Source organism: Ochotona curzoniae, unplaced genomic scaffold, assembly GCF_017591425.1.
Source record: "Ochotona curzoniae isolate NIBS_2020 unplaced genomic scaffold, NIBS_Ocur_1.0 contig_66, whole genome shotgun sequence".
NCBI classification, from domain to species: Eukaryota; Metazoa; Chordata; class Mammalia; order Lagomorpha; family Ochotonidae; genus Ochotona; species Ochotona curzoniae.
The window spans coordinates 715,017-855,384 of NW_024466512.1; the positions used below are offsets into that span (position 1 = coordinate 715,017).

General features: G+C 60.2%; 1 protein-coding gene across 1 annotated transcript; it reads left to right on the top strand.

Moving 5' to 3' along the window:
- Nucleotides 1–34,186: 34,186 nt before the first annotated feature.
- TCERG1L (transcription elongation regulator 1 like) lies at nt 34,187–108,502 on the top strand. The gene is made up of 12 exons (XM_040991722.1): nt 34,187–34,519; nt 36,406–36,552; nt 38,040–38,202; nt 59,790–59,963; nt 79,659–79,756; nt 81,296–81,384; nt 86,232–86,386; nt 90,170–90,239; nt 97,560–97,695; nt 101,514–101,603; nt 105,503–105,621; nt 108,346–108,502. The coding sequence occupies exons 1-12, from the start codon at nt 34,187–34,189 to the stop codon at nt 108,500–108,502; spliced, it is 1,731 nt and encodes a 576-aa protein (XP_040847656.1).
- Nucleotides 108,503–140,368: the final 31,866 nt, after the last annotated feature.

The following is a 140,368-nucleotide window of genomic DNA, read 5'->3' on the forward strand; positions in this document are numbered from 1 at the left end:
GTTTAAGACACAAGTTAGTGTAATTAAACTCCAAATTGCTCAAGTCGTGTAATTAATCACGTTCCACTTCAAGCACGATTTCTAATTGATCCCAGTTGGCTGACTGCACCTGGAAGTGGTGGAGGGAGGAGGGAAGTCGGCGGGAGGAGGGAGCAGGTCTTGGCCCCCGTGTGCATGCATGGGCGGCTGCGTGTGAAGTGTGCACGTGTGTTGGGGTCTGCCTACGCTTGAATCTGTGTAAGCACATGTGTGTCTGTAGGTGTGTGTGTGAACACCTACACGAGCATGTGCATGGCATGTGTCTGTGTGTGGGCATGTGTGTGTGTCAGTGTGCCCGTGAGCACAAACATATTTCTAAAGTTACAGGACAGTGGGATTGCCAGATGGGTTTATTTTTGTAAAAGCAATTCATTAAAAATCTACATAAGTTTTTCACGTAATACATTTCCATAAATGTTTAGGATCCCTCGTCTCTGCGTGTGTATGCGTGCCTGTGTGTGGAACACGTGTGAGCAGGTGTACGTGTGTACCTGGGTTTATGCGTGTGCATGTGTGTACCTGTGTGTGCAAGTGCCTGGACGTGTCTGTATTTAGACATCTGGGTTTTCTCAAGGACAGTAAAAGGGAACAGAAATGGCCCATGGTCCTTCTGGAGTTGGGCCAGGACCTGCAGTGTGGCCGTAAGGGAAGCTGCTGTCCCACTCCCCAGAACACTCTGCCCCGCTGGGGCAGCAGGGCCCGCTGTCCCTCTCAGGACACCCTGCCCTCTGGGGAGCAAGTGCAGTCACTTGCAGGGCTCCTGTTGGGTGGGTGTTGTTGCTGAGCACGGCTTCCTCCACCAGCAGCTTCAGCTGTTTGCAGCCGCACGGTCAGGATTGAGGGCGTCAGCGATGCCAGTGAGGTTCCCCAGCCGCTGGCGGTGGGGACTCCGCTCAGCTCTTGGTGGGACTTGGGAGGCAGATGCGTGAGGAGGCGGAATTCACAGAGTACGGATGCTGCAGCTGGGTGGGGTTGATGCGGTGCAGCTGGGTGGGGCTGCTGGGTGGGGCTGATGCGTTGCGGCTGGGTGGGGCTGCTGGGTGGGGCTGCTGGGTGGGGCTGATGCGGTGCAGCTGGGTGGGGCTGGGTGGGGCTGATGCGGTGCAGCTGGGTGGGGTTGATGTGGTGCGGCTGGGTGGGGCTGCTGCGGTGCGGCTGCGAGTCACAGCAGCCGGAGACGGCCACCTTCCTCACTGCTGCCATGATCATCAAACTGATGAAGTGACAGCTGCAGAAGCCTTGGTGCTCACACGTGGTTCAGTTTTCCATCTCTGCTCCTTCTTTCCCTCGGTGTTTATTTGTGTCTATTTCCCTTTGAACACAATGTGCTTTTTACTTAGGGTGACTATTTTCAGCAGGATGCAAAGGCCCAGGCTAGACAGAGCAAGCGCATGGGCATGGCAGGTCCTGGGGCTCCACGCCATCAGTGAACTGGGCACCTAGACCCCAGCCAGGTCAGGACAGGGCAGCGGAGGCTACCCACGATTCTGCAGGGAAACCAGCTGCACCCTGCTTGGTGGCCCGTGCTCAAGGCCAGGGTGTACATTACGGGAGGTTGACAGAAAGCACCTGCAGGAGGTAGAGAGATGGTAAATGCTTGTGGATCAAACGGCCACCGCACACACCATGGCACGCACGTGGGCACACACACACCTATGCTCACACACACCCCTGTGCTCACACAGACACACACACCTCTGTGCTCACACACACACACCTCTGCACTCACACACACACACACCTCTGTGCTCACACACACACCCCTGTGCTCACACACACCCCTGTGCTCACTCACACACACACACACCCCAGTGCTCACACACACAGGCACACACACCTCTGTGCTCACACACACACACCTATGCTCACACACACACACCCTGCTCGGCATGCTCTCTCTCCATTGTCCCCTACTGGGAGCTGGGCATGGTGGTGGGAAGGCTGAGTGCTTCAGCAAGCAGCCATGGCTGGAGTGGGGGTGGTGAAGGGGTGGGTTTGGGGTCAGGTGGGCCTGGTGCGTGGCTTTAACTCTTGCCAGGTGCCGGACGTGTGTCCCTCCGTTTGAATAAGGGGTGACTGGCACATCTGTTCATGGCCTGCCTCGGCCTGGCACTCCAACTCCCTGGGCATGGGAGCGAGCAGCCTGCGTGAGAGGAGCACGGTCCCAGCATGCAGGGGAGCCTTGGCACCCCAGGAAGGCTCTCCACCCTCTCACCCAGCTAGGGCGGCAGGCCACCACCGTCCCCTGTTTGTTCCGGGAATTCGGGCTGGCGTTCCACTGCGCTCTCCCAGGAAGCCGGTGGGAAGGAGAGCTCTGGGCCTCGGTCTGTTTCACTGAGTGGCTTAGGCTCGGGAATCCTAATAGGTTTTCCTCATTAAACACTCCGGACTGCACTCAAGGCCTTTCGTCTCAACGAAAACCTGGTTCATCAACGCCACGGGCCCGGAGCTGGCAGCTCCGCCTGTGTGAGCCTAAGCGCTTGCCTTGGCGCATAAATCCTTAAAACATTTGCACAATCGGCAAAATGCGCATTTCTATGTAGACCCATTTAGCTTGTTTTATGAGGATTGCAGAAGTATTGAGACTCCTGCCACTGTACCATCAGGGGGCCTTGTTCTAGCACCATTTCTTGTCACCGGGGAATGCACAGAGCGAGAACCCACAGCTGCCCACAGCCAGTCCCCAGAGCCTGAGACGGAGGCTTGTGGCACAGGGGACCCGAGGCACCAGAGGGAACACAGAATCTAAATGACCTGGTGCTTCCCCACTAATCTGAGTGCATTGTACCTAGCCGAGTGTTCCATTGCTGGGAGAAATAGCTGGCAGGCATCCTGGTTAACGCCAAATCTGTCATAACAATGCCAGTGTGCCAGCATAGTTGCCTATTCTATTTTTTAAAAGATTTATTTATTTTTATTGGAAAGTCAGATATACAGAGAGGAGGTAAGACAGAGAGGAAAGATCCCCAAGTGGCCATTTTGGCTGGAGCTCAGTTGATCTGAAGCCAGGAACCCAGAGTCTCTTCTGGGTCTCCCAATGTGGGGGCAGGGTCCCTAGACTTTGGGGTGTCCTCTTCTGCTTTCCCAGGCCACAAGCAGGGAGCTGGATGGGAAGCGGAGCTGCTGGGATTAGAACCAGTGCCCATGTGGGATCCTGACACATGCAAGACAAGGACTTTAGCTGCTAGGCTACTGTGCTGGACCTGCCTATTCTATTTTTTAAGATATGTGCCTGACTGGGTTAGGCTGCGGTACCCACCACCAAGAGTTGAGACTGTGGTTAGGCCATGCTGGGTTGAAGCACCCACCAGTATGGACAAGAGCTAGGAATGAGTTTGGTAAGGGAACTTTGGGAACTCTGCTGCTAGGCTACAACTCCACTGGTGAGTGCTAGAGTTGGGCTGTGGGCAGATAGGACTGGGCAAAGTTGCAGCATCAGTTGGCAAATGTGTGGGCTGGATCTGAGGGTAGACCAACCTGAGCTAGGTTCTAACACCTGCTAGCACTTGCAAGGCAGATCTGCGGCTGGGCCAGGCTGAGCTAGGCTGTGGCACCCACTGGTGAGAACCAGAATGGGTATGGGTCAGTTGGGCTAGGCCTTAGTTCCTGCCAGGAGTGCCATGACTAGGAGCTGGCTTTGTCGGGCTGGATCACAGCGCCTGTTAGCATTCAGATTTGGGACTGGGAGCTGGCCTGGTAGGGGAGCCTGGGGAACTCCCTTGCTAGGCTGCAGTTCCCAATGGGCTCGGCTGCTGCATCTAGAGGCATATGTGTGGACCAGTCTAGGAGTGAGTCATGAAGGTCAGTCCACAGCTCACACTGGCACAAGGAAGAGCCAGGATAGAGTTCAGAGCAGGCCAGGCCAGGCTGGGTTGGACAGCAACACCTGCTGATTCATATGAGGGCTGGGGCTAAGAGTGGGCCAAGCTGGGCTTGGCTGCTGAACCTGCCAGGGACAACTGGGATTTGGGGCAGGTTGGACTGAGCCAGGTTGTAGCACCTGTTGGTGAATGCTGAGACTAGGAGCGAGCCATCTCAGACTGGGCCACAGCACCCACTGGCACACACAAGATCTGGGGCTGGTAGTGGACCTAGTATGGGACCCTTTGCTGCTTTCACTGGTGAGTGTGAGAGCTGGGACTGGGGACAGGATGGCCCGGACAGGGTTGTAGCACCCATCAGCTTGTGTTTGAACTGGGTTTGGGGAGGACCAGGTTGGGCTAAGCTGCCACACTCACTGGCATGAGAGAGCCAGAATGGGTATGGGTCAGCAGGCCTAGGCTGCAGCACAAGCTGTCAAGTGGCCAGACTGGGTGCAAGTTATATCAGGCTGGACTGCAGTATCCCCTGGCAGGTGTAAGGTCCGGAGCTGGGAGAAGTCCTGGAAGGGGAGCATTAGCCAGTTCACCTACTGGTGAGCTCGAGAACTAGGGCTTGGGGTGGGCCAGGCTGAGCTATGATACAGCATACAGGGCGAGCAGGGGCCCCAGAAAGAGGTGGAGCTTCTTGCTGGGCAGGGTTGGCTCCACTTGGTGACTGTGGTCTTGGGGCTGGGAAGGACCCAGACCTTGCAGAAGCAGGTCCTGTCCAGGCCAGCTGTCCCCTCTGGAAGCCCTGGGTTTAGCGTGGGTGTTGGGACTTTTCCTGCCTGCTCATTGCTATGGAAAGTGTCAATCGCTGACGTGATTTGGACAGCAGAGTGGGGCGGGAGGATGGGAAGGTGACTCAGGGCTGATGGGCCTGGTGGAGGTGCGGGAGGCAGAGCTGCACAGACTCAGGCAGAGAACAGGTTCTGCATGGGAAGTGCTGTTTGGCTGGCATCACTCTGAAAGCACAGATTTCCCGGGGGGTGGGGCAGGCGTGTGGGAAGTCCCACACCAGAGACATGTGGACTGCTGAAATGCCACGGCCTCATTCGGGGCCTCCGCACTGGGGCGGGCCCACTGGGCTGCAGCAGGTTGGGGTTCAGTGGGATGCTCGGCAGGGCTGGGGACATCCGCCCTGGCTGGACAAGGCCGCCTCGGCAGGCTGACCCGACTGCAGGCTGGTTTTGAAGTTCACATTTTGCGTGACCTGTAAACTGTCCAATAAACGTCATTGGCCTTGGGTAGGAGAAAGGCTCCCCACCTCTAGACTGCACATTTTCTTTAAAAAAACCTATTTATTTATTTAGTTTTAATCATTTATTTATTTTTATTGGAAAGGCAGATTTAGCGAAAGAGAGAGAGAAACATCTTCTGTCCACTGGTTCACTCCCCAAGTGGCTGTAACAGCCAGAGTCAGGTGTCTTTTCTGGGTCTCCCACGTGGGTGCAGGGTCCCAAGGCTCTGGAACATCTTCCCCTGCCTTCCCAGGCCACAGGCAGGAGCTGGATGGGAAGTGGAGTGTCCGGGACATGAACTGGTGCCCTTATAGCATGCTGATGCTCATAGGCGGAGGGTTGCACTAGCCCCGTGGACTTTAGCTAAAGCGTTGTCTTTGCTTCAGAGACAAGTTCGTGGGAATGCGTCCTGTTCTGGCTGAGCGTCTCCCTTCTATGCCAGGGGCTCCATGGTGGGGGCATGGCCGGGTTGACCTGTCCTTCTGCCCTGGGGCAGGATGTTCCCCCTGCCACGGCCAGCGCCCCACTGCCGCACTCCGAGCCACGTGGGTGAACGGGCTTACCCTCCTCCCCTTCGTAAGAACTACCTTGTGTTTAAAATCAGCTCATCGGTGGGAATTCTGAAGTCAACTATGGTTTTAAAAGTAATTTCATTTTATCATTCGTACATGGTGATCTTGGTGGAGGGTTTAATCAAAATGTCGAGGAATTCAATTATTTAAAAAAGCCGTACGCTTTAAGGCTGTTCAGGGAGTATAAAGTCTCTCACTTAAAGTGCCCGACAAACAACGCGGAGCCAGGGCGGCCTGGCACCTGCAGCGTTCATATTCAGCCACTGTTGGGGGTGTGCTGCCCTTTATTGTGGTGGGCCTGGTTCTGTCCATCCATGACGCTTTTGCAAAGCATTTACTGGAGAAAATGAAAAAACAGCTTTTAGCCACAAGTCTGTGCAAGCTGCCCTGTCCCACATTCACACGGGCCTGAAGGGAAACGGCCTTGATGGAGCAGGTTGTCTGTGGAGCCTGTGGCACCTGAGCCCCGCACACGGCAGGCGTCCAGCACAGGGAGCCAGCGGCCACCTGCAGAGCCGTCCTAACGTGCAGGTGGAGCAAAGCTGAACAATGGGCCGAGCGCTTTGCACCTCAAAGCTGGGAGAGACTGCCAGGCTTATCCCTGGGTAGCAGACCCGCGGCCCACACCCTGGGCACAGAGCAGCTCTCCAGGCTGGCCCACAGATGGGCGGGAGACCCCGCTCCTGGACAGATGTGGGCACACGCTGCCCGTGCTCCTTGTGGCCCTGAGGGCGTTGTTGCGAAGGGGCGGGCGGCGGCCGAGCGAGTCACCCTGTCCCCCTTCGTGGGGCACCCCAGCTCTCACCAGAATGGGACACGGAGCACGGGATGCCAGCACTGGTCTCAAAACCCAGGCTGTGCCATAGGGTGGCTCAGTTGGCAGAAAAACTATTCAAAATGGACACGAAGAAAGCGGAGCTTGCTCATGCTTTACTCAAAATCCGTCATGTTGAGTTCAGTTTGATGGAAAAAACAAACAAAAAAAAGCCCCGTCAACATGTGAGATCAAACGAACTCCCGCGCTGAGGAATGGCTGTCACCTCACCTACGATTCCAGTGGAAGACGTCCCACAGGTGTCTGCCGTGGCCCTGCGGGGGCCGGAGCAGTCAGGCCCCGTGGGTAAGGCTGGTCTCCACACACCTGTGCCTCCCACAGCCGTGGGGCACGGAGCCCACAGATGCGGTGGGGCGCCCAGCTCTGGCCAGGGGAGGGAGAAAGGCGTCTAGTGAACCAGCTGTGTGCTTGGGAAAGCCGTTATTCCTGTATCCGAGGAGTGACATTTTGAGTCCCTACGTGGAACTTTGCTTCCTAAAGCAAGTGGAAGCTGAATTTATACATCAGGGAGGCAGCCAAAGCATGCCAGCAGCTTGAGGACGACGCTGCTGAGGGGCCCAGCTCAGCGCTGCAAAGAAAATATTTCTCTTTTCACCTCCACAGAGCAGAGGGAGCCATGCAGGATCCCTGGGGATGGGGTGTGACGGTCACAGGGCATGCCAGCAGTCGGCTGAGGGTCACCCTGGTGGCTGTGGACGCTGGGCAGGCAGCAGTACTATTCCCTGATTGGCACTCGGCTTGGCCTGAGGGACGGCGCGAGTGAGTGCCACAGGAGAGTCCGGCAAACCAGGCCTGGCTCACAGTCCAGGGCCAAGAAGAGGGGAGGTGCCCTGCAGTCGATCTGAGAGCTGGGATCAGGTGGGCAGGGGACACAGGCCCTGGCAACTGGCAGGTGCCCTCAAATGCACCGGGGGGTAAGGCCGGCTGCCGGCAAGCGACAGGAGCTCCTGTGTCCACAGATGACGCTACTGTGTAAACCCTGTGTCCCAGGGCTGCGGGAGGACCTGGAGTCTCGGGAGAGGGGCAGGGGACGCAGAAGCAATGACACAGCCACGTGGGGGTTGGGTGGACGCCAGGCCTCTCCTTGAGGTGCTTGGAATGAGACCAACCCCCTCCTTCACACTGGAGGACTGGGAAGCACAGAACACAGGGAGCGTGAACGTTCTGGCATTTTTTCCTGTGTAACTGTGAAGCCCACTCCATTCAGATTCCCTTCCACACATAATTCCGTGTCCACTCCATCCCTCCCAGGACAGGTGGATTTCTGCAAGATCTGCCCCCTCCCCTGGAGCACACGAGGCTGGCCAGTCTGCTCCTGCACCAACACCAAGACATCAGAGCCCTGGGCAAAGGGCAGGGAGCCACCAGCAAGTGCTGGGGACCCCCTTCTCCTGAACACTGCCGCTGCTGACACGCTGGGTGACCCACACTCTGAACCTGTGCACACCCCTTCCAGGAGTGTCCTGGACTGCCACTTCCACTTGCTGCAGTCTCTTCCCTCATGCCAGAGTGCCGGAGGCCTGAGGCCTGACAGGAGCAGGTGGGACGGTCAGTGCTGGCACGAGATGGACAGCACAGCTGCTCAGACAGATGTGCAGCTGGCACTCTCCCAGCAGGCCAAGCTATGCCCTTGGTAGGTGGATCATAACAGGAAGTGGCTTCAAAAGTGCTAGACCCTGTGCATGGGGCCTGAGCAGAAGTCCAGAGCTGGCAGGTGCTGGGGACCCTGTCAGCTGCACAGCCTCGTCCACACTGGCAGGCGCTGGGACCGTGTCATGTTCACAGCCTCATCCACACTGGCAGGCGCTGGGACCGTGTCATGTTCACAGCCTCGTCCACACTGGCAGGCGCTGGGACCGTGTCAGCTGCACAGCCTCGTCCACACTGGCAGGCGCTGGGACCCTGTCATGTTCACAGCCTCGTCCACACTGGCAGGTGCTGGGACTGTGTCGTGTGCACAGCCTCGTCCACACTGGCAGGCGCTGGGACTGTGTCAGCTGCACAGCCTCGTCCACACTGGCAGGCGCTGGGACCCTGTCATGTGTACAGCCTCGTCCACACTGGCAGGCGCTGGGACCGTGTCGTGTTCACAGCCTCGTCCACACTGGCAGGTGTTGGGACCCTGTCAGCTGTACAGCCTTGTCCACACTGGCAGGCGCTGGGACCCTGTCATGTTCACAGCCTCGTCCACACTGGCAGGCACTGGGACCCTGTCATGTGCACAGCCTCGTCCACACTGGCAGGTGCTGGGACTGTGTCGTGTGCACAGCCTCGTCCACACTGGCAGGCGCTGGGACCGTGTCATGTGCACAGTGACAGGTGCACCTGTTTGAACAAGGTCCCCATTCCAGCAGCTGCTCCACTCCTGTCTTGTTTCCTGCCAGGCTGCTCTTGGGTCCACCTCCTCTGCTTCCTGGGCACCTGTCGGCTTCCGCTCTCCTGTTAGAGTGACTGTAGCACTGTGTTTCTGGTGTCACTGCAGCCTCGCGCTGTACCCAGGAACACCGCAGAAGGAATGACCGAGTAAAGCTTTAAAGCAGAAAAGTTGCATCGTGGCCATGGCTGCTCACTAATTTATTGCGCCTGCGAATCAGAAGGATTTTGTGTTGGGTCTGTGATAAGTGGGACACGCATGTCCTGCTGCCGCTAGGATTTAATTTGAATTACATAGACACTTCTGCTGCCGTTGATTTGGGCTCCAACCTTTAATGTCTGCGTTGGTCATGAACAATTCTGCTTGATGTTTTCTCTCCAGGAATGGGAGCGCTCAGCAGCCGGCCAGACTTCCACGAACAAGTCAGTGTCGGTCTCCCGATGCAGGCAGCTCCGGCAGGGCCTCCTTCCAGATGGGGCACGCCGCGTGGGAGGCCTGGTGCCAGACTGGCCCGGAGGGCCGGGGCTGCGGCAGTGAGGCGAGAGCAAAGCCTCGCGCCGTCCTCAGTGCTGTGGACCTTGCTGTGGCTGCTTCAGCCGCCACTCACAGGCATTTGCGCCTCCATTCATCTTCCTACTGCGACTGCGCGCCCACCACGCACCACCTCCGCAGGACGTGGACACGCAAACCGCATGTTTGGTTCTGAAGGAGGTGGGGCTTTCCCTCCTTGCTCCATCTGCTCACGACCCTTGTGGGCCAAGGCACACGCGCACACACACAGACACGTCCATTCACAAGCGTGTGTCTTCCCACCCGGGGCTCAGTGGCCACTGGCTGCTCCGCCGGTCTGGCTGCCGAAGGGGCCCTGTGTGCCCGAGGCCAGTGGCTCACTGCTGCCACCCCCTGAGCTGCCTCGGGTGCTGCCCTCGTGTCCTGGGCAAGGGATGCCTTCTGCCCCTGGGAGTGTCCCACAGGCGGGTCCTTGTTCCCTTCATGACTTTGAAGACTGATCCTGGCAGCGTGTGGGCTGAGGCGCGATCTGCCACCCTGGCGGAGTGCGCTGCTGGGCTGGGCAGAGTGCTCGGCAGATGCCACGGGAGCGCCGAGCTCTGCTGCACCGAGCTCTCGCAGAGGCCGTCTGTCCACCTCCTGCTCTCTTGAGCCCGTTCGGCGGAGGGACAGCTAAGCCTGGGCTCAGCACAGCTCTGACACAAAGCAAGAGGCCTCTTGTTTCCCATGTTTGAGACCTCGCTGTGGCCGCTGACTCCTTCTTGGGAGAGGTGCAGCAGCCACATCCGAAACAGAGCCGTCTGACGAGAAGCCGCACACGGCCCCGGTGTGGGGAGCCGGCTCCTCTGCCATGTGCGGCTTCCCTTGGCCACAGCTGCATTTCTGGACGGAGGGCCAGGGAGCCCGGCCCTGGCTGCTGGCTCAGGCTGCGGCGGACGGGGCTGAGAAACCTGAAAAGGGACATTCGTCATGCTCTTTTAAGCAGGAGTCCTTGACGAGGAGCTGTGCAAAGGAGGGCACTGCATGCTCACCGTGCTCTCCTGTGTCGGTCCTGGCTCCTCCGGGGCGATGCCCTGTGTTAGAACACGGAAGTAGATGACCTGGGCAGTCTGAAGCAGGATGGCAGATTACCTGCCTGAGTGTGGGGGATGGGAATGGTGATGCTGAAGGCCTACGCTCCCCGCCTTCGGGAGAAGTGTGAGGCGCTGCAGACTGCACCGTCCTGGCTGTGCTTCTGCCGCTTAAATGCAACTTCACAGGACTGACCCGCTTACATCCCCAGGTGACCACGAACAAACTCGTCATCTCCTCTTGCCAGAATGTCCCTCGGAATTCATGAACTCGGGTGCCATTTGGACATAGGATGGGCCTGGCTGAGTGGAGGGGGAGGATCAGAGACGTTCATAAAACACCAGGGAGACGCTGTGATTGGTTGACAACTGGCACATGGCTTGGAGTGTGAAGGCGTGCACAGAGCACACAGGCTCCCGACCTGCCCTTCAGTCACCAGGGCTGGAGCTGGGCGGGTCTGCGTGGGTCAGGACGCATGGCATGCATGGCATGAAGGGCTCCGTTCTCCCGCTCCGTCACCAGGGCCAAGCCAGGAGGGTCTGTGTGGGTCAGGACGCACGGCATACATGGCGTGAAGGGCTCCGTCCTGCCCCTCCGTCACCAGGGCCGAGTTTGGTGGGTGTTGGTGGCGTGACTCTGTGCTGCCTCTCAGCCACTGGGGCTGAGACAGGAGGGTCTGCGTGGTTCAGGAGGCATGCCCAGGAGGGCTGCCATCCCTGTGACCTTAGTGAGCCTGTGGGCGACCTGCGCCCATTCTGGGGGTGATTCTTTCTGGAGATGGGGCTGGCTGTGGTCTCTCTAAGGGCACACACGTGCCAGTGGCTGTCATCTGTGGTCATCCTTTGTTCTGGATCCAGCATCAACTAATAGGGAAGCGACTGGATGTCAAAGGCCCACGTGACACACGGCAGCCACTGTGGCCCTTAGGTGCTGCACCAGGCTGGCTGTGGCTCCCTGTGAGTGCACAAAGCCAGGAGCTATGTCTACACCAGCGCGGGGTGCCATCTCCCATTTCAATCCAGCATGCCTGTCTGTGGGAGGAACATAGCCCTGTGTGGGGACTGATCCTCATGGATTTAAGTTGGTCATTTGAGCCCTGCAGGGTGATGGGACCGTTGCCAAGTTACGGATGCAGCTTGCCAAGGCTTCCTAGGCACTGCGTGTGTAGGCGTCTTGCTCCTGATGTCACCATATCTCCACACAGACCTGAGGAGGAGCCGGACACAGGGGCTGTCACGTGGAATAGAGGGGCCACTGAGCGCCAGCACTTGGGCCTGCACATCTGCCCAGACAGCTGTTCCCTGGTCACTTCAGCACATGGACTCAGAATCCTGGGGTCAAGAGGTGGCTTGTCCACAGTCCCAGGGCAAACGTGCAGGGCCAGAGGGAAGCTTGGGTCCCAGTGTGTGGTGGAGGCCTGAGGTTCTCAGCAGGCCTGGCTCCCACAGGGGCGTCTGGCAGAGGGAGCCAAGACCACAGCCTTGCGTCTTGGTGGGGCCTGGCTTCCTGGCTGGCTGTCATTCTCAGTTCTACGCTGAGACACATCCCGGAGCAGGGCAGCTTTGCCTGACACTGAGCTATCGCCTCTCGTGGTCTGAGATAAACCAATTTGGAAGGAGGTCTATTATCCCACTACATGGCAAAGGGGAGAGGAGCAGCTATTGGCTCATGCTGGAGAAAAGCCTCAATAAATGGGAAATTCGCTGCGTTTGGCATGGCTTCAAAGCCTTTTCAGCTTCTATTTTAATAAGGTGACATTGAAAATAACCCCAAAGTTCTTTTCAAACTCAGAAAACGAAAATTCTCTTCAGATATTCTCTGCTCTAAAAATAAAAAATAAGTCCACGTGTGAGGTGGAGGGATTGTGGGCTGTGAGCGCATGCTGCCTGCACTGCCCTGGGACTTGGAGCCCAGGCTGGCATGGACAGCTGAGGGGGCTCTGTCCAGGCTATGGAAGAGCAGAGAGAAGTCCCTTTGATGTGTGTGACATTAATTGCCAAGATGACAGCTGAAAGCTCCGGGTCCAAATGTGGGGAATGGCTAGAACACTGGGCTACCAGGGAAAGGAAACTTGCCTCGAAGTTGGGGATTGGACGGACCTTCCTCCACTGAAGCTCCTGGCAGAGTGGGCCTGCCTGGCGCTGTCCACAGTGCTGAAGCGCAGGGGTGACATGAGTCACATGAACTTTCTGGGCACCAGCGAGTCCAGCTCACAACGACAGGGACCATCTGGTTACTGAACGCTGTGTTAACCCCTGGGCACAGCAGTGTGCAGCGTTTTAACAAAACCATCCTCTATTGGTCCTAGAGCATGGGCACACGTGATGATGGGTGCCATCGGGGACACTCAGCAACCCTGAAGGTGACCCAGCCACAGCAGGCACTGCAGGGCATATATGAGTGCCTGCCAGGGTCAAGGGATGGCACAGGACTGAGTTCTGGGAAGAGAGCACGGCTGGGTGGGTGTAAGCACGGGGCAGGTCCTGCGGGACATGGCCAGCCAACATGGAGACCCTGGCTGTTGGTCTGGTCAGACGGGCACCACAAGGTGTGCTGATGTGTTGTGACCAGCAGACAGACCTGCTTGTGTACGGATGGACTGAGGAGCAGCTAGGAAGGAAGGAGACAGGAGGAGCTCGCTGCAGCAGGCAGGGGAGAGCTGTGGACTTCAGGGGAAGAGCACCTGGCCTGAGAGGTGAAGTGGATGTGGTCTGGAGGAGGCCATGGCCCAGGTTTGGAGGGCCAGGGATGTCTGTGAGTGCTGCAGAGATGAGCAGGGTGACATTAGCTGAGCAGCACCCAGCCTGCCCAGGGCATTCCATGGGACAAGCGGAGAGATGTGGAATGGTTACTGAGCAAGCAACAGCCGCCACTCAGGGGCAGGACACACATTTGCAGTGAGGACTAGGTCTTGGGTTTTCTGGGTACAGAGTAGCAGGGAGATTCGGGTCTTAGCAAGGATTGTGCATGTGTCTGGAAGAGGGGCAAGGAGAGGGGCTTCTGGAAGTGCCTCACAAGTGAGCTCAGAAGGAGGGAGATGAGGCTTGGGGGCCGGGCGAGGCATGGAGAACCAGTGAGGCAGTGGGTGGCCTGTGGGGTCAGCAGCAGGTGGTGTTCAGGGAGTAGGTGTCCGTGATGTGAGGACTGATGGGACACACACCCTTCTAAGGGCACGGTGACGGTTACTGCAGTTACAGGAAGCGGGTGGAGAGATCAGGCACACCGCGAAGCAGCCAAGGCCCCGTACGGGCCAGTGATGGACAGCGGCCAACACTCCCTGTCCTCTCAGGACCCAAGAGGGCTGACGCCAGCGCCCACGTCAGAGGGTATACAACCTTTGTCTCGGCCACCCAGCTTGTCCTTCCCACTTGTGGTCCTCTCCTGTGCGTTCCCCCACTGCGCGGGAAAGGCCCAGGAACGGACTGCTCTCTGCGTAATAAAGGCCTGTTTGTATTTGGCTGATATTTTCTTTCTCGGCTGGTCGGCAGATCTCACACAAGGGAGTGGGTGGGGAGAGCTGGGGAGAAGGTCCTGGCAGAGGCTCAAGTGCAGGTGGACGCAGGTGGACACAGGCAGGCCCAGTGCTGCTGCAGCTACAAGCTTCAAGAAATGGTTGTGAAGGTAGGCATGAGGCTAAGACAGATTCTCACACCTCTGGCCCAGGTATCTCTCCAGGATCCCATGATGAGAATAGGGCCATGGCTCACATCACAGATGAACCCACAGGGCTGGTGAAACACTCCAGAGCCCTGCCGGTGGGAGCCAGTACCCGCACCCCTGGCAGGGCCCAGAGCTGCGTGTGCTGGTGGGGGCCAGCCGTGGACCTGTCACCTGCACACCCGACAGGGCCCAGAGCTGCGTGTGCTGGTGGGGGCCAGCCGTGGACCTGTCACCTGCACACCCGACAGGGCCCAGAGCTGCGTGTGCTGGTGGGGGCCAGCCGTGGACCTGTCACCCACACCCCCGGCAGGGCCCAGAGCTGCGTGTGCTGGTGGGGGCCAGCCGTGGACCTGTCACCTGCACACCCGACAGGGCCCAGAGCTATGAGTGCTGGTGGAGGGTAGGGAAGGGGGAGCCCTAAGCTGCCAGTTTGCAGTTCAGCCACACGGTGGGACTCTATGGCTAAGGACACCTCTGAGTTGCTCTCTGCCGAGTGAGCTGGGCCAGGGACGCTGACTCTGGTTTTCCTATGAAGACACTGAAGCTCAGCCGCCCCGTGGGGTTGGAGCCACACATGCTTCTTCTCCTGGCTTCATCCCATCAGGTTAGCGCAGAAAATCGGAGAGACTCCTGGGCAGGTGCCCTTGGCTGGGCAGCACTGCTGTGCCCTGCGGATGTCGGATCTACCCGTTCCTATCCTTTGTCGGAACACACACACACACACATACACGCACACGCGGTGCTCTGTTGGGGCCTCACCGATTAGGCACCACACAGTCTCTCTCTCTCTCTCACACACACTGGTACAGTGTTCCAGCTGTTTCCTCTCTCTCTCTCTCTCTCACACACACACACACACACACACACACACTGGTACAGTGTTCCAGCTGTTTCCTCTCTCTCTCTCTCTCACACACACACTGGTACAGTGTTCCAGCTGTTTCCTCTCTCTCTCACACACACACACACACTGGTACAGTGTTCCAGCTGTTTCCTCTCTCTCTCTCTCTCACACACACACACTGGTACAGTGTTCCAGCTGTTTCCTCTCTCTCTCACACACACACACACACTGGTACAGTGTTCCAGCTGTTTCCTCTCTCTCTCACACACACACACACACACACACTGGTACAGTGTTCCAGCTGTTTCCTCTCTCTCTCTCACACACACACACTGGTACAGTGTTCCAGCTGTTTCCTCTCTCTCTCTCACACACACACACACACACACACTGGTACAGTGTTCCAGCTGTTTCCTCTCTCTCTCTCACACACACACACACACACACACTGGTACAGTGTTCCAGCTGTTTCCTCACACACACACACACACTGGTACAGTGTTCCAGCTGTTTCCTCTCTCTCTCTCTCTCTCACACACACACACACACACACACACACACACACTGGTACAGTGTTCCAGCTGTTTCCTCTCTCTCTCTCACACACACACACACTGGTACAGTGTTCCAGCTGTTTCCTCACACACACGCACTCATTGGTACAGTGTTCCAGCTGTTTCCTCTCACACACACACACACACACTGGTACAGTGTTCCAGCTGTTTCCTCTCTCTCTCACACACACACACTGGTACAGTGTTCCAGCTGTTTCCTCTCTCTCTCTCACACACACACACACACACACTGGTACAGTGTTCCAGCTGTTTCCTCACACCCCCACACACACACACACACACACACACAAAGCCTGATGTATGCGATCAGTCATATCAAACGTCCTGTCAAGCCAGTGTCTCACCATCCAAAGCTCTGCCCAGGTGGGGGACCACGTGAACCGAGCCAGGCTGGCCCCTGTGACCCAGGTCAGGTCCTCACACGGGATGAGTGTACCTCACATTGCAGATTCTGACAGCAGAGCCTCCGGCCCTCAGACGGCTTGTGCACTGTGGTGTCTGATCCTCTCACAACTTAGTTTATTCCCCAGGAGCAGCCGCTTGGGGATTTTTTTTTTTTTTGAGCTGAAATAAAATCATTCAATTTTACACCAGGCTACCCTGCAATTGAAAATTCAAATTTCACAGCAAAGCAAACATTTATTTAATTTCTGTTATATGGCTCTTCCTATGATTTTTTGGTATACATACTTTTCTTTTCACAAAGAAAACAAAACCATTTTTCCTTTATCAGCAAACAGCTGGGCCCAGCTGGAGTCACTGGTCCCTCCTTGCCAGCACTTTGGGCTGACCACGTGATGGCTGTGACAGCTGGGGCCTTGTGGCTGGTCAGGGGCTCTATCCTAGAATCCTGGAGTCTCGTCTTGTCCAAGGGCCACTGCCCACATGGAAGCTTGTCTCGGCAGGGCTCCCGCTGAGCCGGTGCCTGTTGGCTCCCTGCTCCGTCCTCTGCACACACTGAGCTCTCCTGACAGAGAGGGCACCCCACATCCCCCACTTCCTCTGACCTTGCCATCCTTCTCTTTTCCTCTGGGCACAGGCGGCATCTTCAGAGAGTGGTCCTCGGGCTGTGAGGACAACGAGTAGCTGCCGCTTGCCGGGGGCACTCCCGGCAGCCGAGGGGTGTCAGCAGCAGGTGCAGGTCAGTGACCTCTCTGTGAGGTGCTGCTCTTTCCCCAGAGACTCTCACCTGCAAAGAGAGGGCAAGTTCCTCCTGGGCCAGCGCAGCCCAGCCTGGCGTGGGAGCAGGCCGAGGGCAGTGGCCAGGCGGAGCTGGGGCCTTGGGCGCATCCCTTGGAGGGGACTTTGCCCTCTGATGGTGCTTGATCCTTTGCACAACCCCCGCCCACTGGGAGGGGCTTGGTCCTGGTAGCACCACGTGGGGTGTCAGGCGGCTCAGGGCACCCTCCCCTGTCTTCTGGTCACTCAGGGACGGCAGTGCTACCTCTGCCCTTCCAAGCCTGGGCTGAGACCAGGAATCAGCCGTGGAAGGCGTGTCCACGCAGGCACTGGCCGCAGGGGGCCACGGGCATCCCAAGATGTGATGCTGTGAGAGTTCCCCCAGAGGGAGCCAAGGCCAAAGTTCACGGGGTGGAGGGGCTTAGCCAAGTGGAGAGTTGAGACCAGAGGGTCACTGTTGGGGTCAGCAGGGAGGCTGGGGCAGAGGTGGCACAGGGAGGCCGGTGTAGGATGGAGGAGAGGCCCCACCCACCCCAGGAACTACCTGAAAGGGCACGCAGAAAGGTTGCTGGGGCAGGGCTGCTCAGAACCAAGTTTGGGACAAAGTGGAGTGGAGTGGGGTGCAGGAGTGGGGTGCACCACCTGCCTGGGAAGGGGTGGGGTGGTGTCCCCGGAGCTGCTGGGAAAACCCTGTGTGCTCAAACTTGGGCAGGGGCAGAGAAGACCTCAGGCCTTGGTCCCAGTTGCCTTTCTGAGGCTTGGAGTGTGTGTAGAGACCAGGGAGGGCAGAGTGCTGTTACTGCGAGTGCTGGCACCAGGGCATACACATGGGACAGGCTGCAGGAAACCGACCCCGCTTAGAACAGCCAGACCTAGGAGCACCAGCTTCCGTCCCGGGATGCCCACCCTCTCCTGCCTTCAGCACCATCCACAACTTAGAGAACGGAAATTGCTCCATAGGCTGCTGGCCCCTCCTGCCTCCTGCACCACCTTAGCTCAGGTAACTGCGACTTTGGGCACCGGTCACTCCCTTCCTGCAGCTCTGTCTGGACTGCACGGCTCTCAATCTGGTTGGAGGATGAGAGCTTAAAAACCCCCCGGGGTTGTCAGCTCGGTGCAGGGGCTCCTGGCGCGCAGCGGGAGCTGCTGTCTCCAAGCTCGGGTAATAAAGACTCGTGCTAGCACCCCGCACCCGGGTCCAGCGTGGCCTCTCTCACCCCGCAACAACATCCCGTGGTGTGGCTGGACTGATACCCTCCGCTGTTTTTATGTTTTAAATATCTACCTATCTTCCACCCACCTGCCTGTTTATTTGAAAGGCAGAGTTACAGAGGGGAGGACACACACACACACACACATCTCCCATCTGCCGGCTCACTCCCCAGATGTTGCAGTGGCTGGGGCTGATCTGATCTGAAGCCAGGAGCCAGGCGCGTCCTCTGAGTGCAGGGCCCCGAGAACTTGAGCCCTTCTTCACTGTTTCCCCACACCGCCGGCAGAGAGCTGGATGGAAAGTGGAGCAGCAGGGACAGGAACTGGCGCCCATATGGGATGCCAGCTCCGCACATAGGGGATTAGCTGATACACAGCGCTGGCCCCAACCACCAGCTGCTTGATGGGCAAGCAGCAGCTGCCGGAGTGGACCTGCATCCTCGGGGTACCTGGGAAAGGCCACACGTGGTCTCCGAGGCCGGCTCCACTCACCGATGCAGCCCCAGGAGGCAGTGTGGCCCTGACAGCAGGACTAACATCCCAGACAAACAAAAGAAGACATTTGGCCGTGAGAAGCCGAGAGCAGGATTGTCAGCCTTCGGTTAAACAAGCAGAAGGCGAAGCAGACCTCCCATCAGTGAAGCTGTAGAAAAATTCATCTCTGTAAACATTTTTTAGAAAGATTTCATCCAGTCATTTCAGAATCTCAATTACTCTTGAAAATGAGACAGGCTGGCAATTTAAAACAGCTTCTTTTAACTATCCGGTGCCAAAGGAAAACATAAAAGTGCCTCTGTCTTAATGAGTGAAATTTACACACACCATTGACCTTGCATGACGCCCTCCTTCATTGGCCTGCGTACTCCTTCAGTCAGTTGACATTTCAGAATCACAGATTCTTACATTAATCTTACTTCTCGCGGCTGACAGAGGAAGGGAAAACAGAACAAATGTCCGCTTCTCATGGACCAGGGAGAAGATTCCAAGTCCCCATAGAGGCCGACCTCACTGCCACGGGCACAGCAGGGACACCGTGGGAGCAGGTCACAGGCTCTACAAGGACAAGAGAATGTAGCCCAGGTCCCGTGTCCTCGTGGACGGCACACACTGTTCCCCAGGTCCCGTGTCCTCGTGGATGGCACACACTGTTCCCCAGGTCCCGTGTCCTCGTGGAAGGCACACACACTGTTCCCCAGGTCCCGTGTCCTCGTGGAAGGCACACACTGTTCCCCAGGTCCCGTGTCCTCGTGGACGGCACACACACTGTTCCCCAGGTCCCGTGTCCTCGTGGACGGTGCACACTGTTCCCCAGGTCCCATGTCCTCGTGGAAGGCACACACACTGTTCCCCAGGTCCCGTGTCCTCGTGGACGGCACACACTGTTCCCCGGGTCCCGTGTCCTCGTGGACGGCACACACTGTTCCCCAGGTCCTGGGGTCTCTCCTTCTGGAACGTGTGCCGGGTCCTAGGATGCCTGTGTCTGCCTTGAAGGCCTGCAGTTGGCCAGGCCGGGAAGCCCAGGTGTGGGGCTTTGTGAGCTGCTGGAGAGTCCAGCTGCTTGGGGAGAAAGCTGGGCCTCTGTATGTCCAGCCATCGCTCCACTGGGTGGCTCAGGCAGCAGCTTTCCCTGTGAGGGGTATAGCAGCCCTGGCCCTTAGCTGACCACTGTCTGGACAAGTGGCCAGCGCTAGCCACACACTACCCAGGCAGGGTGGTTCCTTGCTTGCTCCTTCATGGCCAGCTTTTGCCGCAGCCTTGTTGCCCATGGCACCCCACATCTGCTGCCCAGGCAGGCTGACCGGTTGCTCCTGCTGCTCTGAGTAAGGAGGTGGGGGGGCAGGCTGTGCCTGTGTCACTCCCTCCCTCACTCGCTCACTCATTCATCTCCTCATTCACTCCCTTAGTTGCCCACACATTCACTCAGTCACTCCCTCCCTCCCTCCCTCCCTCCCTCACTCACTCACTCACTACTCACTCGCTTGCTCAATCATTCGCTCACTCCCTCACTCACTCCCTCACTCACTCCCTCACTCACTCCCTCACTCCCTCACTCACTCCCTCACTCACTCACTCCCTCACTCCCTCACTCACTCACTCCCTCACTCCCTCACTCCCTCACTCACTCCCTCCCTCCCTCACTCCCTCCCTCACTCACTCCCTCACTCACTCCCTCCCTCACTCACTCACTCCCTCCCTCACTCACTCACTCCCTCCCTCACTCTCACTCACTCCCTCACTCACTCCCTCACTCACTCCCTCCCTCACTCACTCACTCCCTCACTCACTCCCTCACTCACTCACTCCCTCACTCACTCCCTCACTCACTCACTCCCTCACTCACTCCCTCACTCACTCCCTCACTCACTCCCTCCCTCCTCCTCCTCACTCACTCTCACTCCTCTCCTCATCCTCACTCCCTCACTCACTCACTCCCTCACTCACTCACTCCCTCACTCACTCCCTCCCTCACTCACTCCCTCACTCCCTCACTCACTCACTCACTCCCTCCCTCCCTCACTCACTCCCTCCCTCACTCACTCCCTCACTCACTCACTCACTCCCTCACTCCCTCACTCACTCCCTCACTCACTCACTCCCTCACTCCCTCCCTCACTCCCTCCCTCACTCACTCCCTCACTCCCTCCCTCACTCACTCCCTCACTCCCTCACTCACTCCCTCACTCACTCACTCACTCCCTCACTCCCTCACTCCCTCCCTCACTCACTCCCTCACTCCCTCCCTCACTCCCTCCCTCACTCCCTCACTCCCTCCCTCACTCACTCCCTCACTCCCTCACTCACTCCCTCCCTCACTCACTCCCTCACTCACTCACTCCCTCCCTCCCTCCCTCCCTCCCTCCCTCACTCCTTCCCTCCCTCACTCCCTCATTCACTCACTCCCTCCCTCACTCACTCACTCCTTCCCTCCCTCCCTCACTCACTCCCTCCGTCACTCACTCCCTCACTCCCTCCCTCACTCACTCGCTCACTCACTAACTCCCTCACTCCCTCCCTCCCTCACTCACTCCCTCACTCCCTCCCCACTCCCTCCCTCCCCCTCCCTCCCTCACTCACTTGCTCGCTCCCTCCCTCTCTCCCTCCGTCCCTCACTCACTCCCTCCGTCCCTCACTCACTCCCTCACTCCCTCCCTCCCTCTCTCCCTCCGTCCCTCACTCCCTCACATACTAAGGGAGCAGGAGCTGGGGGCCTGGTGCGAGAGTCTCAGAATCTCACGGCGTTGTAGACATGTGCGATGAGGACTCACTCAGCACTATGGGGTCACAGGAAGGGCTGGGGAGAGGGCTTGGCACGCGCTTCACAGGGGAGCTGTTGAGTGAGGCCAGGAAGGACAGAGAAGTGAAGACCTGGAAAGCAGAGGCCAGCAGCCAGCGTGGCAGGCAGGGCCCATGTCAGGGAAGCGTGGTCGCCCCGTGGGGTGGTCAGCCAGGGTGGCCATCTGGTTATCTGCAGTGACAGCTGTCCACGCTGCTTGTCTCTCAGCAGGGGGACTCAGCCTCAGCAGGTCCGAGGGCCTATGTGGGGTCCCAGCCTTGACCCTGTGTGACACAAGGTGAAGGGGACACTTGGTCCTTGGGCTTGTGCGCCCAGCAGGGCCAGAGGCCTTGGGGCTCACTCCATGCGTGCAGAATCCTCATATGGATGAGAAAAGTGACACTTGAATACAAAGACATGTGTCAATGATGCCACACACAGAGGGGCTGCTGGGCTCCTGGCTGCAGGCGTGCCAGCGTGACCTGGGCCGTCTTACCAGCATGGCATTTGGATGCAGGTGGCCGTAAAGCCGGTGTGGGGAGCTTCTGGCGGGGCAGCCCTGCTCATCCTCACTGCTTTGTGCCCGTCCTCTGGCAGCCCAGGTAGTGCAGGTTTCGGCTCACACAGGGATTTTCTACCTGCCAGTTTACTCCCAGATGCCACGCAGGGCGGGAGCTATGCCAGGCTGAACTCAGAAGCCTGCATTCCATCTAGGGCTGCCCATGGTGACAGGAACTGTTCCTGCTGCCTCCCAGCGTGGGCCTTTGCGGGAAGCTGGGTCAGAGCCTGAGCTGGGATTCTGATGCAGGAGCGGGGTTTCCCAAGCAGCAACATGAGCACAGTGTTGGGCACCCACCTCCCCCGTGGTGCGGGAAGACGGAGCCAAGTCCACGCCGTGAGGATGAGGAGCCTCATAAGCTGCCACCTGAATATACCGCTCCCTGGAGAGTGCTCGTGCTGGGAGCTCAGTCCTCAGCAGCAGTGCTTAGGGTGCTGGGAGCTCAGTCCTTAGATAGTAATTATTATTATGGTTATTCATAGTTTTTTAAGATTTATTTATTTTTATTGACGTCAGATACACAGAGGAGAGAGATAGAGAGGAAGATCTTCCATCCGTTGATTTACTCCCCAAGCAGTCACAACTGCCAGTACTGCACCGATCTGAAGCCAGGAGCCCGGAGCCTCCTCCAGGTTTGCCATGTAAGTGCAGGGTTGCAGGGCTTTGGGCCATCCTCAACTGCTTTCCCAGGCCACAAGCAGGGAGCTGGATGGGAAGTGGAGCTGCCGGGATTAGAACCGGTGCCCATGTGGGATCCTTGCACATTCAAGGCAAGGACTTTAGCCGCTAGGTTACAGTGTTGGGCAGTATTATTATTATTATTATTATTTGAAAGGCAGATTTACAGAGAGAGCATGCACAAGAGTGGCATCTTGAATCCGCCGGTTCCTTCCCCAAGTGGTCACAGCGGGTTGAACTCAGTCAGCTGAAGTCTGCCTTGTCAGGGCCTGTGCCCTCCTCCCAGGACCTTCTGGCTCTCCTGAGTGGGTGCAGGGCACCTGGGCCATCCTCTGCTGCCCTCCCAGGAGCACTGACAGGGAGCTGGGTCAGGATGGGGGCACGGGGACTCGATGCAAGCCCACGTGGAAGCTGCAGGTGTGACTTTACCTGCTGCTCCTGGCGCTGGCATGTGGCAGCCCTGTTGAGGGGTGGCCCTCGGCGCTGGCCCCAGAGCAGCCCTGTTGAGGGGTGGCCCTCGGCGCTGGCCCCAGAGCAGCCCTGTTGAGGGGTGGCCCTTGGGGCTCGCTGGAACCGAGGCCTGGCCCTCAGCGTTGAGGGGGGCCTGCCATGTGGGTGAGCGTGCAGTCAGCCAGCTTCGTCTGCTGCAGAGGTTGGAGGCAGGCAGCCCCAGCAGACACAGCGGACACCAGCCCAGCCCTGCTGGCCTCAGGGCCAAGGACCCCGAATCCGTGAGCTCTGTGCCATGCCCCCAGTTTAGGGCTGCGGAGCCCTGAGCGTCCCGGCCTGCAGGACACGCTGCTCAAACCCTGAGGGCGGACTGGGAATGTCGGGCTTGCCGGCCCAAGAAACACACGGGCACAGGTACTTGGCGAACAGTGCCCATGCCCTTTATTTTACTCCTCACATATATACCATCTTCTCCAGGGGAGGAGGGGAAGGGGAGGGGTTTCCTGAAACTAATTATCTACATTAAAGACAGGGAAGGAACTAATTACCTTCATTGAAACAGGGAGGTAACTAATTCTCTTCATTGAGAACAGAGAAGCAATCTTGGTAAAACATCCCAAAGGAACGAGGGGAGGTCACAGCCCACTCAGCAAGTTCTGTTCCGCTTGCCTTGCCCGGGATGGTCCAGCCGTAATATCCTGCTTGCTGTGGTCCTGTTGCCCAAGGCAGGCTTTGCAATGCAGCAGGCTGTCAGGCAGGCCAACAAGTCCAAGGCCGGTAAGTCTGTTGCTCCCAAAACCTGAGTCCGCGAGCTCTGTGCCAGGCCCCCAGTTTAGGGCTGTAGATAATTCCTTGCAGCAACAGGAAGTGGACATAGGGCACTTGTCCCGCAGCCTCGTGGCTTCTCAGGACCTACGAGGGGTCGCGTGTGTCTGCTGCGCTTGCAGCTGCAGTGCCACGGGCTGGGTTTCGGTCAGGGTGCGGGCATCCTCAGTGGCCACTGAGGCCTCCTGGCACACCTGGCTTCTCCCACATCCTTACCCAGCCACCTGCTGTCCTTCCTCCTGTCCTTGGACTCTGACTGGTCAGCTTGAATTACGGCCCCTCTGTGACTGCACCTGTCTTTGTTGCCCGAGATCGGACCTGGGGCCTTCAGGACTTCACGCTTCCAGGGAAGGGGCCCACTCTACAGGAAAGGCCAGGCATGGGCTCCTGGAAGACCACAGGCATGGCAACTGAGGCGCCGCTGTGAAGACACTCCAGAAACTCAGCACTGTGGGCTTCCGTGGCAATGGACTTGGCTGTGCAAAGTAGGGCTATGGAGAGAGCAGAGGGAGGGAGGCTGAGAGGGGAGGGAGGCTGAGAGGGGAGGGAAGGAGGCTGAGAGGGGAGGGAGGCTGAGAGGGGAGGGAGGGAGGCTGAGAGGGGAGGGAGGCTGAGAGGGGAGGGAGGGAGGCTAAGGGGGGCTGAGAGGGGAGGGAGGCTGAGAGGGGAGGGAGGGAGGCTAAGGGGGGCTGAGAGGGGAGGGAGGCTGAGAGGGGAGGGAGGCTGAGAGGGGAGGGAGGGAGGCTGAGAGGGGAGGGAAGGAGGCTGAGAGGGGAGAGAGGCTGAGAGGGGAGGGAGGCTGAGAGGGGAGGGAAGGAGGCTGAGAGGGGAGGGAGGCTGATATGGGTGGGAGGCTGAGAGGGGAGGGAAGGAGGCAGGCTGCAGAGCTGGTGGGTGAAGGCCAGTGGGGTCTCCCACAAACAGCAGCCAGAGACCCCTGGAAATGCCAAAGTGGTTTACCTCGGAAATCAATCGGTTCAATTCATCCTGTTGAGAGAGTAGAGGAGAAGGGGCCCTGGTCTCTGGGAAAGGCATGGGACGGAATCCTGGTGCATGGCGGCTCAACAGGGCAGCACGCTGTGTGGGCGGTGCTCCGACTGGTGCGCCAAGGACACAGGCTCGACCTTCCTGGGCCATGCACGCCTTTGCCAACGCTGTTCTCATTTAGCGAAATTGTTTTGACTCTTCCAGGTATTTTGAATTTTCATATGATGAGACTATCTGATTTCAAGACTTAGGATAAAGCTACCTTAATCAAGAAAATGTGCAATTTGCATAAGGATAGACAGGTCAATCAGAGCAGCCACGTGATGTCGGGCGGCTCGTGTGAGCTGGCTTCGGATGCTCTCCCGCACACCTGCGCCTGGGTGCTTGCCACTCCAGGAATGGGAGAGACCCGGGTCTGGGGTCTCGGGTCCCGGGGCAGTATGCAGGACTAGGGAAGTGGCACCGCCCACACTGCTGTGCTCACAGAGTGTTTGCTTGTGTAGCCACACCACTGCAGGCCGTGTACAAATTACACAGTTTAAGTTTTATGACAATCTTGTGAAGTAAAGTTTAATTAGCCATTTTATAGATAAGATAATTGAGCAGAGAAGTGAGGAAATATCCGCTGCAAATACAGACACGAGGTGGTAATCACAGGATTGGCACGGTGGTACAGCACACTAAGCCTCCACCTGTAGGGGGACGGGGGACCAGCAGCCCACATGGGTGCAAGTTCATATCTGGGCTGCCCTACCTCAGATCCAGGTACCTGCTCGTGGCCTGGGAAGGCAGCAAAGGATTTCTAAAGGCCTTGGGCCCCTGCACCCCTGCAGCCATGCGAGAGACTTGGAAGAAGCTCATGGCTCCTGTCTTCCCATCAGCTCAGTGCTGTGGCATTTGGAGACTGAGCCAGCAATGGAATCTCCCTAACTCTTTCCGATAAATAAATCAACCTTTTTCTTAAAATAAAAAGATACGACAGTCAGAGTGCAGTTCAGAGTAGAATCTGTTGGCACTTAGGGAGGAGGCAGGCACGGCGACATGATCCAAGCCTGAAGGGAAACTCTAAGACATGGCGAACCTAATGAAGATGGACAGCCACTGCGGTGGGGGGCACAGAAGGGACCAGAGGAAGAGGTGGAGTTCTGAAGCTGCAGATTAAAAAGAAAAACCTCCACCCACCACGCCACCACGCCAGCTCCCGAGGGAGGAACCCAGCAACAGAAGACTAAAAATGTAGCAAGAGGGAAGCCGTCCCAAAGACAATGCCCGAGTCCACGGAGCTGCAGGACAACGCCCGAGTCCACAGAGCTGCAGGACAACGCCCGAGTCCACGGACTGCAGGACAATGCCCGAGTCCATGGAGCTGCAGGACAACGCCCGAGTCCACGGACTGCAGGACAACGCCCGAGTCCACGGAGCTGCAGGACAACGCCCGAGTGCACAGACTGCAGGACAACGCCCGAGTCCACGGAGCTGCAGGACAACGCCCGAGTGCACGGAGCTGCAGGACAACGCCCAAGTCCACGGGGCTGCAGGACAACACCCGAGTCCACGGACTGCAGGACAACGCCCGGGTTCACGGACTGCAGGACAATGCCCGAGTGCACGGAGCTGCAGGACAACGCCTGAGTCCACGGACTGCAGGACATCACCCGAGTCCACAGACTGCAGGACAATGCCCGAGTCCACGGATTGCAGGACAACGCCCGAGTGCACAGACTGCAGGACAATGCCTACTGACCTTCTCACAGTTAGGTGAGACCATCTGAGATTCTCTGTAGAACGTTTCCATCCTCTAATAAGACACCCCACCCCCTCAGCTGTGAGCCACTAGTGCCACTTCCCTGCTGACCTGCCTGGACACTGGCAGCATGTGGACGGCTTGGTGGCCTCTGTGGTGTAGCACTTCCAGTGCGTCTGCCACACCCACAATGCTTATGGCTGGCTGGCATTCCTTCGTGTGGGCGAGCCCCGCGTGGTTCTCGCTCATCTGCCAATGCACGTTGGGCTCTCTCTACTTCCCTTGCTAATTTTGATAAAAGTGCAAACAGCCATTTGGTGTAGGAAAAAAGGTGTCGGTAACAAATGGTGCCGGAATGACTGTCCATCTACAGGCAAAACAAATGTGTGAATTCAAAAGCGCCCCGAGATGCACACGTTACACAAACTTCATGAAAAACAACCCTGGCCTTCACGTAACACGTGGAAAGAAAAAAAAATAGGAACACATCTTGGGGGAGATACGTCAGTAAGGGATTCTCAGACCTGGCAAACCTCTGGACAGAAACGTCTGTAGCTGCACCATGGAACCCAGACTGAGTAGGAAGACAGGCAGCCCCACGGAGCGTGTCCACGGCGTGGGAGTCTACTGAGTGACCGGGCAAGCAGCGCGTGGGAGCCCGTGCGTGGTGACGCCTGGAAAGCTGCCCAGGGCTTGCTCTCCACTACCCCGGTGGGGACAACCCAGAGATGACGGAAGTGCATCCGTGGAGAGCAGATTGGTGAGTGCTGGCGCTGGGCCGGGGAGGCTGGGCAGGGGAGGCTGGGCAGGGGAGGCTGGGCAGGGGAGGCTGGGCAGGGGTGCCCAGCAGTTCCCGTGTAGATAGGAATAACCATATCTTGGCTGAGTCTCCGCTGGCTCCCAAGCTGTGGCGTGGCCCTCTGCTTCTGCAGACGTTGGTGCTGGGGCCACAAGTGAAGGCCCAGGGGCCACCTTGTGTGACCTGGCCGCAGGTGCTTGCAAAGCTACAATCATCTTGAATAAAAGTTTGATATTTCAAAGCAAGTCCATGCTTAATGCCTCCAGATATTAGCGGAGTGCAGAGCGCTGCCATTGTCGTCCCCTGTGGGAGATGGGAGGGCACGCACATGCAGTGGGGAGCTGGGACTCAGGCGTGTCCCTGGAAGCCCTGCTCCACTTGGCAATGAGAGCCTGTCTCAGCAGAAGAGCTGCTTTCAGTATGTCCCAAAGCGACCTGACCTCGGGTTTGATGTCTGGGTGGGTAGATTGCTTCTGCCTGTCCCAGGATCAAGCGAGGCACCTGCTCTGTGCAACCGCCGTCTTTGGCTCAGGCGACTCAGGTGAATCTGCTGGTGGACCAGGGCGAAGCGCTCGGTGGTGAAACGGGGCACTGGCAGTTCTGCTTCCCAGTTGGCACATAGTGGGGGTGTTGTTGTGGACTAGGATGTGACTGGAGACATTGTATTTAAAGGGGCATAAAGCAAAACAAGACCTTAAGGGTGAAGCCCTCCCCAGTGTGTGGGGTCTGTGAGGGGTCAGGGGCGTGTGCTGTGAGTCAGGGCTTTGTTCTGCTTTCCTGGAGCCCTCTAGGACAAGTCACCAAAGGCCTCTCTCCTCCTCACAGCTCTTCATTCTTTACAATTGGATATTGTGTTTTAGAACCAGTTCATCAGGTCTTACTGGAAAACTTTCTGATTAACTTAATTGCATGAAAATGCTACTTGGGGGTTGTTTCAGTGGCTAGGGTACCCACACCCACCTCAGGGAGCCCTGTTCAAACCCTGGCCACTCCACTTCCAGTCCACCTTCCTGCAGTGAAGGATGGCTCAGGGGCTTGGGCCCCTGTCACCCGCACGGGACCCCAGGGTGCAGGCCCCATCACCCACATGCGACCCCAGGGTGCAGGCCCTATCACCCACATGGGACAGCAGGGAGGGCCCCGTCACCCGCACAGGACCCCAGGGTGCAGGCCCCATCACCCACACGGGAAATCAGGGTGCAGGCCCCTGTCACCCACATGGGACCCCAGGGTGCAGGCCCCATCACCCACACGGGGAATCAGGGTGCAGGCCCTGTCACCTGCATGGGAAATCAGGGTGCAGGCCCTGTCACCCACATGGGACAGCAGGGAGGGCCCTGTCACCCACACGTCACCCCAGGTGCAGGCCCCTGTCATCCACATGCCACCCCAGGGTGCAGGCCCCATCACCCACACAGGACATCAGGGTGCAGGCCCCTTCACCCGCACAGGACCCCAGGGTGCAGGCCTGCCTCCTGACTCCAGCTGGCCCAGCTGTGGCCTTTGCACCAGAGGGTGGAGGACTCCCCGCCTCTTCAAATAAGGTGGAAATAAAAATTTTGAAAATTATATGTGATTTAAAAATACCTTCTCCCTGAACACAAATAAAATCTGCGTCTTTGCTTTCTACATTTAAAAAAAGCCTCAATAACTGTGTTCAGTTTTAGCTATAAAGACATCTTAGATTTCTTCATGGTTCATTCTTAAGGAATTCACTTCTTGTTGCTATTATAAACATTATATTTTAAAATTATATGCTCTGTTATCGCATGTTCTATGGAAATGGAATTAACTTTTATATATTGATTAAAAAAACTTGCCAAACTCTATTTTTATTCTTTCAGTATTTGCTCTAGAAATTCCAACATGCATATTTAATTTAGCAAAGTTAAAATTTAATAAGTGTCTCGGTGTCTCCCCATGCCCACAGGCTGTTTCAGCCTGGTGCCTGGGCACTCACTTCTGGGCCTCTGGACGCCCCCTGCGTCGCCGCCCCCACCCTGCAGTGCCCTCCCGGCCGCAGTGCCCTCCCGGCCGCAGTGCCCTCCCGGCCGCAGTGCCCTCCCGGCCGCAGTGCCCTCCCGGCCGCAGTGCCCTCCCGGCCGCAGTGCCCTCTCGGCCGCAGTGCCCTCCCGGCCGCAGTGCCCTCCTGGCTGCAGTGCCCTCCAGGCTGCAGTGCCCTCCCGGCTGCGGCTTCTCCTGCCGGCCACTGTGGCTGGCTCTGGGCTCACTGCCCTGCCCTGTCCCTTGGTGCCTCTGTTGGGGACGCTCACTGCTGGCCCCTGGTGCCTGGCGCTCTCTGCCGCAGATGAGGGGCCTCGGGCTCCCCCGGTGGCACCAGGGGCTTTTCTGGCATGTGTCCTCTGCATTGCCGGCCTGCGCCCGGCGGCTGCCGCTCCGCAGCACGAGCCCAGTGTCACCCGACTATGATCATTGATGTGTCTGCCTTAAAGCAACCGCTGACACTAATTTGTATGTTTTACAGCAACTTGATTAGATACACATGGGACACCTAAACTGTCACATGGATCAGGAGCACGTGTGTTTAAAGCTGTCACGTGACAGGCGGACACGTGCTGAGAACGGTCACGTGAGCTGTGGCTTTGCCGAGTGCCGGAAGGCGCGGGAAGCCCTGCTTGCGTGCCCCGGCAGCACTGGGTTCACCCCTGCAGGCTTGGATTGTCTGCCTGGGTGCTGCCCACACTGCCCATGGGTCCTTAGCTGTGTCCTGAGCTGCTTCTTCCCGAGGGGCCTGACCTTTCCCTCCTGGCCCTCACGGACAGCCGTCACCAGTCAGAGGGGACAGAGGGTACAACACTGGGCCCCCAGGGACCATCTGGGGCCCGTTTTCAGGGAAGCCATGAGGGTCTTTCAGCCAGGTGAGGCACCACCCCCTCTTCCGGGGCCCTTTCCATCCTCTGGAATTCTCCCCAGACTCCTGCCGGCTCCTCCTGTTTCTGAGAGTCTGTGGGGAGGTCAGCAGCGCCCAGGATGGCGGGACAAGGCCACTGCCGGCTCCCGGCCTGGGCTGGCTCACTGGCTGCCTGCACCCACGGGCGCTGCCAGAGACGCTGGGTGATGTACCGGTCACGCTGGGTGCCAGGACTGAACGGCACAGTCGCACACACGTTATCACTCAGGTCAGCTGGAAGGCGTGGCAGTAGTGGAGGGCACTTCCGGTTGCCCCCGGGAGAGGACCTGAGTCTGACTTGTCTGCCCTGCCCCTCTCTCTTCCTCACTGCTTCTCTCTCCTTCTCTTACTCTTCTCATTCATGTTTTCTCACTCAAAGCCAAACCAGCTTCCCTGTCAGTACTGGGCACCCTGTCAGTACCAGGGTCCTGGCTCTGAGCAGTGGGCTCAAGGGCTGAAGGAGCAGCAGGGACTCCCCTCCCCCAGCCCAGCCCTGCGAGGCAGCATGGGAAGGGCCCAGCACAGACAGGTCACCCTGGAGACAAGCAGCTAAGGGCCTCAGGCTGCCCTGACCTCCCTCCATCCCTGGCATCCCACCAGGCGCCCCTCTCCGAGGCTGCAGGGAGGGGGCTGGGTCACTCCAGAGGAGCGCTTGACCTGGGAGGCGTCTCTTGCAGTCTCCCAGTGGGCTTGGGCTGGGTCACGGGGGCCATTTAGGGCCATCTCACAGGGCTGTGGCTGGAGGAGCGCAATCTTGCTGTGCTGACCCCTTCCCGCTCCACTTGCTCTAGGCCCCAGGCTCTCCGGTCCCCCAACAGCCCCAGCTCTGGCTCTGTCTCATTGGGTGTGGGACCTGGTCAGAAGTCAGAGGCCTGGCCTGCCTCGGGCAAGTGCACTTCACTGCACACAGGGTGTCAGGAGAGGCTCAGAGCCACTCAGGGGGAGTGGCCAGGGGAGACCAGCCTGTCCCTGGCTCCGCCTGACCCTCAGCTGACTCTGACACAGGTGGCCAAAGCTCCACCAGCGGTGTGCAGGCACTGGGCACCTGCCTCGGTCTCCGTGAAGTTACTGCCATTGCAATGCAGTGGGCTTTCCCAGGGAGAGCGTTCATCCTGGGAGCCGCGGTCAGCCCACAGGAGTGCACCTGCTCCGGGTCAAAGGCCCAGAGCTGCCCAAGAGGACGAGATGTGCATGTGTGTGAAGCCAAGGAGGGACATGTCCTTGGTCACTAGGTGTCCCCGTCTGCTCAAGCATGGCCTGGACTTGGTGTCCTTCCCTTGAACACTCCAGCTCCAAGGGGAGTGTCTGGCACCGTGACTTGCCACTGGGGGCCCCAGTGTCGGAGGGCTTGGGTCCAAGGCCCACCTCCGGTTCTTGTCCAGCTTCCTGCCAAGGTACACCCTGGAAGCAGCTGTGTGGCCTAAGCACTTGGGTGCCCTGCACCCACGAGGGAGGCTTGGGTTGTAATATCAGCTCCTTGGCCCAGCCTCAGCTATTGGGGACAACCCAGTGGGTGGAAGACGTCCTCTTTGTCTTTCAAACAAGTAAAACTGACTAAATAAAATCACCAAGAAGAAAGCCTGGGTTCTGGATTTGGACTGGGCTGCATCCCAGCTCCAGGGTCCTGGGTGAATCGCTCAGTTCTTGACCCAACACCCTTCCTGCAGGCGTGGATACACCTCGAGATGGGCGTGCCTGGCTCTTCCTGCCTGCGTGGACACACCTCGAGATGGGCGGTGCCCGGCCCTTCCTGCCTGCGTGAACACACCTCGAGATGGGCAGAACAAGGCGATGCATCCTTTTGCTCCTCTCTCCCAGGACAAGGTTGGCTTTGGGCTGGGGTCCCGTGCATGAGCCGCGCAGTTGCCCGCCAGCACAGGGAGCCTTCCCGAACCAGGCCTGTCCCTGGGGGCCTGTGGGAGGAGCACACCCCTGCCTTGTCCCTCCTCCGAGCTGGGGCGCTGGTGGGCGGTGCCCTTGTGGGCTCAGTCTGGCCCTGCTGGCTGACAGGCTGCTCAAGGAGCAAGGGATCACGGGGTCCCATGGCCTGGTAGAGGCTGAGCTTCCGGGATGGTGCAAGCCTGAGCCATCTCCTCCAGCCTCCCTTCCTCCTCTTTCCTCTCACCCTTTCTTGGTCCTCCTCCCCCTCTGCCTCCTTATCTTCACCATTCTCCCCTCCTCCCCCCATTCGGGGGTCCTCCATGGCACTGACCTTCAGGATCTGCACCAAGCAGGGTCCAGACCCTGGGACAGGAAGCAGCAAAGCTGAGCATCTCTGAGTGCAGGGCAACATCATGTCCCAGCTCCCTTCAGAACCGAGCAGCTTCCAAAGGCATGTGGGCTCCGTCACCAAGTACCCGGGGGGGAGGGCACCACATCCCGCTGGCTGAGCCGACTTCAGTACACCTGTTCAAGTAAGGTGAGGTTCCCCCGCACCCTACCCTGGGGGCCGGGACAGTGAAACTCCCATCCACCTGAGCTGTGGCCCAGCAGGTGCAGTCTGGCTTTTACTGGAGTGGTGGGCACCGGGCATCGCCCCAGGACGCTGACCCCAGGCCTTGTCAATGGAGCAAGTGCAGTCACCCCCGTGCCGACGGCATGGCTTCAGCAGGCCACCTTAAGGCCCTGGGTCCCTACCTCCAAGTGTCTGTGACAGCAGCAGGATGCCGGCCTCACCCGTGTGCCACGCAGGTGTCTGCGTGCTCTCCCGGGACTGAGAGACCCTCTAATCCACAGCGCTTGTTTGATTTTAGGTGAGGAAAAATCTCTCGCCAGGATTGCTGCCTCAGAGCGAAAGGAACTCGCTAATTGAAAAAGGGTTTGCGCGGAAAGGAGCGTGGAGATGCCAGCTATGTAAATTAGCATATGCCTAGATTCCATAGGAGCCTGCCAGGCCAGGAGCGAATAAAGCCAATCAGCAGAAGGGACAGCAGAAACTGGGCGCGCCTCCATCCAAGTGAGTCTGCGGAGCCGGTGCAGTTCACACCCTCTGCCCCCGGTGCCACGCCGGCCCTAATTCATCCACCCCAAACGGCGCCTTCCAACGTCCAGGCGGGCACTGGAGCCGTGCTTCGTGCAGCCCAGCCCCGGGGTCCTGGGTCTCAGAACCAGCGCCGGGATCCGAACCAGACTGCACCCGGGAGGGAGGAGCGCCGTCTGGCGGTGGCTGCCCTTGGCCGGTGTTGAGCCGCTGCCTGAGCCCCGGGTCCCCTGCCGTCCCTGGCCATTCCAGGTCCCCTGCCGTCCCAGGGGCTCCCAGGCCCCAGCAGGGACTGCGGGAGGGGATGCAGGAGCCGAACCCGCGCCCCGGGGAGTCCCAGAAGATTTTGCCGAGGGCGAAGGAGGCGCCTCGGGCTCAGAGTCCACCTGCTCCGAGAGAGGTGGGCGTGGAGCCTGGGGTGTGGGCTTCACACCTCGCCCCAATGACTCATTCCCAGGCAACGGGGACCCGTTGGGGGCCTAGGGGAACCTTCCGCAGATTTGTCCCGGAGAGCAACCCACTCCCGTCCAGTTGCGTCTGGAGTAGGGGTCCTGTGCCCCAGGCTCGGTTAAGTCAGGTGGACGGCGGCTAGGAAAGGCGGTGCGGTCAGCACCCCCACCCCACCCGCTCCCGGGGCTGGCTCGACTGGGGCGCAGGCAGCTCGGCCTCGGCTCCCCATTGCGCGTCAGCCGGGAACCGGGCCCCGCGCTCACGCCTCGGGCGGCGCCCTGGAGCCGAGGCGCGGGACCTGGGTGCGGGGTGCACCCTGGGTGCGCGGTGCGCCCACCGCCTCGCCCTCCCGCCGCAGCCGCGGGCTCCGGGCGCCGAGTGGGCCGGGGTGGCTGGCCGGCGCGGAGGGAGGGCGGCGGGCAGGAGGAGGGGCTGCCGGTGCGGGGCGGGGCGAGCGGCCGCGGCACCAAGTGAGTTGGCTCCGGAGCCCGCGCCGCCGCCGGCCCGCACCTCGGGCGCCCGCCGCCCGCGCCCCGCGCCGGCCCGCGGGGTGGAGGATGCTGGCGGGCGCCAGGCTCCCGCGGCGGCGGCGGCCGCTGCAGCAGCAACAGCAGCAGCTGCCCCGGCGGCGGCCGTCCCTGCTCTGGCCGATGAACGCGGACCCGCCGCCGCCCTGGCTCTGGATGGTGCCCGGCGCGGCCGGGCTGCTCCGGCTCGGCCCGGGGGTCGTGGCCCCGCCGCTGCTGCTTTCCTCCCCTGCGCCCGCGGCGCCGCTGCTGCCCGTGCTGCCCGGCTGGCAGGCCCCCGGCGAGCCCCTGCTGCCGCTGCTGCCGCTGCCCTCTGCGCCAGACCACGCTGCCGCGCACCAGCAGCCCCTGCTCGGCGCACAGGTAACGGCTCCACGGGCCCGGTGCCCGGCCCCCCCGGCCCCCCGACCCCCCGGCCCCCGACCACCCCAGCCACCCCTGGCCACCCTAGCCCCTTGACCACCCCCGCCTCCCCAGCCACCCCCGGTCACCCCGGGCCCCGCGACTACCCTGGCCTCCCCAGCCACTCCCGGCCCCCGCCCCTCGGCCCTCCGGTCCCTCCGGTCCCCCGGCTACCCTGGACCCCGGTCACCCCCGGCCACCCTGGCCACCCCGGCCCCCCGGCACGCAGCCTGGCCGCCATGCCTCGTCGTCAAAGTTCACGCCTCGCCTCGCAGGCATCCCCCCACCCGCCCCCGTTCCGAGACCAGCACCCCTCGCCACCTCCGAGACCGCCCGGGCGCGCGCAACTTGGGCCGTGCCCGGGGCGCTGTCCGGATGAGCGGGGCTGAAGTGGCCAGGGAAGTTGGCGCTGGGCGTCTCCGCTGCTCCACAGCGAGCCGGGATCGGAGCCGGGTCTGTTCCTGCTCCAGTCTGGGCTCCTCCCGCCCCCGTTTCATGTGCAAACTGGCTCCCGGCGTCGCCTCTGAGCAGCCCCCCGCGCGCCGGCCGGCGGAGTGCCCTGGCCAGGAGGCTCGCCGCGCCCAGTGCCCGGGCCCCTGGCCTGCCTCCCGCCTGTCCGGCTCTCTCCTGCCAGGTCGCACTTTGCAGGAGTTTCGCATGCAAAGCCCGGGAAAGAGAAAGTGACCCAGCCTGCGGTTCGGGGCTTTGGCTAGCCAAGTGTGCGGGGCGAGGATGTGAGCGCAGCGCGGGGCCTGGTCTCGCTATCGTGTTGGACCGCGTTGGGTTCCAAGTCGCCCCTGCATTGACGTGGTCCCGTGCTGGTTCGGGAGCCTCCGGGGGCGACTCGACCCCTGCCTGGGCCCTGGCGATGTGGTCTCCTTGAGAACGGCGGTCGCTGCGCCGTTTCGGGGCAGTTGTCATGTCGCGGCCCGCCGCTAGAGGAACACGGTGTCAAGGAACCACCTTCCCCCTCTTGGTACAAGAAGAAAGCATTTTTTTTTTTTTTCTTGTAAAAATTTAAAAAGGAAAACCCGGAAGAACTTGGTACTAAACTCTGGAATATTTTTGTGATGCTTGCGTCCTGGCGAGGCTGGTCTCACATGACAGGGGCTGGAACCCGCCCGTGGGGGGTTTACTGAGTGGGTGCTGGGGGTCCCTGTGGCTCGCCAGGGCGTGGGCGCTGGCTGGGGACCCCGGAGCAGCGAGCTTGTGCAGCCCCACGCCTCCCTCGGTACCCCGGCAGCCCCGTGCACGTCGCCTGCAGGGTCTCGGCCGTAGATTCTACCTCACCTCCTTTGCTGTTTCCATCTTGGAAATATCAGCCAGTGTTTCTAAGTGCCGGGGTGGTTCACAACCAGCGCTGGGTGGCAGGGAATGGCATCAGCCTGGTGCCAGGCCTGCTGCTGGGATGTCCCCGGGCTGTTATGGAAACCCTGGGCTGTGATGCTGTGCGCCAGGCTCTGATGGGGATCCCAGGCTGTGAGGGGCACCCCGGGCTGTGGCAGGGATCCCCAGGCTGTGAGTGGCACCCCGGGCTGTGACAGGGACCCCCAGGTGGAGGTGAACCCCAGCAGAACCCTTTTCTGCTCAAGGCAGAACCCCACTTCTTGCCGTGTCCATGCACCTAGAAGTTGGTCAGCTTTAGTGCTGGCCTGTGATGTTCCTGCCAGGACCACACTGGTGTCTTTTCCTGAATTCCTAAATATCTGTGCTTGGTCCCACTGGGGAGGAGGGGCTTGTGCGTGTCCGAGCAGCTAGCTGTGCTGGGTCCTCTGGGCCCGCGTGGAGGGGACCGATGGGGGCTGCTGGGGGCTGACGGAGGCTGTCTGCCCCTCTCTGGCTTGCAGTGGCTGTTTGGGGGCCGGGGCCCCGGGCTGGGCCTGCCCGCCTCCCCCATCGTGGAGCTGCTGCCCGCGTTCCCCCAGGCCTGTGCCGCTGCTCTTCCACCTGCCGCTGGGAAGAGCTGGACAGACAAGAGGATGCCTCCCTGTAAGGTAAACAGGCACAGCAAGAGGCTGGACAGGTGGGCTGGAGCTGTGGGATGGCTGGGCTCCCCCAGGACGCCAGGAAACGCTGTGTGTTTGCTAAGCATAGGGAGAAGGTGTGGAGAGTCCAGCCACCAGCAGGTGTGTCTGTGTGTGTATGTGTCTGTGTGTGTGTGGGTCTGTGTGTGTGTGGGTCTGTGTGTGTGGGTCTGTGTGTGTGTGTGTGGGTCTGTGTGTGTGTGTGTGGGGCTGTGTCTGTGTGGGTCTGTGTGTGTGTGGGGTCTCTGTGTGTCTGTGTGTGTGTGGGTCTGTGTGTGTGTGGGGCTGTGTGTGTGTGAGTCTGTGTGTGTGTGGGGGGGTCTGTGTGTGTGTGTGTGTCTGTGTGTGTGTGGGTCTCTGTGTGTGTGTGTGGGTCTGTGTGTGTGTGGGGCTGTGTGTGTGTGTGTCTGTGTGTGTGTGGGGGGGTCTGTGTGTGTGTGTGTGTGTGTGTGTGTGGGTCTGTGTGTGTGTGTGTGGGGCTGTGTGTGTGGGGGTCTGTGTGTGTGGGGTCTCTGTGTGTCTGTGTGTGTGTGGGTCTGTGTGTGTGTGGGGCTGTGTGTGTGTGAGTCTGTGTGTGTGTGTGGGGGTCTGTGTGTGTGTGTGTGTGTCTGTGTGTGTGTGGGTCTCTGTGTGTGTGTGTGGGTCTGTGTGTGTGTGTGTGGGTCTGTGTGTGTGTGGGGCTGTGTGTGTGTGTGTCTGTGTGTGTGTGTGGGGGGGTCTGTGTGTGTGTGTGTGTGTGTCTGTGTGTGTGTGGGGCTGTGTGTGTGTGTGAGTCTGTGTGTGTGTGAGTCTGTGTGTGTGTGTCTGTGTGTGGGGGGGGCTGTGTGTGTGTGTGTGGGTCTGTGTGTATGTGTGTGGGTCTGTGTGTGTGTGTGGGGGGGTCTGTGTGTGTGTGGGGTCTCCGTGTGTCTGTGTGTGTGTGGGTCTGTGTGTGTGTGTGAGTCTGTCTGTGTGAGGGGGGTTCTCTGTGTGTGTGTGGTGGGGTATTTTGGTGTAAAGTACTTGATTCCATAGGACTATGTAAAATGTCCAATTTCTGAACCAGAATGGCCTTTTTCAATTTGTCAATATTTAATAAGCAGCCATTAACCAATACCTTGCCTGAAGTGATGCGTAGCACGGGTTTGAATTTCCAGGTGAGGACTTGTCCTCCCAGTTAGCTCTGCTTTCACGTCCCACCTCTCTGGCGGTTGGTTTGGACTTATGCACTCGTACTGAGGGACTGCAGTTTTCTGATTTGAAACCCAAAGAGAACTCGAGATGGGGCAGCACCCTCAGTGCCTCGCGGGGGTGGTTAGTTAGCTGCGGCTCCCCGCGGCCCTCAAGCCAAGGGAGATGGGTCTGGGGTCCCGTGGCTCTCCTGGCTGCCAGGGCGCCGAGTGTGGACGGAGGAGGTGCTTGTCCTGCACCCCGGGCCTCACCTCCTCACCTCTGCTTACCTCCTCTTCCTCGGACAGATCTTTGTCAACCATTCCGTGGCTCTGGACTCGCCGTGGCTGCACCCTCAGGAGTCACTGTGGCCCCTTGGGCACGAGAAGCCCCATGTGCTGGCGAACCGAGTAGCCGTGTCCGTGTCCAGCCCGCTCCCCACCGTGCTGTTCGCCCCTCAGCCTGTGCCAGGTGGGTGCCGGGAGCCTGGAAGCTGTGCCACTTCTTTTCCCTTAGTCAATTTTAAGCATGCAAACTGGGTCGTTTGAATGAAATGATTCTCTTAGTAAAATATAATTTCTTTGCAGGGCATGGTTTAAAAAAAAGGGGGTCTTGAATAGCTTACTGGTTTCTGGAACATGGGGTCTGTTTTTGGGCGAGGCATGCGTGGGTTGGTCTCTGCGTTTAGACTGGGTGTTTTTCTGCTGTTGGCTGTTGGTTGGGGCCCCGACCAGCCAGTTGGCCCCCTCCGTGTGCTTGTCTGGAGCGGGTGTCCCGTAGAGCACTGGGCAGGCATGCCCGGCGGCCTGTGACCGTGGACGTGGGAAATGAGTGGCTGTGTTTGGATAATGGATTCAGTTTCGTGTCTAACCTGAGAGAACACCTGTCCTGGAGCAGACGCCCATGAGTGGTCTCTGGCCGAATGTCGTGCCTGCGTGACGGGGGACGAGCTTTGTAACTCGGGTGGGCATCACCCGAATGTACGATCCCGTTATCGCAACAGGTGCTGCCGGCCGAGCTGTCTCAGCCCTTCCACCAGGGGCTGGCCGTGGCCGCAGCCTCGGGTCCTCGTGCTGTGACTGCTGCCCACAGGTTTAGTGACACGAGGGCGGCGTGTGTTCCTTCTCCGCTTGCCCATGTCTACCCACGAGTGTCGCCTGGTTCTTAGGAGGAACCACTCAGCAGTCCGTGCTCTCAGCTGCACCTCCCTCCCCTCCTTGCGCTCGTGGTTGCTGACGAACACGTTCCACGAGGCTTCCTGATGATTTAGTGATGACGAGGTGGCTTGTGTGACATGCCTTGACTGGTTCCGCTCGCCGATGACAGCGTGATGTTTCCTAGCGCGTGGCCAGTCGCTGTCACCTACAGATCAGTAACAGCTGCCAGGGAGTGAAACGGGCTCGCTCGTCTCGCAGAGTCCTGGGCAGACTCCCCTGCTCTCAGGGCGTTGCTGGATGGCACACCTGCCTCCCCGTGAGCCTCTCCTTCCCAGCCAGCACCTGCCATGGGCATGCCGGTCATCCGACGAGCTGGACCAGCCCCTGGCCGCTTGCACAGGCTTGCCTGCACGGCCTCCGTCCACTTATCCTGGTGTGGCAGATGTTTAAAGATGTATTTATTCCCCGAAAAGGCAGAGCCAGAGAGAGAGAGAGAGAGGGAGAGGGAGAGAGATCTTCCTTTCTTCTCCCCACTGGTTTACTCCCCAAATGGCTCAGTGATCAGAGCTGGGTTGGTCTGAAGCCAGGAGCCAGGAGCGCCTCTGGGTCTCTGTGGGAGCAGGGGCCCAGGTACGTAGGCCGTCCTCTGCTGTTTCCCAGACCATTGGCAGGGATCTGGACAGGAGGTGGAGTAGCTGGGACTCGAACCAGCGCCCACACAGGATGCCTGACCACATGTGGCAGCTTGGTGAGGTGTGCTGCAGCACTAACTCCAGCAAACATTTAACATGTTGTTCAAGCCGACTTCCGTTAACTTAGCTTTAGGCTTCTTCGCATCTTAAAGGAGAAATGACGTGTTTGGTCCAAACACGATCCGTGTTAGGATAACCTTTTATTCTAACCTAGACTACATTCGTCAAATCCGATTTTTCCATTTTCTTATTTTTTCCCAACTTATGGAATGAAATTGAATATAATGTAGTATTGCCTGTAGCTTTGAGGGGTGTTACCTGCCTGTGCCCACGGCTTTGGGGTTACCTGCCTGTGCCCACGGCTTTGGGGTTACCTGCCTGTGCCCACGGCTTTGGGGTTACCTGCCTGTGCCCACGGCTTTGGGGTTACCTGCCTGTGCCCATGGCTTTGGGGTTGCCTGCCTGTGCCCACGGCTTTGGGGTTACCTGCCTGTGCCCACGGCTTTGGGGTTACCTGCCTGTGCCAACGGCTTTGGGGTTACCTGTCTGTTCCCATGGTTTGCGGGATTACCTGCCTGTCCCCATGGTTTTCGGGATTACCTGCCTGTCCCCACGGCTTTGGGGGTTACCTACCTGTCCCACAGTTTTGGGGGTTGCCTGCCTGTCCCCATGGTTTTGGGGGCTACCTGCCTGTCTGTCCCACGGCTTTGGGGGTTGCCTGCCTGTCCCCATGGCTTTGGGGGTTACCTGCCTGTCCCACAGTTTTGGGGGTTGCCTGCCTGTCCCCATGGTTTTGGGGGCTACCTGCCTGTCTGTCCCACGGCTTTGGGGGTTGCCTGCCTGTCCCCATGGTTTTGGGGGCTACCTGCCTGTCTGTCCCACGGCTTTGGGGGTTGCCTGCCTGTCCCCATGGTTTTGGGGGCTACCTGCCTGTCTGTCCCACGGCTTTGGGGGTTGCCTGCCTGTCCCCATGGTTTTGGGGGCTACCTGCCTGTCCCATGGCTGATCCCGTAGGATGTGTATTTTTGAGATGAGAGTCTCTAAGTTGCTTCCTGAAAAAGGAGCCCCTCTTTTTGTGTTTTATAAATTGAAGAACTCTTAGGAATTACGCATCTTTGGAAAACACAAATCTCCTTACATCCGAAGAGCACATCTGAGGCCTTGGTGTTACTAAACCGGGAAGTTGAGTGGGATGGCAGGTTGAGGTGGGGTCAGCAAGGGAGGGCCTGGGGGAGGGGCAGCTGCGAGCTGATGGAACATTGAGGTGCGATTAACTAGGAAAAACCTGAGCTAGACCTGTGGCAGCACATTTTCATTATGTCATTATTAAAATTCCTATTACATTTTATATCCTATTGTACATTAGTGAGTCTGTACACTGCATTTAATCGTTTCTATTATACAGTTACGCTGATGTGTATATAAGGCTGTGTACTCAGACCGTCCATGTGTGCCGCGTGATGGAGGGGTCGCGCTGACCCTTCTTGCCCCTGTCCTGTGTTCCAGTGTCAGCTCTGTCCCATGGCGGCTCTGTGTGTGATGGAGGGGTCGCGCTGACCCTTCTTGTCCCTGTCCTGTGTTCCAGTGTCGGCTCTGTCCCATGGCGGCTCTGTGTGTGATGGAGGGGTCGCGCTGACCCTTCTTGTCCCTGTCCTGTGTTCCAGTGTCGGCTCTGTCCCATGGCCGCTCTGTGTGTGATGGAGCTGCACCTGCTGGCCCAGGGCTAGGAGCTGAGCTGGCATCCTCGCTGGGGCGGGCAATTGCCGGTGGGTGCTGCTCTGCGGGGTGCTACTGGGTTTAAGACAAGGCCAGTCTGTACCAGCCCTGGAGGGTCTGGCATGGTGAATGGCGCCTGAGCCAACTGGGGGTGGGCTGAGGCAGGTCAAGGGCCGCTGGATAGGATGGGCAGGGCGTGGGGGTATAGCCCCGAAATGCCTGGCCGTGAGGTGTCACCTCTTGCTGGCTGTTGGGAGAGGATGACATAGTGGGGTGCACACAGGGATCTGGGGAGATGGGGGTGGGGATGGCCTAGCGGGGTGCACACAGGAGCACAGGGGGCTGGGAAGATGGAGGAGGGGATGGCATAGTGGGGTGCACACAGGAGCACAGGGGGCTGGGGAGATGAGGGAGGGGATGGCATAGCTGGTACAGACAGGAGCACAGGGGGCTGGGGAGATGGGGGAGGGGATGGCATAGCTGGTACAGACAGGAGCACAGCTCCAGGGGGCTGGGGAGATGGGGGAGGGGATGGCATAGCTGGTACAGACAGGAGCACAGCTCCAGGGGGCTGGGGAGATGGGGGAGGGGATGGCATAGCTGGTACAGACAGGAGCACAGGGGACTGGGGAGATGGGGGAGGTTAGGGTGTGTCCAGGGGCCTCCCCTTCTAGGATGCTGTGTCCTCTTGGGCTGCCTGCTGGCTGCTCTGAGAGTGAGGGTTCCTGACTGGTGTGAATGCCTCTCTTGGGGTCGGGCCCTTTCTGCAGGCTTGGAGTAGGGCTGCAGGAATGAAGGCCATGGCCTTGGAACAGTGACTGCGCCTTCGCAGCTGGCAGGGCTGAGCTGACACCTGCTGCCAACCCTGCCGTCTCACGGGTCCTCAGTGTGGGGCAGGTGGGGGTACCAGGCAGTTCTCGGGCCCTTGGCCCATCATGTGGACCCTACACTGCTTCATGGAACCCTGGGATCTTGCAGGAAACAAGCCAGCCCTCGGAGCTGCCGTAACACATGACGCTTTGCTTTGAGGTCAGAGGGCATGACCCAATACTGGCGAGAAGCAGTGTCCAGCCAGGGGCTGGTCTCTGCCCGCCCTCAGGGGACCGAGAAGGGAGATGGGAGGTGGGTCACACGGCCGGAGCAGCCGACGCTACCTCCTTCCTGAGAGATTGATTCCCCTGAAGACGCAGGACAATAGACCTGGAGACCAGCTCTGGGTCAGCCAAAGCAAGCTGTTGGGAAGACATGGAAAAGTGGCCTGGACGTGGCACATGTGGACGGAGAAGCCCTCAGGGAGACTCGGGAAAGCCACAGTGGAGGTTGTCGGAGGGAGGGATTCCTCCTCCCTCGCAGAGGGAAGAGGCCCTGGATGGGACTGCTCCGGCTTTGTTGGAGTGTGTGTTCCTGCCTTTGCTTCAGAGGTGGGCACGCCGTGATTTCCCTTGCTTTCATCTTATGATTATTTCTAGCGTGTGTTCGTATTGGTCTATTTCCTTTCGTGATTATCAGTAAGATTTAAAAGAAGAAGTCTTGAGCTAAGTGTCCTCAGTTCTCAGGTGGCAAGAGCATCTCACTGTTACTGGACGTGAAGAGCTTGGTGTAAGCTTGCACCCTGTAAGGGACCGTTTCCCTTAGGAAGGAGTCTGAACCACAAGGTTACCTTGCCCCCACGGGCACGTGTGAATACTTGCTACCTGGCTGTGGGAATGAGTGGAAAGTTCACGGACAATGTCTTGGTAAAGACCGTTTTTGTCTGACGGAAACTCCAATCGTGTTGGCCATGTTGACAGAGGAATGTGTTTGAGGCCTCGGTTAGAAGAAGCAGGGTGTTGGCCCCAGAGTCACCCCATCAACAGGGATGCCAGCGGGACCAGGACCAGCACAGTGGGAACCACCCTGGGTCTGGGCGATGCACGCTGCCATTCTGCGCACAGCTCTTGCATGTAGGAGAGAAGCTACTCAAGCTCAGGGTGACAGCCAGCATGGGCACATACCCCGTGGTTCCCCGAGGAGGTGGCACGGATGAGCAGAGAGAGAGGACAGAGAAAAAACACGCCATCAGGAATCGAAAACTTGCTTCGATGGAGTTGTGAGCTGTGATGTGGCCACGCAGGGCCATGCGAGGTGGGACGTCAGGACGAGATCGAGTGAGCAGCTGTGAGGGGTCGTGTGCTGTCCTGCCGAGGTCCCAGAGGGGGAGGAAAGAAGGGCCACTTCACAGCTCCGAGAGGCTCAGCGGCCTCCGCCAACTGAGAAACAACAGAATCAGGAAGCTGCTGAGGCCAGAGACAAGAAACACAGACTGCTTACTCAGACTGAAGGCAAGTGTTTACCAAGCAGGTGAGAGTGAACTTAAAACGGCCCATTTCACTGTGCAGTCCACACGAGCCAGCAGCCGGTGCAGCCGCACGCCAGAGGCTGGGGGAAACCTGCAGGCTGTGTGCCGAAGGAGCAGGCCGACGCTGGCATAGCCCCCTGTGCGCCGAGCAGGCCGACGCTGGCATAGCCCTGTGCGCCGAGCAGGCCGACGCTGGCATAGCCCCCTGTGCGCCAAGCAGGCCGAAGCTGGCATACCCCACTGTCTGGTAGCCTGCAGTTCCAAGAAATTACACCAGGCAGAAGTATTACAATAGCAGAGGCAAGCTTACCTGCACACACACACACACCTCACCAACCCTAACACACACTCACCCCACATTCACACACCATACCTCTCACACTCCCAAAACTCACACTCACTCACCCCATACTCTAACACACAGTCAGCACTGACACCGTGCTCACTCACAACGGTCACCCCACACTCACACACAGTCAGCACTCACACTCACTCACCCCACACTCACACACAGCACTCACACTCACTCACCCCCCACTCACACACAGCACTCACACTCACTCACCCCACACTCACACACAGTCAGCACTGACACCGTGCTCACTCACAACGGTCACCCCACACTCACACACAGTCAGCACTCACACTCACTCACCCCACACTCACACACAGCACTCACACTCACTCACCCCCCACTCACACACAGCACTCACACTCACTCACCCCACACTCACACACAGCACTCACTCACCCCACACTCACACACAGCACTCACACTCACTCACCCCACACTCACACACAGCACTCACTCACCCCACACTCACACACAGCACTCACACTCACTCACCCCACACTCACACACAGTCAGCACTCATACTCACTCACCCCACACTCACACACAGCACTCACTCACCCCACACTCACACACAGCACTCACACTCACTCACCCCACACTCACACACAGCACTCACTCACCCCACACTCACACACAGCACTCACACTCACTCACCCCACACTCACACACAGTCAGCACTCATACTCACTCACCCCACACTCACACACAGCACTCACACTCACTCACCCCACACTCACACACAGCACTCACACTGCCCACACACAACGGTCACCCCACACTCACACACAGCACTCACACTCACTCACCCCACACTCACACACAGTCAGCACTCACACTCACTCACCCCACACTCACACACAGTCAGCACTCACACTCACTCACCCCACACTCACACATAGCACTCACACTCACTCACCCCACACTCACACATAGCACTCACACTCATTCACCCCGTACTCTCACACAGCATTCACACTGCCCACACTCACACACAGTCAGCACTCACACTCACTCACCCCACACTCACACATAGCACTCACACTCACTCACCCCATACTCACACACAGTCAGCATTCATGCCGCCCACACTCACTCAGTCACCCCACACTCTGACACGCACACACTCTCACACACAGTCAGTACTCACACTCACCCCACACTCTCACAGAGTCAGCACTCACACTGCCCACACTCACACAGTCACCCCACACTCTGACACGCACACGCACAATGCTAGCAGGATATGCACTCACATTCGTTTCCCTTATTTTGTAGATACAGAATAAACAGACACACAGATAGACATGGGCACTCATGTGCCCACCTGGAGCTGTGTGAGGGATGCTGCCGTGCTGAGGGGCGAAGACACAGTGCAGTGTGCGTCTTTACTCCTGAAGAAAGATGGACTCCCAGTGAAGCAACTGGATATGCCTTGACGAGAGGTGCTGAGCTTTCTGCCACGCACACGCTCAAACAGCAGAATGACGGACTTGGCACTGCTGTGCTGTGATAACATAGGGGGCCGAGGGGGCGGGAGTGGGGAATCCCTGAGTCGATGGAACTGTGCCGTGAAAAAAACCATAACTGTAAGAAACACAGCTTACAACCTGTGTGCATGTGTGAGCAGCTTTGCGGGACTTGAAGTCTGATCGGGGACTAACAGGCCCCGTGCCCCGTGCATTAGGGTCCAAGTGTGCAGGTGACCCTGTGAGTTACACATTGCATTACGGCTGCGCTTTCTCTGTCTCGGCATGCCGTGTGCATTCCGGGCTCTGAGTGAGCAGAGCAGCACTTCAAGTTGCAGGCAAAGTTCTAAGCATCAGGGACAAAGGTGGGATTCTAGCTAGTGCTCAGCCGACTCAAAGCACGCAGGAGGCAGCGAAAGACAAAGACGAGTGTGTATTATAAAGCCATAAAGTGACGGAGTTGGATAGAAAGGCCTGAGTTTCTCAATTAATAGGCAGATGTTTTCATATTTTCATCTCCAAACATATGGCGTCTTGCTTTTACATGAAGACATGACAGCATGCAATGAAGGCAGGGGAGAACTGCGTGCAAGCACACATCAAACACGCTGAAGCGGCTGTCTTGGTGGCGGGCCGCTGAGAGCTCAGAAGCATGGCCAGGGACAGGAAGGAGCACTGGCCAGCTGAGAGGCCGGAAGTGAGAACAGCAGTGCTGGGCAGGGGCACGCACGTGGCAGGGGTTCACCCAGGGTGGGCAGCAGGGAGCGGTGCTGGGCAGGGGCGTGCCTCTGATGGGTTCACCCAGGGTGGGCAGCAGGGAGCGGTGCTGGGCAGGGGCGTGCCTCTGGCAGGGGTTCACCCAGGGTGGGCAGCAGGGATCGGTGCTGGGCAGGGGCGTGCCTCTGAGGGGTTCACCCAGGGTGGGCAGCAGGGAGCAGTGCTGGGCAGGGGCGTGCCTCTGATGGGTTCACCCGGGGTGGGCAGCAGGGAGCAGTGCTGGGCAGGGGTGTGCCTCTGATGGGTTCACCCGGGGTGGGCAGCAGGGAGCAGTGCTGGGCAGGGGTGTGCCTCTGATGGGTTCACCCGGGGTGGGCAGCAGGGAGCAGTGCTGGGCAGGGGCGTGCCTCTGGCAGGGGTTCACCCAGGGTGGGCAGCAGGGAGCGGTGCTGGGCAGAGGCGTGCCGCTGGCACACATGCTGGCCACATGTCTCTGTACCAGAAGAGAGTGGACGTTACATGTGAAAGGCCCGGATGCATCTGACTTTTAGAGAGATATGGATTGTCTGGAAAAGCGTGGATTTGATTGAATCCTGGTTCAAATAACCTGAGCCAAGGACAAGCGACGGGGGACATGCCTGACCCCTGTCAGCGTCTTCAGTGTCAGAAACCATTGCTGGTCTGTGGGGGTGATGAGCACGTTGTGCTGATGGAGAGGATACAGAGAGAGCTCTCCTGTCGGCCCACTCCCTGAGTGGCCACAATGGCCACTGCTGAGCTGACCTGAAGCCAGGAGCCTCTTCCAGGTGCAGGTCTCAAGGACTTTGGCCACCCCCGCTGCTTTCCCAGGCCACAGGCAGGGAGCAGCTGGTTCGCAAACTGGCACCAACAGAAGACACTGGCCCAACAAGGGGGAGAACCAGCCTTCTATAGCACTGTACCGCACAAAGTGGATTTTCAAAACAGATTTTGAAAGATTTATTTATTTGAAAGTTAGGAGAATCCACTGGTTCGCTTCTCGAGTGGTTGTGATGGTTGGAGCTGGGCTGGTCCAGAAGCCAGGAGCTTGGAGCTTCTTCCAGGTCTCCCACGTGCAGGGACCTGAACGCTCAGGTCGTTGTCCTCTGCTTTCCAAGGCACCAATGAGCGATGAGCTGGATGGCAAGTGGAGTAGCTGGGACTTGAACGGTGTCCATATGGGATGCCAGCACTGCGGGCAGCAGCATTGCTGGCTCAGCTGCAACATGGCCTGGAGTAACAGTGCTTATCGCTGAGTGACCCCTTCCAGAAAACACGGGGGTGACGTGAAATGCTGCCACAGCCTCGAGGGGCACATGAGGTCAGGCGGACGGGAGTGGTCCTGGGTGGCCGCGGAGGTCGGAGGGCACTGCAGGCTGCGTTATGGACCCCTGCCAGATGTCCTCTCAACAGCGTTAAGACCCCGGAGGTGGGATCCTGCGTGGAGGAAGCTGCGAACTTGCAGTCGCGTGTCTCTCGGCTGTAGGCACGGCTCCACCAAAACGCAGATTAGACGTGGGCAGCCCAGGGCCATCCTCCATGAGCCCCACGGCCAGCAGACACACGGGACAGGGGACAGCAGTACTGCGAGGTAGACGGGCAGTGCAGACAAGCCCTGTGGCCCGAGACGGCCGGCATCTGAGCCCGGGCCAGCAGGACGCAGCTTCCCAGCAAGGCAAGGGACGCCAGAGGGGAAGGGAAGTGAGGCCTGTCACATGTGCCGCAGGCTTCGCCTGGTCCACAGTCAGCAGATGCCACCCGCTGCCTGGCACGGGGACACAGGTTGTGTCGGGGGGGATGTTGCTGCCAAGTGTGAGTTGTCGTAACCAGCGTGAGAGGTTGAACGTGTGTGGAGGGCTGTGTGAACTTGCACTTGCGTGTCTGCTTGTGATGTCGGGAAGCAGAGCCACCTTACCTCAAACACGTGCCATTTCCTGTCATTTCCCAAAGCTGGGCTTCCAGGATACTGAGCCTGGGAGCACGAGGGCACTGCCTGCAGTGACGCCACCATGCAGCATGGCACCGCGCCAACTTCTCTCACCTGCGCTGCGGGCACTGCTCCCCAGGAGGGAAGGGACAGCTGTGCCTGAACTACAGCGGGCAGCTGCGTGGACGCCCCGAGGGGCGCTGGCCTCGCCGTGCACACCCGGCCTGACAGCTTCCTCATCAGCATTCACACATGGTCCAGTTCACGTGTGGTCCATCAGCACATGGGTGTCGTTCCACACGTTGCTGAAAAATCTCCCGGACTCCAAGGAGAACCTGCTTGCGATGGAGACCCTGCTCAGGAGGCAGACACTCTGCATCCAGTTGTGCCTATCTTTGTTTTCTCCAAAAGACAAAGTAGTTATGCAGATGGGACAGTGAGACAGGAGGAAGAGCTGGTGTGAACGGGCCGGCAGATCGCAGCACGTGCCCTCCGTGGGAGCAGTTACTGCAACACACAGGCCCAGGAGCCTGTCTGCACGGCTTAGGCAGGGCACAGTGCCCGGGCGCTCGTGAGAAACTGGATTTTGAGTAGGGAGACTTGCCATGATCTTGGATGCGAAAGTGGCACAGTGTAAAGAGATAAGTTCTCGAGCTAATTTATGCAATTCATGTGATGCTGATTGAATCACTTCTTGAACGTGTGAGAGAATCATTTGGAAGTATTGCCAGTGGGATATGCACAGAGATTAAGGTCTTATCACACATATATGCAGGAGAATTTTCTTGAATGTGCTCCGATGGCTTTGTCTACCATAGACAAACTAGTAAGTGGCAGAGACTTGCTCTGTGTCGCAATATATTCCAGTGCCATGGTAGACATGGACCTGACCAGTCAGTGACGCTGCCAGCACGTGACCTGCAATGTGGATCAGGTCATCCCAGTCTCCGGTCTGCTCTGGTTTGCAGTAACCAGCAGAACGCGCGCCTTCTCCCGGCCCCGCGAGCAGGGGGAATGGGTCAGCAGCTTGGCTTTCAGATCTGCTAAGATGCGGAGTGCAATTTCAGTAATGGGTCTGTGCGCACGGCGGGTTGTGGAGAGGCAGCACGTGCACGATCCATTATGGATGATACTGGAGGAACAGCGAGATCACAGACGCCATAACAGGGTCGTTGACTAAGTGAATCGTGACACATCAATAGTGAAAAACGAGTAGTCTTCAACTATTAATAAAAGCACATGGAGAAGATCATTTAATGAGAAAAAATACTCATGTTTCAGTGTTGAGCTTTTAGGTGTAGTTTATGAACTGTGTGGACGGCGGGTACAAACTCAGAGAGCTCACGTGGCACACACGGGCACACACACTGCAGCACACGTGACCACGTTCACAGAGCAGCACACCCACAGGTGCGCCCCAGACATCCACACACACACACACACACACACACACACACACACACACTCTGCCACACACACACTGCCACGCGCACACACTGCCGCCCACACACACAACGCCACGCACACACACTGCCATGCACACACTGCCACGCGCACGCACGTACACACAGCCACACACACCCACGCACACACTGCCACGCACACACTGCCATGCACACTGCCACGCGTGTACACACTGCCACGCGTGTACACACAGCCACACACACCCACACACACACTGCCACGCACACACACACTGCCGCCCCCCCACACACCGCCACACACACACACTGCCACACACACACACCGCCACACACACACACACTGCCACGCACACACACTGCCACGCGCACACACACATACACACACTCTGCCACACACACACTGCCACGCACACACACACACACACTGCCGCCCCCCCACACACCGCCACACACACACACTGCCACACACACACACCGCCACACACACTGCCACGCACACACACACTGCCACGCACACACACACACACTGCCATGCACACACACCCACGCACACACTGCCACGCACACACTGCCATGCACACTGCCACGCGCGTACACACTGCCACGCACACACTGCCACACACACACTGCCACACACACACACACACACTGCCACGCACACACACACACACTGCCACGCACACACACGTGTCCTCTATCTCTCTCTGGTGGTGCTGTCATGGTGCTGTCCTGGGAAGTCCTACCTCAGTCAGTCAGTGAGATGCTGCCAGCTCTACTCACAGAGGCCACGGGTCGTGCTGGTGCTGTGTGCAGTCCAGGAGCCCGGGCACATTCCAGGCGCGTTGGAGACAGCCATGGACGCCGTGTCTGGGCAGCGGTGGCTGCTCCCCAGTGTCTGGAGTCTGCGGGCTGCCTTCCCCCGTTCCGTTCCCTTAGAAACACCTGGGAAACGTGTACAGGCCTGGCCTTGCCCAGCCCCCATGTCGGGAAAGGAGCAGCATGCAAGCGGTGTTTGTTACTTGATTTTGTCCTAAACACCCAGGACATGAATGCCAGCAGGTGGGCGGTGGGAGCTGTGGCAGGCCTTTGCATGTCTGTGTGGTCTTCGTGATGAAGGGTGCTGCCCACTCCTGCCGCCATTCCCCAGCCCACGTGCTCAGCAGCTGCAGAAGGCCAGGAATGAACCTCGCACATCTGCAGCTGGGTCCGCAGAATGTTCAAGGACTATTTTTTTTCAAAGGATTTATTTATTTTTATTGGGAAGGCAGAGTTACAGAGACAAGGAGAAGCAGAGAAAGATATTCCATATGCTGCTTGATTTCCTAAATGGCTGCCATGGCCAGGGCTGAGCTGAGCTGAAGCCAGGAGCCAGGAGCCTTTTCTGAGTCTCCCATGTGGGTGCAGGTCCCAAGTAGTTGGGCCATCCTTTGCTGCCCTGCCAGGCTATACATAGGGAGGTAGTTGGAGGTGCAGCACCAGGACAGTGCCCATAACTGTCCTGTGGGATCTTGGTTGTGGGCGTGTGGCATGCACGTCCTTCTTAGACGGTCAGACACCACAGCATTCGTGGAGTCTTCGTGGAGCAGCTCTGCTCATTGCCTCCCCCATGCTGACGGCCCCTGGTCCTTGGAGGACATTTCCGATGTCTGGCCATCTTCCGTCATGCTGGGGCTCCTGTCAGGCCCTGGGGACCATTGCAGACTTGGACCCCTGACGGAGCCCGGGGCACCATCCATGTTTCTCCCTGAACATTCTTGGGATTCAAGTTGAGGAATAGACTTCCTCCCAGCACATCCGGTGTAGTTCTTGGAAATCCACCTGTGTGTTGCACCACGTGGGCTGCTGTCTTTCCCACTTCCTTTCTTTCTCTTTTTGAAATGTTAATGCGACTCTAGGGAACTTTGTCAGCCTGAGATCTGTATTCCTTTTGAACTGCTAGATCTTAATTGTCTGGGCTTACTCTTGGTAGTTTTTTAGTTGTGTTTTCCAGTTACCAAGTCTTTCTTCATCCATATCTAATCTGCTGTTCTGCTCTCTATGGTGCTCCGTATTAAAAAAATATTAAAAAGAGAGGTCAACAGAGAGCTTTTTTACCTACTAGCTCATTTTCCAGAAGCCTGCGGCAGCAATACCAGGCCAGGCTGCGGCCAGGAGCCTGAGGTCCCACTTGGTCTCTGCTGTGACGACAGGCACCCAGCGACTTGAGCCCTTGCCTCCATGCAGTGTGCAGTCACAGGAATTTTGTTTGGGGACCTGAGTTGGGGCAGAAGCTCGGGCACTCGAAAGTGGACTTCCCAAGCAGTGGCTTAAGCATCGCCCCGACTACCTGTCGCCCACACAGCCTTCATCTCGCCTTCTCTTAGGCCTCCTCCTTTGGCTCCTCTGAATACACAGCAGGCACAGGAGCTGCGTGTCCTGAACTGGAGCCTCTGCTGGTCCTTGTCTGGGCAGACCCAGGACTGCTGTCCGTGCTCTGCCGACTGTCACTCCTGCAGCCTCTTTCTCATGGGCTCCTGACTGGGGAGCAGCCACCGGTGATTGCCGAGCCCAGGCAGGCACAGCCCAGCAAACTGAGCCCCTGCAGGCGGGTCCCATCAGGAGGGGCCTTGGCAGGTGGGGCCTCAGGTGAGCAGAGCCTCCATCGAAGCAACCCCCAGTAGTTAGAGTCTCTGGGCGGAACCCGGCAGGAGGGGCCTTAGCCTCTGCCTCCTCTGAGAGAGGTTTCCTGTCTCTGTCTAAAGGAGCAAGTGGAGTAGGGGAAGAGGTGCCAGTAGCCATGGCCAGCCAGGCCCCCGAAGGCCCATCCTACATGCGGGCACTGCTCCTGCATGTGCACCTGCACCCAGAGCTAACCAATCCTCCTGTCGACCCCTGTGCACCTGCGGCCCCTGTGCACCTGCGGCCCCTGTGCACCTGTCGGCCCCTGTGCACCTGCGGCCCCTGTGCACCTGTCGGCCCCTGTGCACCTGCGGCCCCTGTGCACCTGCGGCCCCTGTGCACCTGTCGGCCCCTGTGCACCTGCGGCCCCTGTGCACCTGTCAGCCCCTGTGCACCTGCGGCCCCTGTGCACCTGTCAGCCCCTGTGCACCTGCGGCCCCTGTGCACCTGCGGCCCCTGTGCACCTGTCGGCCCCTGTGCACCTGCGGCCCCTGTGCACCTGTCAGCCCCTGTGCACCTGCGGCCCCTGTGCACCTGTCGGCCCCTGTGCACCTGTCGGCCCCTGTGCATCTGTGGCCCCTGTGCACCTGTCGGCCCCTGTGCACCTGCGGCCCCTGTGGCCCCTGTGCACCTGTCGGCCCCTGTGCATCTGTGGCCCCTGTGCACCTGTCGGCCCCTGTGCACCTGCGGCCCCTGTGTACCTGTCGGCCCCTGTGCACCTGTCGGTCCCTGTGCACCTGGGGAAGACAGAGACGCTGCCTGTGGCCGTTGTGGATCCCTGTGCTCAGTGTCCCTTGCAGAGGCCTGCTGGCTGTCCCTTTTAGTCACGGCTAGGTTTGCCTTCCTTTGTCGTTACTGAGCAGCCTGTGCGTCCTCTACTCACGTCTCTCCAGAACTGTACAGAGAGATGCTCTTCCCACCGCGAATGCCTGTCTGTCTCAGATAACCAACTCTGGGAACATCTGCTCGATGTGGCAGGACCAAGGGCTGTAGGGCAAGGGGCACGGCTTCCCCCGGAATTATAGAAATTCTCAGGCCTTAATTTGGTCAGAAAATTAAGTTCAAGAGGAAAGCAATGTGAACTGAATCTTCGTTGGGCTGGGCCATCGCCTCCTTGCTCTGAAACCCAGCGGTGAGCTCGCGTGGCGTCTGGGACAGCTGTCATTTGTCTTGTTAGTCACTGGGCCTCTGAGGCTTGGCCCAGGCTTTGGTGTTGCTAGGACCGGGCAAAGTCGGCATGAGGGATTGGGAATGTGGACTGGGTACTTACTCTATGCCACGGGCAGTGCTGTCATGGTGACCGAGCGCGCAGGAGTGTTCTGCTCGCACAGCCTCGCGGGCGGGCTGGTGTTGGTAGCGTTACAGCCTGGTTGGTCATTCCAGCATTGCAGTGGTGCTGTCTAGCCAGCTGCTTTCGGAGTGGCGTTCTGGCCCGGGCTGGGCCTGCTTCTGTTGTTTGTCATGACCAGGAAGCTGTCTGCCTGCTCCCAGTGTGCCTTGCCTGCATGGCCCCGTACCCTGAACCCATGAGGATGCGAGGTGTCCTGAGAACATGGACCCTCAAGCCCTGTGCAGCAGCCATGTCTGGGGGTGCAGGGGTCGTCTTCGCTTCCAGGTGGTTCAGTGGAAGAACCATCAGTGTTTGGGGTCCTGAAGCCTACGCCTCCGTCAGGGAAGAGAGTGGGAACCCACAGAGGGCCTGGAGGCTTGAGCCCTGCATGCTGCTGCTGGGGAAGGACTGCGTTTCCCATAGACCAACGAGGCCCCCTGGTCTCGGGCTCCCCTGCAAGTGCCATTCCCTCTGTGCCAGGGGTTTGCTGCTTCCAGAGAAATGAGCGCCCATTTAAGGCAGCATTATCTTCCACACTGTGGCTGCTTCTAATTGGAAATGAACCTTGAGCATCTTTGATTTAATCGGCCTATTTGCATTCCTTTTCCATGGCACAGGGCGCACCTGCTTTGAGACCCACTAGGGCAGTACAGGCCCACAGGGCAGCCCTGTGTACCTTGCTGAGAGCCCGCCCACAAGACAGGCATGCCAGAGATGCCCCTGGGTCGTCAAGGGAAGGTTAGATCAGCTGGGAACGCAGAGAACAGATTTTATGGTTGGCAGTAAGAGTGGGAGGTGCAGCTGTTGGTGGGAGCTTGAGGGACAAGAGCAAGAGGCCCCGGCTAGTGGGGCAGGAGGGCAGGAGGGCAGGAGGGGCAGGAGGGGCAGGAGGGCAGGAGGGGGAGGAAGGCAGGAGGGCAGGAGGGCAGAAGGGCAGGAGGGGCAGGAGGGCAGGAGGGGCAGGAGGGCAGGAGGGGGAGGAGGGCAGGAGGGCAGGAGGGGCAGGAGGGCAGGAGGGGCAGGAGGGCAGGAGGGGGAGGAGGGCAGGAGGGCAGGAGGGGCAGGAGGGCAGGAGGGGCAGGAGGGCAGGAGGGGGAGGAGGGCAGGAGGGGGAGGAGGGCAGGAGGGGCAGGAGGGCAGGAGGGCAGAAGGGGGAGGAGGGCAGGAGGGCAGGAGGGCAGGAGGGGCAGGAGGGCAGGAGGGGCAGGAGGGCAGGAGGGCAGGAGGGGCAGGAGGGCAGGAGGGCAGGAGGGCAGGAGGGGCAGGAGGGCAGGAGGGCAGGAGGGGCAGGAGGGCAGGAGGGGCAGGCAGGCCAGGCCCGTGGGACAGGAGGAGCAGGTGGGGCGGTGGGGCAGGTAGGGCAGGTGGTGGAAGTAGCTGCTCCAGTAAGTGCTTGAATGTGAATATTTTGTTTTTATTTATGAGACAAAGATAGAAACACACACACATGCATGCAGAGAGACAGGGAGGAGGGGAGAGAGAGGGCTCCCACCCACTGCCCACTCCAATGACAGCAGCCTAGGCTGGGCCAGGAGCTGGGAACTGGCTCCAGGTCCCCGGTGGTGGGTGGCAGGGACCCAAGTGCTGGGGCCACCACCACTGCCCACCGGATGAAGCCAGATCCAGGATATGAACATGTGGGTGTGGGCTGCACCTCTACTAGGCAGAAATACAGACCTTGGTGAGTGAGTTTCTGAAATGACAGTCATGCCTGCGTCGAGGTACGTGAGGTCAGGGGTGAGGGGCAGCCTGGCCTAGCATCCTGCCTCAGCAGAATGACTGAAGCTTGGGCCTGGGGACAGCCCTGTGCTGGACCTGGGCTGGGCTCCTCTGCTGGCGGCTGGGTGAGACCAGCCCTGGGCTGAGGCCAGGAGGACAGGACCAGTGCGTCCTCCCGGGGCTGCCCTGGACCTGGGCTGGGCTCCGAGCTTGATGCCGTGCCCTGCCTGCCCACCAGCTCTCTCCCAGAAAAAAAAACCGTCCTAGCAGCTGAGTGGCAGCCAGGGCCTGGAGGCAGTGCCAGGAGCCATTAGGCCTTGGAGTGGCACAGGCGGGCAGGTCTGCTCTCTGTAACCCCAGGGCTCCAGCAGTTGTAAACCAACGACCACGGGGACTGGGGCCTCCTGTGTACCTGGCTCGGGTGGGCTCGAGCATGCGCTGGAGGGTCTTTGAGTAGCCAGAGTCCTCTGGGGATAATGAGAGGGAGGGCACAGGGCTCCAGCTGGGGACCAGCCAGTTCTCGTGCCGTGCAGAGGGGGACAGCGGGCCTGATGTTGACAGGAGGCTGGCGTCATCGTCCAGGTGCGCCTTGGGGAGTCTTCCAGCACTGGGGGGGTTCCCTGGCCATGGCAGCGGCATGGTCCCCTGGCCGTGGCTGGCCTTTGCATGCTGGCAAAGATGGAAGAGGGAGGGGCCAGCGCCTAACAGCTGGGCGACACTGGGGCTGCCGAGCCCCTGTCCCAGCTGTCTTTGGGGTGTGCACACAGTTAATTACTGTTTTGCTGGAAACATTGCTTTTATTAGTAATCCTTATGGGGTAGCGTTCCTGGCTTATCTCTCAGCCGGCTTAGTGGTGTTTTTTTTCCTTGGCTGGACCTATCTGATCTCACTGTTTATTTACTCGACTCCGGGTTCTCGGCAGCCCTTTGGGGAAGCGAGTTATTATCCTTGTTTATCAGTCGACACAATGTATTGAGTGCCTGCTCATCCTCCCACTCGGCTGGAGAGGCAGCTCTCGCGGGAGCAGCTGGCGGCCTCGGTAGGTCCTGCCTGTCTGCCCGCACTGCTGCCTGCGCCTGGCAGGTGCTGGGAGGAGCAGGAGTGCCAGGCGTCCAGGGCCTCCTCCCAGCCGGGCTCCCTGTGTGTGCTTCCGGGAGAGGACATGGGTGCCCCCTTCCCCAGGGCACCCCGCGGGCTTCTGTGCTGTGTGTGGGGGAGGCTTGGCACCCAGCCTGCTTGGCTTCCCACAGTGGGAACGTGGTGTGGGTGAGCAAAGGCCACACCCCGTTGACACCTGGCCTCGCGTGGTTGCCCCACGCCTGCAGCAGGGGGAGGGGCTGCTGGCGGGCTGCCCCCAGCTCCCCTGGCTGCACTGGGTTGGTGTGGGAGTGAACCCTGCAGGTGTTGTGTTTTTAGGGGCAGCCAGTTGGACTCGGAGCGGGTTTACAGCCGTGTTCCCATTACCTTTACGAGTCGTGTGGTGAAGCTTTTCTTGTTCTGTGAGACACACACAGGAGGGTGGGAGATGCTGAGTCACTCCCCAGGCCAGGGTGGGCAGCCAGAGAAAGCAGCCCCAAAGAGAAGGCCCCATGCTCCTGGGATGTCCAAGGAGGGGGAGGGTGGGAGTGGCGGAGCCCTGGACCCTGAGTCAGGGCTGGGAAAGGGACCCAGCGCCCACCCACCTGTCTCAGAGGCGGAGGCCTGGGAGGGGTGTGGAGCAGGCCTGGGTGGAGGTGCCACGGGCAGGCATGCAGGCGTGTGCTTGACCCCAGCCCCCCGCAGGGTCTGCCCAGCTGGCTGCCCACCCAGCCTGCGTCCGGGGGCTACTCCCACCTTAGGAACCAACTGCCAGAGTGGAACTTGGAGGTTCCAGTCCGAGGGCCAGCGCCCAACAAAACATCCCTCACACCTACTATGGGGTTTGGGCCCTAGTGGGTCCTCGCTTTTTGCTCTGTGGCTCACGCTGCAGCTCCACCCAGCAACAAAGTGGCCCCTGGCCGCCCTCGGGGACCCAGGTGGGTGCGCCGAGACTGAGCCAAGCACCTGGAGGGAGGCCCACCAGGGCTGGTTCCTGGAGGTTCCCTGGCCTGCTGGGGGACCCTGCAGGGAGACTCAGTGGCTCCCTTTGGGTCTGTACACACACTCCTGCCCCCCTAGGGTCTTGCTGTGGCCGCCCTCTCGTGCCGGAGGCTCCCAGCATGCTCCTCCTGGGGTCACCCAGGACGGTCATAGAGCAGATGAGGGTCATGCGTCCTCGCTGTGCAGAGGAGAGGCCGTGTGGGAAGGACACATGGGGGTGTGGACGGCCCCGTCTCTGTGCGCCCCGTGGGTGCCCTCAGGTACTCACTCTGTGTGTGCCAGGCTGTGTGTGTGCTGGGTGGCTCCTGCTGGGGTGGCAAGGGAATGCAGCCTGTTGAAGCGCTGTGGCCCGGGCCGCACTGCCACCCCAGTGCTGGTGCTGGCCTGGCCGGTGGGCCAGGGAGGACGCTTAGGGAGGAAGGGCATGCTTTGAGCCACACAGGACGTGTGCCTGCGGTGCAGTCCCAGCAGGCGGGCCACATCCATGTGGGCCTGACGTGGAGGGCCACAGCCCACGCGAGGAGCCACGGGGACTCTTACGTGTGCGTGGCTTTAGACAGTGTTTATTTTATGACGTTTTATAGTGTGCTTTCATGAAGATAATGTATCTCCTGACTCTTAACACATTTTTCTTAAGATTTATTTGCTTATTGGAAAAGCAGAACAAGCGAGAGAGGAGGGAGCGGGAACTTCCCCCGCTGGCTCTTTCCCCAGGTGGCCAAGGGCCAGCCCGGAGCCAGAATCCCGTCTCCCATGTGCGACAGGAGCAGCAGCATCTGGGCTGTCTTCGCCAGCCTTCCCAGGTGCTTCAGTAGAAGCTAGATGGGAAATGGAGCAGCTGAGCCTTGAACAGTCACTCAGATATGTGGTGTCAGCTTTGCAAACTGAAGCTTAGTCCTCAGGGCCACAATACCAGCCCTGTGGTTTCTGATCTCAAATCTCTGTGTGGCCACATGGAGGGTTCCACTGTTGTCAGAGTGGCCCAAATCCAGAACACAGAATAGCAGGTGCAGTGAGCTGTGAACGGCAGGGCACAGCCGCTGGGAAGGCCTTCACGATTTATGCACACCCCCATTTTATGTCTGCTGGTTTACTCCACAAGTGGCTGCAATGGCCAGGTCTTAGCGGGTGACAGCCAGGAGCCAGGAACTTCATCTGTGTCTCCCAGTGGGTGCAGGTACCCAAGCACAAGGGCTGTCTTCCACTGGTTTTTCAGGAGTTTTAGCAGGGAGCTGGATCAGAGTGAAGCAGCTGGGACTCGAACTGGTGCCTCAGTGGGGTGCTGCTGTCAGAGACTTAACCCACTGTGCCACAATGCTGGCCCCTGGCAGCTTCTTGACAAGGGGAGCTTCCTTTGGCAGTGTGTCCCACCAGTCAGGCTCTGTCCTGCTAAACCAGAGCAGGTGGGCACGTGTGTCTGCACAAGCCTGAAACTTCATTCGCAACTCGCAAACTTGGCAGCTACCAGGATATCCTCGTGGAGAGCAGAGAAGCTGTGGGCAGTGTGTGGGCCAGGCGGTGCCTCTGTGCTGCCCTGAGGCCGGGATGGCATGTGGGGGCACCTACATGTGTGTGTGCTAAGAGGAAGGTGGGCAGAGAGAGCTTCATGACGCTGTGTCCCCGTCACAGGCAGGGCCGTGTGGACCGTAAGACCAGTGGAGATGGGTGGGGAACACGGGGTGGAGGCAGCAAGCCCTGTGGGTGGTGCCACAGCTGTGGACCTGTGCCCTGGACCTTGGCGCCAGCCCACAGGATGTGTGCCACCAAGACTGAGCCTGATGGAGCTGGTGGACCTGGTTACTGTGCTGTCACCACTGGCTTATCCCTGGGGACAGGGCTACAGGAGGAAGTGGGGGAGCTGGGGCTGGGCAGTGCCTGGAACGCCCGAGCTTTCTGCTCGTGAGCTGAAATCAGTCCTATAGGAAATGAACGTCATTAGATGCATGTCTGAGCATCCGGGAGGCGGAGCTGGCCGGCCGGGGCTGGGGACGGGTGCTGGAGCCGGGTGTCAGGAAGGCAACCTCACTGTGTGCAGAGCTGCGTGGAAGGCCTCAGTGGAGGCATGTCACCTGCTTCCACCTTTAGGCTGAGCAGCTTCTTGGAAACACAGGCTCAAATTCAGGGGAGCCCTGAGCAGCCCCCAGCTGAGGGCTGGACACAGCAGCCAGACTGGCCCAGCATGTGGGAGTGGGGGGCCTGCAGGGCCTGCCCCGCCCCACCACTCCTCCCCGGCCCATCCACTGACAGCAAGACCCCAGCCATAGCCTGACCCTCATCCCGCCCCCACCCTGCCACATTACCACTTGTCTCTCCTGAGGGCAGTGGCGCAGGCGTGGGAGTCCAGTCTGGGGCTGGCACCCTTCTTGCTGTCTTCTGGGTTTGCTGTCCTCAGAGTAGTGTGCACCTGCAGCCTGCGTGGTCAGCCATGCCCACCCTGCTGATTCCCGCCCTTCTCTCTGCAGGGTTTTGCCATGGTAGCCTCAAGCCGGCCAGCAGTCCTGCTATTGCCATTGCTGCTGCCGCCATGGTCTCCGTGGACACCGAGGGCCTCCGGGGCCCATCACCAGCTGTGCCGCCGTACCACTTCCTGACGTGGGCGCCCATCACCATGCCCCTGCGGACAGTGTCCTTCTCAGGTAGGCTGCTGGCAGGGGGGCGGGGGAGCTTGCCATGCCACTCGCCACGTCCTCCCAGCCAACTAACACCGGGCCTGGGCACCAGTGGCGGACAGGCGAGCTCAGTTCTGGGCTCGGCGGTGTGCTGGGCTGGGGTCCCTGAGGTTTGCGGGCTCCCAGATGCCCCAAGATGCCCTGAGCCCTCGGTGGTCCCCTGGCTGATGTTGGGGAGCCGTTGGCAGAAATGAGGCTTCCCTTACTTGGCTTGGGGGAGCATGTGTGGGCGCCGTCCTCCCGCGGAGCTCGCATGGGCGGGCATGGGCGCCATCCTGCAGACCATGCTGCACACACATGGGCGCCGTCCTCCTGCGGAGCCTGCATAGCTGCTGGGTACTGTCCTCCCGTGGAGTAGTCTGTGTCCACGGTGGCACATGGCTGGCACTGTCGCAGACACCTCTGCATGCTTACCTTGGGGCCTGGCAGACATGCCCTGTTTGCCTCCTTCTTGGGTTCCGGTAGTTGGTTTTGCTCGCCGCCATCCTGACGTGGTCCCTTTCCACCCAGGAGTGTGGACGGTCAGAGTTCCGTGATTTATTAGTGACCAGCAGGGCACTGTCCGCAAGAGCAAAGTTGGATTTCTGTCGCAGCACACCAGTGAGTGTGTCTGGGATTTGATGGGGAGTGAGACGCAGGATGGTGTGTGCGTGGGCGGTGACCGACAGCTGCCCTGTGATGCTGACATGGCTGTGACCTGGTGTGTCTCAGGAACACGCATCCCGGGCCTGTGTGCACCCGGCCTTGCCCCGTAGGTCTCCCGTGTGGTCTGTCAGGTGGGGAAGGATCTGGCGTTTGTCCCTCTCTGCATCTTGCAAGGTTCTGAATCTCGTTGGCCGTAATGGACATCCAGTCCAGGAGGGGAGAGATGCACCTTGCAGGGCTGCAGGGCGCTGTCAGGGTGGCTGTGGCCAAGATGAAGCGGTGTGCTTACAGGTCGTGACCTTGTCATTGACAATGCGGCTGAGTCCCTGGGCCAGGGCCGGCTCTGAGGGAGCTGTCGGGTCAGTCTTGGGCTCCTCCCAGACTGGCCTTCATGCCGCCTCCTGGGGCCATGCGGGCACCTGTGGCGCGAGCTGCTTACACAGAAGGGAAGGGCGGGGCTTTGCGAAGGAGAGAGGTGCGGCAGGGTTTTCCTCTCTAGGCATGCCTGGGCGAGCTGACGTCAGCCTGTCCTGTGGAGGGGGTTGTGACAGCAGTGTCCGCACAGGGCAGGCTGCAGGCCAGAGCAGGAGAGCGGTCCTTGCTGTGCAGGCTGTTCCACGCGTGTGTGGTCAGCCAGAGCTCATGCCGTCTGCCTGCCTGCAGGTGGATGTCCTGGAAACATAACAGCACTCATGGTTTCAGAGATCTATTTATTTATTTGATGGAATCAGAGGGAGTGGAGGAGGAGAGAGGTTGGGGTTCAGACAGGCGCTGAGGCAGGCTGAAGGCAGGAGCCAGGAGCTTCTTCCAGGTCTCCCAAGTGAGTGTGGGGACCCAGGCCCTTTGAGCATCTCCTGCTGAGTTCCAGGGCATTAGCAGGGAGCTGGGTCTGTGGTGGAGCAGCTGGACTTCAGCCAGTGCCCATGTGTGATGCCAGTGCTGTGGTGTGGACTCAGCCCACTACACCACAGCACTGATTTCAACAGTTTTCTTCTTAAACAGAAGAGCCAGGTGAGAGTGTATTCACACCCGGCGTTTGGGACTGGCCTTGGAGCCCTGGAGTTTGGGTGATGGTTCTAGGCTGGGCGGGTTGTTCACTAAGGTGTTCGGCACTGGCTGGGGACTTCTCGGTTGTCAAGATGTGGCAATTTGGGGTCTTGTGGGCGAAGGTGGGGAGAGCCGTCACAGCTCCCACCAGACTGGCCCCAGGATATGGGTTGGACAGTGAATGGGATGAGCAGGACCATGGGACTCATGGCACCCAAGGCCCAGTGTTGTGAGCTGCGGTCTCCAGACGGATGCAGTGTGACACGCACAGGGCCTGCGGTCAGTCCCAGTGGCCACCAGCGAGGCTCCTCCCACGGCGGTCCCAGGATCACCTTCCAGGTGCCCTCCACAACCGAGCCCAGTGATCACCAGCTAGGCGTCCCCCATGGCTGGTCCATGACCGCCAGTGAGGTGCCCTCCATGGCCCCTTCTTCATCCATGGCACTCATGACACTGCTGGGCCTGGCAGCTCTGATCGCTGGGCACCTGGGTTCCCTGGACACCCTGTTTATGCGCCTGTCCCCTTCCTGGGCTGTCCCTGCCCTTGCACAGACCAGGTGGTCCTTCCTGCTGGCCCAGCCATCTGTGGTCCCTGGGCTGAGTCCGGCCTGCTCATCCCTTCACACGGCTCGTGACCCTGGGTGTTGCATTCTGCTCCGCTGTGACACGGTGGCATGGAGGGCATTGGCACTCAGCAGGTGTGCCTATAGGGACCACCCAGTCCAGACTGCACTGCTTTCCTGAAGCCAGCAGATGAGGGGGCATTTCCTGGGTGGGCTGGGGCAGCTGGAGGCAGCAGTAGAGCCTGGTGGCGATGAGCGCCCCCCACCCCTGTCTTCCTGAGGAGGTTGTGGCCGGGTGGCTTGCCCCACCCAGGCTGTGATTGACCTCAGGTCTCTCTTGAGTCTCTCACCTGTTCCTCACTGTTTGAGGAGCCAAGGAGAGTGCTGGAAGCGGGAGGGGCTCCCTGGGACCATCCAGGAGCAAATCTCTGACCACCACCCTGTGCCAAGGACTCCAGGGCTGCTCCGCTGCCTGACCTGTTGGATGGAACTGAAACAGCGGTTTGTCTATCAAGAATGAGGGTGCTTGTTTTTAAAGCTTGGCCCGCCGCATCTTCAGCATCCAAGTGAGCAAGGGATGCAGGAGTGGGTGGCTGTGGTCTTCAGTAATGCAACCGACTGTCAGATCCAAATATTAAGAAGTGCCAGCTGCCTGGGAGGCCATTGGCCACCTGTTCCTTTGCTTCCAGAACTACTTAATGGCCCACATTTAACATTTTGTCCTGCCGCAGAGCAGCTGGGAAGAGCTTTTTTTTTTTTTTTTTGTTCCTATTAGTGACTCACCAGCCAAGCTCCATGGCAGTCAGCTACGTCTCCAGGCCAGGGCTGGGCCGTGTGCACTCCGCATGGCTGTCGGCTCCCCTATCAGCGGAACCTGCAGGTGCCGGAGTAGGTTCTGCGGTGGCAGCGATCCAGCCATTTGGGGAGGAAGCTTGATGTTAATCCAGGAATTGTTTTCTCCTCCAGGATAATCAGAAGTGTCATAATACATATTAGCAAGGCGGGTGCTGGGCGCAAAGACGGTGATGCTGTGACAATGTAGTTGCTTCTACCCAAGGACAGAGGAGCCATGGCAGGGAGGAGCCGCCAGAACGGCGTGTTCAGGGCAGCTGCCTGGGAACAGGAAGGGACTCGGGATCTGAGCTAAGTCTGGCTGCAGGATGGGGCAGCAGGAGCCAGGTTCCTAAGGAAGTGTGCACTGTGGGAGAGGGCCCTGGACTGAAGTCTGATGGTGTCAAGTTAGCTGACGGTGGATGGTAACTTAGTATCCATGAGAAGAAGGCTGGCAGCAGGTGTCCACGTGGGCTGGGAAGGTGCAGATCTCCCAGTAGGGTCTATAGGGGGCGCTGGCTCCACGTGGCCTTGGTCCCCTCCTGCACCACGGAAGGAGCTCCTAGAAGCTGGGGCTCCCAGCGAGGGGACCCCTTCCCTGCTGCTCTCCACCCTCCCCACTGTGAGCTCCAGGTCACTCTGATTCGGAAAAGAAAAATGGGCTCCATAGCACACGTACACAACTCCCGTCCCAGATACAGAGATGCCGCCCTCTGAGGCTGCAACGGGGCCCCGCCGGCCCCGGGGGCGGCCTGTCTCATGTGTCTGCCGGTCCTGCATGGGTCAGGCCTGTCTCCAGTTCTGCATGTCATCGCTGCTCCTGCGTCCGTCCGTGTCTGCTGAAAGTCGTCGCTGTGCTGCTCCCAGCCTCAGCACAGTGGCGTGGGTCTCTGTGTAGCTGTTGTTCCGGGAGCCTGTGCCATGAGTGCCGGCTGGGCGTGGGCGTCGGACCATCCAGCGTCATCCCTCCTTCCCCCAACCCTCCGGTCCTCTCCCCGTTTTCCTTCCTTGGCGTGCTTGCGCAGGATGCTAACTGCCGCTGCCGGGGGCCGCCCGCAGGTGGGTGCTTGCCCTGCCCAGCCACCTCTCCGGCCTCTCCTTGTGCAGTGGAAGGCATGGTCTCCAACCCCTTAGTTCTGTAAATAAAAACATAAAGAGGGCTTCTGCGGTGGTAGACATGGCAGAAACAATGTGTGGCGGAGGGCTCGGCAGGGACCATGTGTGGCGGAGGGCATGGAGAGTGACGTGGCTGAGGACGTGGCAGTCCCGTGAGGATGTGTGGCTTAGAACATGCAGAGGTGTCTGATGGGCCTACAGCCCCCTGTGGCGGGCGAGTGTCCCCGCTCCAATGTGCCCCATGGGTCATCAGGAGGACGCCGCTCAGGAGGACCGTGTCACCTGTAGCCTGGGCGTGAGAGAGCCGGTGTTGCTCCCAGGGCCAGATGCCTGGGACCCGAGGCAGGTGGCCTGAGCAAACACTCCCAGGAGTGCCTGTGTGCAAAACCACATGGTGTGTCTCTCCCTGCGCAGTTTGGCTCTGCAGGTCAGCTGGGAGCGTGGCCGGGGTGTGGCAATGCTGTGCCTCCCTTGCAAGCGCTGGTGTTGGCTGTTGGTCCCCAAGGTCATCAGGGCTGCTGAGCAGCAGGGCCGGGACCCCCAGGGCTGCGGAGCTGCGGGGGGGACCCCATAGAGCAGGTGCTGCCGTTACTCACATGGCTCCCACAGCCTCCCTCGGTGGGCTTCAGTTGCACTCTGCCCGTGCCGCCAGCGTGTCCAGGCAGTCTCGTCCCCTGCCCCTCACACCCTTGGGAGCTTGCGGAGTTCCCTGGCTTTTCCCAGCCCAGGTCAGGCATGGGAGGGAGTGGCTGAGGCCAGGCCGGTAGGTAGACAAGGCTTCCAGGTGGCGCCTTGGGCAGGTGCGCATAGCATGGCCCTGTCTCTGGGGTGGAGCTGGGCTGTGATCCGCTGCCACCACCACGGCCCGCAGCAGGGCTCCCATCCCTTCCTCCTGCCCATTGGCACTTGCCTGGGTCAGCGTGCATCTGCCTGTGCCTGGGACTGCCCAGGGCACCCTGCCCCCACCCCTGTGCTCATGGATGTGCTCGGCTGGGGTGGCACCGAGTGCTCACCGACGTGGCACAGGTGGCTTTCGCCGGGAGGCACTCTGTGTGCTGACCTTGGGGGTCAGGATGGTGGAAGCCTTCCCAGTCAGCAGCCACCAGGAGGCCACCGCAACTTGGCCAAACCAGGAGCCACCACAGCCCGGCCATGCCAGGAGCCACTGCAGCCCAGACATGCCAGTAGGCTACCATTGCCCAGCCATGCCAGGAGCCACTGCAGCTCGGCCATTCCAGGAGGCCACCGTAGCCCAGAAATGCCAGGAGGCCACCATAGCCCAGCCATGCCAGGAGGCCACCATAGCCTGGCCATTTCTGAGCACACCAAGGTCTTGGCCAGGGCGGGACTGCAGCTCCCCACGAGGGCTTTGGCTGTCCACCCCAGAGCCAGATTCTCACTGGGCCTCTCTTTCCCGGTGGCTGCTTTCTTGCTCCTTGCAAGCATGGGAGGAAGGCAAGACAAGGAGTTGGGCAGTCGCTGGGTGTCCTCAGTGGAGAAGCGGGCAGGCGTGCAGGCATGGGCAGAAGGCCCACTGTTCTGCCTTGGGCTCGGACCCTGGTGACAGCCATGCTCCAGACACTGTTCCCTGGGGTGTCTGTGCTCATGACCAAGAGGATGGGGGCAGTGTCAGGCTTGATGGCATTTATAGATCAACTAGAAGCTAGTGTGGGACTCCCAGGGTCAGATGTCCGCGGGCAGGGGTGGGTTCCCCAGGGACTGATGTGGACAGAGTGGCCTGGCGAGAGCCCCTGCTCACTGGTGTGATGTTCAGGCAAGCTGTGTGGCTGAGGTAGCCTCTTTCTTCTGGGGTCACACACCCCATCCCGGGGCCCTTGAGAGGCAGGGAGGATCAGGGCTTCACTCCATGTCTGTGTCGACAGGAGCCTGGCAGGGGTCAAGACTGCTGCCCGGGGAAGCGTTTTCGCCCGCCCGCCCAGAGCTGCACGCCATCAAGGCCGGCCCTGTGGCTGTCCGTGCCGCATGGTGGGCCCCTGACCGTTCACCTCTGCCTGGGGGTCCCGAACCAGGCCCTGCAGCCTGGAGTGGGGCGCGGGAAGTGGGGTTGGCAGTGAAACATGCATGATGATCGTCAAACTTGTTTCCCTGACCGGACCACTTGTCAGACTCTACAAAAAGCTTCCCACGGAGGCGAGAAATAGCTAAGCAGATAATGAGGGCGCATCCGTGCTCCTGACATCCCATCTCCAGGAGATAAGACGCCTGGTGGCATTTGCCTCTCATTCTCATTCTGGGCGTCGCTGCGGTGCCTGCCTGGGCAGCCCCTTTCTGCTGTCTTCAGTTCCCGTCACAGCAAGCAGTGCGTGGCTGTTGTTTGTGTATTTAATGTCTGAGGAAGGCCACGTCCAAGCAGAAGTGCAGGGCCAGCTTCAGGTGGGAGGCGGCAGGTGCCCCAGCCTCTGGTGGGGGTGGTCCTGCCGGGGCCCCAGCTCTGGCTTAGCTCCATCCTGTCCAGCTCTGGACTGTGCTGTCTCTCTCGCCCACAGCACGTTGTTGGGGTCCAGGGTTTTATGTTCAGACAGTCTGAATGTGCAGCGGGACTGCAGAGAGGTGGTCCTGGACTCTGGTGGGATGATGGGCAGGTGCGGGTGTGCAAGGCTGAGTCAGCACTGGCCCCACCCGCCATGGGCCTGCCTGTGCTCCTGTGCCTGTCAGCACTTCTGCCCTCTCCTCACCCATGCTGCAAACGGGAGGGTCCTTCCCTGCATCTGAGGTTCCTGGGACTCACGAGCCAAGGCTGGGGAGGCATAGGAGCTTCCGGAGAGGCGCTCCCTCTGTCAGCACTCTTCCGTGGCCACGTGTGAGAGAGCAGCCCCTGTTTGTGGGCCTGGCCCACTGGGGGCAGCACGGTCCTGGTGCACCCTGAGATGCACATGGGAGACCCCCCGGCCACATGCTCTCCCCCAGTTCTTTCTGGTGGGACTTTGCACCTCTGCAGAAATGACTGCAGGGAGAGCAGTGACCATCTGCCCCGAGTCAGGTGTGGATTCAAGGAGGAACAGCACTGGGGAGAGGCCTGGTGGGGGAATGAAGGGGTGGAGCCCAGCCTCACTGAGCAGCAGGACAGGTTTCTGAAGGAGGCGACTCATCAGGGGTGTTGTCAGGAAGGCCAGGGAGGAGGGGGCAGCGCATGTTGCCGTGCCGAAAGCAGCAATCCCCAGTGAGGCCTGTAAGGGGCCTTAGGACCCTGGTGGCACGTGCCAGGTTCAAGGCCTTGGCTGCCTGTGGGGGCATATTGAGAGGGGAAGCAGTGTGACTGGCTGAGCTCTGGAATCCACGTTCTGTGCCCCGCGGACTCCTGGGCCAGATTCAGCCAAGAGGAGGTTTTCACAGGAGCGGCTGGCCTGAGACATTGAGACCCTGCAGCACCTGGCCGGGTCCCCTTCCGGGCTGGAGGTGGTGGCAGAGTGAGCCGCAGCATGGCCGTAGCTTACTGCTGCTGTGCAGGGAGCGTGTGACAGCCCCAGGGCCCTACCCGGCGCCGGCTCATCCTGGGATGTGGCAGCTCTCCTGGTTCTCCCCGAGGGCCACGAGTGATGGAGCCGGTGAATGTGTCAGTGTCCCCCACACTGAGGAGAGGGGCTGTGCTCTGTGCCCAGACCCCCGGACACCCCCCATTGGGGTGAGGCTCCCTGGAAGTGTGGGAGAGTTTGTGGGCCCAGGGGCTTTGGAGAAACATCACTCGTGAGGGCCAAGGCATAATGGCAGGATGAGGGCTGAGGCTGCGTGGGTGCCCTGGGGCAGGCCCATCTGAGTGAGGGGGACATGCCTCCTGGCAGACAAACAGGGTGTTTGGAGGAGGGTGTTTGGCAGGAGCTGGGCAGACGGGCTCTCAGGACCCTGCTTTAGGGCTTCCCAGTAGTGCGGCAAGGGGAGATGTCCCTGGAGGCCAAGATGGACCCTGCCCCGCGGGCGCTCATGCCCCCAAGCTGGGCTTGGGTCTGGATGAGGAGCGCCACCTGCCGTGTGGAGTGGCCTCTGATGGGTGGCAGCGGGCGGAGGGTGCTGGGCTGCCTGCGCCTGGCTCCTGACCGGCAGGACTCTTGTTGGGGTGGTGCTGAACTTGCAGACTGGGCGTGGAGGCCTCTCTGCCACAGGGTCCCGGTGCCTGGAGCGCTGGCGCGAGCTCTGTCTGGAGCAGTCCAGGACGGATGCCGTCCCCAGCACCATTTCCGACTGAGACGTTTTGTCACTGGTTTGAGTGCTTGCTCCTGCTCCGTTCAGGTGTTAAGTTTCTTCACAGGGAGGACAGCCATTCCAGAAAACAGCATGGTGCTTCCTCATAAAGCTAAAAATAGAGCTTCGTAGGATCCAGCAATTCCACCACCACCGGGCAAAAGACACTGGTGTGTTGCGAGGTGCCTCTCTCCTACTGCTGGTGGCGGGACTCAACGTAGCAGAGGCAGAGAGAGAAAAGGTGGCCTAGGGACACGGTTGACACTGCCGAGGATGGCACAGGACCCTGTGACTGGTGACCACCCACTGGATCCAGGCAGGGGCCGCAGTGCCGAGTGACACAAGCCAGGTGCAGAGAGGCAAACGCTGGGGCCAGCTGGAGTCCCAGAAGCCAACAGCAGGGGAGGGCTGCAGGAGAGGCGGGGCTGACCCTTTCAGACAGGATCAGGTTGTGTTCTGTGCCGCGGGGGTTGAGTGGCTGGGCACACACCTTGTGCTCTGCCTCTGCCCATGGGGCCCCGTGGGTGCTGCCACCCAGCTGCTGTGGCGTCCCTGCTCTAGCAGAGTTCCTGATGGACACAGCTGCCTCGGCCCAGCTGGTCTTGCCTGGATGCTCGCCGGCTGGGCTCCACAGTGGAAGACGGGCAGTGCTTCCGACTGTGCTGGGTTTGCTGCTGCAGAAGTGAGCTGTGGGGGCCTTCCGCTGCATGGGCGGCTCTGCGGCCCTGCTGGCCGTGTGGACAGATGAGCCCCTCCCGTGGCTGTCGGCAGAGCGGCAGCCGTTACTGAGTCGCAGAGGCCTGTGGCTGACTGAATTTTGGCACGCAGGCGAAGCCGTCGGGGAGGGACTGTGGTTACCCAGAATGCCAGGCTAAGGATGCTGGTCCTGTGGGTCACGACTTCACCCACGCACCTGTCCCTTAAAGGAGCCACACCCAGCAGGAGGCCCCACAGCAGGACATGCCAGCTGGACCCTGGCAGTCCAGTTTGGCCATCCCTGCCGGGTCCTTCCAGGTACTTCTGTGGCACCACTGAGGCTGGCCTCGGTAGCATGTGAGTGTGAGGGCAGCTCTGTTGGGCTGCTTTGGGGGACACCAAATGTGAGGGCAGCTATGCGGGCTGCTTTAGGGGAACATTTCTGTGTTTTGCACCAAGGTTGATCTTGTTCTGCCGACACCGCTTGCTGACCTACTCACTGGCTGCCTCTGTGCTGTGTGAATTTGCCTGGTGGCAGACGCACACATGAGTCGGGGTGCTCCTAGGCAGGCCTGGGGGGCCCCCGCCAGGCTTTCCTCAAGAGATGTGCCCTCTGGCTGCCTGAATGCAAGAGTGCTGCCCCTGCTCCCAGCCTGGCTGCACTGGGTGCCCTGGGTGGCTCATGCTGGGTCTGTGCTGGGTGGCGGGTATTCTCGGGGGCTGCTGCCAGGGCTGCCGGCACCTCCATCCTACCCGAGTACTCTCCATAGGAACGGAGCTGCCTGCAGCTTCCTGGGCTGAGTGCTGGCTGCTCCCAGTCCCACTCAGGAGGCCTTGGTTTGGGGAGCTGGTTCTGTTCCTCGGGGGTCCCTTGGGAGCAGGAGAGCAAAAGCAGGGTCACGGGCAGGCATGCTCCTGCATGGGCCTGAAGCCATGCTCCCGCACCGCGGAACTCCTGCCTGGCACTGGGCGCCAGATATCTCGAGAAGATCTGGGTCATTTTGCCACGTCTTCTCATTCCCGTGAGGACCAGCGGTGCCTGGCAGGTTGCAAGGATGCTGTGATTCTGTGCATACACGTGTGTTTATATAATGGGTCCTGTGTGGGTGTGGGTCCCATGCACATGTGGAGCGGGTTGTATGTGGGCTTCATGTGTGTGACGTGGGTTGTGTGTGGGTTCCGCGTGTGTGCACCTGTGTGTGACGTGGGTTGTATGAGGGTTCCGTGTGTGTGCACCTGTGTGCGATGTGGGTTGTGTGAGGGTTCCGTGTGTGTGCACCTGTGTGTGACGTGGGTTATGCGAGGGTTCCGCGTGTGTGCACCTGTGTGTGACATGGGTTGTGTGTGGGTTCCGCGTGTGTGTACCTGTGTGTGACATGGGTTGTGTGTAGGTTCCGCGTGTGTGCACCTGTGTGTGACATGGGTTGTGTGTGGGTTCTGTGTGTGTGCACCTGTGTGTGACGTGGGTTGTGCGAGGGTTGCGCGACTCGCATCTCCATCCTGCCGTGATCACCTGCTCTGCTCGCTGAATGTTCCAGCCTGACAGCGACCCAGGAAGAGCTGCTTGCCAATGCCTTCTTGGGCTCTGAGATGTGGGTAACCATCCAGAGCAGAACTACTGGCTGCCACTCAGAAAGGAAAGATGGGGCTGGGCTGGGGGTGGGGAACAGGTGAACCTGGGGCTGTGGCTGGGGTGGACCTGGACATCTCCCCCGGCTGTGCCTGGGTGCCCACTGGTGAGCTTTCCTGCTGCTGTCACACCTGGCATCTCACAGGGACCCCTGACTCAGAAGCCATGGGTGTGGTGGTGGACATGGCTGTGGCAGGGGCAGGGTCTGTCTACCCCACAGTGGGTGAGACTGAGCCACTTATAGGTGAGGCAGCCACAGCCACAGCCACGGGGGCCTGGAGAGCACATTTTTGGGGCTTTGCGGGGAGGGGTGCTCTCCTGGGGCCCTGGAGCAGCTGGCCAGGCTGCTGGTCATCTTTATGAGGGGAGCATGGCAGGAAGGGGCCCGCCTCCCCGCAGGAGCCCCCCACCCCAGAAGGCAGCAGGTGGCATGGGTGGAGGCTCCAGAGGGGAAGCAGCGGCCATGTCTTGCCGCAGGGTCCACTGTCCCTTCTCTCCAGACGCCTGGGTCCCCTCCGGGTCTCACACTGGCGCAGGCATGCGGCCCTTGGTCTGTCCGTCTGTCCAGGCAGCACAGGTTGCTTCGTGCTCAGTCGGCCCGGCGTCCCTTGCGGGGGCTTTCAAACTTCTCAGCTATAATTATTTCTGATGACATGTATTTACTATGTGGCTAATTTACCTTGAATGCCTTGAAATTGAATTTGAGGGATGTGTTTTTCTCCCTTTCACACCAGCTGTTCCATTGATTATTTCTCACTTCCCTTCGTTGTCTGTTTAATGAAATCACGCTTGGTTTCTTCAGCGATAGGGCAGGAAGCTGTTGAATGCTGATTCTCTCGGTCCTGGCTGTGGCTGTGGGCTACCTGCTTCTGACCAGAGCCAGGAACCTAGTTCTCGTCTGGACCTGCCCTGCTCCAGCTCCTGGGGCGCACTCGAGCTGGCGGGTGGAGGCCTCTCCCGGTTCCTCAGGTGTGCCAGGGTGCTGGTCCCTGGATCCGCTGGCCTCCCGGTTCCTCAGGTGTGCCAGGGTGCTGGTCCCTGGATCTGCAGGGCTCCTGGTTCCATAGGTGTGCCAGGGTGCTGGTCCCTGGGTCTGCAGGGCTCCTGGATTCCTCAGGTCCTGGGTCTGATTCGGGAGATCTGAGACAAGGTCTGTGGTTAGCAGGTGCATGCCCGACCGACCCCACTCAGGCGCAGCCCGAAGCCACACCGGGCAGCACAGTGGAGGCTAATGGAGGCAGGACGTGGGTAATGGTGATGGTCACGTGTTCAGTGAAGCCCCGCAGGGGTACCTGGGTGTGTGCCTGCACGTGTATGGTGTGCAAGCTGTAGACACACAGACTCGTGGTGCAAGTGTGTGTCTGTGCTGACTAGCTTGGTAGCTGTCGGGTTAAGGAATAAGACTTGGCCATTTGTTTATATTTCGGGATGAAAGGGCCCCAGCCGTGGTGGCATGGCTGCTGGAGGACAGGGGGCCTGGAGCAGTGGGCTCCCCAGCTGTGGAGGGATCTGACGGACTCCTGGCTAGAACAGGGGCTGCGGGAATGACCGTCCGGCGCTGTCTCCTGAGCTCGTCCTGACACCTGCCCTGCAGGCCTGAGGAAGGCTGCTGGCTGCAAGGGTCCTGCCCTTGCTGAGGCAGGAGAGCCGGAGCGCATGGGGCCCTGGCGTGTGGGGAGGCCCAGGGGCTCTGAGGGACCCTCGTGTGGACGTGTGAGCTGCCTGCCCACAGATGTGCAGGCTGACTGGCAATCTCTCTGAGGGAACAGGGCACTGCCCACTCACTGGGCCCGAGGTGGCCTTTCTCCCGGGGGCTTCCTGCAGGTGGGGCCGAGCCTTGCCCGTGGCCTCTTCCGTGACCCTCTGGAGGGCTTTGAGAGGTTGGCACCTCTTGTAGCCTCCAGCTCAACCATGCCACAGGGGACAGGGAGGGACAGGTGGGCACGCCGGGGTCCGTGAGCTGCCCTGCCGGCTGCCTGGACACTGCACTTTCCCGTGTGGGTGATGGTCATCCCAGGGGCCCGCTTTGTGTATTCCCTGGACTAAGCAAGCTGTCGGAGGATCTGGGCTCTCTGCTCTCTGGGCGGGCAGTTCCCAAAGTCCTGCTGACCACCAAGAAGTGACTGCCAAGAAGCTAAAGTTTCCTGTGAGCAGCCAGCAGCATGGCTATCCCTGCCTGTGGTTTGTGAGGTCACATGTGTGTGACCCCCCAGGGCAGGCTGTGTGTGAGGTTACATGTGTGTGACCCCCAGGGCAGGCTGTGTGTGAGGTCACGTGTGTGCGGTCATGTGTGTGTGTGTGCGTGGCCCCATGTCATGCTGAGATGTATGTGAGGTTATGTGTGTGTGAAACCTCTCAGGGCAGCCTGTGTGTGAGGGCCCCTGGGTCACGCTGTGATGTGTGTGAGGTCGTGTGTGTGGGGGGGTCCTGGGGGAGGCTGTGTGTGTGAAGTTATCTGTGTGTGTATGTGTGTGTGACCTCCACGGCAGGCTGTCTGTGAGTGAGGTCACGTGTGTGTGTATGTAGCTCCCAGGTCATGCTGTGGTGTGTGTGTGTGTGTGTGTGTGTGTGTGTGTGTAGCTCCCAGGTCATGCTGTGGTGTGTGTGTGTGTGTGTGTGTGTGTGTGTGTGTGTGTGTGTGTGTATGTAGCTCCCAGGTCATGCTGTGGTTGTGACAGACCCTGTGCTATGTCAGGGGTTCCCCCACCTGATGTACACTGTGCTGGATTTGGGGTTCGCACATAGGGCGCGGAATCTGGGGCACTGGGTGAGCTGTCCAGGATGTTGGCAGAAAGTGTGCAGGGCCAGTGTGGTGCTGTGGCAGTGACTGCAGAATTCAAATAAGAGGAAGAGAGAGAGAGAGAGTAATGGAGAGAGAGGGAGAGAGAATGAGAGAGAGAGGAAGGGAGGGAGAGAAGGAGCGAGAGAGGGAGGGAGAGACAGAGGGAGAAAAGGAGAGACAGAGAGGGAGGGGGAGCAGGAGAGAGAGGGAGAGAGAGAGTGGAACAGGTGCAGGAGAAGGGGAACAGGAATAGGGACAGGGAGGGCAAGCAGGCACCCGCCCTACTGTCATACCCCTCCCTGCTGTCAGCCCCGCCCTGCTGTCATACCCCACCCTGCTGTCATAACCTGCCCTGCTGTCATACCCTGCCCTGCTGTCATACCCCACCCTGCTGTCTGAGCCTCCACTGCTCCCTGTGCTGGCTCTACCCCTGCTCCTGCCATGGCTGTCCCCCTGCCCTCCTGTCTCCTTGTCCTGGCCATCCTGCCCTGTGCCCTGCCGTGGCTGTCCCCCTGCCCTCCTGTCTCCTTGTCCTGGCCATCCTCCCCTGTGCCCTGCCATGGCTGTCCCCCTGCACTCCTGCCGTGGCTGTCCCCTGTCCCCTGCCCTGTGCTGAGTTGGTTCTCGCTGCCCCCGCCTTGGCTCTGGGACAGACTCACCCCCGCCCGGGCCTCTGGAGATGTGCCCGTTGTACATCCAGCCAGCACGTTTTGCTGTGTCTGCTTCATACCCTTGATCTTGGCAAGGCTGTGGATGAGGCAGTCAGCCTCAGCTCCGAGCTGGAGATAGAATTCTCCCCCTGAGCCAACACACGCCTGACTGACACCCCCAGGGCCAAGGCTTGAGCTCTCGGTGAAGCTCCGGGCGCTGGGAGCTAGGGATGGCGACAGTTGCTGTGGCTGCGGGTGGCTGGGCCGTTGTCCCTTCCCCACAGGACCTTCCCGGAGGCCTGCAGCCCCAGCAGCTGCAACCACAGGCTGCTTCCCAGCACTCATGGCAGATGAGTGCCACAGAAACAACCCCGTGGATCTCAAAAACATTCTGTACCCATGCGACTTGCCTTTCCATCCATCACCCACGATTTCTACGTGCTCTCTTGTATTCTGTGGTCTGTACCTGCAGACAACAGGTCAAAGTCTAACTTTCAGGCACAGTAAGAGATTAAGAAGTATAAGTCACAATACAGCACAAGGATGGCAGCAGAGTGAAGCCATCACCTGAGAGTTCAAGTTCACCTGAGAGCAGTGTCCCCCACGCTCACCGCTCTATGACGGGCACAGTGGGGGCACAGGCAGATGGGCACAGTGGGGGCAGAGACGGGCACAGTGGGGGACGGGCCTGAGACGCAGCTCCTTGCATCCTCACCTGAGAGCAGTGTCCCCCACGCTCACTGCTCTGTGACGCGTTGGGTGATGAGGCGGGCACAGTGGGGGAACAGGAGGATGGGCACAGATGGGCACAGTGGGGGACGGGCCTGAGACATAGTCCTACGCATCCTCACCTGAAAGCAGTGTCCCCCACACTCACTGCTCTGTGACGGATACGGTAGGGGCACAGGTGGGCATGGTGGGGGCACAGGCAGGCACAGTAGGGGCACAGATGGGCACAGGGGGGGACAGGCCTGAGACGCAGCTCCTTGTATCCTCACCTGAGAGCAGTGTCCCCCACGCTCACTGCTCTGTGACGCGCTGGGTGATGAGGCAGGCACAGTGGGGGACAGGCACAGTGGGGGAACAGGAGGATGGGCACAGATGGGCACAGTGGGGGACGGGCCTGAGACATAGTCCTACGCATCCTCACCTGAAAGCAGTGTTCCCCACACTCACCGCTCTGTGACGGATACGGTGGGGGCACAGGTGGACATGGTAGGTGCACAGGTGGGCATGGTGGGGGCACAGGCAGGCACAGTAGGGGCACAGGCGGGCACGGGGGGGAACGGGCCTGAGACGCAGCTCCTTGCATCCTCACCTGAAAGCAGTGTCCCCCACGCTCACCGCTCTGTGACGGGTACGGTGGGGGCACAGGTGGGCATGGTAGGTGCACAGGTGGGCATGGTGGGGGCACAGGCAGGCACAAGGGGGACAGGCACAGTGGGGGTACAGGCGGGCACAGTGGGGGACGGGTCTGAGATGCAGCCCCACACATCCTCACCTGAGGACCCTGCTCGGTGGCGCTCCAGAGCTGGGATGTGCTCATGTCTCCCACCCAGACAACGCAATGCAGCTGGGACTAAGTGCTCACCTGGCCCGTGCCTGTGATTTGAGTATGGAGCAAAACCACACAGACTCTTCCTCCTCGGTGTCCTAGAGGCAGATGAGTTCTTAGCAGGGCCACAGGGCCCTCTGCGCCTGTCTTGTCTTTCTGTATGCAGAACCAAGCGTGTTCTGACTCGAGGCTCACTTTGACACGTGTGTGTAGGCAGCACACTGTGCCTCTACCTGGGGCCTGGTGAAATACCATGCCGGTCACTTGGACTGAGGGCAGTGACAGCTCAGCAGCTGGCCACCCGCCTCGAAACCAAGAGACCCATGAAGTGAGTGCAGGTAGGGGTCTACACACCGGAGTGAGGAGCGGCGTGATGGGTCCCGAATCCCTGTTTGCAGGCACCTGCGCCGCGGCTGGGCCCTCTGCTGGGTGAGGGCCTCTTGCTTCCTCTGTGCACCAAGCAGGGAAGGCCCTGGAGCTTTTGGTGTGGAGTGCCATGCTGGGCACCCTGATAGCACCCGGTGTCAACCCAGAAACCACCCCAACCACAGCTCCGCAGGCCGCAGGAAGCGCCTGACCCTCCAAGGGCGTGGGAAGCCGAAGGGAAGCCTGGGCTGTCTGTTTTGCGGGGCTTTTTCGGATGGAGGTGTTTGGGTGCAAGGGGTGCCTTGTGGAAAGTACAGATCTTTACGGTGATGAGATACCACGTCCACAGCAGCCAGGCCTACCTGGTTTCTGCAGTAGACCTGTCATCGAGCCCAAGGTAAGTTCTGGGCAAAGAGTTAGCCCTGCAGGTATAGTTTATTAGTAACAAAGACCAGGTGCCTGAAACCAGGCCTGATGGGATCATTAGCAATGCAGGGCGGACGACCTATGGGAGGGAGGGAATATGAAGGGGGAGGGCCCGCAGGATAAGGGGTGGGAGGGGAAGGGGTCCACAGGTGAGAGGTGGGAAGCAGAGGGGTCCACAGGTGAGGGGTTGGAGGGGGAGGGGTCCACAGGTGAGAGCCTGGAGGGGGAGGGGCCAGCAGAGTGGGAGGGTGAAGGGCCACAGAGTGGCAGACTGCCAGAGTCCCTGTGTGCTCTTGGCCATCTTCTGTCCACTCCTGGGAAGAGATGCACCCATCCATGGTACCCGAGCACAGGGGAGGAGACACGGCCTGTGGGAGAGACACGGCCTGTGGGAGAGACACGGCCTGCGGGAGAGACACGGCCTGCGGGAGAGACACGGCCTGCGGGAGAGACACGGCCTGTGGGAGAGACATGGCCTGTTGGAGAGACATGCCTCTGGAGGAGAGACACGACTGCTGAGCCAGGATCACGATCAATCTGGAGAGAGAGAGCAGACCAAGGGGTGACGACAGAGAACAGTGTGTTCCCCTCGCTCAGGTCCACTGTGCTGGTCGCTGAGTAGCACCTCAGGGCTGATGCCCTTAGCCCAAGCCTAGCAGGTGTCTCTCCCAAGGGCTCTGGAACCTTCTGGGCAGTGCTCACAGTAGGATGTGTATTAAGGGGGTTGAGGGGCAAGGACCAGAGGACTCTGTGGGGAAGGGAGGAACTGTTCAGGCAGAAAGGGCCGATTCTGAGGAGTGAAAACCCCTGGGGTGCACGGGAGTGTGGGGATCCGGAATGACTCCCCTAGATGCTGGGGTAGCACTGGTCACGGCGCAGGGGAAGGCTGGTACCAGGTCACAGCAAGGAAAGGAGGGCTAGCTCCCAGACCAGGGGTTCCGGGAGGACCCTGCATGGTGGTGCAGAGCTAGGGTGCTGTCCACAGCATGGAGGGCAGAGGGGAGCAGTTGCATGCCAGGGACCTGGGCTGTGGAAGATTCCTAGACACCCACAGAGAGGAGCCGGGTCACATCCCAGTCTGCCAGGAAGACCCGGGTGGGTTTGCAAATGTCACTGCTGGTCTATAGGGGGAGATTGGCCCTGAGTTACACAGACTGGGGAGGAGTAGGGAGGTGTGGGACAGGGGTGAGGCCCTGAGTACACAGCCCAGGAAGGAGTGGGGAGGCACGGGCCCCCAGGCAGGGGTGAGGCTCCAGAAGAGCATCTGTGTGAACCTTTTCCAGGACCAGGGCGCTGCTCTCACTGGGGCTTCATTATATGTGGAAGATTGATTGCTCTAAATTTTTTATAGCTTTAAAAGAGGCAGTCATTAAAAATGCAAGTGGAAGAGCAAGCCCCCATCCTGGGTCACACCAACTAGAGCTTAGCGCTGGGGGAGGCGTCCCCCTTCCCAGGCATTCCAGGAAGGCCCCTGCCCTTGTCACAGAGTGTGGTGGGCCTGGTGGACAGGTGGCTCTTACAGGGGACGGGCGGTCTGCTCTGATGCCAGCCCGTGTGGGGCTGACATTGCCAGTCAATGCCAAGAGTTCGCCATCCTTCGGCACACAGCCAGCGCTTCGAATCCTGCATCCACTAAAGGTTAGGTTTGCCTTGCACTAATTAAAACCATTTGTATCAAGTGACTGGAGTAACTTTCTTTTTGAAAATAAAGGAAATAACCAAAAGAAGTTGTTAGGAAAGAAATAGGTCTGAGTTAATGCCATCAACCAGGCTGCACACTGCACTATTAATTTTATTGCATCTGGATGTGAGAGTAAATCAGCTCGATGAGGACTGCACTCATGTAGATGAGCCTGCAAAAGGCAGAGTTGGCTCACACGATCTCTTGGAGAGAGGCCGACGAGGGCTGGAGTGCCCGGCCGTCAGGGGCCGCCCGGCCTCCTTGATCGTCTTGGTTCCATTGCATGGGGCTGAGAGCAGCTCTGCTTTCTGAGGGCATCCGTGCACCCACCTCCCGCAAGCGGCTTAGCCTGCGACAGATTTCCCGCAAGTCACGGTGGCCCACGGGTACGACGGCCAGGCTGGGAGCAGGACACAGAAGGGGCCCCAGGCCATCTGTCCTGTTGTCGGAGGCTGCGATGCAGTCATTAGCTTAGCCCTGTCTGGGGTGGAGTCCAGCTTGGGATGGTGGGCCTGCCTGGGGTGGTGGGCCTGCCTGGGGTGGTGGGCCTGCCAGGGGTGGTGGGCCTGCCAGGGGTGGTGGGCTTGCCAGGGGTGGGGGGCCTGCCTGGAGTGGTGGGCCTGCCAGGGGTGGTGGGCCTGCCAGGGCTGGAGGGCCTGTCTGGGGTGGTGGGCTTGCCAGGGCTGGGGGCCTGCCAGGGCTGGTGGGCCTGCCAGGGCTGGTGGGCCTGTCTGGGGTGGTGGGCCTGCCAGGGTTGGGGGCCTGCCAGGGGTGGTGGGCCTGCCTGGGGTGGTGGGCCTGCCTGGGCTGGAGGGCCTGCCAGGGCTGGTGGGCCTGCCTGGGGTGGTGGGCCTACCAGGGCTGGAGGGCCTGTCTGGGGTGGTGGGCTTGCCAGGGCTGGGGACCTGCCAGGGCTGGTGGGCCTGCCTGGGGTGGTGGGCCTGCCTGGGGTGGTGGGCCTGCCTGGGGTGGTGGGTCTGGGGTGGTGGGCCTGCCTGGGGTGGTGGGCCTGCCAGGGCTGGTAGGCCTGCCAGGGCTGGTGGGCCTGTCTGGGGTGGTGGGCCTGCCTGGGCTGGTGGGCCTGGGGTGGTGGGCCTGCCAGGGGTGATGGGCCTGCCTGGGGTGGTGGACCTGCCAGGGGTGGTGGGCCTGCCTAGGGTGGTGGGCCTGCCTGGGGTGGTGGGCCTGCCAGTGGTGGTGGGCCTGCCAGGGGTGATGGGCCTGCCTGGGGTGGTGGGCCTGCCTGGGGTCCAGCGTTACAAGCTTGGGGTAGACAGGAAAGCATGGTCATGTGCAGAACGCATGGACTGCCGGGAAACATGGGGGCTGTAGCTCCCGGGAATGGCCGGATTGGCTGTTCCCACCTGTGCCCGAAGCCCAGGCGTTCGGACCTCAGTCCACACAGGCCCCATCGTTTCCTGCATGGTGACCGGAGGTGGCCTGTGCAGCACTAATGCCGGTTGCTCTGATCCCACAGACAGAAGCACGGAGTGCAGCCAAGCTCCCCACGCTCCAACCCTGAGGCTGCCCCCAGCCCCCGAGCAGAAGAGTATGGCCACCAGCGCTGAGGACAAGGTCGGTCAGGAGCAGGGCTTAGGGGCCAGGCACCCGCACGTGTCCCAGTGTGGTGTTTGTCCAGGATCCTGCTGGTCTGTGCAGAATTGCTGGGTGCCGGCCAGCAGCCCTGGGATCCCTGGGGAGTGTGGCTGGGCTGTGCTCCAAGCTCGCAGACAGGGCCTCCCCTGGCTTCCACGTGGACACTGCTGCTACCAGGCATGACTTGGGCTGCTGCTTTGCTGTTAGAGAAAACCCAGGTCTGTCTTTTGTTTCTGGGACATGGGCTCCTGGGCCAGCGTCTGTGCCCTCTGGCTGCTGGCAGGCCACACCAGAGCTTGGTGGACACGACGTTTGATGCAGCTGAGTGGGGCTTGGAGCAGCCTCAATGGCCTTTGCTGGCTGTGTTTGCAAACCCCAGGGAGCATGTACTCAGCTCCTGTCAGGCACACTGGCTCTGGGGCCACCCCACCATACCTGCTGCTACCCTGGGGCCACCCCCACCTGCCCCTCCCCTGGGGCCACCCCCCACCCCCCACCTGCCCCTCCCCTGGGGTCACCCCCCACCCCCCACCTGCCCCTCCCCTGGGGTCACCCCCCACCCCCACCTGCCCCTCCCCTGGGGTCACCCCCCACCCCCCACCTGCCCCTCCCGTGGGGTCACCCCCCACCTGCCCCTCCCCTGGGGTCACCCCCACCCCCCACCTGCCCCTCCCCTGGGGTCACCCCCCACCCCACACCTGCTCCTCCCCTGGGGTCCCCAGCTGGGGTCACCCCTCAAAGGCATCTGGTCATGTTCTCCTGGTCCCTTTGGTTGCTGTTGGATACTCCCTGTGAAGGCTGCTCTGGGGTGTGGTTTGTGACAGCCTTTCTGAATTCCCCTGGGGTCATTCTTGGTTGTGTCCTGACCTTTCAGGGGAATCACAGAGAATCCCTGTGGCACACACAGTCTGCACCCCGGGGTGGAGGACCCTGGCTGTGGGAGCGCCAGCCTCACCCAGCCCGTATGCCCCTGAGCAGGTGACAGCATGCAGGGACCTGGGTGGTGTCTGACAATGCCCTGAATGGGGTCAGGCTCTCCTCCCAGTGCCCAGTGGAGGCCCCAGCCCTGGCTGCTCAGTGGGAGAATACAGGAGGAACCTCCCCTGATGCCAGCAGATCCCCGCCCCAAGCCACCTGGGCCATCGTCCTTGTCCTTGAGGTTCATGGGGCTTGTGTAATATCCCTTTAACTCTCTGGTCCCAGTTGATTCACCCCTTCCAGTCTGAAATGGGCTGGGCCTTTCTCAGCCAGGGGACTGGCTCCTGACTTCCTCCTGCCCCAGGGGACCTGGGCATGCCTGCCCAGGCTGCACTGCCAGGCGTCTGCGCCCAGGCGGTGTGGTGTGCTGGGATGCAGGGGTCTTCCCAGTTCTCGGCAGGGGCTCACCCACTGCCGCTGTGCTGGGTCAGGTTGTCTGCAGTGACATTGCTGATTCCAGAGCCTTCCCTTGGTGCCTGGCTGAGAGGCGTGTGCAAAGTTAACAGTGGCCTCTCTCTCTCTGTCTCCCTCAAGGGGCAGGGGCCTCCTTCCATCCTGGTGAGAGGGGACGACAGCGCGCCTAGAGGAAACAGACCTGTGGCTTCCACGCCTGTGCCTGGGTCACCCTGGTAAGAGGCCTTTGTCCCCGCACCTCGTCCCTGCCTGTGTGCGGTGCCCCTAGGGAGAAGTATGCGTGCGTGCCTGCCTGTGGTGTTTTAAAGCAGGTCCACGGACAGTCACTCCAGGGTACGGGTTTCCCACTGAGGGTGGACACGGGCAGGGCCAAGTGGATGCAACATGCTGGTATTTCAAAGGGTTTTCTGCTGCCAGCCAACATGACCAAGTGGCCCACCTGGTGGGCAGGTGAGGACCTAATGGATAGGTGGTGGGGACCTGATGGGCAGGGGGGAACCTGGTGGGCAGGTGAGGACCTTATGGGCAGGGGGACCTGATGGTGGGGACCTGATGGTGTGGACCTGATGGGCATGGGGCCTGATGGGCAGGTGGGGACCTGGTGGGCAGGTGGGGACCTGATGGGCAGGGGTACCTGGTGGGCAGGTGGGGACCTGATGGGCAGGGGTACCTGGTGGGCAGGCTGTGTCTAGGGCAGCTCTGCTCTCAGCTGAGTCACTTCTCATGGTCATGGCCCGGTACCTTCGATGTCCTCCTTGGCGTCTACTTGCCCTACAAGCCCCTGACCCCTCAGCAAGACTGGCAGAAGCTCTAGGTTGTCACTGCTGACCCGGGCCCACACTGGGTCCTGTGGCTGCAGATTACCGCCCTCAGCTGCAGGCCTGAGCTTCCCTGGTCAGCAGGACTTTGAGAATGTGGCAACAGAAGGAAAGGCAGCCCCAGGGCCCCAGCTTGCTCTTGTCCCCCCGTGCTGCCTCCAGGCAACGGGAGAGAGCTCAGTGGGGCAGGGTTCCTGGGGCCACTGCGGGGGGGAGGCGGTGCCCAGGGGAGGCCCAGGGGAGCCTGACCATCACCGGGCAGGTCCTCGGATGCACTGTCACTGTAGGGACATCCCCAGACTGAGATGGGCTGCAGATGTGGTGTGAGTGCTGGGGCTGGGCAGGCAGGGGAGAGCGTGGGATCCTCCTTGCTGCAGGTGACCCTGGGCTGGGGGCAGATACTTCCTCAGTGCTGACAGCAGAGTGGCCACACGGGCCTCCTGGAGTGTAACCATGGGAGAAGCACTGACTGTGTCGGCCTGGGATGACAGCAGGGCAAAGCACCGTCATCCCTGCCAGAGCTCCTGTCTGCAGCTCAGTCTCTCCAAGACCCAGGGCCTCCTCCAGGGCATGGCTCATGCCTGAGCTGAGCCGGCCAAGGGGAGTAGAAGAGCAAGACCAAGACCAAGGTTCGCTCCCGCGGGCCCCTCCTGCTCTCCCCGGGCGCAGGACGGCGGGGGGGGGGGCCGGGGGAGCTGGCGTCACATCTGAGTTCGGCTCCCATCTGGGGTGTGTTCTTGCTAGAGGAGTGTGGGTTTTCTCACTCGAAGGATCTGATTCTGTTCACCGTTTGACTTTTTGCCCAAATGGTGACATGGAAACCTTTGTCTCTCGCCGGGAAGGAGTTGACTGTGTTTGCTGGAGTTGATGCCATGGGGGAACTTCAAAGATAATTGCTAAACAATGTGTGAAATCAATGAGCTTTTGGCTGAAATGACAATAAAGGTCAATGCCAGGGATTAATTTGCATCTTCAAATCGTTTAAAAGGCAAAAGATTTGCAAAAGATGAGCCATCTTTGTGAAATTATGAAGTACACATTGGTGCCGGGTTTGGCATCAATCTTTCCTGCAAAGCCAGACCACCGCTCAGCAGCCGCACCCCCATTCTCCTGTGCTTACCGGCTGGCAGCAAGTGTGGCCACCCCAGAGGGCAACTTTGGAGGGTGCTGCCCAGCAGCTGTTCATCCAGAGGAGGGGAGGCGGCGAAGATGGAGGAGGAAGTGACACGGGGTGTCCCTCAGACGTGAGGGTGTGTGTCACCACCAAGCAACTGGCCAGTGGAGAAGTGAGTGTGGGCAGACGCTGGGCACAACCAGCGTGGTACTACAAACACTGCATAACCACGATGCAACGAGCTGACCGCTGCCGTGGGTCCTGGCTTCGTCAGTAATCTGCCTGTAAGATTGATGACATTGTTTATTAGTAACTATCTTGAAAAGCTGTATTTATTTATTTGAAAGAGTTAGAGACCAGGAGAGACTGTTGATCCACTAGTTCACTCTCCAGGTGGCTGTGGCAGTGAGGGTTTGGCCAGTGCTGAGGCCATGTGGGGGCTTGGCCAGCGCTGAGGCCATGTGGGGGCTTGGGCCATCTAGTGCTGCCTTTCCGGGTAGTTAACAGGGAGCAGTGGGACACCCCTGTGGGTTGTAGGTGGAGCCTTCGCTCGCTGTAACGCAATACTGGCCCCTATTTGTAACTACTGGCTTATTGGTATTTACTCAAAATGGCTTCTCTGGAGCTTCCAGAATAAAGGCAGTGCGTGTTTGGCTTGGTGCATTCCACTGCAAGCTTGGCGGACAGCAGAACACCTCCAGGGAGGGAGCGTTTCCTGGGGCCCAGGGCTGCAGCGGAAGTTGGGGTCCATGTTTGTGCTTGGCTGCTGACTTCAGAGCTGGGTCCGGCCTGTGGTGGGGAGAAGCCCAGCGTCCCTGTCTGCCCCTGCCGGCGTGGCCCGATTGTGTCAGAGGAAGTGCAAAGGCTGGGATGCTGCAGGAAGCATCCCTGTGGTCCCCGGCAGGGGTGGGGGAGAGAAACAGGGACTGGGAGACAGCTAGCCAGTGGCATGTGCAAGCCATTCCTCTCCAGGGACCTCTTCGGAGTCCACGGACCCTGCTTTGCCTGTCATTGCCACGTGGTGAGGGCCTGGACGTGGAGTCTGGCTACTGTGAGAGAGGAGCCCTTGGTGTGGGGGAAGCTGGGGCAGGGTCCAGGGCGGGGCCAGGGAGTGTCACCATGCACCCCCATGAAGGCGGGCTGGGTCCCACGTGGGTGCGTGGGTCATCCTCGGCTCCTTCCCAGGTGTCATAGCAGGGAGCTGGGCTGGAAGTGGGGTTCCCCGGATGGGGTGGGCTCACGCACAGCTGAGCTGCAAGCTAGCCTGCAGCTTCTGCTGTGAAAACAGAAAACATGTGTCCCTGAAATGACTGACGCTGGATGCTGGACAGCGACCTTGTTCGGATTCTGCAGGGACGCCTGGTGGGCAGCTGAAACGGGGAGGCTGGGCCGGGCTCTCCCAGGCACCCTGCTGCCCACGGAGGCCTTGGCGCGGCGCGGGCTGGGGAAGGAGATGCTGGCACTCCCCTCCCCCCACCCTCCCACCCCAGGACACTGCAGGGCAGTTGGTGGAAACTGTTGCTGACCCAGGCCGAGGTCCACCCACCAGGCCCCCAGCCTCCTCGGTCAGGGGCTGGAGACCCCTGTGATGGGCACAGGTGGCAGGCTCCCTGCTGAGCCCTGGGGCCTGCACCGGATACATATGCACATGGGGCAAGAGCCTGGCTAGATGCTGGGTACCCACAGGGCAGGCTCTCCAGTGGGCCCTGGGACCTGCACTAGTTATGGGGCCTGACCAGGCACTGGGACAGATAGGGGCCTCTCTGGGTGCTGGGTGTAGGGCCGGGGCTTGTCTGGGTGCTGGGTACCCACAGGGCAGGGGCCTGGCAGGGTGCTGGGACAGATAGGGGCCTCTCTGGGTGCTGGGTACCAACAGGACAGGAGCCTGGCTGGGTGTTTCTTGTCTCCAGCCTGGAGTGGCATGCGGGACATCTTGTCTGCAGGGCCTTCCTGGAATGCATGGGGGAGGGGACTGCAGCCGGGGAGGGGTGCTGAGGGCAAGCGTCAGGCTGGAGAGCAGCTGGGAGCTTGCTGCCCTCTCCCTGTGCTGCCGAGCCCCACCCACAGTTCCCTCATCCCCAACTGCCAGTGGGTGGGACAGATGCTCAGTCCTCCCCAGGGCAGTCCACCTGACGTCCAGACCCCAAGGGAGGCGCAGACCAGGGACACCAGCCCTGTCCAGCACCGTGGAGTGCCAGGCCCCACCGGCAGGAGGAGCTCTGGAGAGGGCCTGTGTGGGAGGGGCAGGAGGCCAGCCCTGGGGGCTGAGCTGGAAGCTGGGGGAGAGGCCCCCGGGGTGCAGAGCTGCTGGCTGGCTGTTTGCAGGGGGATCGGAGGATCCTTTGTAGAGCAAAGCAAGCCTGCCTTGTTCTGTGGAGCCTGGGATCTCCTGCATTAAGGCTGCGCCGAGTGGATGAGGCGTCCACCGCCTCACTGTGGTGCACTAATGACCCCCTCTGGGATGCCGGGCCGTGGGAGGGGGAGGGAAGCTGGCGGCTGCCCAGGAATTCCGCTGCCCAGCTAAGGAAGGGGAGCGTGCACACATTACTGGAAGTGGGCATAAAATGCTACATAAAATTAATTTTGCATGTTACAGCTGGCTCCATCCGGTTGAAAACAACCATAACTAGCACACAACTGACTTGTCAGGGGAGCCCCATTTACTTACCTGCCTCCGACTCTGGGCTTCAGCTCCGTGTGCCCAGCACCATCCTGGGCACAGGACCAGGGCTCTGTGTGGCCTCTGCTGCCACCCCTACTCGCCTGGGCAGATCTGCTGCGCCCTGACTTTGGATGTTGGATGGCGGCAAGTGAGAGGCTTAGCGCTTGCTGCCCGCCAGGGGCGCACTCGGCCCTGGGGGACGGCTCTGCTGGTGACCCCTGCAGCCTCTGGAGTTGCAGCGTCTACAACGAAGACCAACGCAGGGCGAGCCTGGCCACACCCATCTTCAGGTGCCGCACTGCCGTCCAGCAGGCCAGGGGTCCGAGGAAGGGCAGAGCCCTGGGGCCTTCCGCTGGAGCCCTGTGCCCATGTTGGCTGCTTGGTTTTCTGCGGGCACAGGCTGGCTGGGCACCTGCTGACAGCTTTGTAACACCTGAGAGTCCCTGAGGAGAGACTTTCCACCCACAGGTGCGTGGTGTGGACAGGCGACGATCGCGTGTTCTTCTTCAACCCCACCATGCAGCTCTCTGTCTGGGAGAAGCCCAGGGACCTCAAGGACCGAGGGGACCTCAACAGGATTATCGAGGACCCACCCCACAAGCGCAAGCTGGAGGCCTCAGCAGGTAACTGAGGGCCAGGCTGGCCAAGGGGACCTGTGAGGGTGCGTGTGTGGGCGACGTGCCCACATGGCAGTGCCCTGGGCATAGCTGTATGAAGGGCTGCAGGCTCATTCCGGCGGCTTGCATCCAGGGTCTTGGCGCAGATGTTGGGTCCTGACAGGGTGGCCTGGGGCATGTGTAGAAGAAACCCTTCCAATGGCTGCCGCCCATTGCCACGAGGCCCGGCTGGCTGAGCACGCGCAGGTGTCTTGACCCCAGGAGGTGGGGGGCTCTGGTGGAGCCTTCGTGTTCCTGGGGTGCTGTCGGGGCATTCATGACACTTGCGATCCGTGGTCCGTGAGATGCTGCCGTCTGCCTGCTGCTGTGAGGAGGCGCGTGCCTGGGAGCACTTCCTGCACGCTGTTGGCAGCGCTGAGTGTGGGGATGGCGGCTCTGTTAGCTGTGTTAGTCTCCTAAGGGGGAGGAGCGACAAGTGCAGCGTGTCTCACTGAAGGTAATGACAGAATCCTCCGAGCGCTCCAGTCAGTGGGCTCGGGGAGACAGGTGCCCGGCGGGTGCAGGCTGAGCTTGGGTGGCTCGGCGCTGTCACAGAGCTGCTTCTCCACCCCCTGCACACCCTGGGGAGCTGGGAGTAGTTCGAGGGCGCAGGGGTCGGAGTGGTGATTCTGCTGTGGGGTGGGCTCCCTGGCCTGTGTTCCTGTGGGTGACCCGGTGTTGTCTCCCCGAGGGCGGGCGGAGCTCACGCTCAGTCCCAGAAGCCCTTGCATCCCTGCTTCCTGCACTCACTCAAGGCTGGGGGGAGTGCCGCTCAGCTCCCCACTCTGCCTCCGGCCAGCTGTGCTGCCCAGGCCTGCAGCTCTGTGGATGGGGACACAGACCTGAGCCCCCAGGAGGCGCCTCCATCCATGCTCCATTTCACCCCATTGACAAGTATCTCATAGAACCTTCCATGTAAGGAATCTAGCTGGTGCCCCCCGAATAATTGAGACATGGCGTGTCGTAGAGTTTTGTCCCCCCATCTATTGGCTGTGTCTCCATAGACGCCTGTGTGCAAAATGCCAACCCTGTGTGGCTGCAGGATGAGTCTAACCTTCCTGCCTCTTCTGAGAGGATGACATTGTCCTGGAAGAGCTGCAGGATATGTAAATGACTCCAGTGGGCCACCTCTGGCTGCCCGGCCCCGGTGCTGGCCTTTGAGAACGCAACTCTCCAGAGATCCCAGCTGGGAGCTTTGCAATGGAGCAATTAGGGCAGGAGATGTTTCTGGAGGATTAATTAAGGAATTAATTAATTAAGGCAGAGTGGACGGCCTGGGCCCTGGGTGGCCCATTGGCATTTCCTGATAGGGTCGTTCATCACAGCCCATCCACTGCCATTCTAATGAACTGGTGGGCAGCTTGCCTTGGCTGGATGACCCTGTCTTGCAGATGCGGCTAGGGTGTGAGCCACAGCAGAGCCCCTTCTGGGTCTGAGTGGCACATGGGGGCGTCCTGGTGGAAGTAAAGCGAGGACGGCCCACAATGGCCACACGTCTAGCTTCACTGCAGGAGTGTCAGCATTGCAGACAGGGTGGGGTCACCATCACAGACAGGGCAGGGTCAGATCACAGACAGGGCGGGGTCACCATCACAGACAGGGTGGGGTCACCATCACAAGGCGGGGTCAGCATCACAGAAGGGCGGGGTCAGCATCACAGGGCGGGGTCAGATCACAGACAGGGCGGGGTCACCATCACAGGGCGGGGTCACCATCACAGACAGGGCAGGGTCACCATCACAAGGCGGGGTCAGCATCACAGAAGGGCGGGGTCAGCATCACAGGGCGGGGTCAGATCACAGACAGGGTGGGGTCAGCATCACAGGGCGGGGTCAGCATTACCTGTTTCTGGCCTTGCTCTGGACACCCACTGGGACTCCAGTGGCCCCCTTGTGACCTGGCTGAGCACTGGTTGGTGGTGGAGGCTCTGGTGTGCGTGGTGTTGGGCATTATGCCTGCTGCCAAGCAGGGAGTTGGGGTTCCACCCTGCCCTGTTCTTGGTGTGTTGGCTGAGCTCCCACCAGCTCCAGTGTTATCACCCTTGCCAGAAGCTTCGTGTGGTCTCCGTGTGGACCTGTGGAGTCCTCTCACGACAGGTCACTTCCTGCAGGCACAGCTCCCTGGCCTGGGCCACCCCGCCTGCTCTGTGCACTCACTGGGAGCTTTGGGGAAGACTGGGGCATGTATCAGGGGTAACAGCAACTGTGGCCTCCTCCCCTTGGGTAGAGGAGAGACGAGGCAGGGCAGCGAGGGTGGCCAGAACTCCATCCCTGCCTCCCTTCTGTGTGTCTCAGTTCCATGGCCCAGGAGGATGGCGTGTGCAGGGTGATGGAGGGGGGTGGCATGTAGAGGGTGGTGGAGGGGGATACATGTGCACCTGTCACCTCCTAGGGTCTCTATAGTCTTGGTAGCCCCAGGAGGTGAGTGCTGAAAGAGGGGGTTAGAGTGAAAAACCATCAGGCAGAGCTCAAAGAGGGCAGCGGTCAGGGGACCCATGGCTGGGTCTGCAGGGTAGCGGTCAGGGGGTGTGGGGTTGGGTCTGCAGGGCAGTGGTCAGGGGGTGTGGGCTGAGTCTGTAGGGCTGAGTCCCAGGCTCTTGCCCAGAAGCCCTGTGCTCACCTGGTCTGGCCTCTAGCTGGACCACTGCTTGGTCCTTAACAGTTGGGATAAGCAGGCCCTGCCTGTCCCTGCCAAGGGCCCTGTGAGCTCCAGGACCCGGGGTTGGGGGGACAAGGCTCCCCAGTGAGCTCCAGTGCCCAGAGGAGACATGGGGGACACAGAGCAGGTGGGAGAGCTCTGGGAGGGCCATTGGCTTAGGGGAGTGGGGACACAGAACGAGCAGAAGGGGTGACGTAGTGGGAGGTACATCCCTGTGCACTCGCTGGTGCTCTCCAGGGAGCGGGTTGTGCTGGAGCTGCAGTTCTCATAGGCACCAGTGTCACCAAGGACATTGACAGTCTCTGCTGCTCTCCTGCTGCCATTTCCACCCTCCCGAGTCCCCACAGTCCTCACAGTCCCACCCCTCCATGTCCCCACAGCCTCCACCATCCCGTGTCCCCACAGCCCCAAGCTTCTGGAACATGAACCAACAAGTGGATGAGGATCAGGGTGACTGCAGAGCTGTCATCAGACTTGCATGGCAGTGATGATTGTTGGGGGTTCCGAGCAGAGGATAGGGGCCTCTAAGGGCCAACCAGGGATCTTCTGCATACACCAGGTTCTCATGGCTCGGTAGGCGTGAACACCTGGAGGGACGCTGCCCCCTCTGGGACGGGCTGGCAGCAGGAGGGTCCCGGTGAGGCACAGGGCAGGGGGGCAGGTGGGCATGGGTGGCTGTGCCCAGCCTCTGCAGCTCCTGCAATGTCCACTGCCCCTTGGGGCGGGGGGCCCACAGAGCACCCACTCACTGCAGTCAGGACAGACCTGATAGGGGTCGCAGGTGGTGACAGTGATGACACACAGGCCACATGTGTCGGGCTCCTGGTGGTGGACGGGGGGCTCTCGGGGGCTCCAGGAGGCAGGCTAGGGGCACGGGAGCCCGGTGGACATGCCCTGAGTCCTGCAGCTTCCAGCCCCTCTGAGTGGACAGCGGCTGTGATGATCTTCCTGCAGGTCAAAGAGAGGCCCGCCCCAGGCTTGCTGTCCGTCCCGGAGGGTCCACGTTCGCCCTCCCAGGACTGTGGGGGCGGGCGCGGCCAGGGCTCAGTCCAGCATGACCATGGACCTCCAGCCACGGCTTATCTTTTTCAGCCGACAGCAGTGATGAGTCCGGCTCTGAAGATGGCAGGGAACCGCAGAACATGAAAACCAAGAGGAACCGGTAGGTGACCGTGCCCTTCCTGCCCCACTCCCTGCTGGGCACCCAGGAAGGGCCATCTGAGCAGAGGGCTGATGGAGCTGCAGAGCATGGGGCAGCAGGGCTCTCGTGTGCCCTGCCTCTGCTCTGTTTCTCGCTGTGCATGGGAACCCATGGGACTGGCCAGTGGGGGAGGGTCACGTGCAGGGAGAGAGGGCAGGTGTAGGGCACTGAGGTCTGGTTCTGGCTTGGGTCCCCAGGGCAGCCTGGCAATGGCTGTGATGGGTGTTGCACTTGAACCAGCCTGTCCTGCCAAGTCCTGCCTGAACCCCCATGTCCTTCTGCAGGGCTGCTGGCCTACGCTGGCCCATATGCAGAGGCTACTTGTGGGGAATGTGTCTGAGCCCCCAGCCGGGAAGGGTTCTGGAAAGGGTGATGTGGCTGTTGGAGCACTTGACCCCAGTGGAGGTGTGGGGTGACTCGAGCCAGGGGCCCTGTGGTGGCTTTCGGCTCTGGTGTCTGCCCAGGTGATGCTGCAATGGGCGTCTGGTGCTCCCAGAGGTGCCTCCCTTATGCTCCAGGTTCCTATGCCCCACCCTGTTGTGCCACCCCTGGGCTTCTGACGGCTACTGCTCAAGGGTGGCTTGGACCCTGTGCCCACTTCCTGTGACCTTGTCTCCCATTCTGTGAGGGGGAGGGGAGCAAGATCAAGGGCCCGGCCTGGACGTCCTGGCAGCTGGGCAGAGCAGAGCCTTCTGTCTGCTGAATGACTGAGTCAGGCAGCAGTGGACCCTGCTGGATTCAGTAAGAAACAGACATCTCAGGGTGTTCCAGAGCAAGGAAAGAAAGCTGGGCACTGCCCCTTCCAAAGGGCAGGGAGGCATGGGCAGGGGAGGGGATTGGCCCGTGAGCCCCCTGGGCACGCGGGCTTCCCCGCCTGATGTTTTCTCTCTAGGAAGACTGTGAGGGTCTTGGGCTGTGCCTTCTGTGGCTTCACTGAGACCGTTGGTTGGCTCGGTTTCCGCTGGCCTTGGATGCCAGGGCCGGGTCTCAGGGTGGAGCCCTCACCTGGAAGAAGAAGATGGAGCCGCCTGAGGGTGGCATGTTAAATGGGGCCTGGGGAAAAGGCTTGTCTTGTCCCAGGCAACACAGCTGCCCTGCATCACAAGCTCTGAGCTATTTCTGGTCCGGGCCTGGTTGACGCTGACCGTGGCCGGGGCCTGGCTCTGACCCTGACCCTTGGCTCAGGACTGACTACCAGCCTCCTGTGATGGTCTGTGGTGGTGGCGAAGGCCAGTCCTCCTCCAGGGCTGATGGCCGCCTGTGGTTTCCTGTGGGCTGCCTCCACAGGCCTGCCGGGATCTTGCTGTCCTGGCGTGTGCTTCTGATATAAATAATGTAATTTTCCTCATCAGAAAGCACTCAGAATTCTCTTCTACCATGTGACTGACTCATCAGCTGCTGTGTTACGATGCTTAAGGAAGAAATAGAGGAGGAGGAGGCTGGCCGAGGGTGCTGGGCTCAGCCGCCCGCGTGTCTCTGAGCTGCAGCTCGAGGGATTGTGCAAATAATTCAAGACTGAACAGGTCTTTTCCCAAAATTCCCTGGGAGGAGAAGTGCATCCGAATGACAGGCGTTCAGACCTGGAGAGGCTCAAACTATTGGGTGAATGCCATTTCACATCACGTGTGCTCTATTGTTTACTGGACATATTCAACAAGCAGAACCTGCCCTGGGACTAGATCACAAACTCCCCAACGCCATTTAGTACCAGTGCCTGTGGTGGCAGTGATGACTGTGATGGTGGCTGTGGTGGCTGTGATGGTGGCAGTGGTGGCTGTGGTGGTGGCTGTGGTGGCTGTGGTGGCAGTGATGGTGGCTGTGGTGGCTGTGGTGGCTGTGGTGGCTGTGGTGGCTGTGGTGGCTGTGGTGGCTGTGGTGGCTGTGATGGTGGCTGTGGTGGCAGTGGTGGCTGTGGTGGCTGTGATGGTGGCTGTGGTGGCTTTCATGGCTGTGGTGGCTGTGGTGGTGGCAGTGGTGGCTGTGGTGGTAGCTATGGTGACTGTGGTGGCTGTGGTGGCTGTGGTAGCTGTGGTGGTGGCAGTGGTGGCTGTTGTGGTGGCTGTGGTGGCTGTGGTGGCTTTCATGGTAGTGGTGGCTCTGTGGTGGCTGTGACAGTGCTAGCTGTGGTTTTTTCTACGTCACCTCACTGCCTCTATCAGTCTCATGCCAAAGCTCGAGCCTGAGGCGCCTGTCCCAGCTGTACCCACTTGGGTGATGGCTTTGTAACCTCACCAACGTCCCAGACAGCTGCAGTGTCAGCATGCACTGGGGGTGGGAGCTACCTGTGCTCTGGTGCTGGGATAGCAGATGTGTGCACCCATGTGAGGGGTTGCATGCCTGGTAGCTGCTCCTCCCCTGGGCCCCAACAGTTGGGGATGCCATTCCAGCTTGGCCGAGCCAAGCACGGAGGCAACATGGAGCATCTCCCAGCATTTCCCTTGGACCGTTGTGTAGTCCCAGCTCATGCCAGTGGCAAGGCCCCACAGCTCATGGACGTGGCCAGTGGCCATGATGCACCCTGTGGTTGCCTCCCTCCTGTGCCCGTCCTTGGTTTCAAGTGCTGACCTGAGCAGTGCAGGGCATGGCAGCAATGCCCACATGCCCTGTCCCACCCAGGACCTTGCAGTCCGCCCAGAGTGCCATACCAGTCCTTCGTACAGTTGCCGGCGACAGTCTCTGCCTGCACCTGGCTTGTTCCCATCCTGCAGCTTGTCTCGTCTGAAGATCATCCATTACAGATGCATAGTAGAGTGTCTGAGGCCCGGGGGCAGATGCTGTCAGAAATGCTGGTTCCTGCCGGCTTCCCACTGTGTTCAACACTGGAGCTGCAGCCCGGTAAGGTTTGGATGATAAATTCCCAGCCCTCCCCACATCCATTAAGTCAAGTAAAAGATGAGATGTTGGCAAGAAGAACGAAGGCCTGGAGCCACGGGAGAGCTGGCAGACAATCACAGACACAGAGATGATGGCAACAAATCACCACCATCACCATCACTGTCATTATCTCCACCATCACCGTCATCACCATCATCACTACTATCACCATCATCACCAGTGCTGTCATCATCACCACCATCATCACCATCATCACTATTGCCATCACTACCATCATCACCACCATCAGTACCATTGCCATGATCACCATCACCACCATCACTGTCATTATCTCCACCATCGCATCACCATCACCATCATCACTACTATCACCATCATCACCAGTGCTGTCATCATCACCATCATCACCACCATCACCATCACCATCACTGTCATTATCTCCACCATCACTGTCATCACCACCATCAGTACCATCGCCACCATCATCACCACCACCACCATCACCATCGCTGTCATTATCTCCACCATCACCGTCATCACCACCATCACCACCACCACCATCATCACCACCATCACCATCACCATCACTGTCATTATCTCCACCATCACCGTCAACACCACCATCAGTACCATCGCCACCATCATCACCACCACCATCACCATCATCACCATCATCACCACCATCACCATCACCATCACTGTCATTATCTCCACCATCACTGTCATCACCACCATCAGTACCATCGCCACCATCATCACCACCATCACCATCATCACCACCACCACCATCATCACCACCATCACCATCGCTGTCATTATCTCCACCATCACCGTCATCACCACCATCACCACCACCACCATCATCACCACCATCACCATCGCTGTCATTATCTCCACCATCACTGTCATCACCACCATCAGTACCATCGCCACCATCATCACCACCATCACCATCGCTGTCATTATCTCCACCATCACCGTCATCACCACCATCACCACCACCACCATCATCACCACCATCACCATCGCTGTCATTATCTCCACCATCACCGTCATCACCACCACCATCACCATCATCACCATCACCACCATCATCACCACCATCACCATTATCATCTCCACCATCACCATCAGCCTCACTGTTGTCAGTCCATCCACAGTCCAGGCCACACCTTGTAGTTTATATGCGTGGACTTCCTGCCTGTGAAGTGGAGCTGTGGTCATGAATAACTGATATGATGCAGGGGAGTGAGAAGATCTGACACTGTGACAGGCCAATGCCAAGAACTGTCCATGTTCTGGAATGTTTCTGTCCGACTTTGTAGATAAAGAAGGAGAATTCAAGAGTTACTGAAGGGGAGTCCTGCCTGATGACATGGCATGTCACAGGGCATGCCCAGGTTCAAGGCCAGCTCTGTGGAACTGGAAGGATCAAGTTTCGAAGATGCATTCATTTATTTGGAAAACAGAGTGAGAAGGAAAGATGGAGAGAGATCTTCCATCTGCCGTCCATCTACTGGACCCCGCCAAGGCCAGGAGCATGGAACTCCATCTGGGCCTCGCAGAGCTGCCAGGGATGGCCCAAGCACTTGCGCTGTCTTCTGCTGCTTTTCCAGACACATGAGCAGGAGGCTGGGTTGAAAGCAGAGCAGCCAGTGCCCGGATGGGATGCCTTACCAGAGTGTTGCTTAAGCTGCCGAGCCACAGTGCCAGCCTAAGATCAAGCTTTACTTGAGCACCCAGCTCTCTTCACTTGCCCCTGTGCCTTACCCCTGCGCCACAGACTGATTTGCCAGTATTGTTTCTGCTGGGGATAGAGGTGGGACTTGCAGACACGAATGTACATCCTTGACCACTGTTTGGGGAGTGAGGGCTCCTGCCTCACCTGTCCTTCGCTGCTGCGTGGCCTGGATGAATCTTTCAGCCGCTGTGTTCAGTGGGAACGGTCAGGAAGGCCGCCACAGGTACTGAGCCTTCTGCAGGGTCGACACGGACACGGGACGTGGGGAGCTGCATATAATGTGCCCCTGTGGACAGCACAGGTGGACCCCAACAGGCAGACCTCTTCCTCATCGCTCTGTCCCACGTGGAGGTGGCCCATGTGGATGGCAGCATCACCCTCCGGATGCCATGCTGCAGGGCTGAGCAGAGCTGCACACAGGAGGAACATGCTCGATGGGGCTTCCGGTGCCCATCGGGGTGTCCTCCTGGGAGCGGCCAGGGCACCAAGTGGGAGCCTCCTGTGGTCTGTGGGAGGACAAGTGGCAGAGGGACACTTGGGAAGACCCAGCCACTCTAGCCCTGTGGTCAGGGCCCAGGCACCCAGAGTGGGAAGGAGTGTGTGAGCAGGATTCCGCTGTGCGTGGATTCGTGTCCTGCAGGCATGTGCAGGCTGAGGGTGCCTGGTAGGTTGAGTGCACATGACACTGCCGTGTTCTATGGACCTTCCGTGTCTGCAGCTCGAAGCCTGGCAGGCTGGAGCCGCCACCTGCCAGGGGCCCCAACAGGGCGGCCAGACGCTGACCCTCAGCTGGGCACAGTGCCCCGTGTTCAGGAATGCTCCTGGTTTCATTCCTGGCTGTGGGTTGTCCGCAGCCTGTGTAGGGGCAGGATGGGGCCCTGTGTACAGCCTGGCAGCCCAGCCCCTCCCTGAATTGATCTGTGGACCCAGAGGGTCAGTTCCTGCATGCAGACATGGGCATGGTTCCGGCTAGGAGGGGCCCCTGTGGACGCATTCTGTCCAGCTCCCACCTGCTGGCAGTGCAGAGCCCTGAGTGGTGACTTGGTGCCAGCAGGGCTGTGAGCAGGGCTCCCAGAAGATGGTGTGGGCGGGGAGCCCCGAGGGCCACTCTGGGGCCAGTGCTGACCTTGAGGGCAGCAGGCCAGCACCCTGGAGGCATCTCTGCTCCCACGGCTGCAGCCCTGGCCTCCTTAGCAGCAAGGAAGAGCCAGGTCTGGGGCTGTGTTGTCAGGACTGGGGCACCTGCCCTGGCTGCTGTGCCGACCTGTGCTTGAAGGACTGGAAAGGAGGCGTGGGGTCACCAAGGCTGAGGAGCAGGCTTGGGTCACAGTGTCCAGGTCTTCTGAGGATACTGACCCTGTCCACAGGAGTCGCGCCTCGTGTTGCTGTGGGTGCTCCCAGACAACCCTGTTGAGATCCCACGCGCCTCCCTTGCACCGCCAGGCCCAGGGCAGAGCCTCTAACAGAGCCCTGAGTGAGGATGGCTGGCCATCTGCAGCTCCAGGCCCTGCCAGGGTGCCCTGGTTAGGCCAGTGCTGGCCCAGGAGCCGCGGACGCGCAGACAGGAAGATGGTGTTTCCCACAGCTTGGAAGCATCCTAGCTGCTCAGAGGAGCAGACATGGCAGCAAAGTCCTGGGCCTCACCCTAGGGCGTGCCTGGCACCCCACACCTGGGTGAACTTGGAGATCCAAGCCCAAGTGCCTGACGCCTGCTCATCCCCACGTTTCACACAGACCCCATGGTGTCAAATACCAGGAGTCCAGCTCCCGGGCCAGCGCTGGCCTAACCAGGGCACCCTGGCAGGGTACCTAGCCAGGGTACCTAACCAGCTCCTGGGCCAGCGCTGGCCTAACCAGGGCACCCTGGCAGGACCTGGGGCTGCAGATGGCCAGCCAGCCGTCCTCACTCAGGGCTCTGTTAGAGGCTCTGTCCTGGGCCTGGCAATGTCGGGAGTCCAGTTCCTGAGGCTAGTTCTGGCTGAGCCTGCAGGGCCCGAGCAGGCTGCACTGGCCAGGTGGTCACTAGGGCCAGGCTGCTTCCAGGCGGGGAGGAAGAGGGGCCAGGCACAAGGGGAGCTGTGTCTGCCCATGCCACTTCTCCAGCAGACAATGTTTAGACTTACCAAGATATTTCCAGAAGATTCTAGATTCAAGTGCAGAGTGATGAAAAGTTTTTAAAGACAACACAGGGCACAGAGCTGGTACTTAATGAAGGCTGGTTCCCTACCCCAAAACATGGGGGAGGAAGCCCTGGTGAGCAACATCCTGGCCTGGCAAGCTTGGCTCCTAGGTGCCACTTCCATTCCTGCAGGGGACTGTGGGCCCAGCCTGGCAATGCCTTCTGCTGGGCAGGGCGAGTCCCTAAAACCCGGGACCATGTGGCATTCTGTCCAGTACTGAGCCCACCACACTTGACCTCTGCCCCAGTGCTGGGCACAGCTCATGTCTGATGCAGTGGTCAGCTTGCGCCCCGAGCCCTTGCCTGAGCCCTCGCTGGGTGGGCACAGCTCACAGCCCTGCAGCTCCTGAACATGAGGCAGTGGTCAGCCTGTGCCCCGAGCCCTTGCCTGAGCCCTCGCTGGGTGGGCTGCATCAGGCTTGCCTTCCCAGGAGGATTTGTTTCCTAAGGAAGATTTTCCCACTGGCTGTGAAGCCCCTTGGTGTCTCCCTACCCAACTTAACTTTCCGCATCTTCTGCCCCCAAGGACCGAAGGCCGTGGGAGTCCAGGGCCAGAGGAGGCAGAGCCAGAGGAGAGAGGCCCACGGACGCAGCCCCCCCAGATTCTCCTGCCCCTGGAAGAGCGAGTGACCCACTTCCGAGACATGCTCCTGGAGAGAGGGGTAAGGCGCAGGCGCGGTCAGCTGGTTCTCCGGCTGGGACTCCTCGCTCCTGTGAGTCGCATGGGGACCGAGGGACATGAGCCCTAGGAAGGACAGCAGTTTGCAGGTCGGGAAAGCTCAAGGGGTGGGCCCCTCGTGCCAGAGCGGGTCAGGCCCCTTGCCCGAACCTCAGAGGGTGATTGATGTCTCGCTAGCACGATGTCTTAACTGAGCTCTTTCTGGATAGCAGCATTTTGAATGAGTGAGGAGAGTGATATTTGAATCCACAAACTTTTATGCTTGCTTTGGCTCTGGGCATAAAATGAGCCAGAAACAGAATGTCAGCCCGCCTGGGTTTCTCACCCAGCGGTGGGGGTGGCACGTGTGTGCGGTCATTGCGATGAGCACGTCTAGGGGCCTGGTGGCTTCAGATGCAAGTCCTCAGCACACCTGCCACGGCAGGGAGCCAAGGCACCGCCCTCTGGCCCTGCGGGGTGACCCAAGACAGGACCTCATAAAGCCTGGGGCGGCCCTGCCTGACTGGGATGTGTGGCCTGCAACCCTGAGCTGAGGGCTGAGCCGTGGAGCCCTGAGACACACCCTGCGGGGGTGGAGGCGTGTTTGCTTGCTTGCTCCCTTAATTCAAAGATAGATTTAAAAAAAATTTTTTAAGCCAAAGTTGTTTTGAAATACAAGGCATAGAGATTTGATCACAACAGATGCTGGAGCAGGAATCCCTGTGTGTCACCCTCCCCAGCTGGTCACCCTCCCCCACCTGTGTCACCCTCCCCCACCTGTGTCACCCTCCCCCAGCTGTGTCACCCTCCCCCACCTGTGTGTCACCCTCCCCCACCTGTGTCACCCTCCCCCAGCTGTGTCACCCTCCCCCAGCTGTGTGTCACCCTCCCCCAGCTGTGTCACCCTCCCCCACCTGTGTCACCCTCCCCCGCCTGTGTCACCCTTCGCCAGCTGTGTGTCTCCCTCCCCCACCTGTATTACCCTCCCCCACCTGTGTCACCCTTCCCCACCTGTGTCACCCTCCCCCGCCTGTGTCACCCTTCGCCAGCTGTGTCACCCTCCCCCACCTGTGTCACCCTCCCCCACCTGTGTGTCTCCCTCCCCCCACCTGTATTACCCTCCCCCACCTGTGTCACCCTCCCCCACCTGTGTCACCCTCCCCCAGCTGGTCACCCTCCCCCACCTGTGTCTCCCTCCCCACCTGTGTCTCCCTCCCCCACCTGTGTCTCCCTCCCCCGCCTGTGTCACCCTCCCCCAGCTGTGTCACCCTCCCCCACTTGTGTCACCCTCCCCCACCTGTGTGTCACCCTCCCCACCTGTGTCTCCCTCCCCCAGCTGTGTCACCCTCCCCTGCCTGTGTCACCCTTCGCCAGCTGTGTCACCCTCCCCCACCTGTGTCACCCTTCGCCACCTGTGTCACCCTCCCCCACCTGTGTGTCCTCCACTGTGACCCCTCTTGCCCCAGAAGCAGAATGGTCATCAGCCCTAGCTCCCACTTCCCATCCCTCCCCCTTAGGACAGGACAGGCTGGTGGTCCCGTCCTGTAGTCGGATGTCAGGGACCCTTTTCCAGCCTGGGCCTGGCATCCTGCTCTCACACGAGGAGCTGTGTCACGGGGCGCTCCCGACGCCGAACCAGAGCTGGTGGGGAACAGTGGGGAAGGGGCTGGGGGACCGGCCAGGCCCTGTGCACCACACTCTTTGGCGCTGACCCACCTGGATGGTGTCTGGCTGATCGCCGGGGTCCCCCCTAATGGCTGTAGCTCAGGATTCCGGTGAGATTCTGTGGCCATGGCGGGAGGGGCCCATTCTAGCCTGTGATGCTGAGCGGGGCGTCAGCCGCCTGCAGGAGCCCGTGCAGCGCCCCTCTCCACCTGAGAGCCCAGAGCTCTGCTCTGTCGCACCAGGCTGTCCAGGCAAAGCCTGCGCCTGGCTCTGGGGCAGAAAAGTTCAACCCAGATTTATTGCTTCCATCATAAAGCGGTGGCGCCGTTTACGGCTCTGCGACTCGATAAAATATGCCGGCAGATTGCATAAGTTGCTCGGGCGCGTGAGAACTTGATAGCTCACCCCATAGGATTTCCAGCTGCTTGAAAACGAGGCGTGGAAAGGTCACTTTCGCATGGACAGGGTGATGGATATGGTTTTTATTGTGTTTATTCAGCAGTGCCGTGGAGAAACGTGTGCATGTGGCTTGAGAAGGCAGGCCATGGGGTCTCCCCGGCTTGGCAAGGGTGGACGTAGCCAATTCCAGGAGGGTCGGGGTGGGGCGGGACCCGAGTCTGTGCTTGGCAGCTTGTGACAGATGGCTACGTGGAAGGATTGCCCGGGGGATGGGTCTGTCCTGGCGTGGGTGTCACACTGACCCCCAGGGCCTGTCACACTGGCCTTTTCTCTCCCGGTGGTCTCATGGAGACAGGCTCCACGTGTGCCTCGCCCAGGGCCACATGCACCCAGCCCATCCTCCTAGGCACCTGTGGGAGCTGAGTGGTCCCTGTTCTGTTGGCAGTTCCTGGCTGCTGGGAGGCCCTGCTAGCCTCATGGTCACTCGATCTCTCCCCCAGCTCGTGTTAGACCCCGCAACACAGCTGCTTGTTGCTCGGTGCTTCCCGGTGCTCAGCGAGCTCTACGGTGGCTGAGGCACCTTGCTCTCAGACCATCCTACACTGGAGTGGCCCAGGGTGTGGTCCGACGCTGTCCTGTGCTTGGAGGACCCAGGGTATCCGGCACGGCTGGGTGCCTGGCATGTCTGTGCTGGGGGCCAAGGCCGGCGGGGGTGGTGGCCAGAGCAGTCCTAGTGACTGAGCAAGCAAAGGAGACCAAGTGTGAACCAGCAGGCACAGGCCAATCTGCCAGAAATGCTGGCTGGAGAACAAATGGGCACGGGCAGCAGACAGCACCTGTCAGGGTCCCTGGTCACTTCCATAGCCACCGCTGCAGTGACAGAGCCCAGCTCCCAAGTGTGGGTCACACACAGGACCTCCGAAGGTGCTTGTCGGAGGGGACAGACTCATGAGAGTGAACGCGCCGTCCAGCCCCAGCAGGTGGCCAGGGCACCGCCCGGGATGGGTCAGGTGACAGCATGCAGCCTTGACGTGGAGTGACTGAGTGGCGTTTTCCCTGTGGCACCCTCTCACACCCCTCCCCCTAGCCTATGCTGAGGAAACCTGAAAACCCTGAAGAGAATCGTTCTGTAGTCTATGCGCTGTAGCAGGGAGCCCACCAGGGCAGCAGGTGGCTGTGGCACAGTGAAACCATGCCAGTGGGAAGGAAAGAACGTGCCCAGGATGCAGGCGGTGCTGGTGGCCTTGGCATCTGTCTCACACGCTGGCTGGCGTGAGGTCTTAGCCGTGGAGGCCGCTGGGTAATGGCAGCCATCTCTGTGGCCCTTCTGTGAATCCCAATGTGTTGTGAAGCCAGGAGCTCATCTTGGAGCTGTTACCTGAGAAAGGCCGCACACAGCGCATGGTGAGCCACCTGCTCACCAGGCCCCTTTCTCGGCGCAGCCTGTGGGGTCCTGCAAACTTGGGCAGCTTCTGCTCGAGGCCCGCTGTGCTGTGCAGTGTAGAACTCCCCTGGCCACAGGTAGGGTCAGCTGCAAGTCCGGGAATGGCCCTGGAAAGTGCCTAAGGAAGCAGCAGAGTGGACACAGTGTTTCTAATGTGCCAGGCATTGATTTCCTTGCAAAGTCCCACGGCTCTGACACCTGTGCTCATGCTGCCTGCCCGGGCCCGTGTCCCTTAATGCTGCTTCCTTTGCCATTGATCATGGGCGGCTCCACGTAGGACGCTAAGCGCAGCTCTATTGAATATCTGTCCTCAGGTGTCAGCGTTTTCCACTTGGGAGAAAGAATTACACAAAATTGTGTTTGACCCGCGCTATCTCCTGCTGAACTCGGAGGAGCGGAAACAGGTAACGTGGCAGCAAGCAGGGGGCAGGACGGGGCAGGGGGCAGGACGGGGCTGGGGGCAGGACGGGGCTGGGGGCAGGACGGGGCAGGGGGCAGGCATTGGCGTTGCAGCAAGCAGGGGGCAGGACGGAGCTGGGGGCAGGCGTTGGCGTTGCAGTAAGCAGCGGGCAGGACGGAGCTGGGGGCAGGCGTTGGCGTTGCAGCAAGCAGGGGCAGGAGGCAGGACGGGACACGGGGCAGGACAGGGCAGGGGGCAGTCATTGGCGTTGCAGCAAGCAGTGGGCAGGACGGGGCAGGGGGCAGGACGGGGCAGGCATTGGCGTTGCAGCAAGCAGGGGGCAGGACGGGGCTGGGGGCAGGCGTTGATGTAAATATAGATGGACAGGTACTTGCAGAATGGGAGGGCTAAGAAGTGGGAAGCAAGGGCCACTGTCTTCTCCTCATTGGACAAAGATCATCCTCACAGCTGAAATGCAAATGTGGGGCCAACAGTTCCCTGACAAGCGAGGGCAGGTCACACAGCAGAGCCCTGCAGCGCTCCAGGTCCTGGGAAGGGACAGTGACCCAGGAGGGGCCCCAGAAGCAGGGCCTGCAGGTGGAGGTTGAGGGCTGTGATCCCCAGTGGGGAGGACTGGGCCAGCCATGGCTGCCTGGTGCCTGTCGTGCAAAGGGACTTGCCCAAGGCTTGCTGGGGCTCCCGTGGTTTCCTGGGTGACAGGTGGCCAGCAGGACAGGCTTTGCTGATGGCCTCCAGGAGAGCCGTGGCGTGGCGGCCTCGTCTTGCACAGCCTGGGGTCTGAGGAGTCCTCCGCCTCAAGACCCCGAGGTGAGCCCTGGAAGGTCAGGCAGACGCCTCTGATTCTCCACCTCCCGCTCCTCCCACGACGGGTGGGAGGCCCTGTCTGCACCCCCTTGGCCCTGGGACTTTGGGAGTAACACATGTGGCAGGCATGTCGCCAGGGGCAGCCCCTGGGAACAGAAGAGCTGCCCAGCATGTCACAGGGAGGGTCCACGGCACGTGGCCTGGCACCTGCGGAGTTGGATCTGGCCTTTAATGAGGGCATGGGGATCGGGGTCTTGGCAACTACGTCACCGGCTTGTGAGGTCACATCGGTGAGGCCGGGGATGGGGCGCTCGGAGGAGTACAGGCTGTGTTAGCGTGGGAGCACTCCCTCCCAGCCCTGGCGCCGGGACCGCGAGCGTGGTGGTGTGGGGCTGCGCGTGGCCCCGTTCGGGGCAGGGCCTGGATGTGATGGCCTTTCCGTGGGTTTAGTTTTCCGGAAATAGCTACTTTAAAACCCATGCAGCACGCCCACGGGGGGCGTGAGGGTGCTGAGCAGGCTGGATGTGGGCTTGCAGCATTGCTGCCTCACTCCTGTGCTGTAATGTCAAACAGCAGAGGCTGAGCTCGGCCCCTGTCACTGGGCCCTGTTGTGGGGCAGAGCCCGGCTCCGAGGTTCGGAACGCCAAGAGGCCGACGTGTAAAGCCAGCTTTGCTAGTTGGCGCAGGCGGCCAGTAGTCACCTGCTGAGCTGAGTCAGGACAGCCTCAGGATTCCAGTTGCTTTAGGAGAAGTTGAGAAGTAGGACCGCTTCCCCAGAAGAAGCCCAGCGTGGCTGCCAGTCTCCGGCCAACTGCACGCCTGGCCTCACATGCTCGCGGGGCAGGGCGGGCTCCTCCTCGGGTATCTGGGCCGCGTGCCAGGCCAGCAGCCTGGTGGGGCTGTCCCCTGCCCCACCGGCCCAGGTGTGTCCCGCACTGGTAGGGCACCCTGCAGCATGAGCACCTCTGGGTGCTCCAGCACATCCCCAGGGTAGCGGGGCCCCGGGGAGAGGAGGAGGCAGGCTGTGTGGCAGCTGAGTGACTCAGGTCACAGCCTGAGACCTCAGAGACAGGAGCCTTGCCATGGTGGGCAGGAGTGGTTCTGAGCTGAGCTGAACAATGTGTGCGAACATGGCCGATTGGCAAGCGACAGGGGACTCTGCACAGGCACTGCTGCCCGTCGCTCCTCCCCCCAGAGCCCTGGCGGGCAAGGCCCAGGTGTGTCCCGGGGACCTTACAACCTACCCTCTCCGGGGACAGGAGAGAGCTGGGCAGAGGCTGGCCCAGGCAGCACTGCGCCAGCCTGTTTCCATGGTGACAGACGTGTTATGTTTTATTAAGTTGCTAACGAGATAATGACCAATGAGCTCTCTTTAAAAGTCATGCCCCTCTTTGGTTAAAACTAGAATAATTGGTTGCAGAAAGGGGGAGAAGGCAGCTGCTGAATGAGGTTGCAGCAGTGAGTCAAGTCACTGGGACAAGAGGAAAGAGAGAAATTGGCTGAGACGGCCAGTTCCGGGCACGGGGAGGAGCAGACACCATGCGAGCTCAGAGCTGGAGCCACAGACCTGCGTCCAGGGCCAGAATGCGCAGAGCGGACCTGGCTCCTGCTCGGGCCGCACGTGCGTCTTGGGTGGTGACCCTGTGTTCAGCTTCTCTGACAGTACAACCCGTAACGCAACAGGGGAACCAACCCACCTGCTTGCCTCGACGGGGGAGGAAGGGGGAACGGGCCAGGGCAAACCTCCCCGAAACAGACTGGCACACGCTCTGAGTCACTGCTTCCTTTGGTTGAAGGAGCCGAAGAGCCTCTTGTGTTTGTGATCCGGCACAGCTTGCCGTGGTCCCGGTAGAGTCTGAAACAAGACCAAGTCTGGGGGAGGCCACTGGTGAGCGGCCCAGGGCCCCCGGCAGCTGTCCAGGGCTGCACCTGCCTGCAGGGACCCTGGGGACTAGGGGACCACCCAGCCACGACCCAGGGCCCCGGCAGCTGTCCAGGGCTGCACCTGCCTGCAGGGACCCTGGGGACTAGGGGACCGCCCAGCCACCACCCAGGGCCCCGGCAGCTGTCCAGGGCTGCACCTGCCTGCAGGGACCCTGGGGACTAGGGGACCGCCCAGCCACCACCCAGGGCCCCGGCAGCTGTCCAGGGCTGCACCTGCCTGCAGGGACCCTGGGGACTAGGGGACCGCCCAGCCACCACCCAGGGCCCCGGCAGCTGTCCAGGGCTGCACCTGCCTGCAGGGACCCTGGGGACTAGGGGACCGCCCAGCCACGACCCACGGCCCCGGCAGCTGTCCAGGGCTGCACCTGCCTGCAGGGACCCTGGGGACTAGGGGACCGCCCAGCCACCACCCAGGGCCCCGGCAGCTGTCCAGGGCTGCACCTGCCTGCAGGGACTCTGGGGACTAGGGGACTGCCCAGCCACGACCCACATGGCAGAACTTGCAGCGAGTGTGGGCTGTCGCTGGGAGCTTTGTGTACGCCTCAGCACTCGCGTGGTGGAGAGTGGGTCAGCCAGGATGGTGAGCCACTGCCAGCAACCACATGGACCTGCCCCAGCCATGCCATAGCATCCCGGGATGCCCAGTAAAGAATGGGACTTCTTGCTGGGGACAGGATTCCAAACAAGGTGGCCCCTGTGCTAAGGTGTTCCATGAGGAGGGTCTGTGTGCCAAGAGCCCTGATGCCTTGACAGGGGCCGTTCATGCCCACCACCCAAGCCCTTCCAGGCAGAGCGTTAGCCATGGGAAGTGCTGGCTGCTTTTCACAGCTCTCCCGTCTGGAGACCTGGATGACCGTGGCTGGTGTGCCCCGGGCTGTGAGGGGTGGAGGACCATGTCCCTGCAAGGAGCTGGCATGGAGAGCTGCCAGCAGATGGGACTTCTCCGACAAGCCTGGTTCCCGATGTGGGTGTTTGGACGACTCCTCGTTCTTCCAGGAGCTCCGGCTGGGGGCAGGGCATGTTAGCAGCCAGAGGGAAGTGCTCGCCTCAGATTGGGGCTGGTTTTATATGCTGCTGTGTGTGGAACCCTGACAGAGCTTGGGAATATTCCTCTGTGTGTCTGTGTGCTTTAAGATTTTTGAACAGTTTGTCAAGACAAGAATAAAAGAAGAATACAAGGAACGAAAGAGTAAATTGCTGCTAGCTAGAGAAGAATTCAAGAAACTTCTAGAAGAATCGAAAGTGTCACCGAGGTATGGGGCCAATCAGGTTGGGAGGTGTTGGGGGTGGAAGTTCAGCAGGTACCAGGGAATGTAGGTGTGCTGGCAGCCATGCCCCTGGTGTCTGCAGACGGAGAGGGTGGGACCCTGTAGGTGTGCTGACAGCCATGCCCCTGGTGTCTGCAGACAGGGGGTGTGGGACCCTGTAGGTGTGCTGGCAGCCATGCCCCTGGTGTCTGCAGACAGGGGGTGTGGGACCCTGTAGGTGTGCTGGCAGCCATGCCCCTGGTGTCTGCAGACAGGGGGTGTGGGACCCTGTAGGTGTGCTGGCAGCCATGTCCTTGGTGTCTGCAGACAGGGGGTGTGGGACCCTGTAGGTGTGCTGGCAGCCATGCCCCTGGTGTCTGCAGACAGAGAGGGTGGGACCCTGTAGGTGTGCTGACAGCCATGCCCCTGGTGTCTGCAGACAGAGAGGGTGGGACCCTGTAGGTGTGCTGACAGCTATGTCCTTGGTGTCTGCAGACGGAGAGGGTGGGACCCTGTAGGTGTGCTGGCAGCCATGCCCCTGGTGTCTGCAGACAGGGGGTGTGGGACCCTGTAGGTGTGCTGGCAGCCATGCCCCTGGTGTCTGCAGACAGGGGGTGTGGGACCCTGTAGGTGTGCTGGCAGCCATGCCCCTGGTGTCTGCAGACAGGGGGTGTGGGATCCTGCAGGTGCTGAGTTGGGCAGTTTCCTTTTTCTGTATCCACGATGCCATGTGGGCTCTGGGCCCATCTGGCCGTCCTTCTCTGAATGTGTTAGAAAGCTGAGGGGGAGGGGAGTTTAGAATGCGGCAGGAGGGAGTGAGGGGCGAGCCCAGGAGGGAGTGCGACAGCCCCCGCCCTGCCCCGTCCCCTGTGTGGAGACAGGTGGTGTATGAGTCCGTGGGAGGCGACAGCATGACGTGAGGTGCACACAGCCGTGACAGCCATGGGGGCAGCAAGTGGGTGCATTAAAAACACCTGGTGCACATCTGTCATGGCTGCCCGTCCTGCAGGGCAGGCTCTGCTGAGGCTCCTCTTGGCCTCAGCGCCCTGTCCAGGGCTGTTGGGCACGTGCCTCGGGCTCTCTTGAGAAGCTGTGGAAAGTTTCACTACAAGAGCTGTCTGGGGCGGGGGTCTCTGGGACAGCCAAGGACCACAGCTGCTCTGGGTCTTGGCGACCGGGGACCTCCCTGGGAGCTGCCAGTGCAGGCTCTGTGGGTAACCCTGCAGCTGCAGCCTGGCTGGTGTGCGTGTGACTGGAGAAGAGTGAGCTGCTGGGGACTCAGGTGACTGCCAGAGCTGGTAGGATGCGGCGCCATCCCTTGCGGGACCTCAGAGCCGGTGGTGGCCGGTGTGGGACTTGCCATCCTCCTGTGGGAGCTGCCGCTCTGTAAATGCACAGAGGGGCCTGGTGGGAGCCACTGCCCCCAGACCGCGTACAGCTCCTCGCAGACAGGAGCATGGAAGCCCAGGGCCCAGGTGACTGACCCCTAAACCATGAAGCACGGTCACGCGTGGGCTGGCCACGTGACAGCACGGTCACTCAGGGCTGCCTCTTGGAGACACACGTGGACACGTGCCCGCAAGCTGCTGCCCGGGAGAGGCCAAGTTCATTGTTTAGTGGTGTCAATGAGACAGCTCCTGATAATTATTTGTCCTGTCTAACAGCTGTGTCAGAGTAATCCTGTTATTCGTGGATAAGAAAGCTATTGAGTTATAACAATTTAATGCAAGAATTAAATGTTTGCGGAAAAGCAGAGAACTCTCAGAAAAGGCCTGCTGCGTGCTGCGTGTACCCCGGGCACCTGCTCGGCTGTCAGGACCCAGCTGTGAGGCCCCCAAGAAGCCTACCTGTGCCCAGGCCAAGGGGTGTCTGCTCAGCCAGCTGCCCGGCCTGAGCCGCTGGGCCCTGGTGCTGTCCCTGGCTTCAGGGTCCAGCCCAGGGGCCAGGACATCCCAGGACACAGTGTGGGGCAGGCACACTCAGACACCTCAGTCACCCTGTGTCTGGGGGCTTCCACTCACAGCTGTCGCAGGCCATCCTGGTGGTGGACGGAATGGCAGGTGGACAGTGGTGTTGGTTGGTGAGGGGCAGCGGCGGGTGGAATTGCAGCAAGGGTGGGGGGCACCACACTTGCCCTGGGAGCCATGAGGGGACACAGCTTCAAGTGACCCCCTAGAAGGTGACATTGGTCCCCACTGTGTCTTGCTTCTCCTATGGAGTTTTCTGCATGTCTATTGGAATGGCAGAGAGAGCGCCTGGCCTCTGATTCACCACCTCGTGTCTTCAGTGGCTCCTATGTGCGTGGCAGGAAGCCAGGCCCATGAGCTGCCACCTGCTGTCGCCCAGGGTGTGTGTGAGTAGGGAGCTGGACTTCACCTGACCGGAGTGTGAGCACCCTGACTGTCAGCATAACCCTTAGGCCAAATGACAAGGAGTGACCACTGGGGAGAGGCCGCCCCAGGCCACAGGGCAGCGTGCTAAGAGCCTGGTGGCTGCAGTGGTAACCGGGACGTGTGGCAGCGGTCAGCCTGATGAGACCAGGTGGCTGACAGGCACCTGCTGAGGCAGTCAGTGTAGAGGTTAAGGGGCACCTGCAGGCGAAGCGGCCAGGACCTGAGCTGCAGGGCAGGGAGTGGGTGTCCCGGCCCCAGTCAGCAGCTGGCCTGCATGTCTCTGAGAGGGAGCAGGGCACAGCCCCAGGACCCCTCTCAGTGGGTCTCTGCCCCCCAGGACCACCTTCAAGGAGTTCGCCGAGAAGCATGGCCGGGACCAGAGGTTCCGCCTTGTGCAGAAGAGGAAGGACCAGGAGCACTTCTTCAACCAGTTCATCCTCATCCTTAAGAAACGGGACAAGGAGAACAGATTGAGGCTGCGGAAGATGAGATGAAGTCTGTACCGGGAAGACGTGGGACAGTGCGTGCCAGGGGACAGTGCGTGCCAGGGGACAGTGCGTGCCAGGGGACAGTGCGTGCCAGGGGACAGTGCGTGCCAGAGGACAGTGCGTGCCAGGGGACAGTGCGTGCCAGAGGCAGCGGGGGACGGCTGGCAGGGGCTCTGGGCGCACAGGGAGCGGGAGACGGCTGGCGGGGGCTCTGGGCGCACTGGGGCTCCACTGGCAGGGGGCTCTGGGCGCACTGCGGCTCCACTGGCAGGGGCTCTGGGCGCACTGCGGCTCCACTGGCAGGGGCTCTGGGTGCACAGGGGCTCCACTGGCAGGGGCTCTGGGCGCACTGTGGCTCCACTGGCAGGGAAGACGTGGGACAGTGCGTGCCAGAGGCAGCGGGAGACGGCTGGCAGGGGCTCTGGGCGCACTGGGGCTCCACTGGCAGGGGGCTCTGGGCGCACAGGGAGCGGGAGACGGCTGGCAGGGGCTCTGGGCGCACTGCGGCTCCACTGGCAGGGGCTCTGGGCACACTGCGGCTCCACTGGCAGGGGCTCTGGGCGCACTGCGGCTCCACTGGCAGGGAAGACGTGGGACAGTGCGTGCCAGAGGCAGCGGGAGACGGCTGGCAGGGGCTCTGGGCGCACTGCAGCTCCACTGGCAGGGGGCTCTGGGCGCACTGCAGCTCCACTGGCAGGGGGCTCTGGGCGCACTGCGGCTCCACTGGCAGGGGCTCTGGGCGCACAGGGGCTCCACTGGCAGGGGGCTCTGGGCGCACAGGGGCTCCACTGGCAGGGGGCTCTGGGCGCACAGGGGCTCCACTGGCAGGGGGCTCTGGGTGCACTGCGGCTCCACTGGCAGGGGGCTCTGGGCGCACTGGGGCTCCACTGGCAGGGGCTCTGGGCGCACTGCGGCTCCACTGGCAGGGGGCTCTGGGCGCACAGGGGCTCCACTGGCAGGGGGCTCTGGGCGCACTGCAGCTCCACTGGCAGGGGGCTCTGGGCGCACTGCGGCTCCACTGGCAGGGGCTCTGGGCGCACTGCGGCTCCACTGGCAGGGGGCTCTGGGTGCACTGCAGCTCCACTGGCAGGGGCTCTGGGCGCACAGGGGCTCCACTGGCAGGGGGCTCTGGGTGCACAGGGGCTCCACTGGCAGGGGCTCTGGGCGCACTGCGGCTCCACTGGCAGGGGCTCTGGGCGCACAGGGGCTCCACTGGCAGGGGGCTCTGGGCGCACTGCAGCTCCACTGGCAGGGGCTCTGGGCGCACTGGGGCTCCACTGGCAGGCATACTGGGTGCACTGGGGGCTCAGCCAGCAGGGGGCTCTGGGTGCACTGGGGCTCAGCCAGCGGGGGCTCTGGGTGCATTAGGGCTCCACTGGCAGGGGGCACACTGAGCACACTGGGGGCTCCACTGGCGGGGGCTCTGGGCGCACTGGGGTCTCAGCCTCAGGGCATCAGTGTTTCATATTGAAGCTCTCTTTTTTGTACAATGTCCAGAGTTTGATGCAGTCTGAATCTCTATGACACACCCATCTCCTAATTGTTTTAATTATGCAAACTGCTTGTAATCTACACGGACAACAGATCCACTGCAGATTCGGGACTGAGCAGAGACAAGGAGCACCGATACCAGTCTCCAGGCGTTCTGTCGCTTGAGGTCACCCTGACACCTGACACCTTCCTGGGTTCCTCACATCTGCCGGGTTCCGTGCTGGTACTGCCGTCTTCCTGGGTGTTCATCTTGTCTTATGTTCTGAGCAGTAGCAATAGGGACAGTCATCACTCACCCACGTGACAGCTTGGACATGGACACGGGGGCCATGGGTCACTGACAGGTGAACTCACCCTTATGACAGCCGTGGACATGGACACAGAGACTGTGGGTGACCAGTGGGGTACTGGTGAGGGGTGGGGTACTGTGGGGGATTCAGTGGGGTGCTGTCCCCCCACTGAATGTTTCCCGCCTGGCAGGGAAGCCACACTGACCCTAAGGGATTTTGTACAACATGTTTGTGTTAAATTTGAGTTATTTTTATTGTATGCCCAGAGTTTGCATGAGATTTTTCTCATCATCTTTGTATAAAAAAATTTAGATTTTTTTTAAATTAATAAATATTTTAAACCAGTGTTCTGTGGGTGACACAGTAGAATCGGACTTCAGGGGGGACACGGCTGTGGACACTCCGGGATCTCGCTGCCCTACCTGCATGAGCAGGGCAACCCGTGCAACCAGGAATGGGAGGTGAGTCTGTGTCAGAGCCACCCTGGAGTCTACACACAGTTTTCCTTGCTGCCTTGAAGAGTCTTGTAGATCCCAGGAAAACCTGGTTAGCTTTCACCCCCACTTCTGTGGTGACCCCAAGACTCCCATGCGGTACCCCTGTCCCCAGATTGTGCCTCAACAGGGCTTCGGTGTCAGGAGGCAACTGCTCTTCACTGGCCACACCCTGAGCTTGACACCTGTTCTTCAGGGTCTGCCCAGAGCCCCAGCCACAGCCCTGCAGAGTGGGGCAGCTGGGGTGGCTGCAGGTGGCATATTGGGAAGGCAAGAGCCGGGATGGAGACATCGGGGGCCCTGTCAGGAGATGGGATCCCCCGGAATGTCATGGGGTTTCCTGGCAGTAAGAGTCCCTTGGCTGGGCAGTGGGGCAATGGTGAGGGGCACAGGAAGACAGGAGGGAGGGGTAGGGCATGTTGTGGTGCCGTGCTGGTGGCAAAACACATTGGAAACCCACTTGCAGGATGCCAGGAAGTCACTCCTGGGTGGGTGTCTGCCCAAGACCACCAAGGAGGGAGATTGGGGCAAGGCTGCTGGACACGTGCATGGGTGATATACTCCAGTATGAATTCTCGTGCTGCCACGGCCTCAGGGGCTAGGGCACCACAAAGGGTCCAGCAGACACTGTACAGTGGTTGGTGCCCAGGGGGCAGCCATGTGTGAGGAAGCCCAGGCCCCAGTGGGTTATTCCATGCCCTGTTCCCACCCTGGCCCTGAGTCCCAGGCGAGGGCTCCTGAGTGTGTCAGAGTGTGGGTCCCATGACTGCGGTTGCCAACCCTGGCTGGCACATGGTACAGGACCTGACAGTGCCCACCCAGGCCTGCCTGTGTCAGAGGCTGGCACATGGTACGGGACCTGACAGTGCCCACCCAGGCCTGCCTGTGTCAGAGGCTGGCACATGGTACGGGACCTGACAGTGCCCATCCAGGCCTGCCCGTGTCAGCTGGAGCTCACACCATGTTCCTCTGGGGACAGTGGCCAGGCTGTTAGGGGACAGTAGCTCAACTGTGCCCTGACCCTGGGCAGGAGAGGAGGGCCTGGGCTGGAAGTCCTCCCTGCCAGTGCCTTGGAGCCCACAGGTCAGCCACACGTTGCGGGCCTTGGTGGAGGCATGGGTCTCCAGGGAGCTCGCCAGCCTTGGTCCAGCTGTATGTCCCATGCTGGCTTCTTGTCGTTCACACAGACCCAGGAGGCACAGCTGCGGCTCAGGGGTTAGGGTCTCCGCTTTCGCATGGGGGCCTGGTTGAATTTGGGCTCCTGGATTCAGTGGGAACCCAGAGATGTGACCCTTGCACCTGGTCTCCAGGCCCCTTGCAGTGCAGTGTCCTGGGGTTCCTCTCCTGACAGGTGACCAGGGGTGGGGGGCTGTGTTAGGCCACGGCGGAAGTACTGACTTTCCAATAGTCCGGAATGTTTGCTAACGGCCAGGGGTCAGGAAGGGCCCTACCCTAGGCTCTGGGGGGAGATGGGCCCCCAAGTCCCTCTCGCTTGCTGGTCCTGCTCAGCCACTGCTGCCCCTTCGGCTTTGCCCAGCAGGACCCAGGCCCGCTGCGGGAGTCCATGGTGCAGGCTGCAGGTGTCTCTACTCACTCCCAGTTTTGGTGGCTGCAGCAGCCCCTGCTGAGCCAGCGCCTCTGCACCCTGCGCACCCTGCGCTGCTTCCGGCGTTTCTGTTCTGCTCTGGTAGTGCGCGCGCGCGCGCGTGTGTGTGTGTGTGTGTGTGTGTGTGTGTGTGTGTGTGTGAGCTCTGTCATGTTTCCCCAGAGGAGGTCCTCCCGGAGGGGGAAGGTTCCTGGCCAAGGCTGCGTTGGATGTGCTCACATTCTCCCCTCCTACACCTACACCCAGCCCAGCCAGCTGCCTGCCCCAGGGCTGGGAGAGGAGGGGCGGCTGGGAGGGCCTTGGGGCAGCTGCAGTGGGAGACAACGCCTGATGGCACTGCTGCTGGACTCAGTGTCCAGGGGGCAGCAAGCAGAGGGTGGGGCTGAGCCTGTGCGTGAGTGTGCGTATGCACACGTGTGTACAAGCATGGCATCTACGCCATGTGCATGAATGTGTGTGTACACTAGCATGCAGTGCACGTGTGGGACGTGTGCTGTAAGCCATGTGGCACTCCCTAGCTGTCCTCCCTTCCTCTTTCCTGCTCCTGCCTTCTGTCCAGGGAAACCCTTGCCCTGAGAGACTGGACCTGGAGCCAGGCCGCGTGTCCTCTGCACACCTCGTCCTGAGCCATCCCTTGTCACCTGGACGTGGCCCTGGGTGGCAGAGCCCTTCTTGAGCCCATGGAGTCAGGCTGGCCGTCCTTGACTCATTTCCACGAGCCCTGGGGACAGCTCTCTCTGTCTCAGCCCTCGGCTGTGCACGCGGGCGTCCTGCAGTTCTTGGCACTGAGTCACCTGCTGGCAGAGTGTGCCAGGGAGTGAATCATTTTTACAACTGTGCCTGTGGCCTCCACTTCCTGGACGTTCTGTGCTCATGCCCACGTGGCCGACTCCTGCCATGGAACGCTCCCTGGAGATAGACGGGCCCTTGCCTGCTCTCGGGTTGTCTGTCCTCAGAGGGGGGCTGGGGTGTCCTGGCCACGCCCCGGGCTCAGGCAGCCCCCATCTCCGGGCCTGTGTCCCGTCCCAGCAGAGCAGGCTGCAGGTCCCTCTGCACACCATGTGCTGGCGGTTCAGGGTCGGGGAATGCTCCACTATAGCTCATGTTAACTGCCACTAAATTCTGGCTAAGTCACAGGGAAGGCCCATAACGTGGAGACATAAAACAGGTCCACAAAACACCGTGAACTTTTAGGTTTTATTTAGGGTATAACGAAAGTGTTTATTACAGCCTGCACATGATAAATATCTCATCAGCCACGCAGTCACAATATGACTCACCACACATCTCGGAAATGGAACAGCCCAGAAAGGCGTCCCAGCGCTGGACACACCGTGCAGCGGGCAGGTGCCGGCCGCTTTGCAGAGAGGCCCTGCACGGCCAGTCCATCCCGGGGTTCACCTGTGCGGCTCAGGCGCCCTCAGGCCTCGGGGAAGGGAGAGCTGCCCGTGAGGTGTGGTCACTCAGCCACCTGAGCTCCCGTTGTGGCTGGGGTACAGCTGAGTCATGCATGGAGATGGGCTCCGGTGAGCACCGAGCCTGCTGTGTCCTGGGGATGGGTCGGAGCTGACACAGGGTGGACACGCCATACTGGGATCCTGGATCATGCCAAGGCCACCACACACGGGTCCTAGGGTCACCCTGTGGGCAGGGGTGGAGGGGGACTGAACAGTGGCTAAGCTGGGAGAGAGTGTCACCGCCCGGAGGGAGCTAGCCATGAGCCCTGCGCGCCCAGGTGACCCTCATGTGGCCCAGCGGGCAGCCCAGATGACCACTCTGTCCCATAGATGGACAGAGTCGCTGAGAGTCTGGGACTTAAGTGCAGGTGGCTGTCAAGAGGCCCGCTGGGTCCCTGCGGCACGACTGGAGGGGAGCCCCGCAAGGATAGGCCCTCCCTGTCCATGGGCCCACGCACCGGCATGGCCTCCGCAGGTCCACTGCCCACTGGGCACCACCCTCAGGCCCTTAGACTCCCAGGGCTGCCCCTTCAGGGCCTTGAGATCTGCATTTCCCTGTAGTGCCCAGAGACCAGGGTTGGTCTGGCTTTTTTTCTTACTTTAATTTATATTATTATTTGAGGGACTCTCTGGTTTACACCTCAAGTGCTGGCAACACCTGGAGCCGGGCCAGGCCAAAGCCTGGGGCCCGGAACTCCGTCCAGGTCTCCCACGTGGGGCGGTGACCCTCGTCCCCAGGCATCCACCTGCCACAGTGTGTGCGGCAGGGAGCCGAGGTCTGGAGCCCTGCACCACTCCATGCCGGGCACCAAGCCGCTTAGGGTGGAGGTTGCCAGGAGCCACAGGTGTCTGGAGGCCACTCTCGGGACCCAGGGTCCTTGTCCCCAAGCGCAATGTGGGGGCTGCTGGGGTGGGCTGGCACAGGAGGGCACCGAGGGTGCTAGGGTGGGAGTGCGCCCATGGCTGGCCCACAAGGGCTCCCAGGGCTTCAGGCGAGGCTCCCTGCAGGCTGTTCTTGCAGCCTGGAGATGGGTGACCAGGGACCAGCAGGTGCAGGGGAAGGAAGGCAGCCTCGTCCAGTTCTGGGTTTCATTGTCCCCGCAAAAGTGTCCCTGTAATCCCATTTTCTTATTCTCCACACTGAGATAGGATGGGAATGCGTAACCTGATTATGCGCCTATAATGGATTAAGCAGGAAGGGCTTAAAATTAAAACATTCAAAAAGCGCTATCTAGGGAGGTAGTTAAACTCCATTTAAATCCTTATCAAATAATGAAAATATCTTCAGGAAGACCTCAGCCTCCTAGCTGCCTCTCCCCTCTAGCACTGTCTGTGACCTCAACAGGATTTTAAAGGCAAAGTGACCAGAAGATATGGAGGACCCACAGTCCTTCAGTCTGCGTCGAGCAAGCAGGCTGTGTCCCAGGGCTCCTAGGGGCTCTCTGCTCAGGAGCATGTTGGTGGCTCTGTTGTCCCAGCACACTCACACCTCCCTCCTTGGAGTCACGATGACACCTCCCTTCCCCTCCAGTGCTGCTGGGAGTCTGTCTGTAGTGGGAAAGGACGGGGTTTCTCCTTTCTAAGCCACTTCCACTCTGAGTTCCAGGTGGCATGTGTGGGAGGAGGCAAGGCCAGTGCCGGGCCATTGTGAGCTCCAGGATTCAGCCCAGGGGAGCAGGGTAGTGGGCATTGGGACAGGGGAGAGAAGGCAGGGCCAGTGCTGGGCCAGCAGCCAGCCCCTGTCCCCTTCACCCCTGAGTGTTGCCACACCCCGGGACCCCAAGGGCTTGCACTGAGGTTGAGCTGGGCTTGTAGCTGGAGGAGAATTTGGAGGACAGAGAGCCTGGGTGTGGGGGTCCAGCTCTGGCCTCTGCAGACCACCAGGCTGGGAAACGCGCTCACATGAGGCCGTCAGAGGACAGGATGCAGTGGCTGGCTGTGCGCTGCAGAGGAGGGTGGGCAGGAGCAGCCGGCGGCTCTCAGCTCAGGGCCCTCTCCAACCTGAGCACATGGAGAGGCCACGGTGGCTCAGTGGTGAGGTGGGGCTGCACTTGGGGCTTGCTGTCCTGTGTCCTGCACAGCCCTGGCCCCAGCGCCTCTGGGAACAGGTTCCCCTCCCGACCAGCACGTGCTAACAGCACCAGATGGACGGTTGCTGTGGAGTCACGGTGATCACCAAGCAGGTTCCAGGCTGTGGTCCTTGCGTGGTCTGGGTGGAGGCGCCTTGGTGATGGAACCCAGCTGTCTGCAGGGGACAGTTGCCTGCCCACCTCTCAGCTGGGGTGGCCTCTGCATTTCCACGTCTTCTCTCAGATGCTCCTGAGATTCTCACGCCAGCCTCCTTCGTCTCCAGCGCCCGTTGCTCAGCACACAGAAAGGGAAGGGAGGTGTTGTAAGTCGTGGTGTAAGGCCCGTGAAATCACGTGGTCTGGCCCACGCAGACAGGACTCAAAATCCAGTAAATGCACAGCAGGCTATTTTAAAAACTCATTTTATGTATTTGAAAGGCAGAGATACAAGGAGGGGGAGAGAGATCTTGCACCCGCTGGTTCGCTGCCCACCCATTGTCTCGCAGCACCAAAGCTGGGTAGATCTGGGTTAGGAGCTTGGAGCTTCAGGTCTCGCATGCAGGTGCCACGAGCCCAGGAGCTCCTTTCTCAGACAACCAGCACGAGTTGGCTGGGACCGGAGCAGCGGGGATTTGAACTGGCGTCACATGGGTGCCTGTGTCATAGGCAGTGGCATTGTGTGCTCCACCATGTGCTGGGCCCCAGCAGATTGATTTTGAAGTTGACAACATTGCACGGTCTCTAAAAGACTTACAAATACCCACATGGTCCTCGGCAGGAAGATCCCCCACCCCGAGGCTAACTTAAGTACATTTGGACTTCCCCAGGCTTCTCTCCTGTCCCTGACCCTGGGCAGGGGGCCCTCAGGGTCCGGTCCAGTGAACGAGCCTACAAGCTCCCTTAGTGTCTTTGCTTATCCCACCAGGTTTGGGGTGACCATCATGGCTCCCTACAGGACGAGAGGATTGCGATGTCCACATCCAGCCAAATCCTTCCGGGAAGCTGAAAGTGGTGCACTGAGCCAGGGCCACCCATGCCGGTGAAGGAACGAGAGCAGAGCCCCTTAAGCTTGGAGGCTTCAGATGCTACAAAATGAGATGTAGGTGGAGCAGCATGGCTGTCTTACACGAGCGGGCCCCAAAATATGAGTACCAGACCTGTGCGTGGGTCCGAAGTACAAATGGAGAAACAGGTATGGAAGTGGAGCCGGCAGCTCCCACAGCTCAGCTCTCATCAACGGCAGCTGGACAGGCTGCGGGGACTCGGGGATCCACACCCCTTCTGATGGGCTGGGGAGGACTCGGGGATCCACAGACAGCGGGGCCCTTCTGATGTGCTGCTCCCATGATGCTGAGCCAGTTGGAGACAGTAACCTCGGCTCTCTGCTCACTGAGTGCTGGGTGAATTCACTGAGCCAGGGTGCAGGGCTTGAAGACGGGGCTTGGGATTAACTTAGACTATGAAAGTCCCCAGGATTCTTGAAGCAGGAGTTAAATGAGGAAAGGTGTGAACGGGTTACCAGGCGACCGGTGCAGGACCAGGACCATCTGCTCCCTTCCTGTACTTGGACACTGGGGCTGTCTGCTGTGCCGTCCCCTGAGCACTGCTCATAGGAGGAGTAACACAGCTTCTGTCCTTGCGACTCAGGACGCAGGACAGGACGCTGCGTGTGAGCTCTGCCAGGGCTGGGCTGAGCGTGGTGGGCCTCAAGACTGGCTCCGTAGAGCTGCAGAGATCAGAATGTCAGGCCTGGGGACCTCACACGTTTGCTAGTTCTGGAGACTGGCTGGAACCACAGCATGCATTCGCCAGGGATGTTGAGGTTAGAACTTGCAGGGGGTAGCTTCCTTCTGGCCAGGAAGCCAGACGGCCTGCCAGATGTGGGCCTGGCTGGTGTGACCTAGCTCAGATGCAGCTGGAGGTCCTGGGAGCCTGCTTATGGGACTCTGGCTTCTTCCTCAGTCGCTTGTGTGGGGTAAGGAACAGCCTCCCCACCCATTGTGGGAGAATCCAACAAAAGCAACAGGTGGAAATGTCATGATGAAAAGCCTGCAGGGTGGGGGAAAGGCATGTGGGCTGCTTCAAACCTGCAACTGCCTGGAACTGAGCCAACAGAGGCCTGCAGGGGAGGGAGTGCAGGGCACCGTGGTGGGGAACAGGGCCTGGTGGGGAGGGAGTGCAGGGCACCGTGGTGGGGAACATGGCCTGGGGGGGAGGGAGTGCAGGGCACCGTGGTGGGGAACAGGGCCTGGGGGGGAGGGAGTGCAGGGCACCGTGGTGGGGAACAGGGCATGGAGGGGAGGGAGTGCAGGGCACCGTGGTGGGGAACAGGGCCTGGGGGGGAGGGAGTGCAGGGCACCGTGGTGGGGAACAGGGCCTGGTGGGGGGGAGGGAGTACAGGGCGCAGCCTGCGGTTTGTGTCCTGAGGAGGCTTGTTTTGGTCCTGCCTGCTTGGAGTCTGAACTGTAACACGGATCCCAGGAAGGTAGTTGATTGGCCCCTGGGTCTGATGCATTTCCCAAACACCTCAGTAATCTATGACCTGGCTCCCAGGCTTGGGGACGGGGCTCGTGAGCATGGGCCAGTTGAGGACTTGGGTGGCATAAATAAGGATTGATGTTCTAAGTGCCGAAACTCAAGAAAAATCAGTAAAATTAGTAGCGCTTCATTTTCTTTGGTGGGAATCTGGTTGAAGGAAATGAGCAGATCATTTACAAATGATTATTAACAGCTGAACGCATTATTCAAGCTGGCTGGTCCCCGGAGAGGCGGTTTAGGACAACGGTAACACGCTGGTCACTGGCTCTGTCCGAGGACGCGTGTGCAGTGACCCTGGCAGGCCAAGGCCAGGCCAGCGCGGCTGGGCAGACGGCTCACGGCTCCGCCTCGCTGGGCCGCCTGCCTCTCGGCCGCCGCTCCCAGGAAGCCGCTCTCCACCGCGAAGACCTTCTTCGCAAAGCTGCTCGTGCAGCGCCATCCACGAGGACGAGATGGGGGCCGTTAAGGATGCTGCAGCCCACAACAGATCGTTACAAAGCCATTAGCATGCTTCTCCAAAGTTGTCAACGACTTGGGGGTTATCGTCTTCACTGGGAAAGCTCAGGGTATAAAATGACGTCTGTGGCAGAACCTCATCGTGTAAATGCATGACAGAAGGTGGAGGAGAAGACGCAGCCAGGGTCGCATCCCTGACCCCGGTCTCTGCATGCGCGGCCACCGCACTGCGCGTGTGGCTGCGTGTCCTCCCCAGACATGACAGTGACAGCAAACAAAGCCGGGGGGAGTCCCGTGACACCCAGAGCCTCGGCGCGGCCGCCTGCTGGAGCCTCACGCCTGCATCCCTAGCACGCAGCCTGCTGATTACGGGCTATCTCCTCACACACGGACAGACCCCAGTGTTCACAGCCTGCTTTCCCCTTTCTGCCCTGGCCGGATTCCGTCACTTAGGCCTTACGACAGAAGCACGGCCTGGAAACGAACCCCTCTGGCTGTGGGGTCAGAGTGGCTCCAAGTCTCCCCGGGAGTGGGCTTGGAGGGGCAGCCCTGTCTGTCCCCCGCTGGGCTCGGGCAGAGCCTTGGCAGGACAGGGTGGCCCCGGGCTGGCCTGCGAAGAGCGTCTGGCTGGTCCACGGGCACTGTCTGGGAGGGACAGGGCAGAGGGCCACCTCAGGGCTTGCCCCGTCCCAGGCACCTGTGATGGCAGCTTCCACTGTGTGAAATGAGCGCCTCTTCCAGGGGAGAGGGGAGATTTTACATCTTCCCAAGTGCTGCCACTGGCACGCCTGGTGGAGCTGGATGCCTGCAGAACCCAGCCCTGGGCCGCCTCACCCTGGATGCCCCTGGAACCCAGCCCTGGGCCGCCTCACCCTGGATGCCCGCAGAACCCAGCCCTGGGCCGCCTCACCCTGGATGCCCCTGGAACCCAGCCCTGGGCTGCCTCACCCTGGATGCCCATGGAACCCAGCCCTGGGCTGCCTCTCTCTGGATGCCCGCAGAACCCAGCCCTGGGCCGCCTCACCCTGGATGCCCATGGAACCCAGCCCTGGGCCGCCTCACCCTGGATGCCCATGGAACTCAGCCCTGGGCCGCCTCACCCTGGATGCCCGTGGAACCCAGCCCTGGGCCGCCTCACGCTGGATGCCCGCAGAACCCAGCCCTGGGCCGCCTCACGCTGGATGCCCGCGGAACCCAGCCCTGGGCCGCCTCACTCTGGATGCCCGCGGAACCCAGCCCTGGGCCGCCTCACCCTGGATGCCCGTGGAACCCAGCCCTGGGCCGCCTCACCCTGGATGCCCGTGGAACCCAGCCCTGGGCCGCCTCACCCTAGGAGTGTCTCCAGTCCCAGGGCCTCTCCCTGGCCCCCAGCTCCCTCCAGGAAAGACCCTTGGAAGGCCTGGGTGCCACCTTGCACAAGGCACCATGTCACCGTGGTGCTGAGGCCGTGAGGGGGCCGCCCAGGTGAGTGGAGAGCGCTGTCTCAGAGCAAGGTCAGAAAGTGACCCAGGGGCTGCTTCTGAACCCTTGCAGCACACACGAAACCCTAGGGGGCTGGGCCCGCCTGGGCCTGCTCTGCTGACGCTGGGGGAGGGGGCAGCCTGCTGGGGAGGGGCCAGGAGTGGCAGGTAGGTCTGGGAGGAGGCGGCTCAGGCTCCTAGCCTTGTCCTCTGCCCTGGGACCCCTTCTGGACCGTCAGGTGCCAGGGCACAGCCATGACCCCGCCCCACCACAGGGCTCCATCACCCGTCTGCACTGTGCCTCACCCCTGGATCTGGACGGGCCCTCTGCCACTTGTCCTCCTGCTGCTGCCAGGGCCAGGCCGCAGCTACTGGGCCCTCCCTGGAGCCGTCGAAGGCAGAGCTGGGAGCGTTTCTTCCCAGGATGTGAGCCTGTGTGTAAGTGGCCCTGTGGACACGGCAGGCACGGCGAGTCGGCTGGTCTTGGAGCCGAGACTTGAGGTATGGCCGGGAGCCAGTGTGGGTACCTAAGTGTTCTAGCACGGTGATGGGGTACCCCGGCCAGCTCGCCCTGCCTTCCTCAGCACGACCCTCTCCCCTAGTGCTGTCCCAAGAAGGCACCCTGGGAGCTGTGGGGTAAATGTGTGTGTGCTGGGGGCGGCGAGCGCTGATGGGCTTTGGGACGCATCCCCCTGCTGGCAGTGGGTGTCCAATGCCTGCACCCTAGGGACCCGGCCCCGCCACCCCCAGGTGGCGGTGAAGGGGTTCCCATATTCCCACACCAGGCTCCCCGTTCCCTGGCCTGCGGCCCGACCCTCAGGAGGGGATGGCAGAGCCCTCTCCAAGATGTCTCCTCTTTCTTGTGTGCTGGACCTTGGCATCTCAGAGCAGAAGTGGCCATGTTCCTGCGACCTGCTTGTCCAGTGCTAAGGGACCAGGAGCAGGTGTTGGCCGCAGATGTCATCTGTATAAAGTAGCTCTCAGCTTCCGGGGCACTTCAGAGAGGGGCACCGGCTGGAGCCCTGGCATGACGGGCTGGCGCCATGGCCTAGCAGCAGGAGCCCTGGGGTAGCGGGTTGGAGCCGTGGTGTAGTGGGCTGAAGCCGTGGTGTAGTCGGCTGGCGCCCTGGCGTGACAGGCTGGCGCCGTGGCGTAGCGGGCTGAAGCCGTGGTGTAGTGGGCTGGCGCCCTGGCGTAGCGGGCTGGAGTCGTGGGGTAGCGGGCTGAAGCCGTGGCGTAGCAGGCTGGCGCTGTGGCCTAGTGGGTTGGAGCCGTGGTGTAGTGGGCTGGCGCCCTGGCATAGCGGGTTGAAGCCGTGGCGTAATGGGCTGGAGCCGTGGTGTAGTGGGCTGGCGCCCTGGCGTAGCGGGCTGGAGCCGTGGCGTAGTGGGCTGGCGCCCTGGCGTAGTGAGCTTAGCCCCCTCGTGAGTGTATTTCTGCTTCCCTGCCCCCTCCATGATTCTAAGTTTCAAATAAATGAGCAGATAAGTAAACAACAAATGAATCAGTGCGACTTGGCGACTTACTGTGCCCTGGGAGGCAGAGCCCACGGTGCGTATCTGCCCCAGGCGTGGACCTGACTGTCGCATACAGTGCCTTGGCAGGGTCTGGCCCAGCCACTCCCCTCCATCTCCAGTGGGAGAGGGAATCCTTGAGCCTGAACCGATGCTCGGCTGGGCAGTGACCCCACTGCACCATGCAGACGGAAGTTGCTGTGCTGGAGAAGGTTCGAGCCTACCGCTGCACCTCTGGGCACCAGGGCCAGAGGTCTCCAGGGCTGTCCTCCCTGGGCACCTGTCACCACATGTGCCACCTGCCAGCCACAGCGCCCTGGCTGCCACGGGCGTGGATGGGCTGGCTTGTGCCCTGAGCCTTAGGGGCCCGTGTGGCTGCAGGCTCCCAGAACTGCGTGCCAAGTGCCCCGGGCAGATGTCGGCCTCCCCACTCCTGACCGCGTGCCCGCCCCGTGGCTCTAATGACATCACGGTGGGAGAGTGGTCCACAGAAGCTCCTCTGCACCCACACATAGGGCTCTGGTGGGTGAGGCTGAGAGCGTCACACCTGTGCTGGTTGCCATGGAGATAGAGGCTGAAAGTGAGAGGGAGGGAGAGCAGGCGCACGCTGCCCTCCCTAGTGGTGTCCGGATCCCATGTGACGCTGGCGGGGGCTCCAGCACACCGAGGCCCGCATCATCCCTCACTTTTGGGGTGTGAAGCCCCCGCCTGGAGCCCTCTGGTCCCGGCCTTGCCCCAGGAGACTTTGTGGCCTCCGGAAGACGTAAGTGCTGAAGGGTCCTGCCAGTACCGTCCACAGCGTGCAGCAGGAGTGCCCGGGTTGATGGGACTCGGTTCTCGTAAATCAAGCGTCATGTGACACTGCCCAGGCATGTGGGCCATCAGGTGCACCTGCTCCAAGGACCAGGACTAGCGATGGTTCTGGAAGCCTCGCTGGTTCTGGGCACTGGGTTTCCCTCTGCTTGACCCTCACTCCCAGGGACCCCGAGACGCCTGCTTGGGCCTCCCTTGATGGGGTAGAGGTTCATAGCCAGGGTCCACAGGCTCCAGTCCCTCTTCTCTTGGGACTCTAGCAATGGGGCCAGGGTCACCGAGACCTACCTGAGCTGTTTCTGTCCCACAGGGAGAGGGGCCAGTACCCGCCTCCGCAGGTGCATCGGCCGAGAGCAAAGCCTGACAGCTTGTGGCCCGGAAGTCTTGCTCGGATTTGGGGTCTGGCGGTCCTGTCCTCCAGGCACGCAGGCGGCACAGCGGGGCAGGGGAGCCCCCAGCCCAGCTTCTCTTCACCAGCAGAAGGGTGCTCTCCTGTTGAGATCGCCGCCAGCTCAAAGGTGACCAGGGCACAGGGCAGGGCACCTCCCTCGGCTGGGGTCTCTGCCTCTGCCCCAGGGGCAAACAGTGCGGCTCCTTTGGGTGCTTCCTGGGCTGAAAGTGAGGAGGACACCTTCACCTCCCGTCCGAGTGAGAGGCACTGCGCGCAGGAGTTAGCGACACGGCGAAGGGGCCTGGGTCTCTTGGGCCGTGTACATGTGTTCCCGAGGCGACAGGGCAGGGTCAGCAGACAGGTGCCAGAGGTCCCCACTGTGAGCTCCACGCGCGGCTCCCAGGACTCCCTTGGACCCACTCTGGATGGGGCTCTGTGAGGGAGGGTTCAGGTGCCAGCCCAGTGTCCGTTCCCGCCTGGTGCACAGGCTGGCACCAGAGAATGTACTGGAATCAGGCAGCCCCCAGGCATGCCCTCACGTCCTGCCTCACCCCTCTGCCTTGGCTGTGCCCCCTCACGGTTTGCACACAGACCCTGAGCCCCCACACACACGCCCACCCTTCTCTTCTGTGCACACACATCGCAGCATCAGAAATGCGGAGCATGGATATGGCTATGGGTTTCTGACACCATTAATATGTATTTTTAAAAATTTATTTTTGTTGGAAAATCAGATATACAGAGAGGAGGAGAGACAGAGAGGAAGATCTGTCCACTGAGTCACTCCCCAAGTGGCTGCAATGGCCAGAGCTGAGCCTATCTGAAGCCAGGAGTTTCCTCTGGTTTACCATGTGGCTGCAGAGTCCCAAGTCTCTGGACTGTCCTCAACTGCTTTCCCAGGCCACAAGCAGGAAGCTCCATGGGGAGCGGAGGCCCTGGAATGCAAACTGGCATCCATATGGGATCCTGGCGCATGCAAGGTGAGGATTTTAGTCATTAATATTATTCATAATTTATTTCCATCCAGTCTGAGAAGGAATATAAGCAGCTCTGTGCAAATGGAGTTTGAGGGCAGTCTGGCTGGAGTCCCCTGTCACAGGCCCCCGGCTGCTGCACTGTGCATCTCAGCATTGGCAGGTGTCCACAGCCATGCTGCTCCACCCACAGCACCAAGGGCTGTCCCGCTCTGCCCTGCTCCGCCCACGGCTGTTCCGCTCCGCCCACGGCTGTCCCGCTCCGCCCACGGCTCTCTTGCTCTGCCCACGGCTGTCCTGCTTGCCACCACTCACCCCTTACCGAGCACAGGACCCAGGAAGATGCAGAGCCCAGGGGACCTGGGAGCCAGTGCTGTTTGTATGTGGAGGTGGCATGGTGTGCAGCCTGCTCAGGAGCCTGGGCTGTTGCTGATGGCCACGCTGCAACTGATCAAGCCTGCCAGTGGCCACCCTAGCCTGAATGTCACCTTAGCCACGGCTCAGCATGATACATGCCTCTGAGGTCAGCAGTGTGTTGAGGCAGGAGGTCAATGATAAACAGGGAATGGGCTGGCACAGGATCAGCCAAGGGCTAGGCGCTGCATCTGAGTCTCCCACATGCCTGCAGGGTCCAAGGCCTTGGGCCATCCTCTGCTGCTTTCTTAGCAGTTGCCTTAGCAGGGAGCTGATCAAACATGGAACAGCCAGGACCCGAACCAATGAGTGCTGACACCTCAGGCGGAGGCTTTGTCCATTGAGCCTCCTATGCAGGATGCAAGTCTGTTGAAGACTGCTGGTGTCTCATATCCTACACAAGAATCAACCCAAAAAGATCTGAAAGACAGAAACACAGCTGGCCAACCTGCAGAGGCGGGGCCTCTGGCCTTGGCCACGCACGCCAGTGTCTCACGGCGCCTGCATGATACAGGTGCAGGGGGAGGGAGACGGGGAGGGACCAGCAGCTCCGAGGGGGTGTGGGCTGCCCATGCTGTTGTAAGCACCAGTGACAGCGAACCCGGCAAGAGGCAGAAGCTCCGCTTGGTCATCCTTGGCCTGCGGTAGCCCGGGCAGCCTGCCCTTCCAGCGAGCGTGCTCTCCCGCCCAAGTTCACATTTACATTTTCCCCCAAGTTTATGTTTTCAGCTTCCCAAGCATGGTATGTTTTGCAGGTAATTTGGGGGACTTTCTGGCTCGCTTGGTCGCATTGCTGCTCTCAAGGCTGCACGCGCACAGTGGGTGTGGGTTGTCCAGCTGTGTTTCTTTGTGTGTTGGTCTCACACTGGTCCTTCTACACTTGCTGGGTGTGCGGTCCATTGCTGGGCTCTGCTTGGGGGGCCCAGAGCTGCTCAGGGCCGGCCTGTGTCTCCGGGCGTTCCCGGCTGACAACTGGGCAGCAAGGGAATCTTGGCTCTGATCTGCTCTCACAAGCTCACACTTGCACATGTGGGCATGTGCACACACTTGGACAACAGCAAAAGCTCCGTGGTGGCAACTCCTCTCTCGAGCTGGGACCGAGTGGACACAAAGCACATTCCATGCGTGTCAGCCAGGAAGCTGCTAGGGTCCAGGAAGGGCCTTGTAACAGGACCCCCTTGCTGTAGGACCTCCCCACTGCCTCCCTCAGGGTCCTGGGGCTCACCTGGGCATTGGGAAGAGGACAGAGCTTGACCTCTGAGCAGCATGTGACATGGCTGCTGGCACAGTCTCAGCCAGGCTGTGGGTGAGGAGCTCTGTGCCATGGACACAGACCGGCTGGGCGTCTTGTTGAACCCTGCTCTTTGCAGCGTCTGCGGGCAGTGTTGTCAGGTGCAGGTTCCAGGCCCAGCAGGAGCCGGACAGCCCTGGCCGGGGCTCCTCTCTCTGTGAGTGTGATCCGGCTGCAACAGCGGTCATTTCCTGGGGTGCCTTGCACGCTTACCCGTGTGGAGTGAAGACAGATCGGGATGAGCTGCTGCCTCCTTGCTCTGAGGAAACCTCCACAGCAACTGCAGGTCCCCCACGCAGTCAGGGTGCCCAGAAAGCCGTGCCCATCAGCCCGCACCTATCTGAGCCTGCCTGGAGAGCCGAACGCAGCATACCCATGCCTGCGTGGGCTCAGCTCTTTCCTCAGGAGCATACATCTGATGTCTGCCGGTGCTGGCAGCACGCGCCAGGCTCCTAATAGCCATAAATATCAGATTAATTTTGCCCCATTCATTAATCACAGGACTTTGATTTAGCTGTGTTTCTTGGCGACTCTCCGTTTTGCTTCCAGCTTCCAGAAACCCCTGCAATGTTGTTGCACCTCAAGGTCAGGGTACATGTAATTTAGCATCTTCACAAAATAACATATTGATTAATGCAAAGAACGCAGGCGTCTCAGCAGAAACCCTCATGCTGCTGCGCGTGGGTGAGTGTGAGCGGGGAACCGCCTGGGAGGCCTGTGGGAACGGCACGGCAGGAGCCACGGCAGCGGGCACAGCAATGGCAAATGGGTCCCAGGAGGACAGGAAGGGAGGTGGCTGCCAGGATGTTCTCAGCAGCTCTAGCGGAACCCTGGTCTGGCGGCCCTGTCAACCTCGGCCTAGGGTGGACGCAACGAGAGAGCGCCATGCAAAGCAGGTGGTAGCTCTGAGAAGTCCCATTGGTGCCTCTGGGTAACAGAGCTGAAGTTTGCATTCGGGGGCTGTCACACATCCTCTGCACTGGCCCCTGGCCCTCCTGGGTCCCCGGGAGGAGTCCAGGTGGCCCTGTGTGTGGCACCCAAGGGCGTCCATCTGCCAGCTGCATCCACAGCCCTGCCCGATGGGGAGCGTGCTAGACAGGTTCAGACCCACTGCCTTCCTTCCAGGACAGCTGTGAGGGGCAGTGCCCCGACCCTGGCTTCAGTGCCTGCTCTGCTTCCCACCCTGGGCCCTGGGAGGCTGCCCAGGCTCCAGGGTACAGTGAAGGGCCAGCCCTGACTGAGGGCATGGGGTATGGTGAGGGGCTGGCCCTGACCGAGGGTGCAGGGTAAAGGGAGGGCCAGCAGGGTACAGCAAGGGTTGGCCCTGGCCGAGGGCGTGGGGTACAGAGAGGCCCGCCCTGGAGGAGGGCATAGGGCACAGTGAGGGGCTGGCCCTGGCTGAGGGCACAGGCTAGAATGAGAAATTCCCTGCAGAGGGTCAGGGCTGTGAGCATGGGCTCCCCAAGCCTGGGGTCTGGAGAAGGGGTGCAAGGCCCATGGCAGCTCCCTAGGACATGGAGCAGCCCTCAGGGTGAGGTGGATGGTTTCCTGGTCCAGTGGCCCAGTGTCAGTCACAGCTCCCTCTGGGTCACAGAGCAGGGCTGTGCCAGGAGCGCAGGAAGGTCAGAAGGGGTCAGAGGGGCCCTAGTCCACGGTGGGACAGGGTGGGGAGCAGAGGCTCGGCCTGCAGGAAGCTGCTGCCCTGCGCAGACCTTGGCCTGGAGCCCAGGAGGCTCTGCAGGTCCCCCAACTCCCGCTGTTGTGGTCCCTCCAGGCACGGGATCCCCACTGCTCTGGAAGCCCCTCTGGGGACCAGCGCACCCTTGGCCCACATTCACCCGAGTCTACCATGTGCTGTGGCTCTGTCCTCCTCGGCGTGGCCCCGGGGCCCACCTCCTCCTTCCACGGTGGCAGCAGTGGACCCTTCTGGTTTGGCGTCAGCTCGAGATCCTGTGGCTCCTGCAGCCGCTTGCAGAGGGTGCCTAGTGTGCTTGCTGGATTCCGCCTGGTGTTGGTGGGCCCGTGCGGGTCTGTGCTGCCCTGGGACCACACCTCGCGCGGAGGGCACATGGAGGGCAGCTGGCTGCAGGCCAGCGGTGCCTGGAGCGTGTGCTCATTGGCAGCGGGAGATGCTGGGAGGCATGCTCGCTAGAGGACACGTGGGAGGAGGCCAGGGCTGCTGCGTGGTCTGCGACGCAGCCTGCCGAGACCCTGGGGAGCTGCACGGAAACCTCGCCCGTGCTCCTTTGTGCACAGCGTGGAAGTCGTGGCGTTAGATCTCACAATTTTCCCGCAGAATGATTCCTCCAAGGTGACAAACAGAGGTCTGTGTGGAAGGCTCTTGTCGTGGTAATGCTGGGTTTTCAGCTTCTGCCTAAAATAGGGTCTTGGAAACATCCTTTGTTGGGGTTCTAGAACCAGGGCTGCTTAACCAGACCTTCAGCACACATCCATTAGAGGGTAATGACAGAGGAACGTGCTCACTCGCAGGTCGCGCTATGTGAGCCACCCTGGACGCTTGTCTTGAAACGGGTGATTAAGGCTGTGTGGGAGAGCTGCAGCATGCAGGCGTGCCCCCGAGGCCCACGTCTGTGCACACAGGCTCACAGGTCCCAGCAGCTGGGGCAGCACTACCGTGGCTGAGGACAGGGCTGGAGCTGACCTCCGCGGGGAGCCAGGACTGGGAAAGCACTGCTGGGCAGGAGCGGCTGTTGCCTAAGTGTGGATGCACTGGGTGCCTGGCCTGTGGCTGCACCAGCTCATCCGGGGGAGCCGGGACTGTGGGAAAGCAGGATGTGACGTCCTGGACCGAGAGAGAGAGCTCAGCTGCTTCCATGCAGAGGAAAGAGGCTGGTCGATTCCAAAGCCATTGTCTTCCAAATCCAAAATATTGTGAGGTCGGGAGTTTACAACACGCTCTGTCCAATCGCCATCATCATCATCATTGTCAACAGGAATGTGACCCAGATTCCTCCAAGAACTGCAGTCTGCGTTAACTGACACGACGTGACACAGGTGTTGTTCCGGAAGCCATGATGTCAGACGCCCCTGTGACATGCTTACGGCTGCACAGCACACACACGTACACGGTGTAGACACATACATGGTGTACACACACAGTGTAGACACACCACGGACACACAATGTGGACACCACACATGGTATAGCGTGATGCAGACACACATGGTGTACAGATGCACGCACACATGAACATACAACACACAGTGCAGACACATACACGGTGTACACACTCGGCATACACAAGTGCACCCATGGCACACACGATGCAGACCACTCACACATGCACACACGGCACACACACATGATGTACATACACATCACACGGAGACACATGCACACGTGGTGTATACACATGATATAGGCACACACAATCATGGTGTGCACACATGGTGCACACACACGGTGTATGCTGCTTATATAGACACGTACGCACTCATGGTGCACACACAGTGTAGACATACACAGTACACACACACGGTACACACACGGTGTAGACACACACAGTGTAGACACACACAGTGTAGACACACACGGTGCACACACATGGTGTAGACACACACGGTGCAGACACACACAGTGTAGACACACACAGTGTAGACACACGGTGCACACACATGGCGTAGACACACACGGTGCAGACACACACGGTGTAGACACACACGGTGTAGACACACACAGTGTAGACACACATGGTGCAGACACACGGTGCAGACACACACAGTGCAGACACACATGGTGTAGACACACACGGTGTAGACACACACGGTGTAGACTGCCTAGGAAACCTCCCCACACCACGGGGTTCTCACCTGCTTCTGAACACGCAGCCACCCTCCCGTCCCCAAGGCTCCCTGTGTGGGCTTCTGAGTGCTCGGGTGGCACCAGGGTTGGGGTCTTGGTCTCCCACTGCACCCCACAGTTCTTCCCGCCCCGTCTGCTGAGCCGTGAGCCCTGTGACACACAGAGAGGCAGGGTGTGGAGGAATGCAGATGTGTGAGTAGGCAGGGAAATGGCCCTGACTCTGCTGTGTGTCAGAACAAACAGGCTGCTCAAAGCAACAGCACGCTCCTTGGGGTGGCCCTAGAACCTGTTTCCCTGGAACCGCAGGAGCAAGTCAGCTGCGGAGGGCAGCCCTGCTCACCATGGCCCTGCCCAGGGAACGCGGAATGGCGGGACCCCAGGATCTCATGTCCCTGGTGCTCAGGCCCTGTGTGAGCATGCGGCTGGGCTCCAGGAGACTCTGTTAGAGCTCCCTCGGGGTGGCACATGGCCTGCCGGGGGCACACAGCCCCGTGGCCAGTGTCTGCCGTGGGAGGTGACCCAGGCTGTTGGGTGGCCTCCAGTGGGAAGCTGTAGCCTCCGTGGCGCCTCTGCCTGCTGAGACGCCCCCAGTGACCTCACACTTCCAAGAATGAATGGGAGCAGAGTCTTGATGCTCGGGGCAGTGCCATGAGGACACGCCGTCCAGAGGTGGTGAGGAGTGCCACGCGGCCTGTGTGAACCCTTGGCCGATGCAGGTGCTTGGTGGCCAGCCTCTGGGCGAGAGGAGCCGCTGTGCAGGCAGAGGCTGTGTCCTCCAGGGCCTGCCAGCTGGAGGCTGTGTGCTGCACGGCCCCATGCTGACGCCTGTGACCCCTGTGTCCCCTGGCGTGGCACTTTAACCTGCCTTTTCCTTTCTGCTGACCGTGAGTACCAACCACCATATGGTTTGAACATCTTGTGCATGGTCAAACCACAGCCTGCTCTTACCCTGTGCTCCCCAGGGTCGTAGTGGAGAGGGCAGCCGACCCTGCCAGGTGGCCAGCAGCCCAAGCCCAGTGTTGATGCATGCTCTGTGCACATCGGACACACTTAGCTTGTGCCCATGGTGTGGGGACAGGCCCTGCACAAGGTGGGCTGTGGCTTCTCTCGGCTCTCCACACGAGCGGCAGAACTGCGAATGCCACGAGCTTGCCTGTGAGCAGCGCTGATGGTCAGAGTTGGTGCTCTGGGTGGCGCACACCCACAGCCCTCCAGGACTCCCTCCCGAGGGGCGCAGCTGTCCTTCATTTGGATGGGGACAGTGACCACTCACCACGGGAAGTCACCAGGCCTCGCAGGAACACACTGCCCATAGGCCCCGGGAGCCCGGCCTTCCTATGGTTGGTCCCTTGGCACTGAGGGTGCAAGGAGGAGAAGGGCACGTGGCATGTCTTCAGCTTCCATTCCTGAGGCTAAGGACCCGCCACCGTGGAGTGTGGGTTCTCACCTCTACTTACAGCCACAGGACTCGGCCGCCGAGGGTCCTGGCACCTCATCACACTGCTCCAGGTTGTGCCAGCCGGGGGGTGGGGAGTACCCGTGTCTGGCCTCTGCTGTTGGCCTTGCTGTGACCGCCAGGAGTGACGTGGTTCTGTTCCTTCTCCTCGAGGGTCGCCTGACTCTGATGCTTGCTCTGTGTTCACCAGAAGTCCGTAATTCTAGAAATTTCTTCCAGATTGGTGAAGCTTTAAGAAGAGTCGAGGTTGGACACTTTCAGGGTGCCCTGGACGACAGGATGACAAGTCGGCTGGCTGTGTGGAAGGCGGCGATGCTGTGCTGGCCTGTCCTTCAGCCAGCAAGATGGCACAGAGCTGTCACCAGGAACAGGTGGTCGCCTGGCATTTGTTGTTCCAATGTGTCCAGAGCTAATTGGCTCACACATAGGGGCTGGCAGATGATCTTGACTGGACGCCGGCAGACACGGCGTTGAACAGTGGCTCCCTGCAGAGCCTCTAAGCCCAGGGGCTCAGGCATGCGTGTTCCTGGTCCTCCACTCAGCTGCACATCCCATTCCCATCTGGAAAGTTCAAAACCAGGCTGTTTCTGTTACATGTCAGGCCGAGCACGCTTGGCTCTGACTGCTCTGTACATGGGCTTCCACGACAAGCACCAGCTTATTCGCTCACTGAAGCCTGGAGGGGCCAGGGCTGCAGTCATTGGAGAAGCAGCTTGCCATGGAGGAGCTCGCTGCCCATATGGCTGGCAGGACGAGGGGCAGGAGTGAGGAGGACGCACACATGGAGAGGAGGGAGGCAGGTGGCACAGCAAAGTGAGCAAGGTCTCCTTGAGAAGCACACCTGGTACCCTCACAGGTGACATGCACACCTGGCACTCACAGGTGGCCTGCACTCCTGGCACTCACAGGTGGCCTGCACACCTGGCACTCACAGGTGGCTCGCGCACCTGGCGCCATCACAGATACAGCAGGGCACTTGCACACCCCAACTGGGCTGCAGCTTGTGTCTGCACATTTCAAAGCAGCCAGGTCTATACAGCCTGCTTGAGCCAGGGCTCCTGTTCACTTGCTCTGGAGTTGGCCATTCCAGATCCCAGCCTGTGAGGGTGGGCAGAGGCAGGGTAGGGACTGCAGATGCACCAGGAGATGCCAGGGCCACCATTGCATGGTGGTAGTGCACACCTGAGCTTGCCTTAGTTGCCAAGGCTGTGGACGAGGTGACGCTGGTCATGTCCAGCCCTCTCGGGACAGCACTCTGCTGGATGAACCCCTCAGTTGCAGGAGTCGGGGGCGGGGGAGGGAGGACTGGGTGTGGCTCCTGGGGTCTGGAACAGGAAGTAGCTGTGGCTCAGAACCTTGGCCACAGGTGACCCACTTGGTTCTTACGGCAGCACCTATGGAGGTCAGGCATGGCCAGAGTGCGAGTGGCCGGTCCTGGGAGGACCAGGGCACCTGACTTTAAGGCAAAGCACCACCACACAGGGAGAACAGCTGGGACCCGGGGTGAGCTTGCAAGTCTGCCACATGCACTCGCCCTGAGCTCTGCCCTGCGCCGTCCTGCCAACATGGCGGGGCTCGCTGTGCCTTGCTGTGTAGATTTCAGGTCTGGGGGGCCTCGCTGTGTAGATTTCAGGAGGGGGGGCACTCACTCTGCAGATTTTAGGTCATAGGACATTTCATTGAGCAATCTTCTGCCTCTCTGAGTTTCACAAGCCCAAAGACAGATAAAAACGATATTCAGGAATGACTGAAATAATAAATTGTTTTTTCTTCCCACCTGATTCCATACCACCGTGCGTTGTGTTTTCCATGAGAATCCTGTAAATGACGAAACATGCTCACCCGTCTTCCCTGGTGCCCGGCTAACATGGCCCATCCATCACTGGGATGCTGGTGGGGGAGCTCGGCACCCCATTTCCTGCCTCCTCTTGCTTACCCTGCCAGGCACACATGGCTGAGGATGAACCCCAAGGTAAGGCAACTTCCCCCGAAACACCGTCAGCCATTTGCCATTCACGATGGGACAGATCTCACGTCCATTGTGGCCACCTTGGACGGGCAGAGGAGGAAGACAGACTCAGACTCTGAGTGTCTGTGCCACACTGGCCAGGCCTCTGCCCTGGGGGAACCAGTGGGCAGCAGCTGGTGGAGTGCCACCTGCTGAGTGTACCTTAAAGAGAAATGCAGGCCCAAGCGGCTACCTGGGGCAGGGTGCTCTCTTCACGGTGTCTGCGCCCATCCGCCAGTGCCAGTGCTGCTCACGCATGGGGCGGCCGGGCTGCGGGTGCCAGCTTGGGAAGTTGAAGCAGAGAGGGGGTGCTTGGAACTGGGCGGCCAGGGTGTGCAGGTGACACATACGGAACTTCCCCTGCAGGAAGTGGGGGGCTTTCTAAGAGGAGGAATGGCAGTCCCCGGGTGCCCCCAAAGATGGTTTTCAGGGCACAGACAGGGATGTGTCTGTTCATGGAACGTCACCCAGTCTCGGGGGCGGCCGTGGGAGTCTACGTCATCACTGCGCACAGGCCTGGCACTTCCCTGTCCCCCCTTTGGATGTGTCCCCTGCCCCCAAGTGTGCATGATTGGAGAGACACTGCCCTGACCTTGCCTCCCCCAGAGACACGTCAGGAAATACTGCAGTTAGAGACCTGCTATGAAATGGCCAGGCCCTCGGCCTGGGGACTGTCGAGGCCGCGAGCAGCCGGGACCCGCCTGTGCCAGGGTGAGGGTGGCAGGTGAGAGCGTGGGTGTTGGGGCTTACACTGGCATCAGATCCCAGTGGAGCCCGGGTCGCTGAGGAGGTGACGCCACACAGCCCGGGAGCCAACAAGGTTAGGCATGCACTTGATCTGTCCTGAGACCCGTGTACGGGAGCCTGGCACGTGCTCCTCTGCCTGCACGCAGCCAACTCCCATCCCACCAGAATGGCACTGCCTGGAGCCAGGCAGCCAGCTTTGCTTGTTGGTCACCTCTGGGTGCAACCAGACAGCTATGATGTCGCCTGGACGCTCCAGTCCCAGGTGAGCTTTGCAGGCAGCACCCCAGCAAGGTCCTCTCTGTCCCCTAGAAGAGGGTCTGCTCTATTCTATGCGGCATGGATGTGTCCACCTGTTTCTGCTTGCCCAACAGAGGCAGCTCAGCTTGCAGGAGTCCTGTGCTTGGTCAGCTGGGCAATGGTGAGCAAGATGCCTCACACTAGCATGGCACTGTGGGCAGCCCAGAGGGGCGGGGTGTGCTCTGCTCCAAGTCCCATAGGCTCCAGCCTGAGGCTCCAGTAAGCGGACAGAGCCATGCTGTTCCAGGGGGGATGAGCACCTGGACGCATGTGGAGGCCTGGGCCCTGCAGGTGGGCACAGCTCGGGACAGGGGAGGTCTCAGAGCACCCTGTGCCCGCCTGGGGGTAAGTTAAGCAGAACAGCGGGTCCTCGTCTGGGAGAGAATGATCGTGTGTTAGTGAAAGACGTTAGAAGGCGCATAAATAAGTGCAAGAGGTGTCAAGCACATGTATAATAAAACTAAATATCATGAAATTTGATGCTGCCCCAAATTGGTCTAATCTCTCAACATGATCGCTGTAAAATCATAGCAGAATTTTTCATGGAGCCTCACAAACGGGACTGAAGACTTCCCAGGACACAGAAGCCAAGAAGAGAGCCGGCTCCGGAGGAGAGGCGCTCGGTCAGCTGGGCAGTGGTGAGCAAGATGCCAGGCTTTGTCGGCGACCAGCTGGGACAGCCAGGGACGCGGCGGGAGATAGCTGTGTACCCCGGCCCCGTAGCACGACCCAGAGGCCTTCCCTGCGAAGCCACCCTGAGCAGCCATGCCCAGCTCTTCCTGTACAATGACATCAACCTCAGTGACGCAGGGCTCGTGGGTCCCCAGCACCCCTGGGTGCCCCGAGAACTGTGAGTCTGCCCGTGTGCACCCTTGCATGCTGTACATCAAGCAGTATTCGATAATTGTGACGGCAGCCACGTCTCACTCCCACTAATCTAATCAGGCATCAGCTACAATCAATGCCCTCCACTCCTGTCTCCCACACGACCAATCCCCAAGGCCGTGTTAACATAACCCCCTCCCCCAGCCGGGGAATGGCCTGGCTCCTGGCTTCCTTCCTGAAGAAGTGAGCCTGGATCCAGAGCCACTGGCCCAGAGCGTGGCCGTGGCGGGAGGCCGTGGCTTGTGGCAGGAGGCTGTGGATCGTGGTGGGAGGCTGTGGATCATGGCAGGCGGCCGCGGCTCATGGCAGGAGGCTGTGGATTGTGGTTGGAGGCCATGGCTCGTGGCAGGAGGCTGTGGATCATGGCAGCGCTGGCAGGCTGGGCAGCAGGTGCACAGGTAGGCACTGGGCCGACAGGAGCAGTGGCCCTTGCAGTGGCCTGTGTAGCAGCTGAGTGGAGAGGGATGTGGCCCGAGCTGGAGGGAGGCCCCTTGCAGCGGCTGCTCAGAGCTTTCCAGAATTGATGGGCCTGGAGGAGTCACTAACCTTTTGTAAAAAGAGTCGTTGTTCTCATTACTGAAAACAGTCTATTTTTAAAACCCGCAGAAGACTCATTGAATGTAAAACAGCCTTTGCAATGCTTGTGACTGATTTATTTATAACTGGATATTTTCTTCCTTGTTTTTTTTTTTTTTTTAAATTTTGGTGGGGGAATTGCAGAGCGGCTGAGTGGAGTATGGAGCTTGGGGACAGAGCCCCTGGACGGAGCACTGAGCACGGAGGGGCAGTGGCTGGGGAGGGGGCTGCCCTGGGACCCCACCCACCTGTCCAGGTGAATGTACTCCAACAGCCTGTCTTGACATTCACTTTGGAACCCCACGCGTCAGCTTGGCGAGAGCATCGGGAACGCACGCACCGTCATCGTCCCCGCGTGACTGACCTGCCGAGGGACTCCCCAGACCCAGGCGGCCAGCGTCGGGAAGCCCTGGAGCGCCCAGTGTCCCCCCAGAGTCCGCGGGCCCAGGGGTGGCCTCCCCGCGTGCAGGGAGCCAGTGCTGGCCCGCCGAGCTGGGGTTGCCAAAGAACTCAAGAAGGTCCCAGTGGAAGCTGCTACGTTTCAAATTGAAGAGAACATGTGTCAGAAATGCTTTATTTTAAGTGTTTGTATCATTTCACAGTTTTATTAGGTGAGAAATGTGTAGTAAATACGGAAAAGCAATTTTAAAACATGTGGCAGCAGAAAGAAAAGCTGTTTGTCTCCAAATCACCCGGGTTCGCTTTCCGGCAAGCAGGCGCACGGCTCTGAGCTGGGGCCTGTGTCTCACCGAGCTCCTTTGTGAAAAATGCCCGGCGGAGGCTGGTGCTGCCGTGCAGCCGCAGTCACAGCCTGCTATGGCAGCAGCCCACGTGGACACTGGCTTGCGTCCCAGCTGCTCCACTTCGGATCCATCTCCCTGCTAACGCCTTGGGAAGCCGGTGAGCCTGGTGCAAGTCCTTGCGCCCCGGCACCCACACGTGCCAGCTGCAAGAAGCGCCTGGCTCTGCGCTGGCCCAGTAGGGCTGTTACAGCCATTTGTGGAGCGTGGCAGTCTCTCATTCTCTGTGAGCTGAACTTTTAAATAAATGAATAGATCTTTCAGAAATGCATGCTGGGGCCTGCACAGGTGCCCTGCACATCTGTGGGGCGGTTCCCTTGGCTGACCAGGGTCTTCCAAGCCATGAGCCTCCTGCAGGTTTGCCGTGGTCCTCGCCGCCCCAGAAGGCGCCTGATCCAGCCTTGGCAACGATCCGCTGTCCCGTGGCTTGTTGTCAGGTGTCTGCTTCTAACTCTTCCTGCACGAGCCCTCAGCAGCTTGACAGTTAACACGCTCTCATTCAGTGTCTCCCGTGGCGTGGACGGATCCTTCCAGCAAGGCTGGTGACGCATGTTCCGGATCCTGCCACGGACGACAGCGACCCTTTGTCCCCTCAAGATTGACGGGATATGACCGACAGATCGGGATGGATTAAGGCGAGGACAGGACAGGAGCTTGGACAAGCTCCTCCCCAGGCACAGCCGCTCCTTTCTGCACCGCGAGCAAGCGGGTCACCTTCCTGGCCATCCTGAGAGGTGCCCCAGGAGTGCCTCACTTGGCCCAGGTCCAGGGGAGCAGGCCTCTGCCCCCTGCTCTCCTGGGACGCGAGCAGACACTGCTGCGGCCTGGGCCTGCGCGTGCTTCTCAGGCGCCTGTGCTGGTGAGTGGCCAGCAAGGCCTTGTTTTAAATACCATTGAGTTTTGGTCATCAATCACTTGACTGAACTGGACTCAAAGCTGAGTGGTCTCCATGGCAACAGCAGGCTCCTGCGGTACCTGGCGCTCCGTCAAGTCCCGACCTACTTACCTTTGCGTCTTCTGACGGCCACTGTGCTCTCAGGAGGGACCTGCCTGCTGACCTCAGGTCATCCTAAGATTAAAAGGCAACTATGGGTCAGCCAGGGATGAACTGGGGCAGGCCAGGGAGGACCTACCCCCACCCTTCTGGGCTGCCTGCCCTCCACAGGCCCAGCTCCTGCCTGTGCGCCCTTGGGTATGACCATTGCTGGCCTCCCCATCTCACTGGGAAGCTCACAGATTACTAACAGTGATGCTGGCAGACCTTGAAAGTACAGCAAGGCTAAAGCACCTGCCTGGCCCTGGCGGGAGCAGTCCACTGGCCCCGGGACACAGCGGAAGCAGGCCAGCGCACACGGGCCCTCCTGGCCCTGGCGGGAGCAGTCCACTGGCCCCGGGACACAGCGGAAGCAGGCCAGCGCACACGGGCCCTCCTGGGTGCTCAGGGGCTGTCGGCTGCCCATCAGGCGGGGATGGCTGCTCGGAGCTTCAGGGAGCAGCTCCTCAGTGCAATTCAGGGCCGTTGCGGGGGGCCAGGGTGAAGCCAGGAGCCAGGACTCCAGCCCACATCCCCGGAGCCCTCCCCTGCCGCTTAACAGGAACCAGGAAGGATGCAGCGTTCAGAAGTGGAGCTGAGCCTCCAGCAGGGGAAGTCGGCGTTCCTAGTGGCATCCCCTTTATTGCAGAGGCAGAGAGCGACAGTCACGGGAGAGATGTCCCACCCGCTGGTGACAGCGTGAGGGGCCGGGTTAGGCTGAGGAATGGGGAGTGGGGACCCAGGCCCTCACCTGCTGCCTTCTGGGCCACGTTAGGAAGAACCTGGGTTGGAAGTGGGGCTGGAACTCCACTTCTCCCACAGGGTGTCGGCACAGCAAGCACACCTGTGAGGAGTTATTCGAACACCCCACCCTGGACCCGGCGCCATTTCATCTTCCTCACAGCTCACGAAATTCACGCCGGTCTAGCCGTCCACCAATCAGATGTAACCTGGCATTCCACCTGAGAGTCCCACCCCCAATCTTCCAGCCCCTTCCCCAGCTCCGCCCGCTCACCAATCATCTTAGGCAATCACCTGTGATGGTCTCAGGCGCCAATCCCCTGGGGCCTGCCCTCAATCCCTCCCAATCCCGCCCCCCACACCTTGCAGGCACACCTGAGTGACAGGAAGGCCCCAGGTGCGGCTCTCTCTTCTCCCTCTGGCCTCCCTTGCCCCCTTCCCTTCCTCTTTTCCCTCTGATCTCCACCACCTCCACCCCGTTCGTGCCCCTCTGGAATAAACCTCCTAAGAATCCTCGTGGCGTCTGGTGTTTTCAGCTCACGGTAAGCACCAGGTTGCGGGAATTAGCTGCGAGTAATAATATCGTAATATCCTGTGAACTAGAACTCTAACCTTTAAATAACTGACAACACCTTAGTGACTTTTTGCGTCCCTCCTACTCACGCTCATCCAAGAGCCCAAAGGCACTAACTGTTTGCCAAGGATCTGAGCCACGCAGCAGCACCCGGAGTCCTCTCACAAGGACTAGCCCTGGCTGGGCTCAGCAGGATCGCATTCAGAGTCCAGCTGGTGTTGGTGATGGGGCTGAATCTGCTGTTGGAAACCAGAGCAGGGGCCAGGGTCCTGTGGGGAGTCTGTCACCCCCAAGAGGAGCATGCCCTGGGTGCAGGGTGCCTGTTCACTGGGAGCCACCCTGCTGACGCAGGTGGGGCTAGGGAGGCTGTGGAAACCTGAGGCCACATGGCTTGTTGGTCTCAGCCCAGTGTGACCCCAGGTCACTGAGCCATGCTCCAGGTGCAGGGTGCCTGTCGGCCCTGAGCTGCCCTGCTGGCTGCAAGTGGCTAGGGGGTCCCTGGCTGCAGCTGGGCTGGGTATGCCTGGCTGCAGGTGGCCTGGGGTGCCCTGCTGGCTGCAGGTGGCTAGGGGGTCCCTGGCTGCAGGTGGCCTGGGTGTGTCAGGCTGCAGGTGGCCTGGGTGTGTGCCAGGCTGTGGGTGGCCTAGGTATGCCTAGCTGTAGGTGGCCTGGGGTGTCCCTAGCTGCAGGTGGCCTGGGTGTGTCAGGCTGCAGGTGGCCTGGGGTGTCCCTGGCTTCAGGTGGCCTGGGGTATGCCAGACTGCAGGTGGCCTGGGGTGTGCCAGGCTGCAGGTACACCTGGTGGGCTATCCTGCAGGCAGGCTCCTGAGTCTCTGGCCCTGCTGGCTCCTAAGGGTCACTACATGATGGTAGGGGATGCAGGGCATGACGTGTGAACAGTGAGATTTCCTCCAAGTAGCTCTTCAGCTTTCAAGCTCATCTGTGTAACGCCTTGTGTGGGCACTGAACGTCCCCCCCGGGCTCACATCCGGGTCTGGCCAGCTTCCCTGCTTCGTTGATCCATCTGTCCACACAGCAGCCCTCTGCAGCTCCGCTGAGGAGGCACCACGGTCTCTGCTGGCGCCTGGCACAGCTGCTGTGTGCCAAGCACTCCCGGCTGCTGGTGCTTGTTGACAGTCCCATGTAAAGCCTAAGAGCAACACAAACAAACAAACAACGCTGCTACAAACACAGCTACTGTTCCCTTTCCATTCCAAAGAGTGCTGCTGCCGACAAAGAGAGAGGAGAGAGAGGGGGAGAGAGAGAGAGGGAGAGAGAGGAGAAAGAGGGAGAGAGGAGAGGGAGAGGGAGAGGGAGAGGGAGAGGGAGAGAGGAGAGAGAGGAGAGAGAGGAGAAAGAGGGAGAGAGGAGAGGGAGAGGGAGAGGGAGAGAGGAGAGAGAGAGAGAGGAGAGAGAGGCAGAGAGAGGAGATAGAGAGGAGAGAGAGGGAGAGACAGAGGAGAGAGAGGAGTGTGTGTGTGAGAGAGAGAGAGAGAGAGAGAGAGAGAGAGAGCGGGGAGCGAGCTCCTCTCTGCTGGTTCGTTCCCAACGACGGGGCCAGAGCCAGGCTGAAGCTGGGAAGGCAAACCTCTGGCTAGATCTGTGTTTACTGAGCTGTGGCTGCTGTTGCCCAGGGTCTGAACTCGCAGGGGGCTGGAGCTGAGTGGGGCGCCCA

What these genes read in the sequence shown, in the direction of transcription:
- TCERG1L (XM_040991722.1), top strand. Translation starts at nt 34,187, where the DNA reads ATGCTGGCGGGCGCCAGGCTCCCGCGGCGGCGGCGGCCGCTGCAGCAG. An exon ending in AGAGGATGCCTCCCTGTAAG is followed by an intron (nt 36,553 to 38,039) that starts GTAAACAGGCAC and finishes TTCCTCGGACAG; the next exon opens with ATCTTTGTCAACCATTCCGT. An exon ending in CCTGTGCCTGGGTCACCCTG is followed by an intron (nt 81,385 to 86,231) that starts GTAAGAGGCCTT and finishes TTCCACCCACAG; the next exon opens with GTGCGTGGTGTGGACAGGCG.